At 32.7% G+C, this 143694-nt stretch overlaps 13 protein-coding genes, 1 long non-coding RNA gene and 1 other non-coding gene across 18 annotated transcripts in view; 9 read left to right on the plus strand and 6 right to left on the minus strand.

Annotated features, from left to right (window-relative positions):
- Positions 1 to 8683: 8683 nt before the first annotated feature.
- Positions 8684 to 12913, plus strand: LOC126660260 (F-box/LRR-repeat protein 3). Its single transcript, XM_050353661.2, has 8 exons — positions 8684 to 9487; positions 10031 to 10156; positions 10513 to 10617; positions 10714 to 11107; positions 11192 to 11321; positions 11449 to 11743; positions 11835 to 12086; positions 12482 to 12913. Exons 1-8 carry the CDS (start codon positions 8840 to 8842, stop codon positions 12533 to 12535), a joined length of 2004 nt encoding a protein of 667 aa, XP_050209618.1. The 5' UTR covers positions 8684 to 8839; the 3' UTR covers positions 12536 to 12913.
- A 5060-nt stretch (positions 12914 to 17973) lies between these two features.
- TRNAQ-UUG (transfer RNA glutamine (anticodon UUG)) lies at positions 17974 to 18045 on the minus strand. Its single transcript has one exon. It is a non-coding gene; the product is annotated as a tRNA-Gln (tRNA).
- A 2182-nt stretch (positions 18046 to 20227) lies between these two features.
- On the plus strand, positions 20228 to 23330 carry LOC126665067 (probable WRKY transcription factor 33). The gene is made up of 5 exons (XM_050357765.2): positions 20228 to 20512; positions 20662 to 20808; positions 21694 to 22274; positions 22442 to 22606; positions 22753 to 23330. The coding sequence occupies exons 1-5, from the start codon at positions 20246 to 20248 to the stop codon at positions 23150 to 23152; spliced, it is 1560 nt and encodes a 519-aa protein (XP_050213722.1). The 5' UTR covers positions 20228 to 20245; the 3' UTR covers positions 23153 to 23330.
- A 22-nt stretch (positions 23331 to 23352) lies between these two features.
- On the minus strand, positions 23353 to 25620 carry LOC126665068 (CASP-like protein 4B1). The gene is made up of 3 exons (XM_050357766.2): positions 25159 to 25620; positions 24823 to 24958; positions 23353 to 23667 (listed from the first exon to the last, which is right to left on the minus strand). Exons 1-3 carry the CDS (start codon positions 25455 to 25457, stop codon positions 23476 to 23478), a joined length of 627 nt encoding a protein of 208 aa, XP_050213723.1. The 5' UTR covers positions 25458 to 25620; the 3' UTR covers positions 23353 to 23475.
- Positions 25621 to 30280: 4660 nt separating this feature from the next.
- LOC130015191 (uncharacterized) lies at positions 30281 to 33766 on the plus strand. Its single transcript, XM_056104901.1, has 3 exons — positions 30281 to 31265; positions 31446 to 32030; positions 32118 to 33766. Exons 1-3 carry the CDS (start codon positions 30281 to 30283, stop codon positions 33764 to 33766), a joined length of 3219 nt encoding a protein of 1072 aa, XP_055960876.1.
- A 17931-nt stretch (positions 33767 to 51697) lies between these two features.
- On the plus strand, positions 51698 to 52976 carry LOC126686489 (protein FAR1-RELATED SEQUENCE 5-like). The gene is made up of 2 exons (XM_050380587.2): positions 51698 to 52598; positions 52682 to 52976. Exons 1-2 carry the CDS (start codon positions 52126 to 52128, stop codon positions 52974 to 52976), a joined length of 768 nt encoding a protein of 255 aa, XP_050236544.2. The 5' UTR covers positions 51698 to 52125.
- An 810-nt stretch (positions 52977 to 53786) lies between these two features.
- On the minus strand, positions 53787 to 54333 carry LOC126664950 (uncharacterized). Its single transcript, XM_050357584.2, has 2 exons — positions 54108 to 54333; positions 53787 to 54027 (listed from the first exon to the last, which is right to left on the minus strand). The coding sequence occupies exons 1-2, from the start codon at positions 54309 to 54311 to the stop codon at positions 53854 to 53856; spliced, it is 378 nt and encodes a 125-aa protein (XP_050213541.1). The 5' UTR covers positions 54312 to 54333; the 3' UTR covers positions 53787 to 53853.
- Positions 54334 to 59973: 5640 nt separating this feature from the next.
- On the plus strand, positions 59974 to 62120 carry LOC126664318 (uncharacterized). Its single transcript, XM_050356661.2, has one exon. The coding sequence runs from the start codon at positions 60347 to 60349 to the stop codon at positions 61901 to 61903; it is 1557 nt and encodes a 518-aa protein (XP_050212618.1). The 5' UTR covers positions 59974 to 60346; the 3' UTR covers positions 61904 to 62120.
- A 4266-nt stretch (positions 62121 to 66386) lies between these two features.
- Positions 66387 to 69455, plus strand: LOC126666292 (probable protein phosphatase 2C 65). Its single transcript, XM_050359306.2, has 4 exons — positions 66387 to 66852; positions 67513 to 67890; positions 68287 to 68628; positions 68746 to 69455. Exons 1-4 carry the CDS (start codon positions 66625 to 66627, stop codon positions 69178 to 69180), a joined length of 1383 nt encoding a protein of 460 aa, XP_050215263.1. The 5' UTR covers positions 66387 to 66624; the 3' UTR covers positions 69181 to 69455.
- A 1843-nt stretch (positions 69456 to 71298) lies between these two features.
- Positions 71299 to 74748, plus strand: LOC126666290 (cation/H(+) antiporter 27-like). The gene is made up of 3 exons (XM_050359305.2): positions 71299 to 71858; positions 72007 to 73014; positions 73438 to 74748. Exons 1-3 carry the CDS (start codon positions 71655 to 71657, stop codon positions 74617 to 74619), a joined length of 2394 nt encoding a protein of 797 aa, XP_050215262.1. The 5' UTR covers positions 71299 to 71654; the 3' UTR covers positions 74620 to 74748.
- A 2262-nt stretch (positions 74749 to 77010) lies between these two features.
- Positions 77011 to 78842, minus strand: LOC126665760 (patellin-6). Its single transcript, XM_050358657.2, has 4 exons — positions 77954 to 78842; positions 77747 to 77871; positions 77460 to 77601; positions 77011 to 77371 (listed from the first exon to the last, which is right to left on the minus strand). Exons 1-4 carry the CDS (start codon positions 78686 to 78688, stop codon positions 77111 to 77113), a joined length of 1263 nt encoding a protein of 420 aa, XP_050214614.1. The 5' UTR covers positions 78689 to 78842; the 3' UTR covers positions 77011 to 77110.
- Positions 78843 to 100209: 21367 nt separating this feature from the next.
- LOC126665453 (uncharacterized) lies at positions 100210 to 103207 on the plus strand. Of its 2 annotated transcripts, none has more exons than XR_007637604.2 (6): positions 100210 to 100476; positions 101150 to 101173; positions 101250 to 101355; positions 101479 to 101696; positions 102299 to 102373; positions 102969 to 103207. It is a non-coding gene; the product is annotated as an uncharacterized LOC126665453 (long non-coding RNA). The 2 variants fall into 2 exon arrangements; XR_007637603.2 differs by having other exon boundaries at positions 100231 to 100476; positions 101564 to 101696.
- A 10923-nt stretch (positions 103208 to 114130) lies between these two features.
- On the minus strand, positions 114131 to 122187 carry LOC126653604 (beta-glucosidase 24-like). The gene is made up of 13 exons (XM_050347574.2): positions 121884 to 122187; positions 121679 to 121748; positions 117576 to 117634; positions 117318 to 117393; positions 117138 to 117215; positions 116586 to 116673; positions 115818 to 116073; positions 115484 to 115602; positions 115166 to 115389; positions 115056 to 115087; positions 114845 to 114947; positions 114667 to 114769; positions 114131 to 114528 (listed from the first exon to the last, which is right to left on the minus strand). Exons 1-13 carry the CDS (start codon positions 122034 to 122036, stop codon positions 114321 to 114323), a joined length of 1569 nt encoding a protein of 522 aa, XP_050203531.1. The 5' UTR covers positions 122037 to 122187; the 3' UTR covers positions 114131 to 114320.
- An 8365-nt stretch (positions 122188 to 130552) lies between these two features.
- Positions 130553 to 138446, plus strand: LOC126688246 (uncharacterized). 3 transcript variants are annotated; one of them, XM_050382990.2, is made up of 11 exons: positions 130553 to 130719; positions 131580 to 131751; positions 131867 to 132048; positions 132166 to 132747; positions 132856 to 132933; positions 134269 to 134593; positions 134686 to 134885; positions 135523 to 135599; positions 137255 to 137356; positions 137700 to 137886; positions 137953 to 138446. In XM_050382990.2, exons 2-11 carry the CDS (start codon positions 131598 to 131600, stop codon positions 138031 to 138033), a joined length of 1968 nt encoding a protein of 655 aa, XP_050238947.1. In that variant the 5' UTR covers positions 130553 to 130719; positions 131580 to 131597; the 3' UTR covers positions 138034 to 138446. The 3 variants fall into 3 exon arrangements, with proteins under 3 accessions (XP_050238947.1, XP_050203320.1, XP_050238869.1); XM_050382912.2 differs by having other exon boundaries at positions 130562 to 130719; positions 131575 to 131751; XM_050347363.2 differs by lacking the exons at positions 137700 to 137886; positions 137953 to 138446 and having other exon boundaries at positions 130560 to 130719; positions 131575 to 131751; positions 137260 to 137348.
- A 708-nt stretch (positions 138447 to 139154) lies between these two features.
- Positions 139155 to 143694, minus strand: part of LOC126653527 (beta-glucosidase 24-like) — a 6566-nt gene continuing 2026 nt past the window's right edge. The window contains exons 7-13 of the mRNA XM_050347466.2: positions 143061 to 143316; positions 142758 to 142876; positions 142437 to 142660; positions 142326 to 142357; positions 142111 to 142213; positions 139732 to 139834; positions 139155 to 139591 (exon numbers count right to left, since the gene is read on the minus strand). Coding sequence (XP_050203423.1) covers positions 139360 to 139591; positions 139732 to 139834; positions 142111 to 142213; positions 142326 to 142357; positions 142437 to 142660; positions 142758 to 142876; positions 143061 to 143316 — 1069 coding nt within the window. The 3' untranslated portion in view covers positions 139155 to 139359. The remainder of the gene's footprint in view (positions 139592 to 139731; positions 139835 to 142110; positions 142214 to 142325; positions 142358 to 142436; positions 142661 to 142757; positions 142877 to 143060; positions 143317 to 143694) is intronic.

Genomic DNA, 143694 nt, shown 5'->3' on the forward strand with positions numbered 1-143694 from the left:
AGCTGCCTTACTTTCTACTTGCACCGTCGTTGCCAAAACGAGCACCTAAATGAGTAATATAAATCACAAAACACCATCGCAATCATATATACATACTTATACAGATATCTAATACTCATTTAACCTAAATTCAGCCCCTACAAATGAATTTTTATATAATTTATGCATGATTATAAACTTGGTACCAAATCTGCCTTAGTAGGCAGAACATTAAGCCTCTAATCAAACATGTCATGTGCAGAGTATAGACAAAATTTTAACAAACCCTTCGGTGAATGTTTAGCCCTTTGAGTCTAGAATCCACATCAAAAAGAATTTCATCATTTCGACATCTGAGCAATGAGTTATACCGGTTTTAGTGAGGTGTGCTCAGACTGTCTTCACAGCTGAAGTAATAAAATGTTACGGTCATTTTAGGTATCAAAACGACAGAATCAGACCAAACATAAAGAACATAAGTTGTAAGAGACACTCTAAAGTTTCTGTGGAATCAATAATTACTCAATTTGGATTTATAGAACTTAATATACATCACTCGCAATAAGATGCAATTTCTGGATTCAAAATCAAAACATAGAATATCATAGGTAAAACTTAAATAAACAAGCTAATTTGAAGAAATTACTTACCAATTTATCATGAATCCCTTCCTAGACCACAAGAACTCTGAGAATGAAGCTTTGGAAATTTTAATTAGGTTTGAGTTTGTGAAAATTGGCTATGCCTTTCTCTTATTCTCTTTTATATACTCATAAGCATTATGAATTTACCAAAATAGGATAGGTGTTTAACCTTAACACTTGATAAATGATAGGAGTATTTTACTCCTATAATTAGGGTCGACTTTATTCGGTTTTTATCACATTTAGTATTAATTTTATACATTATTTGATATTTTTATGTTTGATAGTGTTTGTTAGTGTTTCAGTGTAAATTAGGTGAAAATTGAGTATTTGGAGCTAATTAATGATGGATTGAGCGTTGGAGTACAAGCGTAGTTTGCGGACGAAGAAATTAACGTCGTGAACAAGGATCAAGAAGTTTCGAACGAAAATTGTGCAGTAAAGAGATGTTCCCGTTCGAAAAACACAATTCTCGAACGGGAACCATGAGGAAAAAGCTTGAGCCTCGAACGAGAAATCCATTCTCGAACGAGACTCAAGAGAAAATATGAAGGTTTCGTTCGAAACCAAGGATGGGCAAATGAGAATTTGTTCTCAGTCAAGGTTTTTTTTCGAACGGAAAAGTGAGGTACGAACGAGAACCATGAAGAATTTGGGCATGTCTCGAACGAGAATGAAGGGTACGAACGAGAAAGAGGTGAAATTTGTCTAATCAGAATTGGACTTGGACTTAATCTCCTTTTATGACTCCAACCGAAACTCCTATTTCAAATTTGATTCGAAAATCGACTTAGAAGATTCCGGAGCTTCCTCCACTATATAAAGACCTTGTAATAGACTAGTTTTGATAATTAGAATACATTAGTTTTATTTTCGTTCTCTTAAAATAGCAATTTAGCTTCTGTTTCTCAGCAGTTTATAAGTAGTTTATTATTAGTTTCTGCGAACAACGATTGTGAAGATTTCAAGTTTAATCTAGACGATTCTTCCGAAATTGACAACTCCGGTATTTATTGTTCTAATTATGTTTAATTCTTCATCTTCTTCTTTGTTTAATTTAAGCTTAAGCATGCGTAACTAAATCCTTTGTTCGGGAATTGATATGAACACTTAGATTAGTTTTCGAATTGGATTAGTATTTATTAAGTGAGTAAAATTGTGTTTTAATTACTAAGATTAATGCTTGAATTAATTTGATCACTTAGTTCATGATTTTGTGTTTAATTAACTAATTGAGAGATTGTTAATTAAATAGACATAGGTAATTAAAAACTTAGAGGAAAACGCCGTGAGAGCGGGTTGGAATTTAGGTAGTCGTTGAGTTTGCTTCATAATTACAATTTAGTTCTTTAATTCAATTTTAATATTGTGAGAGCAAGTTAATAATTGATTAGTTAATTAGGTTGTGATTTTATTTGAATCTTTGAGACTTGAGAGAACGGGATTCGGTGCATTAGAATAGCTCGATTCACAATAAAATAACTAGATAAATTTTAATACATTCTTTTACTAGTTTATTTGGAATTATCAATTCTTGAGCTTTTTATCATTATTGTTTAAACCTCAATTTATTTGTTTAATTTCAGATTTTTAGTTTAAATTACTTGAAGTTGATTTAAGTTAGATTTTATTTAGTTTACACAAATCCATTTATTTTTCTACTAGCTAATTAAAGAATATTAGAAATTAGTTGTTTAATTCATTGTTCCTTGTGGGATCGATACTTGATCTTCCAAGTTATATTACTTGAGCGATATCGTACACTTGCGATTATTTGCCAACAATAAATTCTTAAGGGTAATCTTGACATTTATATGTAGATAGATATGCTCCATACTAATATCCTTTTAAGCCCTCAATGATATACTTACCATATCTTTTAATCCTCGAGTCTTTTATTTCATTCAATTACATCAACTCAATTTAACTAATCGTAATTTTTGTTTTCAATTTAAATTTTGACATCTAAAATGCCTATATCCTTAATTTAATTTCTCTTTTATAATAATTATACATGATATGCAATGCATAATGAATTCTAAATGAAATTAATTAATGAATTCTAAACGAGATTGGGTTACGGTTATGACAGGGACCCCCAAACTGACGTCTTCTTCTCATTGTCGATTTTAATACGCGCTCCTTTCTCCAACCCTTCTTGAGCCTCAAAGATACTCTGCCACACATAGCTCACGTTCGACCTAAGTTTAGCTTCTAAAAACGAGGTTTTGGGAAAATACTTTGCCTTGAACATTATAACCATCAACATGTTATCTTCACTCACAAGCCTCCACGCTTGTCTCGCAAGCATAGCTGTATTGAATTTCCGAACCTTTTTGAACCCTAAGCCGCCATATTTTTTCGGAACACAAAACCTCTCCCACCGGGCCCAATTAATATCTTTCTTCTTAGCTTGATCATGACTCTACCAAAAGCTATTCATCATACGTTCTATCTCGTCACAAAAACTTGCGGAAGGAAGAAAACATTCATTACATAATTCGGCATCGCTTGGGCAACCGATTTAATTAATATCTCTTTACTACCCTTAGACAGAAATCTCGTATTCTAGCTTCTAATTCTACTCCCTACCCGCTCCTTTACATAATTAAAAATATGACGTTTGTTTTTACCTACTATCGCCGGCAGCTCCAGGTAGCTGCTTTGATTATCGCTAACGACATTGCCATTATCCCACAGATAGCCACTTTCTCCTCTTCCAAAGCGTTAGAATTAGGGGTGTAAACGAGTTGGGCTACTCGTGAGTTACTCGAGATCGACTCGAAAAAAACTCGAGATCGGCTCGAAAAATTCGAGCCGAGCTCGAGCTCGAGCTACTCGAGCTTCATCTCGAGCCGAGCTCGAGTATCAATTGTTGAGGCTCGTGAGGCTCGCGAGCCTAAACGGGCCTAAACGAGCTTGATATTAAAAAATAATAATAATTTTTATTATAATTGTATTATATTTTTTATCTTTAAATTTAAATATGTATCATATAAATAGGTCAAATTGTATATTATAAAGTGAAAAATAATTTAAATGTATCATATATCATCATTTTTTAATAATTATTTTTAATTTTATTAAATTCAAGTCGAGCTCGAGCTCGAGCTCGAGTAGTTCGAATATTGCTCGAGCTCGAGCTCGAGCTTAAGAATTTAAGCCCACTCGAGCTCGAGCTCGAGCTCGAGCCTGTAAAACACACTCGAGCTCGAGCTCGAGCTTGGCAGTACTCGGGCTCGGCTCGGCCCGTTTACACCCCTAGTTAGAATTGAATTGGATATTAGACTTGTAAATGTTAATATATTGACCTGCGACACTTTCATACCAACTTAGCACCTCCTTCACTGTCCCCATCTCCTCCAAAGCAACTTTAAAAAATAAGAAATAATCGTCTATAAAAAAACAAATGGCGAATGGACAGAGCCCCACGACAAATCATAATATCATGCAGACGGTTCAATCTCTTCATTTCAGCTAGCTTTAGACTCAAGCCCTCGGCACAAATAATGAAGAGATAAGGTGACAACAGATCGCCCTGTCGTAAACCCCTACTCGGAACGATAGGGTCCATATCAACACAGTCGCCTATGCACTATACCTTACTGAAGAAACGCAACTCGGAATTAAGTCCACCCATCTCCTGTAATATATTATTAGATAAATAACACGATTTTCAGAAAGAAATAATAATGATTTACGATCATGGCAAAGTCATCTTTTGGAGAAGGTGGGCAATTGTCCGCCTTTATAATATATCCATTTTTTAATTATTTGACGTTATTTATATTATATTATATTATCTATATTTATGATCCGATGTAAATTTTTGCCTATTTTTTAAAAATATTTCTGACTTCACCCCTATTTATAGCACTCTAAACCAAATTCCGCTATCATATGCGATTTTGAATAAAATCCCTATATGAGAATTATATTTTTTTTCACTAGTAGAAACAAAAGGAAGGAACTAAGTAACCTATAAATTTAACAAATTATGTTTATATGTTTAATATTTAATTAGTAGTTTCATTATAAAATATTTGATTTTATGTGAAAACATAGGATCTTGTTATAGTACTATGTGTGTCCATGGCGAAACCATTCACGGTCGGGTCCGTGCGTCTGCTCTGATAGTAATGTATTTAACTGAAATTTAACTGTTATATTAAATAATATAAAAAAAAGACCGTGAAATATGTTAACAAGCTTTTATCATATAGAAATAAAATTAAGTTTTGTAAAATTTGATTGAGACAATATTAAATTTAACTTTTTTGTGATATTAATTGGATACAAAATCAAATTAATAGTTATAAAATATAGTAACTAACCTGTGAAATGAAATTTGAAAACTGAATAAGAGAAATATGAAAAAGTTAAAAAAGTAATGTGTTTGTATTATAAGAGCCTGTACGAGTCAGAACCTTCCTCACCAAAAGTTATAAGTAACAAATTTGTGAAGAAGACCGTTCTTATCCGAGTAAGGTTGGTACTATGCATAAACCAGCAATAAGTACGGCTCATACCTCATTTTTATCTACACCTCAATTAATACCCCACCACCCACCTTACCTATGTTTTCTATATATTATTATTAATTTTTTTGTTTTTTTAGAATAATATATTCTTTTTTCTTTTATTTGTTTTCTCTTTTCATTTTCAACATCATTCTAATATCTTACTATTATTTTTAATTATGTCAAGCATATGTTATTGATTATTCCACATAAAGTGCATGTGAGGATATATTATTCCAAATACTTTAAATAAAATAGTTAATCAAAAATATATGAGATTATGAATTTCTTTTATCTACTCATTGTATTTCAAAATAATATTTTTTAGTTAAATATTCCAAAATATTAAAATTTTATATTTGCTAAATATATTTTAATAATTTAATAATTTTTTTTTAATTCTATAATGTTATTTTTATATTTTAAAATAATGTTTTTAATTCAAATGGATTCTTAATTTTTTTATGGTTATTTTATTTTAACTAATTTTATTTGTTTTACCAAATGACATGAAATTTGTAAATCGCTATAAAAGTGTAGCTTTTTAATAAATACCTCAAAGTAAAATAATCGTAAACACTATCGTATTTATAAATATTCATAATAAATTTAGATTAAATTAAAGGGATGTGAGATGGACAAAATTATTTTAAATTGTACTCTAATTTTATTTTAATATTACGTTTTTAGTATTTTGATTTTATTTTTTGATTATCTATTTTTGCTGATTATAAACTATTTTTTATTGTTTATAACTTTATTTTTTTGAAATCTATTACTAATATAAAAAAAATATCAACTATGCATTAGTAGGACGATTCTACGTTGAGTAAATATTTATTTATTTGTCCTTTATTTTATATAACGAGCTGCTATAAATATTTATTTTCTGTTTTTGCCCCAACAGAAAAAAATAATAAAAATAAAAATAAAAAGACATATTGGGAACGTAGTACTTGAATGTGTCCTTCCTCAAATAAGTCCTCCACCGAATGAGATGCGTCTTTTTGGTCTCTTCGGTTTGAGATATGACAACTACGAACACTTTTCTTTTTACTATATTACCCCTCTGCTTTACCCTTGTCCTTATTGTCCTTCTCCGTACGTTCCCTCTCTTTTACTTGCTCAATTACAGTCTTGCCCTCCTCTTTTATCATTTATGTGCTATCTTAGTTTTATTTGCCTTTTGAACACTACTAAGTTATTTTAGGTCTTTAATATTAAGAAAGACCTCCTAAGTTTAAGTTATTTGAGTTATATTTAATTAGATATAATTTTGTTACTCTCTCCGTCCCGTTTAAGAAGGGATAAATGATTTTTTCATATATATTAAAAAAATATTAACTACTATAATATTTTTTTATTTTATTCCTATTTATGATAGTGTTGTTTTTTGTGTATAATCTAATAGTCATTAATTATAAAAAGAGAAAAGGGGGTAAAAAAAGAGAATTTATATAAGATAAATGCTAAATAACACGAATTGATTACCACACGAAATACACTCCTTGTGTGAAAGTGGTGATAATTAATACCGGTGGCGGTAATGAATATTAGTGTTATTTAGCATTTCTCTTTATATAAATTGGCACAAAAAACACGATATGATCTTTTTAAGTGGGACAAATAAAAATGAGATATGTCCATTTTTAAATGGAACGGAGAGAGTATTATTTATAATATTTATAAAAATTCAAAGTTTGAAAATCAAACAAAATCAAAATTTAAGGACTAGATAAGAACAAATAAAAATTTAGAAGATAAATAAAAAATAATAATAAAATTAAAGAATTGGATAAGATCGAATAAAAATTTAAAAATTAAATAAGTAAAAAACATATAGTTAATGAGCCTTATAATTGATTAATCCTTTTTTATAAATATATATTTCGATATGTTTCAATATGTTTTTGATATAATTTTTTATCTAAGATGCAGAAAATTACCAAATAAATATTAAATTCGGTTAAAATTGGAAAAAAAATTAGAGAAAATAATTTTTTTAGTTTCAAATACTTTCAATTCAATTTTTAATTTGGATTTGGAAATATCTGAAACTCATCACTATTGCTTCAACTCTTAAAAATGGTGACGATCATAAGTTTGAATACATCCAACTTATAAAATAATTAACTTTTATTTTTTAGTATTTTTTTTCTTGTCCATCTAACTAAATATAGTTATTTACAATTATCTATATTTTTAGAATTTCAAAATAATTTTAACTATTATTTTTTAAATTTATTCAATTTTATTAAATGACTATAATTTTATTTACATAGCTTTTTTTATTAATAATCTAATTATTAGATTTTTATCAATCTTTAAATTTATAATTTAAGATAATTTTTTTAATATGTGTAGTTTTGGCTAGATTGACAAATTAAAAATAGAAAGGAGGCGACATTTTTCTTAATGATAATTTTTATTTGTCCAAAAAAGTAAATTAAGAAGCATCACATGTTTTCGTCAATTCTACGTGCATGGTGTGCAACGCATGGCAAGAATCAGCTTTGCATCTCTTTAATGGTTGTTCTCTTGCTTAGGATTGCTGGAAGTTGGCGAGGTTACCAGGTATGGATGTGATTCACGTTGATTCCAGGTTGTGGTGTTCAAGTTGGATGGTTCAACTTAGTGAGGAAGAACAGTCTCTAGTAGCGTACATCTGCAGGAAAACTTTAGCTGAATTTAAATAGTTGTGTGTGGAAGAAGCTCGCTGGATCTGCAAGCTCCATCGTTAAAGCTTCAGGCTTTCAGTTTTATTCTTGGTTAGCTGCTTACAGTAAGAACGAGCAGCTCCGTTTGATGGTGATGGTGAGGTCAGGTGGAGGCCACCAACTTAATATTAGCTGAAGGTAAATGTCGATGCCGCGGGTTTTTCGGATAGACAGCATATCGAGATTGGAGTGGTTGTCAGAATTAGATTGGGTAAAATAGTTCAAGCTCGACAGTCCAATTTGTTGGGGTCGTTCTCTTCTCGTTTGACAGAAATCATGGCATTCGTGAAGTGTTAAGTTGGCTTAAGGGATACGATAACATTATAGTAGAGTCGCAGTCGGATGTTATGGATGTCGTGTCAAAACTTTAAAATCCAAGTTTGGTGGAGTCGGAGTTGCTAATAGAAGATTATTTGGATTTAACTAAGCAATTTTATAATATTGTTTTTTTTTTCGTGAGACGATCTGCGAATCAGGCGGCGCGCATTTTAACGCAAAATACCCGTTCCATTCAGGTCATCAGAAATAGTTTTGTCAGTTTTTTTAAATTTTTTACAAATGTAACTGCTTCTGATTGGTTTATTGAATCTATTTTTTGTTTTAAAAAAAAAACATCACATAAATTTCCAAAACATATAGCATCACATTTCCTAAAAAAAAACTCTACAAGGGTAATATGGTCTAAATACGATAAACTAATAAGAATTAAATCCCTCTTTCCGAAAGTTAGAATAGGGCATTGTAGTAATTCACACATCCTTCTTCTTCACTCCCTCTCTACAACCACCATAAAAAATATAAATAGCCCACACACTTCTATTAATTTTCTGTTAACAGTTATTATCTCACCCTCAAAAATCTCAACTTTAATATATAAAACTCAATCATTTCTCCTCCTCCTTCAACCCAATTCACAATAAAAAATAACCCAACTCAAATCATACACTGAAAAAAGAAAAAAAAAATCTCCATTTCAGTTATGAAGAGGCAAAAAACCATGGAATTTTGCAGCACCAGTAATTTCTTTGATCTATTATCAGAAGAGATAATTTTCACAATCCTAGACTTTTTTGAACCAAACCCACTCGATAGAAAATCATTCTCTTTAGTCTGCAAATTATTCTATACCACAGAAGCAAAACACCGCAAAAATCTGAAACCCTTACGTCAAGAACACCTGCCAAATATTCTTAACAGATACCCATATATAGCCCACCTCGATCTTTCATTGTGTCCACGAGTAAACGATAAATCTTTGAATATAGTCTCGAGAATCTGCAAGGATTCTTTGAAATCCATCGATCTTTCGCGGTCGAGGTTGTTTTCGTATAATGGGCTGATGAGTTTGGCGTTGAATTGTAGTAATTTGGTGGATATTGACTTGTCGAACGCGACGGAGCTGCGGGATGTGGCGGTTTCTGCGGTGGCGGAGGCCAAGAATCTTGAGAGGCTGTGGTTGGGGAGGTGTAAGTTGATTAGTGATATGGGAGTTGGGTGTATTGCTGTTGGTTGTAAGAAGTTGAGGTTGATTAGCTTGAAGTGGTGTTTAGGGGTTACTGATTTAGGAGTTGGTTTGATTGCTGTTAAGTGTAAGGAGATTCGAAGTTTGGATCTTTCTTATTTGCCGGTAAATTGGGTTTTCGAATTTGTTTGTTGCATTTGATTAAACATATGTTGAATTTATGTTTTTGGTTGTTAACTTTAGGTTCTAGGTAGCACGGATATGGGGACACGGTACACTTGGACACGGACATGGAAAAACGGTGTTATTTTAAGGTTTCCTATATATAAAATGAAGTTTCGTGTCCGAAATGGTGTTATTTTAAGGTTTGTATGTAAAAAAATGAAGTTTCGTGTCCAAAACGTGAAGTGTCCGAAATGTTTCCAAAACAGGATACGTTGATCGAATGAAGTATCTGTGTTGCGTAGTTTAGGTTCTTTCAGTTTATCAAATTTAGTTTGTGTTCTAAGAGTTATAATAATCATAATTAATGGCTTAGATCAATTTTTGATTGCTCAATCTTGAAGTGGTAATTTTGTTATATTTAGGATTGGAGTGGAGAATGAGTTGTTTGGATTCTATAAGTACTAAATGTGAGCTCATGTGTTATTCTTGTTGCATAGAAATTTTCCTGTTTGATTTACATTTGTGTGTTTTCTTTGGTGCCAGATTACGAATAAGTGCTTATCTTCGATTTTGAAACTAGAAAACCTTGAAGATTTGGTTATGGAAGGATGCTTTGGTATTGATGATGATAGCCTTACAGCCCTCAAGCACGGCTGCAAGTCGTTGAAGGTTTGATTTCGTTGTTATCTCTATTTCTTGCTCTAAAACTTTTGATGAAAACTGATGAAGTAGCTTGCTATTAGTTTGGTCTTCGTCCCTGCTGTTACCATTTTCTGTTTTTTAACAAAAAATTTAGTTTGGTCATACGAATTGGAAGTTGAAACTAGATTTAAGCTAATTGGAATGACTCAAAAACTAGAATCAAGCTAGGTTTTATACTTTTTCTGTTACTTCTCATTTATTTTGTTTTTGCCTTCCTTTCTTGTAAAGTCGGTTTCTGGTGAGCTGAATTAATAATTCACTGACAAATAATTTTAATGTTGATTGAACCGTTTATCTGATATTATTTTTCTTTCTTTTGTCAGAAACTCGATATGTCAAGTTGTCAAAACATTAGTCATGTTGGTTTATCTTCCCTCATCGGTGGTGCTGGACGTTTAGAGCAACTGACCTTAGCATATGGCTCTCCTGTAAGCTTTCTTTGACACTATTATTTTCTATATATTACAACAGTTTAATTTCTTGGATTACATTGCTTACAATATAGTGTAATTATGTTGGTTCAGGTCACTCTGGCACTCGCTAATGGTCTGAAACAGCTTTCACTTTTGAAATCTGTCAGACTAGATGGTTGCATGGTGACATCTGCTGGACTGAAGGCCCTGGGAAATTGGTGCATTTCTCTGGAGGAGCTGAGCTTAAGTAAGTGTGTGGGAGTGACCGATGATGGCCTCTCCTGTCTCATAACAAAACACAGAGAGATGAGGAAGCTAGACATCACGTGTTGTCGCAAGATAACCGATGTTTCTATTTCCCACATTGCAAGTTCATGCACAAATCTCACTTCTCTCAGAATGGAGTCGTGTTCCTTGGTTTCTCGAGAAGCATTTGTCTTGATTGGACAGCGGTGCCAGTTTCTCGAGGAGCTTGATTTAACAGATAATGAGATTGACGATGAAGGTTTGTTATTATTCACTCCTCTATAACATAATGTGACGACAGTTTTTTCTTTAACTGGAAATACTTATTTCTGGTCTTTTGCAGGTCTAATATCAATTTCTAGATGCTCCAAACTCACAAGCTTGAAATTGGGAATTTGCCTAAATATAAGTGACAAGGGACTTGCTCATATCGGCAAGCAGTGCACGCGACTTGCTGAGCTTGACCTGTACAGGTACTAACTTTCTTCTTCTAATTCGCAGGGGCCCAAGTTAATCTCTGTTATGTGGCAAGTTATTTTACGTTGCGTTCAACAATGTCTGCCATGAAATTTACTTTTTTTTTTGGGCGAACTTTTTTAGGTCTGCTGGAGTTACAGATTTAGGCATTTTAGCAATTGCTTCCGGTTGCTTTGACCTTGAGATGATAATTATGTCATATTGCACCGACATAACAGATAACTCTTTGATATGTCTCTCAAAATGTAAGAGGCTAAACACTTTTGAAATTCGAGGATGTCCTTTGATCTCGTCACTGGGTCTGGCAGCCATTGCTGTTGGCTGTAAGCAAATTGCTAAGTTAGACATAAAGAAGTGTCACAATATCGATGATGCTGGGATGCTTCCACTCGCTCACTTTTCTCAAAATCTCCGACAGGTACTCTCGTTCTTGTCTTAGATATTCTCCGACTTATCATTTCGAGAACAAGAGCTAATGCTGGAGTTACGCCTCAATTTTATGTATGCAGATTAATTTATCATATAGCTCGATTACGGATGTGGGGATCTTGTCCCTCGCCAGCATCAGCTGTTTGCAAAACATGACAGTCTTGCACTTGAAAGGCTTGACTCCTAATGGACTGACAGCTGCCTTGTTGGCGTGCGGAGGACTAACGAAAGTAAAGCTCCATGCATATTTTAAATCGTTGCTTCCCCAGCCTCTTTTCGAACATTTGGAAAGACGGGGTTGCCTGTTGGATTGGAAAGATAAACAAATTCAGGTATTTCTGCTTAAATCCACTGTTTATTGTTTGTTTATGTGAATGCCCTAATATTATCTTTTTGTTAATCTTGTTATAGTATAAGTGTGTGTACTTGTGTGCTTCTAGTTTAGGACAATAAGGAGATAATTTGAATGTTGAGACTTGAGAGTATAAAGTTTCATGGTCACTGAACTTTCATTTTGGTCTCGAAGATTAATCTGTTTCAATTTAGATATTGAATTGTAATTTACAAGCAACGTGAAGTTCGTTAGTGACTTCAGACCAAATTTGAGTCTATGTAGCAGCCGAGTCTTGCCACGTTATATTACTACATCGATAATGAGTATTAAATTTAATTCCAAGTTTAGTGATGGTTTAATGATGACATGCTATTTTCATTTGTGTTTTGGCAGGCTGAATTGGATCCTAAGTGCTGGAAGTTACAGTTGGAAGATATGATTCTATAAATAAGATAGAAGTTTCTATTTTGTCAAGAAGAATAATATCAGCAATATGTATAAATTCCATCGCTTCAAAGACTCCATCGTCCATATAGGACATTGGAATTTTGAGGTTCATGTGCTGTCAGATTGTGTGATTACGAACCACCGGAGTTTGAATGGAGTGGTAAGGGCTCTTTCTTACTTAACCGGTTTTGGATCAAACTTTCGATATAAATTATCTTAATAATCTTCCGGGAGAGCTTTGTCGTTTTAACTAGTTCTACACGGCTCTTATTTGAATTAATCAAAGCAGTGACTCCGGACATTGTACGGTATCCGTAACAAAAAAATGGTGTACTTAAGCAAGCTATGAATTAATATATCCTTATGTTCTTTCGGAAATTCTTATTTATACCAAGTGTATTAATGTGCAAGATTGAAATCCTAAAAAGATGATAAATCTATAAAATATTTTGAGAAATGCATGTTTTAATAATTTATATTTTTTGTGTTTTGCAAGCATTAATGTCTTTATTTTCGCCAACCATGTAAAATTTTCTCCATTTTTATTCAAATATTAATAAAAACTAACTAATTTAATGTTATGAACCCATATAAATAGACTAGTTTCGCATTACGTGCTACACACGTAGCGCGTAATGTGACTCTTCAATTTATGCATTAAATAAATTTATTATAGTTATAACAATTTATTTTATTATAATTAATACTAAATTAGTTAGAATTTTTTTTTAAAATATAATACTTCAATTTACAACTTTTAAATTTAATTGAGGTTAATGAGATTTATTTAAAATTTATTAAGTTTATTATATAGATTAAATTTATACTAATATATTTAATATATTTAATATTAAATCAAACTGGATTAGAAAACATCTTTATTATTATACTTATACTAATATATTTCATATATGATTAATATTAAATTAATTTGATTTTTTATTTGATTAGAAAACATATTTATGAGGTGGTTTATATTAATAAATTACACATGCTAAATAAATTGAACAACTTATTCATCAAGTTAATTAGATTTTTTATTTGATTAGAAAATATATTTATGAGGTGGTTTATATTAATACATTACACTAAATAAATTGAACAACTTACTCATCAAGCCAACTTAGTATTAATTAAGGGCCATTCCACAAAATTCTATAGTAACTGATAGGTTACTTATGTATAATGTATACATATAAGTAGGCATATATATACCCGTGTGTGTATTAGTAGCCGTAGCCGTGTATTAGTATTTACAAACTTATTTTAGTAATTCATTTTTTTAATTTAGATTAAACTTTTTGATTCCTTATTCGAATCAAACTCATTGTTTTCTTATTTCAGTTGTGTTATTCTCCATAATTAGAATTCAAATTACAAACGAATATATTAATTCCTAATTTAAATCAAACTCTAATTCTAATTGTATTTAATATTTAATAATGAAACAAATATCCTAATTTATAAAGACAAAAAAACCTTTGATTAAGTCATTATTTAGTAATAAATTAAAAAGGATATCACGGTAAATTTGCCTGTCCCCCCCCCATCCGTGCTTTTATATATAGTATAGATTATACGAAGTCCTTTTCATTTACAAATTTGTAACACCGAGCAAATTGAATTCAGACTCTAAGATTAATTCTCAATCAGTCATGAATGATCAATTAGAAATCTAAATTTAAAAGAAATCAAGCCTATAAATTCCAATACGCCATAAAAATGGATCAAATCTTTGAATTAAAAGCAATAGAATTTTTATAAAAATTGAATATCACATCTAAGATTTCAACTAATAAAGATTTTTGGGAAAACAATAAAAATATTCAAAAAAACGCTCAAATTTTACAAAATTACGAGACAACCACATATTTAACAACGGAATGCATATTCTCTGACAATTTACAGTCAAGATCCTAACAATAATACAGATTTGATTCGCACAAATCTCCAACCAAAAAACGTGGGATTTTTTTCCTCATTAAAGAAAATTACCAAAACTAACGAAAATTAATACTTACATATTATCACCTTTTTTTTCAAAAATAAATCACTATTGTTGATGAATCAAAGAAAACATAAACCTCAACTATGAGTTTTACATATCATACAATACAAAATAAAAAAGGTAAGATCTTATTTTTTTAATTATACATAAATTAATAGATCATAACATTAACTAATCTAAATCGGATTGCTATATAGATGGAACCTATACTTGTTATGCTACAGCACAATGGACGATGGACTAAAGCAAATAATATATAGATTTTGAAGTTATTGGAATAATGATACAATAAAATTCAACGTATTTAAATATTCTAAATTCAATCTCAAATGAGCTCAACTTGAATCTACAAGAATATAAAATTGAGATCAAGTATCTAGTCAAAATTCAGTATCCACCATTAAAAATGACAGCTAATTCAAGCTTCAAGTTTTACATGAAAATCAAAAAAAGGAGATAGACTTTACGTAGGTCTCACTTGGTTCGTTTTATAGAAATTCCTGGGAAGTAACTTCCCGAGAAGTTAACTTCTCAGGAAGTTTCATAATTGTTGCTTGTTTCAATTTTTACTTCCCGGGAAGTATGAAATTGATTTTAATATAATATACTAAATTTTTAATTAAAAGACATAAATGTCCTTTGATAATTTTTATATTGTTAAATAAATAAATATTTTTTAAAATCGATCAATAAATAATTTAATTTTTGCTGATTAACTCTTATTTTACGATTCAAGTACTATTTGAGAGAGTTTTTAAATATTAAAATTTTATAACTATATTTGTTTTATTTGAATTTTATAATATAAAATATTTAATAAAAATATTTAATTTTATTATAAATAACAATTATAAAATAATATAAGTATATTTTTTGAAGTAAATAAAACTATTTTTATATGAATTCTAAAAGAAAAAAAGGAAAGAGATAAGGTTAAATTTGGGAAATCAAACAAAAATATTAGAAAAGTTCTACTTTCTTGGGTTTTGTTAAGAAAGTTACTTCCTTAGTCAAAGGGAAGTCCAACGTCCAACTTCCTGGAAAGTAAAATATAAAAATTGAACCAAGCAAAAATAGTTTGCTACTTCCCGGAATGTACAACTTCCCTAACCTATTTACCCCCAACCAAACAAGGCCTACGTACCATCTTTGCGTAGTTGTTCATAGTAATACAATACTGATACAAGCACATCAAAAAAGTTAAAGAAGTATTTCTACAGGTATTTCATAATCAAATTACACTAACAATTTTCCAATAACAGTAATAGATACAGATACATTTCCTATACAAGTTGCATACAGTTTAGATTCCTTCTAAAAAATAAGAAAGTAGGTTAAACTTTTTGCAAAGAATACTGTTGAAACCATCAAAATGAAGGGAAAAAGGTAAAAGAAGAGAAAAACATACAAACACTGACTGAACAAGTATAGAATTTAGAGTTGGTCAATCTTTAAAAAACAAAACAGTTCTACAAACATGCATGACATTTCATGCAATCAATCATCACTATCAGCAAAAAACTGTAAAATCATATTAAAACAGCTTATACTGAAGTGTAGCAATGATACATGTAATTGGTATCAAAAAGCTTCAAGTAGCGGAAATACAAAATTGTTCATTATTCAAAATCTGAATATGAAACACATATGTCTTGTGAATATAAGATTTAACAGTTAGAGACAAGTTTCATCATCATATATTGCAGACTCCATCAAATAGAAAATACCTTAATGTCAAATCAACATGTACACTAACAGATGTCAAAAATGATTTGGAAATAATTAATGAAATCAAGATCAACTATCTGATAGCTTGGAGATGAAGATAAAAAGCATTTGAAATGCTACAAGGCAAACCATCAAAATGTGATAAATTCCTACCGACCTTTTTTATATGCTTGCAACGATAAACCTAGAATCAACAATAGACATTGAGGTGAGAGACGACCATTCCTTTTGTATATTTTTACAGCGTTAAAAGCTTCAATTAAAAGATGGCAGCGCTGTATTTCGCTAAATTGTTGAAGGAACATTCTTAAAAGCAGCATTTGGTGACACTATTCTTATTGCAACAACACAAGACGCAGCTGGAAAACTATTTCCTTTAGGTTTTTCAGATGTAGATTTAAAAAATGATAAGTCATGAGAATATTTTTTTCACTCAAATAAGAAAAGCTTATATCACAAGAGAAGGTATATGCATTGTATTAGATAGACATATGAGCGTTGACACGACGGTAAAGAAGATTTATCCAAAACGTTGACAGAATTACTTATTTCAGCTAACTGTTTGCAAAAATATGTTATGATTTTTTTATATAAAAATGCGCTCTTCTTCTTTACAAAGGTAAGCTTTTGATATATTATTTGTATATTTTGACAGGCAATTGATAAATTTTGGTAACTGAAAAAAGAGTGTATTTTGAAAAAAAAAAGTTAAAAAAACATGTTGTAACAGAAAAAAATTAAAACAATCAAAATATATTTTTGCAAATCTTTTAAACATACATGACGTAATTTCCTCTTTCTTTATCATTCAATACTTGTAAGAAGCCATTTAAAATTTATGAACAAAAGATCACTTTATCCCCTGAACTTGGCACAAAATATCAAAAACGTCCAAATTAGCAAAATATGATCACTTTTACCCTGAATTTGTCAAATTTGGTATAAAACCCCCCTCCCCACTCTCACCTAAGATAGTGAGGCACACTCTCTGGTTTTGGGGGTGATTTTTTTTTTCTAAGTGGTTTTTAATGGTGAAATATTTAAAATAATCCTAATTTTTTTAACATTGTATAAATTAGGGTTAAATATTTAATTAGAGTAAGTTAATTAGGGTTAATTAGAGTTAATTATTTTAAATTTAGAACCTCACTCTCCAATTAAGGTGTCACATCAGCATATGGGTGTTTTTGAAACGGTTTTGACAAATTTAAGGTAAAAGTGATCCGGTTTTATTAATTTTTTTGTTTTTGATATTTTGTATCAAGTTTGCGGGTAAAGTGATCCTTTATTAAAATTTATTGTAGCTTTTCACCTCTAGATTTTATTATTGGACCATGTGGCAAGTCCAACTATTAATATCAACACTAACCCTGTTTTTGTTTTTTATTCTTTTCATCAACCTTATTATCATCAAAATTTGTTCGATCAAAATATGAGTAGCATAACAATCAACTAAAAATACATCAAAATTCATTAATAGTGAAGATAAAAAGTCTTTTTTTTTCGCTGAGCAATCCCAACCTTCCTTACTTCTTGGTCCTTTTCATTAAGCTCGTAGTATTTCTTCATCAAGTTGATTATCATTCATGCTTTAAATTTAATCCATATATCCTAAATAAAAATACTCGATCCATCCAATATATAAATACCCCAACAATCAACTAAAAAGGAATCAAAATTTATTAAAAGAGAAGATAAAAAAAGGTCCTACCGGGAGTCGAACCCAGGTCGCTGGATTCAAAGTCCAGAGTGCTAACCACTACACCATAGAACCGGATGACAGCAAGTGGAATTTAATTTATATTCAAAGGTAGACACGCCATTTTGTAACTCTTATAAGTTAATAACATTTTGAGAGTAATTTAAATTGAAAATAATAAAGGTATTTTCTTGTTCCTTTTTGTGATAATACTTTTTCATTTTTACATGTTGCTTTGTGTAGATTTTGTTCTTCTCCAATCTATCTAGTTTCTGAAAATACTTTGCTATCTGTTTTTCTTTCAAATTTTATATAATTATTGTAAAATATGTATTTTATTTATTTAAGTTATATATGTGGATTTTTTGAAAATTTGTCTAAAAATAAATATGAAAAAAATTTAAATTTTATCTTAGTAGGATCCACTCAAAATAAGATCATACACTTAACATAAATTTATCTATTTTGATTTTAAATTTTCAAAAACAAAATTGTTTAGAAAACATCATTTTTTTATGTTTTCTTTTAACTCGTTTTCTAGGACTAAGTTAAGGCACATTATCCACAGCACAATCATTATAAATTTTAATAAAGTCAATTAATATATAATTAAAACTTACTTTCGAATTCAGAGAGATATATTGAAAATTCTCACTTATAAAAGAGAAAAGGTATATATAAGCCTCTCAAATTTAGTGCAAGATTCATCTAAGCCCCTAATGAATTTTTTATATTAAAAACAAACTTCACATTTAAAATATAGAACATTTAACATCGTTTAGATCGAATAATTTATAGAATTTCAGCTTTCATTGGCCAACGTCACTATACTCCACCTCCTGTCACCTTCTGGTGCTACTGATCGTTTTCTCTTGTTTTGCATGTTTGTGGGAGTTGTAGATTAATTGGGTAAACTTGGGAGTTCAATAAATGGGTTAAATGTGTGTGAAATTGTAGGTAGTGTGTACACTTTATTTGATTAACGTATCGTGTTTCGGAAACGTTTCGGGCACTTGATTTTTTCGGAAAAGAAATTTCATTTTTTAAATAAAAAAATCTTAAAATAATATTGTTTTGCTGTGTCTGTGTCCAAGTGTCCCGTATCCGTGTGGGGTTTTTCTGTGAGTTTTTGTTTGTTGGGTATGCTTTCAGTTTTACGTTTTGCTTGCTGTATGAGAGATGCTCAAGAGCTTGACGCAAACCCGTTATATGATCAAATAACAAATGTTTCTTTATAATTGATTCTTACATGCGAGTCGAGATAATTCACTAATAATTTATGTTAATTTCATGATGATAAATATCATTATATACAATGGTTTTTCACAGTTGAGATCATATTTAAGGTTTGTCATGGTATGTTCTACTGAATGGCTTGTTTGGCATTATAAAGACTATATTTTTTAATATAGAGATTGTATGATTTACGAAGTCACTATTCCAACTAATTCACATTAAATCGGATAGAACTTGTTTAAACGATATTTTTACTTATTTCATATTCTTCACTCAAATTTGAGATCTACAATAAAAAAAATCTTTGTCGTTCTATCAAAACTCGAAAGATAAAAATTATTAATACTGAGAGTGAGCATTTCATACAACGGTTATAAAAAATCATTTTTATAACAAGATAGTAAGTGTTTGTGATATTAGAATATTTAATTACTGTCATTTTTTATTATAAAAAATTTTAATATTGCAAACATCTTATTTGGTTATTAAACAAATGACGTGGCATGATTTTTACGTTGGATAATTATTTCAGTATTGAGGAATAACATGTCATCTTTTACATAAACTACACGTCAGCTTCTTTTCCCGTTAACATGTCCCTTAAAATTATGTTTGAACATGTCAAACTACCATCATGGAGAATTTTGCAACTCAAAAGCTCCTTAGGGACTTAAAAGAGCCTCACATCAAAAATAAGGAACCTATTTGAACCTTTCCCCAACTAAAACCCTCCAAATCATCCTTGAAGCGGGAAATGCAAGAAGATATAATCCAAGTGGCAGAACATGGAGCCTACAGATACACAAAACAAAAAAAATTTGTGTGATGACAAGCCGCCAATTTCCCACAAAGTCTAGTCAAACCCACAAGCTTTGACCCAAAGAACACACACAAAAAAATTTATTTTCCACGGTCAAACTTTTGCTTTATAGCTTCTCAGAAGAAGCATAGAGAACGACCCTTTAATGTCATCATCATCTCCAACTATAAATACTTAATTTATTTCTCAGTTCATCTTCTAATTCTCAACCTACTCCCAATGACCAATTCTTCGTCTTCTTCTTCTTCGTTCAGTAATTTGCTTTCTAGTAATAATTATAAGGATAACATGGACAATATTATAAGTTCTTGGGGACTTTTTGATCATAATAATAATAATAGTGCTCCGAAGTTTAAGTCATTTTCACCCTCTTCTTTACCTCTTTCTCCTCCTCCTGTTTCTCCTTCTTCTTACTTCGCTTTTCCGGCCGGTTTGAGCCCGGCTGAGTTCTTGGATTCTTCTCCTGTTCTTTTCTCTGGCTCTAATGTAAGTTTTATTCATTTCTGTAAGCGCTCGTGAGAGGAATTAAACTCACGAGTTTAGCAGTTTATTGTCCAAACGTTTGTACCATTTGAGCTGTAGCGTGTTGGTTAAATTTTGTAAGTTAACTGAGTATTTGGTTTGGTTTGTTTCAGGCTGTTTCTTCTCCGACCACCGGTGCTTTTGCTGGTCAGACTTTCAACTGGAAGAGTAATAATTTTTCTAGAGATAATCAGCGAGGGGATGACACGTGTTACTCTGATTTTTCTTTCCAAACTCATACAAGGCCATCATCATCATCGGTATGAATTATGATTGGGAATTATGTATTTAAATTACTCAGTTTTAGTGTCATTTTTTTGTGTTTCAGGTCATTTTTTAAGATTTGTCTTACAATCTATGACTTAATCAAATTTTACCAATATGTTTAGCTGGATTTAGAGGTGATTAATTAATTAAAATAATTTTAGAGGGCCTAATTGCAAGTTATTGTTTGTCAACTACTTATCAGCTCCACATGTCTGCTTCTGGACAAGTCTGCCTGTCTGTCTATTTGTCTAGCTGGCCTACATAAATGGTTTAAGTAACAAATAAAACTAAATTTCTTGTTTAGTACCCAAACATTTTTCCACTAATGGAGGAGACAGGTTTCTCTGTCTTTTTATGGAAACTTAATGCAGATGGTTTTGATTTTCTTCAGGTGATAGTGATCAAAATTATAAAATTATTGTTCAAATTTCATCTCATAATTTGAGGTTTGGGATGAATTATTACACGAATATTAGAGTTTATATGACCGAAAAATTTACTAGTTGAATCTCTGAAGTTGGATCTGTATGTTTGTTTACACTTGAAGTCTGTCGGGTATTCGTGCGGAAGTGTGTTATGTAGCACGCACACGGATACAGAAAATGGTATATTTGGACACGGACAATGACGAGTGGTCTTATTTTAAGGTTTTCTTTATTTTATTTTATTTTTGACGAAAAGGTTTTCTATGTTAAAAATGAAATATATGTCCGAAACGCAAAGTTTTTAGCACGTTTTTGAAATGGGAAACGTTGATTGAATGAAGAATATGTGCTGCATCTAACTGCTTGAAATTTTAGATGAATTGGTTATTTGATCGTTGAGATAGCTAATTTGAAATTGAAATTGCTAACCGGATTTTGACTTGTATTCGACAGGACGAGTCGATGAAAAGGCAGCAAGAAGCATGGAACTTTAACAGACCCAACAAGCAAACAGATTACTCATCAGAAAAACCAGAAGTAAAATCAGAATTTAAAGCAATACAATGTTTCTCTTCATCAGAAATGGCTCCACTCCAAACAATCATGCAAACAAATGCTCAATCTCAATCAAGTTACACTCAAGCAGCTCCGTTATACATGAGAGAGCAACGAAGATCAGACGACGGATACAACTGGAGAAAGTACGGACAGAAACAGGTTAAAGGAAGTGAGAATCCGCGTAGCTATTACAAGTGTACTTATCCGAATTGCCCAACGAAGAAAAAAGTTGAGAGATCTTTGGATGGTCAGATTACTGAAATTGTTTATAAAGGAAGCCATAATCATCCTAAACCTCAGCCTAGATCATCTTCCCAATCGATTCAACTTGCTGCTCAAGAAATGTCAGATCAATCTGTTGCTCCATTGGATTCTGCCCATATGCAGGATGATTCTGAGGAGGATTTAGATCACAGTTCGCCGATTAGTAATTCAGGAGGAGATGAAGAAGAAAATGAACCTGAAGCTAAAAGATTGTAAGTTTCGAGACATTGATAGTGTCTACGTACTTTGTGTTTATGTTTTCTTTAATATCTATGTAGTCCATACAGAGTTTCTGAATTTCTGCAGCGTTTTTGGAAACGTAGGTGTCGAGAATTTTTCGTGCAAGATTGTTTAATAACATTGTTTGATGGTTTTGCAGGAAGGCACAGAATGACAATGAGAGTATAATGAGTGCCGGTGGTAACAGAACTGTTAGAGAACCAAGAATTGTGGTTCAGACCACAAGTGATATTGACATACTTGACGATGGGTATAGGTGGAGAAAATATGGACAGAAAGTAGTCAAGGGAAATCCCAATCCAAGGTTGACATACTATTATTTTATTCTTTATTTACATAAAAGTATTCGATTCATTACTCTGAAGTTATCGACAAAAATATTTGTCTAAGTGACTGCGTTTTATTATATTCTTGGTTTCTAAATTTCTGTCAATTTTCTGTTACTTATAGGAGCTACTACAAGTGTACATCAATCGGCTGTCCAGTGCGAAAACATGTTGAACGAGCATCTCATGATACAAGAGCCGTAATCACCACTTATGAAGGGAAGCACAACCATGATGTTCCTGCTGCTCGTGGCAGCGGATATGCTTCCAATCGACCGACATTCAACGCTAACACCAGCACAATGCCTATCCCAATAAGGCCCTCAGCCACAGCCAATGCAAGTTACCACAATAACACAATGTCAGGAAGTCAAGGACCGTTCACTCTGGAAATGTTGCAGGGCATTGGTTTCTCAAATTTCGGAAAGCCAACAGGTACTTACATGAACCAGACAGAGAATACGTTTTCCGGAGCCAAGGAAGAACCGAAAGATGACTCGTTTCTTGACTCGTTCCTATGTTGAAAAAAAACTAACTCTAGAAAAGCAGTTAGGTAGGAGACAGGAAAAAGATTTGGTTGTAATATAAGCTGTAGTTTGCAATTTTTTCATTTGTTTTTGAGGCATTTGGTTAGACTAAAGCCTCAAATTGTCATAGTATACAATAAATAAAAGAGAAACATAGTGTTCAATTTTGTCTAAAGCAGTCTCATTTGACCTAGTAATTATAGTCAAGAAAATGATCTTGTATTGTATTGAAAATATATGTATGTTCGTTTACTTACATTGAATTGAATAGCTGTTTACGAATTAACAAACAAGAATTGGAGAAAAAAACAAGAATTGAATTAAATGTAAGATTGAGTAGACAACTTGTATCCTGAAATAAGTGCAGACAGTGCCAACACAAAGAATGCAAAGAATGCCATGCTAATGGATGCTGCAGATGAGTCCGTAAATATGTTATCGGCCCCTTCTCGCATCCGATTTGTTAACGGAATGGCCGTTGAAGCTGAGGATATCAAGAGATATGATAGAAGCTGCAATTCAACACCAAGAAAATAAAACAGAGAGAAATCGGTCAGTTTCAGTATCGGAGCCATATGACGATGCAGAATAAATATTGAGAGTCTAGAAGCAAAAGGAAATGGGAAGAACATGAGTGTGTATCATTGTCAATGCATATGATTTGGGGCAAATTGTCAAGTCAAAATGAAGACATTTCTTATGTTTATCACAAGAATATAATTTCTAGAGATTACTAATCACTTTATGTCTAAAGAACGAAAAGGATTTTTCTCATTGTTTAGTCAAGGAATCTTCTATTCCAGTAACTTTTTGTTATATGTTGACAGAAAAAAAATATATGAGATTGACATTGTTGATTAAGCGAATTGTTCCAAGCATTGGTTGGTTCTATGCAAATTAAGATTACAATAATGCAGAAAAAATGGGATTTTCTAATTACAAAATTTCATGTAGAAAGAAAAAGGAGTAAAGGGTCATTCGATCTCATTCGGAATCCAATTATTCACCCTTAGACCTTAATCATTTTATCTACAAATTATCTATTTAATTCACTTAAAAACAGAGTATTGTCATTGATTGATCAGAATGGCCGAGAATAAGTTATTTAACCCGAGTCACAAATTTAAAAATTGGATTGACCCTTCGCTCGAAAAGAAGAAGAGGAAAACATAATCTAGGATATTTGAACATTCAAGTTCTAATCATCAATTAGTTAAAAAAAAAAAAGTTTAATCATCAAGAACATGTCGAAAATCAAACAAGACTATAGTTTTATCATTTCTAACACGCTCCCACGAGGAAATGCCTATTAGAATTGAACTTTTGAAAAAAAAAACATGCATAATCAGGGGAGGAACCACCCTATGGCTACGGTGGGCTCCAGCCCCGGATGGGTCTTATTTTTTTTTTTTAGGAATATAAATAATTTTTTTAAAAGTAGAAGTAAATTCATAAAAAAAATTTAGGTTAGATGGAGGTTAACCTCGGAGCTACGCAAAAATTACATACGAATTAGAAATTAAGCCTTGACTGGATATAAATCTAATCAAATGGACTGCCAAAATTGAATGATTACAGAAATTCCGGAACCATCTTAAATAAGAAATCCATCTAACAGTTCAATTATTTTCCTAGCAACCAAACAGAAGTAAAGAATCAAGTCTAACCTGATCACCAATGAAATCAACCATAATAGAAGTCTGACGTTGAAGAATAAGTTTTCCAGTGGAAAGCTCATGAACATGTCTCAACACTTGTCCTCCACTGTATAACGTTGAAAGTATAGATATTCCCAATAAATACCTATAAAATTCACCAATTCATCAAAAACCAATTAATAATATTCACTAATGAGTCATAATTCAAACAATATAAACGCTATGCAGCAAACTGCAAATTATTAAATCGTTAGTTGAATTCCTCCTACGAGCATTCCCTCTTCCCAATTATATAAAAAATTAATAATATCCAATCTTGGCAGATCAAGAAAATTAAAAATGAACCTGTATTCTTCATATCTATCAAAATTCTTCCAATCCCCATGTTTATTACTCGCCATGATAATAAAACCAAGCAAAGAGAATAAAAATCCCAATCCTCTCAGAGCCAATGATCCTCTCTGCAAAACCGCTTCTCTCTGCCACCTTCTCTTGATCGCCGCTATCCCAAATCCAGACCCAGAACCAGACCCGGTTCCCGTCTCTGTATCAACAGCCACCGGGGGAGCCGACGGTACCGGTGTCCGCCCCGGTGATTCAGTTTCTTTACTGGGCATTACTTCTATATCGTCGGAGATTGACATGTTGCTTAGAATTCAAGAATTCAAGAAAAGAAAATTTTCGAAATGTAAGAAAAAAATTTGGAAATGAAATCTTTAAAAAGTTGTAATATTGAATTGACAGCTCAGGTGTGGCTTGTGAATTTGGTGTAAGTTTGAGAGTTTAAGAGTTTTTTTTTTTTAAGAAAGTTTAAGAGTTAAATTAGAGTTTTTATCCAATAATGGATTGACAAATCTAGAAGAATGACACGTAGGATGTGACGTGGAGGGGTGTTATTTGCTGGTTTTATAACTGATTTCGGTTGATTCTGTTGAGGACAGCCAAATGTTAGAGCACAGACTGGGATGTGATGTAAACTTCTGATTAATTCTTTGCTTAAGTGTTTCTTTTGACTTCTTAATATAGTAATACACCAATGCTAAAAAAAAGATTTTAATTTTTAATTTTTTTTACTGGATAAAATTATTCCAATTTTAGTCCTGTTTAATCCGATTGTAAACCTTTAGAACAAGTATTTTAATGATTTAATCTATCAAAAATTAAAAAAAAATCAGACCAATTTGTTTACTAAGAATCAGGGATCATTACGGTTTAAATTAAAAATATGGTGCACTTTTTTGAATTATAAAATGTTAAAAACTGAAACTAATGAACTAGGTAAATCGTGACTATTAGTATTATTCTATTTATGAGTTGCAGAGTGATATATTTAATATTGTTAATTTATTGTCTCTTTTAATTTTATGTATGTATTAAATTTTAAATTCGTAAATTTACATAAGAAAAAATAAAAATATTAATAGATCTTATAAACAATTTTATTTTTTGTTTAACTGATTTAATTGGTGAATGATAATTGAATTAGTTGAACTATGGTCATGTTTGGTTCATGGAATAGGTGCGGAATGGAATAGCTATTCCGTATAGAATGACAATTCTTTGCTTTGGTTTATGGAATAGGTATTCAAAAGAATTGCTATTCCATGATTTTGTGGAATAAGGACTCCTCTCAAAAACTAAAGAATGGCTATTCCATTCTGTTTACACCGGCCCAAATAATTACCGGATCGAACTTCATGTGGGCTTATCAGGGATTAAGGCCCAACGGAAAGCTTGTTTATTACTGCTTTTTTCTATTTTATTAGGAGTTTGTAGCTCAATAGGAGTAATTTACTTTCAGAGTCTTAGTCCTAGTTAAATTAGGAGTCTTAGTTATGAGGAGCTATAAATAGCTCAGAGCTTTATTATTTTTGTATCAACAAATCAATCAATAAAAAACCAAGCCCAGTGCTTTTTATCCCGCAATCTCCAGATTGTTTTAATTTAGGAGTAGTTTTCGGTATTAATCTCGCTTGAGTCCGTGACTCCCAGATTATTATCTTTTAGATCACGTGGTTAAGTGTTTTTAACCAAACAAGCCCTGTGAATATCTGCATAGGTTCGTTAAAGTATCAAACCTCAAACCGATCCCGATTATAAATTCAAAGATTCGAGTCCGGAATATTTCCAGGCGAACATCTTTTGGCGACTCCACTGGGGAACAGTTTATGGTTAGCACAAAAACGGACTTTAAGGACGATTCCAGGCACGCTCGGTCCATACGCCGACAACAACGGAAGGAAGGTGACATAGTAGACGAATCAGATTCGGATAGATCAGAAACCATGGCCAAGGACAAACAGGTGAACCAATCAAGCAAGGTGCCGAATACAACGGACACCGAGGGGAGCCTACCTAAGGACAAGGTCGACGACGCGGCCGATGACATGATAGACTACTCGCGCCAACTTCCCCCCTCTCGCCCTTCTTTATCACAGGCCGACTTCTCGGCCATGAGGGGCGAAATAGCGCAAGAGAACAAGCAAATGTTCGACGGTGCTATGCATCAGATGTCGGAAGTAATGAGGAACATCATGGCCGACCAAACATCGGTCCAGAGGCAGATCCAAGGGAACTTAGATGGCCTCAACAAGGCAATGGAAAACCTAGGGCGATTATTTTCTGGGCAATCCGCGGCCGATCAAGGGTACAGAAGGGCCGAACAGAACCAAACACCGAGCCGTTTTGGTCAAACAGGTGGTCCGGCCGAACAACAACCCAACAAGATGGGGTATACATATGGTTCCGTTAAGCTCTTAACGAGGAACGAGGCCGAGTTCTCAGGAAGGGCCGATCACCCGGGAGCAAGCTCGTCCAACCCACAAGGCGAGGCTAGACCACAAGGGGGGGCTACTGGAGCCAACACCCAGGAGCCCAACACGGGCGAACGATCGTACTCCGAGGGAGGCGATCCAAGTATATACAATCAAGGGCAACTCGTGGACATGCTAGAAAGGCTCGGGGTAGATCTGCGACCTATGCCTCGCCCATCGTACATGAAACCGTATCCAGACTGGATCGACAAGTTATATCCTTTCCCAAGGGGGTATAAAGTGCCAGAGTTCAGTTTGTTTTCGGGCGAGGAGAAGGGCCAATCGACGGTTGAACATGTCGCCCGGTTTTCAGCCCAGTGCGGCGAAGCAGCCGCTCATGATTTCTGGAAGCTCCGGCTTTTCGCCAGCTCTTTGACAAAGATGGCGTTTACATGGTATTCTAGATTGTCGCCCAATTCGGTGGACACATGGAAGGACCTCGAAATCCTCTTCCATGAAGAATTTTACAGGGCACCACCTGATGTCACCCTGGCCGACCTCGCCCGAATCTCACAGCTACCGAGTGAGTCGGCAGAAAAGTATATCGGCCGATTTAGAAATCTCAGGACTAGGTGCTCCACCAAAATGTCAGAGGCCGATTGCGTACCAATGGTGGTAAGAGGAATGAGTTTCGCCATGAGGGAGCATTTCGAGGGCCACAGGTTTCGGGACTTGTTCGAGCTAACGAACAGGGTGACGAGCTATGAAAGACTCCTCCAGGAGAAAGAACAGAGGAGAGGCGCATCTAAAGGGACCTATTACAAAGACCAGCTTGACGTGGCCGTGGTGTCCGATAGCGAGGATAGTGGTTCCGAGGATGAAGTCAACATGGCCGAATTTTTGGGAACGAAACCCCTGGAATGTTCGGCCTTGCGAAAGCCTGGCTTTGTCAAAAGGAATAAGACCGCGGTGGTACAAAAAGAGTATTCATTCGACCTGACTAAGGCCGACGACATATTCGATGCCCTGTTGAAGGATGGGCAGATCGCCCTAAGCGAAGGTCATACGATTCCACCGTCAGAAGAGCTAGTCGGTAAGGATTATTGCAAGTACCATAACTCCTGGAGGCACAGCACGAACAATTGCGTAAACTTCAGAAACGTGGTTCAGAAGGCGATTAACGAAGGGAAACTCCTGTTCCCAACAAAGAAAGAGGCCGATGCCAAATACGTGTCTATTAACACCGTTCGGCCTCACTTTGATAGCTACCTAGAGCAAGGGCAGATACGAAGTAAGTGGAATCCAAGAAGACCCAAGCCGAGAATAGAGACCGACGGTTCAAAGTGGCGAGGAGAAAAAGGGCGACCTCAACAACAGAAGAGGAAGCGATATAACTCGCCTACCGCAGATATGACGTGCCCATCATGCAGTTCGTGTTTTAAAGTCAAGAGAAGCGATAACACGAGGAAGCATCCCAAGACCTTTAAACCGAGATCGCCCACAGAACAGTGGCAGAGGCATGAGCCACAACGGAGGCCTGCCACTAATGTATTCAAGAGGATATTTCGGCCAACGGAGGAGACCCCTCGTATGACGAAAACCCAGAAGAGGCGAATGCAAAGGCTGCGACAAGAGTCGCGGGCGAATCACGGGGCAGAATCGGCTCCCAGAGAGCAGCACGGAAACAGGCCAATAACCGAGAGACTGGGGGCAAGGAACCAGGCCGACGCGGACGCCAAATCACCTGATAGGCGAAATGCCAAGGTAAGGAAGGTATGGATGCCGAAGAGCGAAAAACAAGCGGCCGATGTGTCTGCTGCGGCAGTAGTTCACAAGGATGACGAGGATTCCAGCGGCCGATCTTCCTACAAGGACGTACTGGTATCACACCACGATGGCCAACTTAAAGCAAGATTGCCCAAAGACCGCGAGGTCGTCGTTTCGCACAAGAAAGGCATGTTAAAAGCCTGGGTCCCGGTGGTAAGGGACGAATACGGAGTGAAAGTGGTCACGCTTCCCAACTCATACAGAAGTAAACCAGGGCAGAAGGCAACGTTGGAAGGCGATGTAATCGTACCAGAAGGAGATAGCGCCGATGATACCGCGGTAGTATCCCTCAGTAAACCTCCAACAAGGATGACCAGGCACATTCGGCCACTGTACATCAAGGCCGATCTGAACGGGGTGTCGATTAACAGAGTCCTCATCGACAACGGGGCTGGCGTCAACATACTACCGGCGAAAATGCTCAAAAAATTGGGCATAACGCGGGATCAGCTCGACCCGACCGATGTTTACATGACTGACTTCGCAGGGGGCGAGACGCCGGCCGAGGGGTACATTACCCTCAGAATTAAAGTAGGGCGAGTAAAAACCGAAGAAGGGTTTTTCGTGGTCAACGCCCGGAGCAACTACAACGTTTTGCTCGGCCGTGATTGGATACACTCCAACATGTGTATACCGTCGACTATGCATCAAATGCTCTTCATATGGCGAAATGACGGCGAGGCCGAAGTCGTGCAGGGTGACCCCAACCCCTTCGGCGAGGACCATAACGTACTCGAAGCACGTTTATACGATGAAGAGGTGCGCAACATACAATCCCTTAGTTCGAAAGGAGAGACGAGCGTTCCTCGCTTGCTTGTTAACTCGGATCGGCCGGTATCAGTGACCCTCGGGGGCAAAGGCCGATCCACCATCCTCAAAGATTCAAAATGATAGCACGGCATAACGAATTGAGGGAGAAAATTAGACAGCTAACCTCGCTGTACGATGTTACATCGGCCGAATGCATATATGAGGACCAAGACCAAGACCCGACAGGATCGTTGCGGATCGGGGACTTAAGATTGGCAACCGGGAAGCTAGAAGATGACCCCGCCCAAGTACAGGACGATCTCCTCGAAATCAATCTGGGGACAGATGAATCGCCTAAACCCATATACATCAACGCAGGACTGGACGAAGGATTCAGAGAGCAACTGGTCGCCCTACTCATCGAATTCCGCGACTGTTTTGCCTGGTCATATGATGAAATGCCGGGCCTTGATCCCGATATCGCCGAGCATAAGCTTCCATTAAAGAGTGGGTTTCGGCCATTTCGGCAACCCCCACGGCGAATGTCCAGGGAAGTGGATACTCTTATCCAAGATGAGATTAAGCGGCTGGAAGATGCCAAGTTTATCCGGGAGGCCCAGTACACCGAATGGCTTTCCAACATCGTACCAGTGATGAAGAAAAACGGGAAGTTACGAGTATGCGTAGATTTTCGGAACCTCAACTTGGCCACACCCAAAGATGAATACCCGATGCCTGTAGCCGATATGCTGATCGACAGAGCAGCTGGACACACGATACTTAGTTTCCTCGATGCGCATTCCGGGTACAACCAAGTCCCAATCAACAAGGAAGACATCTCCAAAACGGCTTTTAGATGCCCCGGGCCGATCGGAGCGTATGAATGGGTAGTCATGCCTTTCGGCTTAAAAAACGCAGGGGCAACATATCAGAGGGCGATGAACAAGATGTTCAGAGGTCTTGACTGCCTTGAAGTCTACATCGACGATGTCGTAATCAAGTCAAATACCGGCGCAGTTCATCTGGCCGACCTCCGACAAGGTTTCAATCGAATACGATGTAATGGTCTAAAGATGAACCCTCTGAAATGCGCGTTCGGCGTTTCGGCCGGAAACTTCTTGGGTTTTTTGGTTCACCTGCGGGGAGTAGAAATAGACAAGAACAAAGCCAAGGCGATTATTAATGCTGAACCACCCAAAACCAAGAAGCAGCTCCAGAGGCTCATCGGTCAAATCAATTTCCTAAGAAGATTCATAGCAAACACAGCGGGCCGACTTCGCAGCTGGAGTGTTTTGCTAAGAGGAAAAGAGACCGACGAGTGGATATGGACGGACGAGCAACAGCGGGTTTTCGACGATTTGAAAGGTTACTTGGCGAAACCTCCAGTTATGACCCCTCCGAAGCCGAACAAGCCGTTGTTGCTATACCTATCGGCTGCACACGAGTCCCTAGGATGTATGCTCGCCCAAGAGGACGATGGAGTCGAGAGAGCAGTCTACTACTTAAGCCGAGGGTTGACGGACACAGAGATTCGCTATACCGACATAGAAAAAATGTGTCTATGCCTGTACTTCACATGTTGCAAGCTGCGATACTATATGTTGCCGGTCGTAGTGTATGTATTATCCCAGACCGACATCATTAAGTATATCTTATCGAAGCCATACCTGAGGAATCGGATCGGAAAATGGGCGATTGCAATGTCCGAATTCACATTGGTGTACGTCCCCCAAAGGGCAGTGAAAGGACAAGTGTTGGCAGACTTCTTGGCCGATCACCCTGGTATTACTCTCAAGGAAGAGACACCTGATCGGGTAGACATCACGTTCTTCGACATCGACGTATGGAAGATGTGGTTCGACGGATCCAGGACAAGCCAGGGGGCAGGCGCGGGAGTACACATCGTCACACCCTTGGGGGCATCCTACCAGCTATCATTCAGACTCCAGTTCGAATGCACCAACAATCAAGCAGAATATGAGGCCCTCATATTCGGTTTTGAGATTTTAGCCGAGCTAGGGGCGAGGGCGATCAGTGTAAAAGGAGATTCTTTGCTGGTCATTAAACAAGTGACAGGAGAATTTAAATGCGAGTCCGAGCTGTTGGTGAGGTATTGCAACAAGGCGAAACACCTGATCGAAGGCTTCCAAGACACGAGAATAGAATACACGGAGAGGGCCGATAACGGCGTTGCAAACGACCTAGCTCAGCACGGGAGCGGTTACAAGGTAAACCGAGAATTCGACGCCATAGAGAGGGAAACACCGAATCTCCACACCGGGGGCATCACGATCGACGAAAGACAGTTCTCGGTGTACCAGCTGGACGTCACCCAAGATTGGAGGGACGAGCTCCTAAAGTGGTTCGAAAAACCAGACGCCACGAATAGGAGGTTGAGGACTTTAGCCCTTAATTATGTGGTCTTAGCCGGCGAATTATATAAGAAGGGCTTTGAAGGGCTACTCTTCAGATGCATCGGTCCGAAAGAGGCGATGCTTGCTATGGCCGAGGTACACGAAGGTATAGCAGGCGCCCACCAGGCGGGTCCCAGAATGAGGTGGCTCATCCATAAATACGGCTTTTATTGGCCGAAAATGGAACAAGACTGCATAAGATATGCTAAAGGTTGCGAAGCCTGTCAGAAATTCGGCCCAATACAACACGTCCCGGCCGAAGACCTGCACTCCATCATCAAGCCTTGGCCATTCAGAGGATGGGCGGTCGACCTGATAGGGAAAGTATACCCCGGCTCGTCTGATGGTCATGCTTTTGTGATTATCGCCACTTGCTACTTCACCAAGTGGGTCGAAGCTAAACCTTTGAAGTCGCCGACACAAGAAGCGGTGATCAAGTTCTTCAAAGAATACATCGTCCACCGACACGGCTTGCCCGAGTCCATAACCACAGATCAAGGGACGATGTTCACAGGAAGCGATATAAGTTGGTGGGCCTCCCAAATGAAGATAAAGATGTTGCACTCAACACCGTACTACGCCCAGGCCAACGGACAGGCCGAAGCCACGAACAAAGCCATCAAGCTCATAGTTCAAAAGATGATTGAAGAAAACCCAAGGCAATGGCATGTGTTTTTATCAGAAGCTGTTTGGGCGAATAGAACCAGTCAAAAGTCGGCTACTGGGACCTCGCCTTTTAGACTGGTATATGGTTACGATGCGATGTTACCAATGGAGCTAACCGTCACGTCTACTCGCCGCAGATACCAATGCGAATTGTCCAAAGAAGATTACTTTGACAAGATGGTGATAGATTCTCTGGACCTTGACGAAGAACGTTTGACGGCGTTAGACCACTTAGAAGCCCAGAAAAGAAGGGTCGAGAGAGCTTACAACAAACGGGTAAAACGAAAAGCTTTTGTCGTGGGCGATATAGTGTGGAAAGCAGTCTTGCCTATCGGCCACAAAGACACTCGGCTTGGCAAATGGAGCCCGAACTGGGAAGGCCCCTTTATTGTGGTCAACAAGTTAGAAGGCGGTGCTTACTTGCTGGCAAACATTGATGGAGAGGAACACGAAAGGGCGATCAACGGCCAATTCCTGAAAAAATACGTCCCTAGCTGTTGGGAGGGCGAAGACCGTCGGTTGTTTGGAGCCACCGAAGAATAATAATATCGGTTATAAACTTCCGCCGAACATCCCGGAGTGAGAAAATTCATGGGGTGTTCGGCCACACTATGTAAACACCGATCATTTGGTAGTACCATTTATGTTTCGGTGTTTCACATCCGTTGAGTTTTTCGACGGGTTCTCCGTTTTTCTCAACATATTGTAATCGTTTTTAATAAATAACATTATTTATGGTCGGACCAATTACGGACCGATAATATGAGAATAATCAGACATTGAAGTAATGCAAGTGAAATTTACGGCTCTCTGGCCGAATAAACGTTGATTATTCGTAAAAATCAAACAAGATACGGCCACCCGACCGATCAAATGGTACTAAAATTCGGAGCCATTACAAGAGCTAAAAATTGTTCTGAACTTGTAAAAATTTAAAAATGGCGGAAACAAGCGCCCAGTTCGCTACGAACTTGATTAAACTCGGTCATCGCCGTATCATACTTCGGCTTCATCTTTGAAAGATCCCCCTTGAGCAGACTCCGACGCTTCTTCACCTTTATCCCCTCAGCCATCTCCTTGTCCATCGAAACCTCGAGATCGCCGATGCTTTGTTGTTCAGAACGCAATTCATGCTGCATCAGAGCGATTTTCTCTTCCAGCTCCTTAACACGTGATCGGCGGTCCTGAAGGGTGGTGACAGCAGCTTTGACACTGGCCTTCAAGGAGTCCAGCTTTTCCTTTGACTCGAGCTCCTGCCGAACCAGTTTGTCATGCTCGGACTGAATCGAGACCGACTCGTTATACATCCTCTGAAAAGCCTCCAGGGAAGCCGAGAGCCTCGCTACAGCAGAGCAAGCTTCAGTAGTTAAAATTTTGGCAGGGGCCTCGGCCAGAATTTTTGCCGCCTTCCTCAACTTCTCAACGTTCTCAGGAGATTTGAAAAGCTGGATGCCTTCGTTCTTCATATGAGCCATCACGTTGAGGTGACCTTCCCAGTTCGGGACTTGAACGATCATCTCAGCCACCGGCTCGGTTTCAGGAACAGGAAGAGGCTCTTCGTTGTCACTGTCCGAATCCAGGAAAGCTGCCGCCTTGGCCGCCACATCAGTGATGCGGGGTGGAGAGACTGGAATCTGCCAAGTTCGCCCACAATAAAAGATTAGCTGCTAGGCGATATGTTCTGAAGTACAGAATGCAAAGGACTTACCTTAGAAGTAGGAGATTGAGTTTTGTCAGCACCAAAATTGAGGAATTCGGAGGCCAGGGGCGACAATAAAGCAGGTGTCTCCATTCTTCTAAGTATCTCCGAAACGTTGGGGGTCTGGGAGCTGGTCGCCCTTGAACTTTGATTAACCCCTTCGGCGTCTTGGGAATCGCCCACATTCTGTTGATCGCCGTCAGTGTGGGTATCTCCTTTTGATGAAGACTGGCAGCTTTGAGACGGCACAGGAGATGGATTAAACATGGCCGAACCTTGCGGCTCGGTAGGCTTTTTACCGGACTTCTTCGAAGACTCGGTTCTTCCCTTATTGGCCTTCGGCTCTTTGGCAGAAGTCTTGGCCGATCGTTTCTTTTTGCCTTTCTTGGCCGCAGGGTTCTCTTCCTCGTCGTCTTGTTCCCAGTTGTCCTCCTTTTCGAAATGAGGAACGCCAACTGAAAGAAAACCAAAGTCAGGATATAAACGAAAGCAGTGAACTATAATGACGGATGATCGCCCATACCTGGGATTCTCTGATAACCGATGCGCACCAGTTCATTTATAGCCTCTTCATCAGGTGGACATCGGATGCCAGTATAAGTTACACCCAGATCGGTTAGATCTACCTTAGCTTTTTTAGACTTCTTTTTCTTAGGTTTTTTAATTGGGGCGATGGTGGTCATATTACACTTAGGGACGATTGGGGACTTATACTTAAACTTCGGCCGAACTTTTTCTAAGAAGAGTTGATAGGGTAGGTGTTTATATTTTTCCTCCCAAATTTTATCCCATTTTGTATAGAAATTTTGCCGAGCTATTCTCCTATGATTTTGCATTTTTAGATTCATGCCTGGGCGATCTAGAGGGTCAAATTTGAATTTATAAAAACGTTCAAAACGAGCAATTTCATAGTGATAGCCAATAATACCTGTGAAAGTTTGGCGTTTCGGAGCCTGCAAAAGAAATAAATCGGCATGAGTAGGTTTTCTGTTTAACGGAGGTAAATCAAAATTATGAAGAGAGAGAATTTCTTTAGGCGACAGGTCGAAAGAATTTTGGACGATGGAAGTCCACCAGTTGGTGAATTCCGGAGTACAGGAAGGGGTGATGATAGGGCGAGACAGTTCGGACAGGGGAGGAATGTAAGCTTTATTGAGGCGAATGATGTATTGGAGTTCGGGGTAGTTGTCTATAGAGGCTCGATGGGTCCCGCGATTATTGAAGGCGATCAATAAAGGACAGGGAAGGCCTTGGCAAAATCCAAATTGGCGAGAAACGAAGTTCGGACAGTACGGCTCGACCCCACTCCGATCATAATCAAGCCCAGCTATTAAGTTTCGGCATTTAAGAGCGATGCCCCAATATGGACCGCCAAGTTTCAGCCTTGGATCGGCTTGTGCTGCGTCTTCCAGATCTTCTATATCCCAGCCGGCGAGCAACCAAGATGGTGGATAAGTAAGCTGAAGAGCAGGGCACATCAGCTCAGGCGACCTTACAGCATGGTTGTTAAAGACTTGTAAAACATCGAGTACATGAGGAAGACGGGTCCCGGCCGATATCAGTTGAAAGCCACATAATTCGGCCTTGATAGGTGGGCCGACTTCAAATAGCTCGGGAAAGTATAGTGCGAGCCACAATTGAACAATCCAAAGCGGGCCTCCTGGACATTTGAAAGTTCTTGGATCCTTCAGGGGTGCTATATCGCCCAGAGATCGATATAGATGTGCCAGGATGAATTCACCCAAGTTACACCTTCGTCCATCGGCAAGCGCTGTTGCTAGGAGGAAACAGTCTTCGGTTACCCTGAAGGATGAGGTGCACAGAATGTACTTAGCGATGAAAAAAGCCAGGAAGGCGATATGTTCATTGCGGTCAGGCTTGTAAGGCTCCTCGCCCATGAAAAGCTTTACAAAGGCACCATAACTCTTCTGCGCCTTAGATAGGTTAAACTGAGGAGTATCGGCGCGAAGGTTGGGATTGATGCGTTCGCCATTTAGAGGAACGTTGAGCATAAGAGCTAAGTCGAGCAGGGTGACAGTCATGGGTCCAGATTTGAAACAGAAACAGTTAACGGCGCTTGACCAGAATAGAGAGGCCCCCATGATGTAGTGTTTTGCTATCGGCCTGCTTGCTTTGCATAGTTCGATCAGATCATGGATGCCAGTGTCGATCCAGGATTGGCGAAAGTGTGGTGAAAGTCTTACTGCCCATTCAGAGAAGCCAGCATGTTCGATCGGCCAATTTCGGAATGTAGTGCCGACCCAAACCGACGATTGATGAGGTAGGGAGAATCTGGGAGGAGCAGCATCATGGAAGGGAGAGGCTAGGTCGCATAAATGACTCGGAGAAGTGACAATGGGACCGACGCATATTTGGCCGTAGCCCGCATCAGTAATTACCTTGAATTCTGTGTTCGGCGCGTTGGTTCGGACTTCGTCGATCTTTGCAGACACTTGTTCGGCGAGGTTGTTAGGAGCAGCCATGATTCCTGAAATAAATCGCTCACATCAGGCAGATAAACATGAAAAGAGATCGCTTAAGGTAGGCGAGGAAATAGGGGCGAGCACTTACCAGGAGAGTTGTTTTGAAGATACTTGAAGTTGCTGAGGAGAGAGAAAACTTAGCAAAATATCAGGAAGTAGGTGAAATGAAAAAATGAAATGTTGTTTTTGTTTAAAGGAGGAAATCAAAAGGAGCCGAAAGGTCATGGAGTAAGGACGTGGCATCGTGGGGAACAGCTGGAGATGACGTGGCCAAAGGGGGGTACCGAAAGGTTTATAAATGCGCACCCCTTTAAATCTGTTTTCGAGTTATTTGGGCCTCAGTAGTGGGCTTGGAAGCGCTGAGAAGGGAGAACAAGCCCAAAAGATAAACATTTCAGACTTGTTGGGGGCATTGTTTACACCGGCCCAAATAATTACCGGATCGAACTTCATGTGGGCTTATCAGGGATTAAGGCCCAACGGAAAGCTTGTTTATTACTGCTTTTTTCTATTTTATTAGGAGTTTGTAGCTCAATAGGAGTAATTTACTTTCAGAGTCTTAGTCCTAGTTAAATTAGGAGTCTTAGTTATGAGGAGCTATAAATAGCTCAGAGCTTTATTATTTTTGTATCAACAAATCAATCAATAAAAAACCAAGCCCAGTGCTTTTTATCCCGCAATCTCCGGATTGTTTTAATTTAGGAGTAGTTTTCGGTATTAATCTCGCTTGAGTCCGTGACTCCCAGATTATTATCTTTTAGATCACGTGGTTAAGTGTTTTTAACCAAACAAGCCCTGTGAATATCTGCATAGGTTCGTTAAAGTATCAAACCTCAAACCGATCCCGATTATAAATTCAAAGATTCGAGTCCGGAATATTTCCAGGCGAACACATTCCTTATGAAATAACTATTCTATTCCATATTATTACATTCGAACCAAACATGGCCTATGAATTAGTGGGCAGTACCAATTCGGCCAGAAACAGAAATTCATAATGGAGATGGTGTAGTCAAAATTTTATGTGTGAGGCATGAGATTAACGTGTTTACTGTTAGAGTAACAGTGGATATAGAATAAGAAAGAAGAAAAACATTAAAATTAAATTGGTTGAATTTCTTAAGGTAAGTAACAAGAGATATGATTTCATTAATCATATTATATATGGAAATAAATATTAATAATTTAATTAGTTGCCAACTTTTTGATGGAATAGCTGGTAGTATAAAAATTAGAGAAAAAGACATCAGCATTAATGGTGGACGGATGAATTAAGGTACTTGCAATTAAAATATAGAAAAGTTTTTAGAGAGACTAAATCTATCATATTATAATACAAAGAAATTTTTAAGTAGACTTAGTTTATCACATTATTTATGGACTAGTCTATTATATTATATCACATCATTAAAATAGTGGCAATATCGTAATTAAATTAGTTGCCAACTTTTTAAATTGTAATATTATAATATTGTCATTATTTTAATGACATGTATGTAATTGGTTTAGTTTATGGATGACGTGGTGAACTGAGTTTATCTAAAAATTTCTCTATAAGACATTGTCTTGTAGTGAGAACTTTAATGTGCATAATCTTGATCTCTGCTTTGTCAATGCTAAACTTGGAGAATAAAATTGGATGTGCTATACTAATGTTTAGCTTCATGTGCACATAGGCCCTTAGTGATATTTTAGGCCGAATACATAGTTTGACCTCTGAACTTGTACCCTTTTATCCATCTAACCTCTAAACTTAACGTCTCACCTATCGAACCCCTGAACTTGTTAAATAACCCGATTTGACCCCCGAACTTGATAAATACGTAAACATTGAACCCCTCCGTACACAATTTCTTCTAGAATGTTTCAAGTGACAGGTGGACACGAAGGGTTCAATATTTACAAATTTATCAAGTTCAGGGGTCAAATCGGATTATTTAACAAGTTCAGAGGTTCGATAGGTGAGACGTTAAGTTTAGAGGTTAGATGGGTAAAAGGGTACAAGTTCAGGGGTCAAACTATGTATTAAGCCTGATATTTTACAATCAAAGATTACCTCAACATTTTTTAAATTGGTATTGCTAAATAATTAAAGGGAAAAAGGGTTATTCATACCTCTAAGATTTATGGTCAGGATCAAGTGAGCTCTTAACGTCTGAAAAAATTTACCTATACCTTCAACATTTGAAAATGAACAGTCATGCCCTTAGTTTGACACCATTTCATTGCTTCCAAAACTCCATTAGTGTGATCTTGCGTGGCGAAGGAGAAAGGATCGTGAAATTTCAAATACTAGCTTGAGGGTGAATAAGATTAATTTAAGTAATTAAAAATTGTTTAGTGTTTAAGTTAGAAGTTAAAGAGAAGAGAGAAAAACACACAAGAATTTAGAGTGGTTCGAATCACAAATCAATTCTACTTTACTGCTCAATTAAAGATTAAAATTTATTAATCCATTAATGGGTTGGTGTTTTAAAGCTAAATACTTCACTTTACAAAGAGATTTTCAAGAGCTAATCTAAAACTCACAAAGTGATTTTTCAAAATTAATCACAAATCCACAAACACTGAATGATTAATTAATAATAATAATCAACAACAAATAAAAGCAGTCAATTAAATTGATGCACAATAAATGAAAAATAAGGAGAATCGATTTTGCCATAAAGAGTTATTGTTCTTAGAATGTCTAAACGCATAAATATGGTAGTTAAAGGGTATTTATAAAGGCAACAACTCTCCTCTAAATTTTCTAAGTGAAGACAAACTTTTTGCTGAAATCACGCCTATGACACGCCCGTGATATTGCATATCACGTCCACGACATGTGCTTTTGCCATATGGATCAGTGAGTTTCGGCCAAGTGTCTTCTAGCCATTGGGGGGTAGGGGTGGAATATAATCGTTGGACCCCTAACGATTACATATGTCACGCCTGTGACATAGTCGTTCCCGAGATATGGAAGATAAAAGGTGTGTCTTGCAAGGCACTGAGTCACAGGAGTTCCAATGAATTTTGACTCCTCCTTATTTTATGCGCCAATAATCAAAAATAGGCATAAAGTAATGAAAATTTTAAACACTTAGGTAGTTAGTAAAATTTGCAATTTTAAAAGCAATAAAAAAGAAATATTTCTCCCTGTTTATTAAAAATTAAAAAAACCACCGCATAAGTAAAAGAATACAAAATTAATATAACAAAGCATATATCATAACCACACTTTTGATTATTTGCAAATAAGAGAAGCATGGAGCAATCTTTCATTGATAAAATTAAGGGCAGTTACAAGAAATTGCTAAAAGATAAACACACAAACATATGTATTTCACAACAAACTGAAATACAAACATGACATTCATTTTTCTCCTTTTTTTTTCTCTTCTTTTAATCCATCTCAATGGAATTTTTCAGTAAATTTTTTATAATTTTTTTATAATTTTTTTAGTATATTCATTACATAACATAAACAATAAAAGAACGTGAGAAAAAAAAACTGATAAAAAATTCGATCGCATTCGCCTCAAAGCAATTGAAACAATAAAATTTCCAGCCATCGCCACCACATAATCCTTTTATTCTGGATTTTTATCCTTTTTAACTACTTTTTATATGTTAATTGTCAATTATTATAGACAAAATTTTTAAATTTTACATATTATTCATGAAAGTGGTATATCTTGCCTTTTTTATTTTAATTTCTGGCTGCGTCTCCGTGAAAGTATATTTTTTAAAAATTTCTTTATATATATTTGTATAATTCGTTGAATAACAAGAAAATCTATTTATATTAAACTCAAAAATAAACAACAAAGTGACAAATCAAACAATATTCAATTGATTAACTAATCACTTAATGAAAAATAAACATAAACATAATGTGATGACGTCTTATACTGTCACATATCATGCTACATAAAAATTATATTTTCAACTCCAAAACAACATTAATTTTTTGTTCATTATTTAACATGCGCCGGGAGAGAAGATTTATGCATTAGGGATTTTTTTTTGAAATCAACATAAAAATCTTTATATTAATTCGGAATAAAAGCAATTTACAGTCATTTACTTTTATATTTTAATGTTTTAATTTATTAGAAGAAGATATTGGTGTACACACACAATGGATGTAGAAAATCCAACTTTTTTTTTTGAATAATTGGGGAGAGGGGAGCGCTTGTAGGAGGAATCAAACTCACGACCTAGCAGTTTGCTGCCAGCGCTTATACCATCTGAGCTATAACCCATTGGTTAGACAACCCAATTTTGTCGAGTGCTACTGCAGCAGGTTGAAATATGGGCTGCCTTGTGGTGGTGCAGGGGGATCCATATGTTTAAGGCCCAGGGCCCAACATCAACTCCTCCATCATCTCTAATCCATTTAGGGTCATCATCATCCACACCTTTTCTGAAAATGGGAATGTTAGCTGTATCCTATAGAATATAGATTATAAACATTGCTGAACTCATTTTTCATGTGTATAAATTCAGCATGTTCGCTTATTTTTTTAGAGAATTCAGTCAGTTAAACTGTTTTTTACTCTGATGACTAAAACTACGTCAACTTTTTATTAAATTTATTTTTATTATATAACTTTTCACGATAGTTAGACTTTTAAAAAACTAAACCGATTAGGGTATCAAACTATATACTATTATTTTATTAAAATTATATTACATATGAATTATATGTATAAATTATTATTCATTTTTGACAATATGTATCATAAATTATTAAAAATGATATTTATCCAGAAGAAATTATTAAAAAAATTATTATTATTTTTAAAATAATACTATAATATAAGGTATTATTTTTTAAAAAAAATATATATTATAAATTATATATATATATATATATATATATATATATATATATATATATCAAGATATAAAAAAATTAATTAAGCAGAAAAAATTAAAAGGAAAATGATAAAAAAATTGATACAGGATAAAAACTAATTAAAAAACTAATTAAAATTGTAAATAGAAAAATATTTTTTTTTTATTGCAGTACCATTAAATGAAAAATATTGAACTACATAATAAATTTGAAAATAAAGTCTCAAAAATATATTAAATATTATTTAATTAATAAAATTGAGTGGTGCAGATCAACCACTTAATGAATATTGAGCACTTTTCACTCAGTATTGAGTGGTAAATAACCTGAGAGCATCCTCCGTTTAGAAATTTAATGTAAAATTACTTCACACAATTATTAAATTTTTGAATATATATTGGAAACTTACAAAAATTATTTATATTTTAAAAAAATAAAAAATACTTTTTTCTAATAAATTTTTATTTATAAACAAATATAATACATATATGCATAATTAATACATCAAAAAAATATCGCCGACACATCAAAAATGCATCTCTAATACAAACGGAGAAATTAAAACTTTCAAATGCTGAATAAAAAAAATTAAATATTGAATAAAAATTTTAAAAAAGGTATATGTTTTAAAACAATTAGCCAATTTTGTGGGTTTTCTATTCTTAATGACATTTAAAAAAAAAAATCTCAATGTCGTTCACTTGCATAATAAAACACAAAAGAGTTCATTATCATTGCCACCCTTTTTGTCTAATGTGACATTTTACCTATATCTATAAAAGCAATACACTTTCTCATTCAGTTGGTTTTCGGTTTATCTAGTTAAATGTGGAGTACTATCTTTAGCTTCTTCTTATTTCTACTTGTAGATCAAAATCAATATCCTTTGCATCCTCTTATAAATTTGATTTGATTAAAGATATTAAGGATAAAAATAAAAATGACTACCGAAATCCAAAATCATTATCCTTTACGTCCCCCCCACATTTTAAATTTTATCCATAAAAGTCAGAAGTAAGAAGAGTGCTGCCTCTTATTGTACTGTCCACATAAAAACTTAAATTTATAATATTGGCAGAAATTATTAGTATTATTTTTCTAACAAAAATTTCTATATAGTAGTTATTTTGAGTTTCATCGATGTTTAACATTTACAAGTTAAAATTGTATTTCTAGAAGCATAAATGTAGAGTGTGTATCTCACGCTATGATTATGCCACATTATTTGTATAACAAATTAAACAATAAACATTTATAATAAAAGAATATTTTAATTATTTTTTTTAGCATTAAATATTTTAATATAACAAATATTTCATTGACTTATTACATAAGTGGTACAACCGTCGCGTTGTATAATTACTTATAAAATTATCGGAGATATGCAAAGATATTATTGTATTATTGTATATCGAAGGGGCCAATCACTTCGAAATAGAAGGCGGGGTCATTTTTGTACAACTTTTCTTGTCTATGGACTATATTTGAAATAACTAATGTACATGAATTAAAGTCGAAATAAATTTTACTCCATGCCTTTAATTTTTAATGGAAAATGTCTTTAACTTATTTTTAGAAAGACTTAATTATTTAAAAACCACCCACCTTGAACTTTTTTTTTCGTTTATACCCTGACCTAGAAAAAAATTCATTTATACCCTGACGTATGTGTTTATGTTTCACCTCTACCCCGAGGCACTAAATTAACCTCTTTTCATTTAAAAAAAGTTTCAATTAATCTTTATTTTTGAACATTTTTAAAGATAAAGTATTTTTTTGTATTTTTTTAATAGAAAAAAGTATAAAATAATCCTTATATTTAGGTGTTTTCAATAAACCATCTTATTTTTTGAAATTCGGAATAGATGTGAAACATAAACACATATGTCAGGGTATAAATGAATTTTTTTTCTAAATTAGGGTATAAATGAAAAAAAATTCAAGATAGATGGTTTTTAAGTAATTAGCCTTTTAAAAAAGACTCGTTTAACTTTTATATAGGTGTGCGGATTTCTTATGTAAGATACTATGGTCAACTCAAAGTGGACCTGCCATTAGGGGTGGGCAAAAAAACCGGTCAAACCGATTAACCGAACCGAAACCGGAAACCCGAACCGGAAAATGTGGTTAACCGGTCCAACGGTTTTGGTGTAGGTTTTGATTTTTAGTTTTCATGGTTAATGGTTTAGGTTTAGGTTTTGGATTTCTAAAAACCGTGGTTAATCGGTTAACCGGTTTATAGATATATTCATATATTTTTAATAATTAATAAGATATATTTTATGATCTGTAAAATAATATGGATTTTATAATATACACAATAAAATCTAATTATAAAAATATATTGACATATATTTTATTTAGGAATATTTATATATTTTAGGAGAATTTATATATGAAAATATTTTAAAAGAAATTTGTTTTCCTTATTAAAATATTTACTTAACAGAAATAGGAATATTTAAGAGAAAACAACAAAAACGCCAAAAATTGGATTCCAATTACACTAATTGTCATTTAACTCATTTATTTTACATTCATACCACAAAACACCAAAACTTTACATTCATGTCATTCCAATAAAGAAGAAGACATGTGGTCTCTCTTTCTCTTTCCACATAGTCCTCTTTTCTCTCTCATGTGTCCCCTCTCTCTTTCTCTCTCTTTCTTATTGCATGCCCCCCTCTCTTTCTCTCTCTCTCTCTCTCTCTCTCTCTCTCTCTCTCTCTTTTTTATCATTTTCTCTCTCATGTGTTTTTTTTTTCTTTCTCCCTCTCTTACCACGTGGCCCCCCTTTCTCATACACACACATACCATATGCCTAAATAATTCATTTATATAACATAAATTTTGAAAACAATATTACTTTTAATTTTAAAAATTTTAATTTATTCAATTTATTAAAATAAATAAATATACAAATAATATAATTTTTATACATTATTTAATTTTTATGCTATGTATAATTATATATTATGATGTATTTATCATGTATAAATATATATCATGATGTATCTATAAAGTACATTTTAAAAATGTATATATCATGTATAAAATATGTATCGGAAAATGTATAAATATATAAATGAACCTATCAAATTGGTCGGTTGATTCAATTAAATCGATAAAAATTAAAAAGTTTAATTAATTCGGTTAATTAAACTCCAATTTAATTACTACATATAATTTACTTTCTCGATCAAAAGATTTTGGAAAAGATAAATTAATCCACCCACGCGTCTTTTAACTATTTATTTTTTTAAATAATAAATTAATAATCATCTAATATAACTGAGATGTATCAAAAATGAATCAAATATGTATCGAAAATGAATCAAATATGTATAAAAAATGAATCAAATATGTATCAAAAATGAATCAAATATGTATCGGAAATGTATCATATATATATAAATACGTAACGAAACAAAAAAATATACAAAAACAAGAAAAAATATTTTGAATGATCGAATATGTATATCAAATATGTATTGGGAATGTATCGAAAATGTATCAAATATGTATCAGAAATGTATGTTTCGGAAACGTATCAAATATGTATCAGAGCTGTATCAAATATATCTCCAGCATTTTTATAAAAGGAATCAATCTAATTAGTCGATTGATTCAATTAAATCGATAAAAATAAAAATAATAATTATAAAATTTAATTAATTCAGTTAATTTAACTCCAATTTTATTATATCTAATTCACTTTCTCAATTCAAGATTTTAGAAAAGAGAAATTAACCAACCTACGCGTCATTTTACTACTTATATTTAAAAATAATAATTCAATAATTATCTGAGATGTATCAAAAATATATCAAAAATGTATCTGAAATGTACTATAGATGTATCTGCTCTACAAATAATACTCCAACGATTACGGTTCTTGAAACAATAAAACTCGACAGATCAAATATGTATCAACAATGTATCAAATATGTATCAGCGATGTATCATATATGTATCGAATATGTATCCGTTATATACGATTTGAAAATGATAATTTAAATGTAATTGTTCAAGAGCCTTGTTTTATGTTTGATTGTTTCTTAATTTTTTTACGTAAATTAGATTCACTGTATTTCATTATCAGTGAAAATTAATTTTTTAGTAACTTAATTTTGTTTAATTCATTTTTTTTCAATTATAATAAGTGTATCATACATATATCTATTATCTAAATTATAGTAATAATTTATTGTAAAAACAAAGCCATACAAAAAAAATCGTTATTTAAATTGAAAAACAGAAGGTAATTGAGAATTTCTCAAAAAAAAAATGTAATTGAGAAATGAAGGACACAAAGGCCAATGACATTAATTAAAATAATAGAGAAAGATGAGGGTCATTAATTGCAGATATTTCATATTCAATTATGCCTCCTAATCAGTAATTACACCTATTTCTCATTTTTGATGGATTTTTTCATCTTTTTAATGTCATCTTTATTAAATTACAAAAAGTTAGCAAATTTGTAGAACCTAAAAACTCCATTTTTTTCTTTCTCAATTATCATGAAGAGGGATAAGAAAGGTGGGCCATCAAATTCGGATTTAGCATGAGAGCAACAATTGTCTCCAGATGCGGGTTGATTTAGGAGAAAAAAGAAAAGAGAATAGAGATAGAGGAAGGTCAAAGGAAAGAGGTGAGGCACGTGGCAGATGGCACTGGGTGAAAAGAATTGACAAGTTTTGGCATTGTGTGAAAAGAATTGATCAATTTTGGCACAGATGGAAAACTAACTCACACAATGGTAATTGATGTAAAAAAAGTAGAGTTTTGTGGTTTTCTTTGTTATTTTCTCAATATTTAAGTATATAAATAGTAGAAAGTGGACGTGAACAACACCACAAATAATTCAAAAAATACAAAACTAGCTTTAATATTACTCATAAATTATTTATAAATAATAATAGTTTTAAATATTTGCATTGACTTAACTATTTATAAGATAGTTTAGATTTATATTTTTAATATAATTTGAATTTCTATAGTTTTTTTTTGTTTGCTAAAAAATCAAATAGAATTAAAATTTTATCTTTTTTGTCTTTAATTTTTCTAATGGTTATATGGTTAAAAACCGTAAAACCGAAAAACCGAACCGTTTTTTATGGTTAACCGATTTACCGGTTAACCGTTTAAAATTTTAGGTTTATGTTTTTAATTTTAAAAACCGTATTACAATGGACCGGTTTACAAATTGCCCTCATGGACCGGTTAACCGGTCCATGCCCACCCCTACCTGCCATAACCTGTAAAGATTGGGGATGAAATAATTAGTCATTATTTAGAGTTTTCTTTCTCATTAAGCGTCGATTATTTAAAATAAAACACAATCTATAGCAATTAATATCTTTTCCCTTTAATTAAAGGTGAGATTCTCTCATTTCTTTAGTTTAACACATTATTCAAGAAATCCTATGGAGGATTATCAAAAATATAATTCTATGAGGACCATGATTAAATTGTTTTTCTTTTTAGATAAAAAGGCTCACTTTATCCCTTAAGTTCAGAGTGAAAAAATTAATAAAATTCTAAGATCAAAGTTGGCTCAATTATCCCCTTAACGTTGTCGAAATTGGCTCAGATCGCACCACCGTTAGTCTCTCTGGTCTAACTGATGACGTGACTGTTAGGAAAAAATTTCAAAAACATCCTTAATGTTTAAAATATTTACCAATTTTATATTTATAATTTTTTTAACTATTTTCACCTCTTTTTCATTTATTGAAACAATCAAAACTCAATTAAACACATCGAAACATAATTAAACACTTCGAAATTCAACAAAACTAATCAAAATTCAAATAAAAATATTCTGATCAAAAATCAATTAAAAAAATCTAATAAAAAAATAATATTTTATATTTTATAATTTTCTATTTCATCCGCCTACCGCTATACACCCGCCGGATAACATCTATATGACTTTCGATAAGAAAATTCCAAAAAAAATCAAAAAAAAATCGGAGAAAAAAATCGGTGTTATTTTTTGACCATTCCCATTTACCGACCGCCAGAATTTACTTTCGGCGGTCATCTTCGCTCCACTGTTCCTCAAGGGAAGAACAAAATTTCTTTTTGTTTTTCCCAACTTGGAAAGAACAACAATGTTCTTCCTATATCTGTTCTTCCTATGTGAGAAGAACAAATCTGTTCTTCCCAGGTTGGGAAGAACAACAATGTTCTTTCCAACCTGGGAAGAACAGCAGCGACCTGTTCTTCCCAACTTGGGAAGAACAATGGGTGTTCTCCCATGGGAGAACAGCCTGCTGTTTTTTCATGGGAGAACCACCAGAGAAGACCGTCGAAAAAAAATTTGGCGGTCATTAAAAAGTATTAATAGCGGAAAAGATCCGTAGAAAAAATCAGGGTGTTTTACCAAATTTTTGTTTTAAATTTAGTTAGCTTAATTAGATTTAATTAGGTTTAAATTTTTATTAGTTTAATTAAATTTTTGATTTGTTTAATTCGATTTTCAAAGTGTTTTATTGATTTTTAATAGTAATAATAAATATTTTAATTTTAAATATTATTTAATTGTATATCTTAAAATAATAAAAAGAGTGAAAATGATTAAAAAATTTATAAATATAAAATTGATAAATATTTTAAACATTAAGAATTAAGAATGTTTTTGAATATTTTCTCTGAGGGCCTAGACGGAAAAAACAAACAGAGTTAATGTTTGGTGCGATTTGATCCAGTTTCGACAACGTCAGGGGGATAATTGAGCCAACTTCGATCTCAGAGTCTTATTAATTCTTTTGCTTTGATCTTAAGGGCTAAAATGAGCCTTTTGCTTTTTTTTTATTATTTTATCTAATATATTATAGGTCTAAATAAAAGTTTTTTGTTCTTTTTATTTTTTGACGACGTGTTACAATATTCGGCAAACCATCCATAATCTTATGATTTCTATAAAAAAAGTTAAATAATGGTAATACTCGTTAGTCCTATGAGACACGTAGCCGTAAGCCTCTACTACAAGACTCAATATATGACACAAATTGTTGATCATAGCAAATTCAATAAAGAAATAAAGTAAACTAATTGCATTAGTATGAACTTGAAAAAGATAAAACTTATAAACAAAAACAAAATTTCTAATCATAAGTGAAAATACAGACTACTTCTAAATTGTTTTTTTATAAACCATAATTTTATTGGTTTCAGAATTATGATTATTCACAAGAAATCAAAGAATAATCTTTGGAAATCTCATATGGTGACCTCTAGAAAGACTGAAATTTCATCGTTAATATTAAGGATAAAAATAAAAATAATTTTGCAGCAATCAACGGTAACATCTAAGGGCCGGAGGAGTAGTAACCGCGAATCTAGTACGCGGCATATTAGAAAAGACCAATGAGGGAAAGTTAGGGACACTCATTGGGGCCTTGGAATTGTTTGTAGAGATTGGAATGGTGAGGTTCCAATGGCCGGCAACAAAGTCATCCTATCCGCTGGCGTTTCAGTTGTAGTAGCAGAGGCTGAAGCTTTGCTTTGGGGCCTAAATATTGCTAAAGATTGCAGTTTTAAAAATTTGGTAGTAGAGATTGATAACTCTCATCTTATCTCATCCTTGATTAATGAAGTCGCTATTATATCGGATATTGGGGATGGGCTGACCGAGATCAGAGAAGCAACGAGTGGTTTTAATGAGATAATTTGGCGACACATTCCGAGATTAGCAAATTGTCTTGCCCATAGAATAGCTGATGATGCTGTTACTGAGCATGACACCATTTGGATTGAAGATTTGAAAGAAGATTGGAAAGGCCTATCGTTGACAGATATGTGCATGCAGCATGTAGAGAATGATTAGGCTTCTGTTTATTTTCTCTGTTTGCTTTAGTTATTTTATCAGAAAAAAAACCAATGAGAAAAAATTATACAAAGCGCACAAAACTCAAAAGCATGAAGAAATTGGATGAGAAAAAACAAAGTCTTGAATGAGTTCATCGGAAAAAAAAAGTGTTGTTTATGGCAGAATAGCCTTCTTTCTTTAAACCCTAAAAAGTTTTGCTTTTAAAGATAAAATATGGATATTATTCCTCTGTGTCAATCTCTATCATTATCGGATGATGAAGATGTGGTGGCATGTGACCTTGGAGAGAAAGCTGGCAGTGTTGGAGAACAAAAAGTTGCTAATTTGCTGATTGGAAAAATTATGTCAACGAAAAAGATGAACCGTGAGGGGATCATTTCCACTATTAATTACCTGTGGAAAATAAAAAAAGCTTTGGTGGTTGAATATTTGGAAAATAACTTATTTGTTTTCCACTTTGATTGCCAAAAATACAAAAGAAGGATTTTGCAAAGTGGACCGTGGAATTTTAAGGAAAACCTTGTGGTGCTTGATTGTCCAACTGGATTAAGGGACTATACAAATATGAAATTTGATCTGATTCCTTGTCATCTAATTAGGTGCTTTTTTAGAGTTCACTTGTCACCTAATGTAAAATAGGTGACAAGGGTTGGAGATGCCCTTAGGGATGAAAGTCACCTAATGTGGTTCTATCGGGATTTTAGAAATATTAACATGAATAAAAAAGCGCCAAAATTATAGTATATGATTTTCCAAAACGTATTACAATTGATATGTGTGTAGTAGCTTAATGTAAAATAAAAAAATTGTAATTTATGCAATAAAGTGTACGTTTACTGATAAAAATAATATTAAAAATACAATGTAAGAATAATATTGGTATAGGTTTTTTAATGATTAAAAATGAAAATAAAAGGGTATTGCTATTCGCCGCCCCCTTTTGCTTACCACCGCACAGGCAAAAGACATTTTCTGCCCTTTTAGAAAAATTTGCAAAAAAAAAAAACCAAGATTCTCTCAACTTATTCGAACACATTCGGAAAAATATGTAAAAAGCCGAGTAAAATGACGGATAACGAGTATAATTCGTCGGGAAACGAGTATCGGCATTCGGAAACAAGTTTTTCCGGCTTTTCTGGGGTAATAATTAAATTTTTTAAATATTTTTTTAAATTTTTTCAAGGGGGACGATTGGATTTCACGTTCCCTCCAGAGGAGGGGACGATTGGATTTCACGTTCCCTCCAGAGGAGAGGACGTGAAATTCCACGTCCTCTCCTCTAGAGGGGACGCCAATTTTGGGCGTCCCCTCTTCTAGAGAGGACGCTCGCGTCCTCTCTAGAAGAGGGGACGCCGGCGTTTGGCGTCCCCTCTAGAGGAGGGGACGCCCAACTCTACGTCCCCTCTTCTAGAGGGGACGTGGAGCTGGGCGTCCCCTCCTCTAGAGGGGACGCCCAACGCCGGCGTCCTCTCCTCTGGAGAGGACGCCGGCGTCCCCTTTTCCGGCCGCGACCGAAACGTCGCGGCCGGAAATTAATTAATGCTAAAAAAACGTTGAAATTAACTTTTAATAATTACAGTAATTTTTTATTCCATATTATTACGACTTTTTATTACATATTATTTCGATTTGTTAAACGTAAGTATTTATGTTTTGCAGGTTGATTTAGAAGATTATGGCGGTGATGGAATTGATTACAGCGATTGGTTTAAGCTAGATCATGGGTTTGATAGTGATGTTGAAGCAATTACTTGGGCTAAGAGTACTGCTATAAAGATTGGATTTGAATTAGTCATTTCGTCACATAAGAACGAGGGGAAAAAGAAGCTTCTACGATGTGCTCGGGGTGAGCGTTACAGAGGTTCATTCACAGATTCTGATTCCTTCGTACGGAAAAATACGAAGACAAAAGCGTGTAAGTGCAAATTTAAAATTATTGTCAAATTAGGAAAGACTGCATGGTTTATACTTACAGATCCTGGTATTTCGAGTACACACAACCATGCTCTAGCTGTGTATCCTGAAGGATACCGTCAGATGAGTGGGCTGAGTGGCGAGGCCAAAGAAATTGTGCGAGATATGACTGCGGCACAAGCGAAGCCGTGTTCTATCATGGCAGCTTTAAAAGAAAAAGTACCATCTGACAACCCTAGAATAAAGCAAGTGTACAACTATAGAGAGACTTTGAGAAAGTCTAGCTTTGAGGGTAGAGATGTGGTTGGGCAATTTTATCACATGGCTCAGCAAAATGATTATGTACACTGGACTCTTGCTGAGGAGGATACAGGTGTGTTGACCCATATTTTCATGGCTCATCCTGATTCAGTGAGACTACTTCGTACGTACTACTGGATCATCGGCATGGACTCCACGTACAAGACGAACAAGTACAAGCTGCCTTTTTTGGAGATTATTGGAATGACTCCTTGCAACAAGAACTTCATAATTGCATATGCAATTATGAAGGATGAGACTGAAGGGAGCTACAGATGGGTATTGGAGAGACTGAGGTATTTAATTATAATTATGTTATTTGATATTTTAATGATATTCAAATTCAAATTACTTATTAAATCATCGGGCAATAATGCAGGTGCTTGATTGGGGAACATATTCATCCGAGCGCTATTCTTACTGATCGAGAATTGGGGCTTATGAGACCAGTGTCAGAGGTTTTCCCACGTTCTTCTCATCTACTATGTACGTGGCACATAAATAAGGACGTAGAAGATAGAGTGTACAGAATTAGTGGGAAAAACCAAGAGTTTGCTGAAATTTTCAAGAATAGTACATGGAAGAAAATTATTTATAATAATATTTTTTTTATTTCCCGCAGCTGGTTTGCAAAATGCGGAGGTTATTCCAGGATTCCTTTTACCATTCGTTGACGAGCTTGTGGACGTGCGTGGAGACGGCAACTGTGGATTTCGCGTGGTGGCAGACCACATATATGGTGACGAGAAGATGTGGGGAATGACTAGAATGAACATTGCAAACGAAATCTCCGCCCACCCTTATCGATACGAGGGTATTTTCATTGATGGGTTGCAAGCGGCCATTACACGTATTAGCTGGGAAGGCGGAGAGTGTGGCCCTAGCTACTGGATGCAGGTATTTAATTGAATTATATAAATTTATCACAAAGTTATTATATTTTTTTAAAAAAATGATATTTATATTCTGACTTATTAAATGGATGCAGGTATTGGATGACTTGTTCCCTATTGCCACTATCTTCAATGCAGCTGTTATTTACATACAAGGCGGGACGCTACAACAGACGCGGTTCTCTTCGTTTACTGTTCTGCCTTTGCATTCCTCTGAGGTTCACTCACGACCATCGAAGGAGATAGTGATATTGTATATTAGTGGACGCGCACATTTTGTTAGGTTGAATCTGCAGGATAATTTTCATGTCCCACCAATTCCCACCCTGTGGTTCCAGCACAGGGACCATACTGTTCAGTCTTGGCATACTTTATATGCTAATAGGAGAGAGCAATGGGATAGTTTGATAGGTATGGCAGATTGAGTTGATTGTAAAATGTTTATTCGGTAATTATGCTGATTGTGTGTTTTATTATTATACGTGTAATATTTTTGAACTCCACAGTACGTAATATTTAAAAATGTTCATGAAATTGCATAAAAACATACACGTACATAATATAAAAAAATTCTCTAGAAACTAACATCTAAAGAAAACAAGTCCATAATCAGAAAAAAGTACTAATAATATAAACATACAGCATATACTAACAACACTCAGTCAGCAATGCGCCAAGCGGCCATGATTCTTTCCAAATCCGTGCTGGCCTCCTCCGTCTCAGTCTCCAACTCCGGAATGCCGTCAAAGTCGCAGTGCTGTCTATGTTGGCCGGTAATCGTGCTGACTTTTTGGATGAAATGCTCGTACCTCGTGGTCACCAGTGTCATCCACTGTAATACCACAAATAGACAAGTAAATTCAATATGTTAAATATATGTAATATTCACTAAATTATAAAATGAAAACTTACATAATCGTTGTTGCTGCGGGGAGGATGTCGTCGTGGAACATCTCTGCCAGGAAGGACACGGGGGTGCGAATGGCGCTCGAACCAGTCCAGGTAAGCTGGATGGCATCCTCCAGCAATAACGTGGGCTTCCTCAAATCCCATTAACGGCAGCTTGTACATGACCGGAAAAGCGTTCCACATGTCAACCGCAATCGTCACACTCATGTCCACAGAGTACTTGAGTGACTTCCAGAAATGTAAATTTTTTCACTTGGCTCGTCCTCTGGCTCGTCCTCTGGCTCGTCCTCTGAGCTCACAAAATCATCAGACTCTCTAAGATCCTCAACAGAAATGCGGACCTCATCGGGAGAAGTATGCGCTTGTTTCTTCCGTCGAGCCGAGGCAGAAACTTTACGCGTCGTAACGTGACGGGCTCCCGATCCCCCTAATTCTGGGGCCAAAAACGTCTTCCCCATACGCTTTCTGCCCTGCAATTATAATAATTTAAATTATAGAAATAATATATATTAAATTAAATAAATTTGTAAAATTATTTAATTTATTTCAAATAATTATTTATTTTAAATTTATTTTTTTTTTTTAAAAAAAATAAATTATATTAAATTACGGAACGGGCGTCCGGCGTCCCCTCCGGAAGAGGGGACGCCGGACGCCCACGTCTCCTCCGGAAGGGGGGACGCCGTTTCCGGCGTCCCCTCTTCCGGAGGGGACGCCGTTCGTCCCCTCCGGAAGGGGGGACGCCGAAAACGGCGTCCTCCCTTCCGGAGGGGACGCCAGCGTCCCCTGTCCCCTCCGGAAGGGGGGACGCCGTTTCCGGCGTCCCCCCTTCCGGAGGGGACGTGAAATCCCGTTTTCTATTTTTTAAATTGTTTTTTTAAAAAAAAAAACCGAAATTAATAAAAAAAAATACTTACCGGAGGTTGTCGATTTCTATCTCGTTCCAAATCCGACATTTTCGTAAAATATGAATTTGTGAAAAGTTGAATGAGTTGAGAGGATTTAGTTTTTTTTTTTATGAATTGGTTATCTATTGAAAATGTGAAAAGGGTAAAATTGTCCTTCGCCTGTGCGGTGCTAAGCAAAAGGGGGCGGCGAATAGCAATCCAGAAATAAAACCATGTAAAAGGCAATGGAGTGAGGCTGGTGATATTCAGGTATACATCAAACGGCAGTAATTGGTGCGATGATCGCGGTTAGACAATGGATGATCTAGATATGGCAAACAAAACGGAAAAGTAGTTACAATCCAGACAATGGGATGAGAAAGCCGTTAAATATGCCGACAGATTTCTGCAACTTTCTTCCATGCCCCACATCTAAAAGAAATTTATATTATCTAAAAATTATAAATTTTATAGGTTTAAGTTCTGAAAAACTACCGATATTTCAAAAAAAATTTAATTTCACCCTCAACTTGTAATTTCTTCAATAGCACCTTATTTCGTATTTTTGGCTTTCAATAGCACCCCGACCTTGTAAAACAGTCAATTTTATCATATTTTGTATTTTTGACTTTTAATAGCATCATAAATTATCAAATTAAACTCATTTATCGAAGACTTATTTGTACTTTTTTTTAAGTTAAAAGACTTATTTAAAATTCTTCAAGTAGAAAAAAGTATGATTTCACCTTTAAATTTAATTTTTTTGAAAATTTTCATCCTTATAGTAATCAAATCATCTAATTTTTTTTACTTTAAAATGCTATTGAAAGTCAAAAATACAAAATAGGGTGTTATTGAAAAAATTATAAGGTGAGGGTGCTATTGAAAAAAAATTAAAAGGTCGGTAATTTTTCAGATTTTAAGCCAATTTTATATGTACCTCAAGTTTAACATAAAATTTTAATTTAAATGATTTAATATATCAAATATTGTTTTTTATAATTCAAAATATCAAATTATTGTTCGTTAAAGAAAATGCTAATATGGACACCGGAATATACATTGTTCCAACGTCCATTTTTCAATAACTTTTTAAATAAAAAATTATTTGATATTCCAATCTGCACAAATTTAAAAGTTGGTGTACAAGATTATTATAACTAAAAATTTGTGTTAAATTAAAAAAAAACTAATCAATGAACACGTAAACTTAATTTAAAATCTAATAAATAATGTGTTTTAAATAATTTTATTATTTATTATGATTATTATCATGTGCTGTATTGTTTTATAAATTTATAATTTTTAAAGTAATTAAATTAATATACAAATTTTTTTTTAAAGAATTAATATAACCAAACAATAATAATAATTGCTCACATGCATTGCTGATTATATACAAATAGTCAACACTAGTACCTGTTGTTGATGCTGGTTTTTGAGTTCTAAAAAAAAAATCAACTAATAAGGAAATTTTAAAAAGAAATTAAATGATTGGCTAAGCCACAGCTGTGTCAACCAACAACTAAACAAAAACATGTGCCACGTGTAAAACCCTTTCTTTAACGGTATACAGAGTTGCCAACACGGAATTCCATCTCAATAATTAATTAAAATACAGATCATTATTTAAGAAACTAATTTACATTTTTCTTTGTTATTTTTTTGAGTGTTTATCCCACATAACGGATGTGCCACGTCATTTTTACATCAAGCCAATAATCATTTGCGATAGGGAATCTTTATTTATTACTTATTTTTTTATCATTAAACATTTGCACATATCTAACGCCTCATTGGTTTGTTGCACGAATGATGTGTCGCAACCGTTGCGTTGTATAATTATTCTATTTTTTTATGGGGGGGCTCAGATGATGAAAAGAAGGGTATAATGGGCATTAAAATGATAAAGAAAAGGCATATAACGGCTAACGCGGCGTGTGGTCCACCGGCTGGAAGGGTGTGGAAGGCGTGCTTGGCTGGTAATGGGTAGAGGCCAAGAAAAAGCTCGTGGGATGACTGAGTGATCCGGTTAACTTGGGCGATGTTACCCATTTTAGATCCTTCGTTTCCCATTCCTATTTTTATTTTCATTATCCACTTTACTTTTCCTTAGGTTAAACATAATTTTATTATGAACAATCTACTTTAAATCTCCTCACATTTATCAAAATTCACACTTCGTTCTCGCTTGTGAATCAAACGACTTAGATCTTTTTTTTTATCAACACTTTAATCTTTCCGTCTATTTTTAATAGTAGTCAACTAAGTCAAAAGAATTAAAAGTACCTTAATTTCAAATTTGAAGAACGAAATCGTAAATAAAAACAAAAATAGAAGTCAAATCGTTTTCCAAAATTAATTTTTTTATTTAATCCTTTAACTCTGTTGACTAACGCTAAAAGTGGACGAAAGGACTAAATTGTTGACAAAAATAAAAATGAGTAATTAAATCGTTTGATTTTCAAAAAAGAATAAAGTGTGAATTATAATATACGAGGAAATTAAAATAATTTATTCTTCTCTTTATTATTTTTATATTATTGTCAAAAACATTTTTTTGAATCATATTGTTCAAACACATAACCTTGATTATCAACACAAATGAATCAATTTTCCATAATAATGAGTGATCATTCCAAACTAAATGATTTTTTTTAAAAGTAATCATTCATGTAGGTATTTTAGCTAGCTAATAGATCATTGGACTATATACATAAAATATCAATAAGTTATAGTTCAATTTATATACCTCGAAAAATAATATTATGAAAATTGGAAACTGAAATAGTTAAATTTTTTGAATTTTTTTTAATAAAATTACAAAAAAATTATTAAATTAAAATATATTTATAAAATTTTAAAATTTTAGATAGATGTGATAAAAATGCTAAAAATATTTGGCCTTTTAATATTATTAAATAAAAAAACTACATAGAACAATATTGTTTTAGTATGTTAAGTCCAATTTAATATGGTAAATATAAGCTATTTTTATATGAAATTGTTATTTTCACATATACGCAATTGGATTCTGATCCTGTTCTTGTTGATCCACTCATATTTCTTGGGAAATTTAATATACATAATCTAAATTTGTTTACTGTATAGTTTTTGGTTCTTGCTTACACATGCTGCTTGCCGGCGGCATTTATTATTGCTATGCAATGATTGTGATTATTTTTTGGATTGGGATTCCCTCAAGTTCATTTGAACTTGAGGAGGTCATGTCCACGATCTAAACCGTTCATTATAAAATGAACGGTGTAGATTAATTTGATTAAAATTGTGCTTTTTTGATCTACACCGTTCATTTTGTAATGAACGGTGTAGATCATGAACATGACCTCCTCAAGTTCATTTTGAACTTGAGAGAATTCCAATCCTTATTTTTTGTATAAAATATTGAAAACGCAAATAATTGGAAATAAATTTTAATATTGATTAAAAAACAACTTCCTTTTCAATTATTATAAGCATGAAGACGACAATGTAAAGTGTATAATTAAGATATATACAAAGAAATACTGGCATTGGAATACAAGAGCCACTAGTTTTTTTATCATTTAACATAAAAGATATAATAAAATTATATAATGTCGACGGAATGAAAAGGAAGTATCATGAGATTGTTGAATTCTTGAAAACATTCATGGAGCTAATGAGCATTTTTAACTTCCATTTTATATGGTAGATGTATTTGTCTTGGAATAAATTTAGGTGTTTACTAGTATTTTTTTAAGGAAATTTAGGTATTTACTTAGTGTAATTAATAGCACATGTCTTTTATACAATAAGAGGTTGTATTATAATACAGACTCATAATTTTTTTTGTCATTTTTATTAATGTTGGATTGAAGAAATTTTTTTGACTCGAGATTTTATTTTGTGATTTCGGCATTGTTCTAGTATTTTAAAATTTTATTGTTTTCATCGTCAACTTTTCAATTAACTTATAAATATAAAACTGAAATAAGTCTTACGTTGATCTATAGATTAAAAACTTAACTCAATATTGTGTTTGTATACAAATTAAAAATCCAATTCGGTCCTTTGTTGATCTATAAAATGAGAGTTTTTTTCTTCATTGTAAAGAGATAATATTTTAAAATTTAGTGCAATTGTTAAGATTAACTTTTATGTGTTAAAAAAATAAAAAGTCTCTTAATAGCCCTCAACATTTTTGATTCATTGTTACAGAAGATATTACTAACCATCTAGAAAAAGAGATGAAATTCATATATAACATGTCGGCCGCGTTCATACATAGAATGACTTAATACATAGTCTGATCTGTAAATTTATACCTTTTTACTATCTAATTTATAAACTTAACATCCCACGAATGGGATGGATTAAATAATGGTATATTTTATGTAGATAGTATTTTTATAAAGTGAATATTTTTGTAAAATATTGGGTTAATTACATATAAAATCACCACCTTTACACGAAATTGTAAAAATAACACGACCTTTAAAACGTGGCAATTCAGGGCACCACCTTTCATTTCTTTTCAAAAATAACATGTGCACATTTTTAGTGGCATTTTTGCTGACGTGGCGTGATACGTGGCACTTTCATCGGCTGTCCAAGTCGGCAAAATTTTATCAAAGAACGTACCCATGTTGTTTTTGAAAAGAAATGAAAGATGATTCCCTGAATTGACACGTTTTAAACGTCGTGTTATTTTTGAAAATTCGTGTAAAACTGGTGATTTTATATGCAATTAACCCTAAAATATTTTATGTGTTTCTAGTATTTATCTAAAAATCTCTCGCCGGAAAATACTTGTGTCATTTGAATCCACGGCAGTGGCAATCCTGATATTAACCACACAAATCAATGGCAAAACACAAACACCCTACTTTCAACTTTCCACACACTTCCCTTCCCTTTCCACTCCGCGTATCAACCGGCTAAACCGGTGTCCCCACCACCCCGCGTTCGTCTTCTTCCCTCAAAACAACCCCTTTATCTATTTCTCTTCAAAAACAAAACAAAACCAACAAATCAAAAAACAAAAACAAAACCCAAATAAGCTCACTCACTCCCCTTTAATGGCTTCTCCACCCTGTTCTTCTCCATCGTAACACTAATTTTAACATCTCAAACTACATAATAATAAATCATGTTTACCCATTTTACCCCTCCTTTCCTTATCTATTTCCCAATCCACTCCACTTTCAAATCCCTCGTCGGAGCCAACCACACCTCCGCTCGCTTCTGCTCTCGCTAGTCCCTCAATTTATTTTCACACACACAAACACTCCCACACTTTATTCTTTCATTCTTTTTTAATTTTCGTCAATTCAATTCTTTGTAGAGACTGATACATACAAACACACACTAGTAATGGAACCAGGAGCAAAACCAAGCTTCCTCCGTAACGTACTGACACGTGTCCTCCTATTCGGGCTTCTAATCATCATCGTCCGATTCGCTTACATCGTCACCATCGCCGGCGAGACATGCAATCTCGGCGACTTTTGTTTCTTCTCATTACCTGATAATTTTAGCTATGTTATCACCGGAGCAACCGCCGGAACTGCCGGCGCCGCTTCTACTGCAAACAACGCGATTAAACCGGCGGGTGCGACCACCGGGGATCTATATACGAGCAAAGATTGGATCAACGCCGTTAATTTCTATTCATCGGTGTTTCAAGATCTGATAACGGACGGTTATCTCTCGCCGAGCGGTAAATCGCTATGTGTCGAGACGCCGGTCGGTAAGGATGTGTTTGCGTTGAAGGAGATTGGTGTGAAGGACAGTATCGGAATTTCTAAAAAAGCGTTTAAGCCGCTTGTGGTTGGAAGCAAAACGAATTTAATTCCGTTTGGTGATAATACCTTTGACTTTGTTTTCTCCGGTAACGGAGGGTTTGATAAGATTTTACGGCCTTTGGATCTGGCGGCGGAGATCCAACGGGTGGTGAAACCTGACGGGTTTGTGGTTGTTCATGTTAGGGCTAAAGATAGTTATAGTTTTAATTCGTTTCTTGAATTGTTTAATTCTTGCAAATTGATTAAATCGCGCGATTTAGATGGATTTGATTCTTCCATGTTCTATATTAGAGAAATTGTTCTTCAAAAAAAGGTGACACTACAGTTGCTTCCAACCGAGGGTAGTTCGGGAAAGAAATGTGCTGCTTCAGAGCATAAACGGGCGTTGGTTCGTGATGCGGAGGTGTTGATTCCGGAGGAGCCATTGAAGCCGTGGATTACGCTGAAGAAGAATATAAAGAATGTGAAGTATTTGCCGACTATGGCTGATATTAGTTTTAAGAATCGATATGTTTATGTTGATGTTGGTGCTAGGAGTTACGGGTCGAGTATAGGGAGTTGGTTTAAGAAACAATACCCTAAGCAAAACCGGACTTTTGAAGTGTATGCCATTGAAGCGGATAAGGCTTTTTATGAAGAGTATAAGTTAAAGAAAGGGATTACATTGTTGCCGTATGCGGCGTGGGTGAGAAATGAGAGTTTGACTTTTGAGATTAATCATGATCCGGGTAAGGCGATTAAGAATCGACAAAGAGGAATGGGAAGAATTCAGCCTGTGAAATCATCGACATCGTCGGAGAAGGAGAGTGATGGAAGTTTTGATGGTGAAGTAGATACAATTCAAGGGTTTGATTTTGCAGAGTGGCTGAAGAATACTGTAACAGAGAAGGATTTTGTTGTGATGAAGATGGATGTCGAGGGGGCTGAATTTGATTTGATTCCGAGGCTATACGAGAGTGGCGCGATTTGTTTGATTGATGAAATATTTCTTGAATGCCATTATAATAGGTGGCAAAGATGTTGTCCTGGTGAGAGGAGTGCTAAATACGAAAAAACTTACGGGCAATGCTTGGATTTGTTCACTTCGTTGAGAGAAAGCGGAGTTCTTGTTCATCAATGGTGGTGACTGGTGATTGGTATCCTATACATCTCCTGTAACAATTCTTTTAGGTTTTTTAGCTGTTTTGTCAATTATCTTATTTGTTAGATAAAAGTGAGAAAGAAAGAAAGATAGGTTCCCTCAAGGGTTTCCATTACAGTGCAATTGTAAGCTGTTTTATTATGTGTTTTCAAACTGTCTGTCTTATATATAAGAACTGCATCTGCAAATGAAACTTTCAGTATCTCTGTCTTGTTAATTGTTATTCTCATTAATTTTCCTGCATTTTTATCAGACGAGATCAGTGTTCATTGTGAAGTCGTAGGGAAAGCCTTTTAGTTTTTGAGGGTTTGGCATTGAATAAACTGTTTGTGTTGCAGCGAATCTATGTTCGAACCTATGTTGTACGGGAATTTTCCGATACCTATATTTGGCATTTCGTTTATATTTCTAGAAATGCTTTCATAATTATAAAGCTTTCACATATTTTTCTTATAAAAGTACAGTTCCGTTGTACTCATTTCCTTGGAAGGACGCGATGAAGAAATGTTATGTTTCTCCCTGATGTTTCTTTTGTAACGGCAATTGTATCTTTTCCGTTTTGAGGAACCTATGTTTCTAAGTATGGTTTCTGAAATTCTCCAGAACTCATACGAGAATATTAAGCTCAGGAGGTGGATTTCGATACCATCCTCCGTTGGCTAACCCAGTCAGCTACTTTGTTTTGGATCCTACCTGATATGAGCAAGTTTCTTTCACTATAGACTTGATATTCCACGAAATAACATTGGTGTTATAGTCAGATTCGAAATCTACTTGATGCTAGATTGAATGGACTGCACTTCTAACTGCATCCCGGAGCGCTAGTGCCTCGGCTGCCAATGTAAACCGATACAGGCACCTCTAAAAATCAGATTGCCATTGTGGTTTCTGCAAACTACAGCAGCAATAGCTACTTGGTATTTGGCCTCAAAACAGGCATCACAGTTGAGTTTTAGCCTTCCAGAAGGAGAAAGTTGCCATATTTTGAAGATAGCTGGCAAAAATTTCTGGAAGCAGGAGTCTGCGGCGATGCATATCGTGATATAACAAAATCTTTTTCGGGCACCTTGAGCAGCTGTTCTAGGATCATAAAATTTTGGCTATTTATAAATTTAGATTCCATTATCTAATAGAAACTCACATTTCTGAAATAATCAATTACGAATAAATTTTATTATTTATATTTTCTATTTTTTTTTCCAGCTCTACTTTAACTTACAGGTCCTACTAAATGTGGATATCAGAGTGATGAGAAAGGAACATATTTATGGTAGGATTTGCAGAGTTGCAAAGTAAATTCCCCATACCCAACATGCAATCCTGTCCAATCCTGGTTGCTTTGCCTATCATTTAGAAAATGAGATCAGCTAATAACAAAATCAAATAAATGTAGATAAAGACACAAGAATATTTTTTTTATTAGATGAGATTTTAAGTTTAAACAATATATTTCTAGAAACTGTTGAATGAAGTTAATTGTTATGGACTGAAGAAGATGAAATATAACAGAAGGAGAATAACTTGTGGTAGTTTTTTTATTTTTAAATCAGCAGTTGTAATATATTAAAATGGATATTTAACAAGATCAAGATCAAGCTAAAATATATGTAATTTAGCCAAACTAAGTAACATTGAGTGATGTTTCTGTATTTTACTTTCTTTCTAACAAACCCTAGCCACCTAAATTTTTTTTCTTATTTTTCTTCGGCAGCCGTCAATGGCTTAATTTTTCTATTGACGGTAGCCATCCCTTTTATTTATGTTATTTTAATTTCATAGAATATAATAAATAGCCAATTCTTTTTTATTTTTCTGACGGATTAAAATTTATCACGAAGCGCAATTCAATTATCAAGAAGCGACGATAGATTAAAGATCTTTCAGTAACAAATGGATTCGTCTATGAGCTATACTAGTTTTATCTATTTTTTATTGTTTGTCTTTTTTATGAATATTTTACTTTGTCCTTTTTTTATGAAAGGTTTGTTCTCCTTTCTCTGTGAAAGGTTTGTTGTCTCCTTTTTAGAAGGAGTTGTTGTCTCTTTTTTAGAAGGAGTTATATCAAGTGTTGATTGAATCGGATGCAGTGAGTTTGCGGGTGTTTGGAGAAGTTTGAACGAAAAGTGATTGAAGACGGCACTTAATTCGCGAAACAGTTAGTAATTTATTTTTATTTTCGTAAGTAAGGTCTGCGAATCAGGCAGCATGTTGTCTGTTCCATGTCAGGTCATCGAGTTTAGTTTTCAAATTATCCCGAATTTCTTACAAATGTAACTGTTTCATATTCAATTTAATGAGATCCGATGAATTCAAAAAAAAAGTAACATTGAGTGCGATATTATTTTTTTGGTATATAGTTCATGAGTTTTTTAAATGACACCTTTAATCTTTCTATATTCACACTAATTCTCACTCAAGTAATATAGGTCCCTTGATATATGGCCTAATGTCTTAAAAAACTCCGACCTTTTAGTCCCTTTTCAATTATACCCTGACGTTGAAAATTTATCAATTTTACCCTATTTTGCATTTTTGTGTTTCAATTGTACCCTAAAAAATTAAATTAACGTCTTTTGCATTTGGAAATTTGTTTAAAACATTCTCCATGTCTCGCATATATTGATTGTATATTTTTAAAATTTATTTAAATTTAGTTAAATTAATTAAGAATTTAAATTAGTGTTAATTTGATTATGGTTTTTAGTTAGTTTTTAAAAATAAAGGACTTATTTGTACTTTTTTAAATAAAAAAGAATTTAATTTCATGTTTAGACTTAATTAATTGAATGATTTCATCATTTAAGTAAAAAAAATTAACAAAAATTAAAATATTGGGGTACAATTGAAAACGGAAAATTCAAAAGTGGGTAAAATTGACAAATTTTCAACATCGGGGTGGAATTGAGAAAAAGTTTAAAGGTGAGGGGTTTTTGAGTGATTAGGCCCTTGATATATTATATAATTTTAGTGGTTTTCTTTATTTTAATTATGTATATTGTAAAATAAAATTAGAACAAATGAAATGTCATTACATTAGTTGGTACAGAATTATCGGATTAAACAATATTTTTTAGAAAAAAAATGACATCAATGATGTTCGAACTTTTTAAAATATTTTATTTTTGTGTGTACTTATTTTTGTTCAATTAAGTGTATAAATTTGTTTGTTTATATTGAACGATTGCTTGTAACTTATTATAACATGTTTTCCCAACGTGAAAATCTAGTAGAAATGTCCTTTAAAATTATTTTGAGAATTTTTTTTCTTAATAATTAGAAAGGGATGGAATGCTTGTGGGAAGAATTAATTGAACCCACGACCTTAACAGTTTGATGCCCAACGCTTTATATCATTTGATCCATAGCTCATTGGTTATTTCGCTAAACTTAAAATTGATTTCTAATATTTTTTTAATTCACTCTTTTCATTTTCTATATTTCTTAAATTCATTGTTATTATTAATAAATTTAAATTATTAATATTAATTAAATAAATATAAATTCTAGTAAATATATAAGGTAATAAATAAAAAAAACTCATATTAAATAAGTAATATAAAAATAGACTGGACCAGAAGGGAATTGAAATCATAGTCTGATCCAGTCTGATCATGCGTCAACATTTGAAAATTCAATTGGACTAATCGCCAACCGAATTTTGACCGATTTTGGGCGGTGTTTATCGATTTCTCCGGATTCTTTCATGATTTAAGTAATTTTTTTAAGAAAAAATCTATTGAATGAATATTTTTGAGACTGGTCCAACCGATGCTTGGTAATTGTATAAGTCTGTAATTATCTAACTATTCTGATTTATTTTTTATTTTCAGTTTAATTTTTGAGTTTATAAAATTATTATGTAATATTTATTAAAAAAATTGAATTAAAATTAATTAATTTTAAAAGAATGATTTACAAAAAAGTAAAATCAAAAATATATTTCCATTTAACCTATGAAACCCGCCATAATAGGTTATAAAGACTAGTTTGATACAAAACAAACAAATTCAAACACTTAAATGAATAAAACAAAAGTATAAACACCTAAATATAAGATTTTAAAAAGTTCAGACACCACTAGTATAAATTTTCCTATATTTTACAACTAGCAAGATGAAGCAAAAAAGAAACATAATCTGGCCAGTAGGAAAAAGAATGATCAATGACTATTATTAACAGAAACTAATTAATTAACAAAGATTAACTAAACTACTTCCAGATTGGCCTCACAACTCACAAACAAAGTGCAAAAAAATAATATTTCCTTTAAATAAATTAAAAGGATAAATAAAAAGAAAAGATAAGAAATAGAGGGAGTGAAAAATGAATAAAACAAAGATAAAATATGGTGTATTTAGATTAAATTTAGTCATGTATGAGCGAAAACAGCTCGTTTTTAATTAGAAGGTTAGAGAATAGAAAAAAAAGAAAATTAAATATTTTTGAGAACAAAAATTGAAAACGAGGAACATGCCGTTTTCCATTCATGAATCCTAAAATGTAGTTGGCATTTTTTTATTTTTTTATCAGATCCATATCCAACAAAATCACCTTTTTCATTATTTAATTAAATTTTTCCCCAGAAGAAAAACATTTTTTTGTTTTTTTCAAAAAAATCAATATCAATTCCAAGAATATATTTTTTGTTGGAATTGATATTGCCATGCATTTATAAAAGATAAAAAAAAAAGTAAAGAAAAAAAGAAATGGGAACATGTTGTAGTAAAGAACCAAATTTTGGAGAAGTAGTAGGGGTGGTGGAGGATGTTGTTGAAGAAAAAGAATATTATTATGAAGGTGGTGAGGATGATGATTATGTGGGAATTGGTGATTTTGGTGCTAAAATGAGATTGCATGGTGCCTCTAAATTTATTTCTATGTATTCTCAACAAGGTAAAAAAGGTGTTAATCAAGATGCCATGACTGTTTGGGAGGTAATTTAATCTCTTTTTCATTTTTTATTACATTTCTTCATTTTCATCTCCTTATTTCAATTTCATTTCCTCGTAAAACATATTATTCGTGCATGATCCGATCATATTGATGATAATGGCGTCGTGTCGATCTATGTTGTACATAAACGATAAAATGTTGAAACAGAAAACGATGAAATGGTAAATTTTTTTAACAGAATAGTTTATGAATATAAATTTTCAGAGGTTTTTAATCGTTTTCAAACGGAAATAAACGTTGAAACTACAAGGCTCGACAAGTTTTGCGCATTCATGTATTATTATTTGGGTTAATTTCCAAGGAAAATTTAATTTTATTATTTTTTGCATATATGGTTTTGGACGATAGCTTATGTTGCATTAAAATTTGTTGGTGTTTCGTCTTGATTTCATGAAATGCTTCTCAAGTTTAAAAATTCATAACCTATTTTTTTTAAAAAAAATATTTCATTGTTTTTGGTTTAGTATTTTTCAATGTTTTGTTTCCGTGCAACAAAAATGGCAGCCGGGACATTCCATTTATCCCCATTTGGAATCAAGTTATCTATTTGAAAATAAAAATTATGATGCTAATACAATTAATCATGTGATGAAAGATTGGCAATCCAACATATAAAACTCAAAATTTGAAGTTGGTTGCAGGAATTTATTGGAACCAAGGACATGTTCTTCTGTGGAGTATTCGACGGGCACGGACCGTACGGACACAAAGTCGCTCGTCACGTTCGTGACACATTGCCATCGAGACTCTCTGCTGCTATAAAACTATCACAGGCAAACACCATAAAATATCAAACAGAAAATGGTGACGGAGATGATAGTGATGATACTAATAGTGAGGAGAGCAAAGATAGTGATAATAGTGATAACAATAATAAAAAAAAGAATGGGACAATGATGTTATCTTCATGGGAGGCCAGCTTTGTTAAATGCTTCAAAGATATGGATGAAGAACTCAGCCTTGATGCTAGCATTGATAGTTTCTGCAGTGGCACTACTGCTGTTACTGTTGTTAAACAGGTTTTTTCTTAAACTTCTCTTGTTTATTATGTTAAACGTCGTATATCGTTAGTGGGATGAGGAATATATAAGCGGAAATGACTCGTAAACATATTGTTTTTAAGGCTTTGATTTGAAAACGGTATCAAATGCATCGTTGTAGACCTCTTTCAAGCCTTATGATTTGATTCTGCATAGATATTACGTTCTTTCTAGTCATACAAAATCACGTATGCTCATAATTGCGCTCATTCTGACTCATAGATTATCTCTAAATGTTGCGCTCTTTCTGATTCACTACACACATTTTGCGCTCTTTCTAGTAATAAAAGATTATATGTCCAAGAAATAAAAATTGATTTTGCCTAACAAATAATTTGTGTTCTTGTTTGCAATATTCTATTTTCTATATTTCAGGGGTGTCACTTGATAATTGCAAATTTGGGAGACTCTCGAGCTGTTCTATGTACTAGAGGCAACGGAAGCCAACTGGTTCCGGTGCAGCTGACCGTCGATTTGAAGCCAAACATTGCAGGTGAAGCTGAAAGAATCAAGAATAGCAATGGCAGAGTTTTTGCCATGGCAGAAGAACCCGAGGTGTTCAGAATATGGATGCCGGATGAAGATTGTCCTGGTTTAGCCATGGCTAGAGCCTTCGGAGATTTCTGTCTCAAAGATTATGGTCTTATCTCAACTCCGGAAGTTTCTTACAGAAGACTAACCAAAAATGATGAATTCGTTGTTCTAGCAACCGATGGGGTAAGAACTACTAATTCAATTTCTTGATGTATTTTCTTTAACTACTCGACTGAAATACGGACTTGAACTAGAACTACGACCGCAAAAATTCTTGAAATATTTATTTGTCTATTGTAGATATGGGATGTGTTATCAAACTACGACGTGATAAGGATAGTTGCATCAGCAAGAAAGAGATCAATGGCAGCGAAAATGTTGATAAAATACGCAGTCCGGGCATGGCGAAGCAAATATCCAGGATGCAGGGTAGACGATTGTGCAGTCATATGTTTGTTCCTGAAAAGTCGAACCGTATTAACCAGATCGTTCTCTGAAGTGAGTCGAGTCAGTGCAAATCACACAGAACTAGCCGAGACATATTCTGAAGTGAGCAGAGCAAGCATTCATCGCTCTGAAATTGCGGCAGTTCCTCATAAAGCTAGAGGCCACGGATACGAAGCATTACAAGCCAAAACCAAGGACCCTGAGGGAGTCAAAAGAGTAAAATCTGCCGTCAAGTATCCTCGATCTCGGAAATCTTCCAAGGAGTTTGGAGCTGTACCTGAAAATTGACAATGGTGATGCCAATGATGATGATCAAACTCGAAATTTAATCTTGGAAAGCTGACGAGGAAATACACAAATACACATTTTTTTCTTGTACAAATACACAAACCCGAGAACCCTAATGCTCTTGTTTTGGTGCCGTCGATCCCTAATTTGAATGGTTTACATTAATCTTTTTTCTCTGAAATAGTAATAGTAAATATGATTAATGGAAATACACAATTTTAATGTAGTTAATTTGTTTATTTATTTTATTTTACTTTGATCTATTGGATTTTTTTTGGTCGGATGTTATATTGGATTGATACTGATACATACTGTGTGTTTGATAACTCATATCGTAGGAAACAAAAGAATATAATTGTTATTTTTCCAATATCTTTTACTATGTCTATTGAGCTTTGACATTTATTTTTGTTTTTCTGAGCTTCAACTTAATTTTCAATTTAATTCATCACATTTCATGCAAGAAACTATGCAATTTCACCAACAAGATTATAAACAGTCGGTCCTTGGTGAAATAATTAACGGTTAAATGTCTCTTAAAAGTTTTCTTTAACCAAATTATCCTGATTGGTTTGAATTCGAAATCTCAGATCATGCAAAACAATTGTAGTCATACAATTAAAAGAAAAATTTATACCGAAAATCGAAAGAGAGAAAATTATCCACAATCAATAACTAGCGATTATACAATCAATCAATTTTATAGATGTATTATTATTCAGACTAATTGCAGGAAACAATTATGAATTTTATCGTGTTTTGCAATTACATCACGAACATTAATACTCCCTCCGTCCCATAAAGATAGGCCACCTTTCTATTTTGAGTGTCCCAAATTATAGGCCACCTTCTATATTTGGTTAATAATTTTAAACCTAAAAGTCTTATTTACCCCTAATAAATGTACATTGTTATATTCAACTTAATTAATTGCTCCTTATTCCAATATGGAATAAATGCCATTTTTTAATACCAATACAAAATACACCAATACAAAAATTAGTCATCAATATATTATTAATTTATTTAAAAAATTATTAAAGGTTTAAAATGGAAAAATACATGAATAAACTAATTTTATCTAATCTAACTATTTTTTTTTAATTTCCGTGTTTGTCCAAACGGCCTATCTTTGTGGGACGGAGGGAGTACTTGATAAAATCAATCGTCATTTCTTTTCTTTTTTTGCATTTTTCATATCATCGGCTTAATTTCCATTGAGAATGCGTTGATATGAATGCCTTAACAGTATATATTATATTGTCCATATTAGCTTTTCTCAACAGAAATTTTTTTGGTGTTCCGATTTGCTAAAACATAGAAGTTGGGTGTTGATTTTGCTAAATTTTAAAGCTCATATTTTATTTGTAAATCACATTAAAGTTCATGATCCAAACATAATTTAGCATTACTCATTTTAGTAACGCTAACAGGTTGAAGTATTAAAATATAGTTTTTATTTGGCCAAATGGTGTAAAAAGGCCAAACCTTTAACAAAAGTTTCACAAAGGTCCCGACCTTTCAATTTTGTCGATTTTGGCCAAAAACTGATTATTTGGTTTCACAAAAGTCCTGACCTTTCAATTTTGTCGATTTTGGCCAAAAATGAATTATTTGTTTTCACAAAATTTCTGACCTTTTAATATTTGGCAATGCCACATAGGCTTCACATAGGCAAATTGAAATCAAATTGAGAGTTGGCCACAATTGAAATCAAATAATTTATTTTTGGCCAAAATCGATAAAATTGAAAGGTCAGGACTTTTGTGAAACTTTTATAAAAGATTTGGCCTTTTTAGGATATTTGGCCTTTTTATTTTGTTCTTTCCGTTATATTAACAACATGAAGACTAATCCTAATTTAATGGGCCATTGTTAATTCCACAGTATATAAATTATACTAGTACTTAACACGAATTTGAGATTGGATTAATATCAAAATTGGTCAATTAAATTAGTTTTTAAGTTTCTTTTTTCTTATTTTCATTCATTGGCTGGCTGACCAATGACCATATAGTTTAATTAGTAGTTAATTTAATTTATCTGAATATGTCTAACCTATAATTAATTAATTAATTAATTAATAATTCTCTGTCATCAAGAATGTGTCTAACCCATAATCTTTTCTTCAAATTCTAACCATGCAAATTTATCATTCTATGTTCCAAAATATTCCTTAACTGCACAAATTTCTGTTTCTTTTTCTTTGAACAACACACATTTTCATTTCTTGATCTCGTCTTTGTCTTTGAACAACAACAGACATTTTCATTTCTTGATCTTGTTAACAACGGACATTTTCATTTCTTGATGTCTTTTTCTTTCACATTTTCATTTCTTGATCTTGTATTTTTCTTTGAACAACAATCCACATTTTCATTTCTTGATCTCGTGTTGTAATTATTGGTTTTTGTTTTCTTTGTGGAGACGCGAGGGATTTATAAAATAAAAGACGAAACGGTGCATCCTACAGGATGCCTCCCCGGAGTTATCGTATGCCGGTGTTATGCACAGCGGCGACATTGGATAATTCAATGCAGTTTCGACAAGGCAAAAATCCAGCAGAGTGGCCTTGGCAACTAGTTATGCTACAGATTTCTTTAGTTAATACCTTCAAGATACTCTTTCAGATTGCTCTCAAGCCTTTTGGACAGCAGACATATATCCCACAGATTATGGTAATGAATCTACATTCTTTCTACTCATTAGCCGTTGTGGCGCTTGCATTGTTATTGCTTATAGATTTCGAGTTATAAGGTTTTTCTTAAAATTAAACCAAAAAATAATCTTCTTTTTTTATGATTATCGGTTGATTTCGTTGTTCAGGGTGGAATTGCCATGGGACCTTCATTGCTTTCCAGGAATGATACTGTCTACAAACTATTTAGTAGTTCAGCAAAGGGTCTTCAAGTAATTGGCGTACTTAGAGCAATGGGTTTTATGTTCCTTCTGTATCTTCTTAGTATGCGAATAGATATAAGCATCATGAAGAAATGCGGAAAACTTGCGGTTGTTATCGGCATTACATCACTCCTTGTGCCTCTACTCTTTGCCACATTGTTTTCTTACTTTCTTAGAGAATTCTACCAACACAACAGTCAACTTTTCACTACTCTTCCAGCCGTAGCAGCTCTTGTATCGACTACTTCCTTTCACGTCATCTTAGTAGTACTCACGGATCTCAAGCTCCTCAATTCGGAACTAGGCCGCCTTGCTCTAGCTTCATCGATGATCAGCGGAATAAGTAGTTGGGGATTTCTAGAAGTTTTATTTGATATTCAAGAACATCTAGAAAGGGGTTCGAAAGAGGGTCTGGTATTAGCTCAATTAAGCAAAATCGCCGTAATTGTAATAATAGTTTTCATTTTTCGCCCAATAATGCAAGGGATGGTGAGACGAACTCCGGATGGGAAACCGCTCAAAGAGTCATATGTGTGCGGAATTTGTTTGATGATTCTTATATGTGCTTTCTGTAGTGAGATTACGGGGCAGCATTTCTACTTTGCGCCTGTAATAATGGGGATGGCTACGCCCGACGGTCCGCCGATAGTTTCGAGCCTGATGGAGAAGCTTGATTGCTTTGTGGAGGCGGTGCTAGTCCCGTGCTATGTGATTGATGCTGGCAGAAGATCTGATATATCAGTTGTAGGAAAGAATGAGTTTGGTGCTATTCAGTTGATAATGTTTGTAGCCAGCTTTTCCAAATTTGCCTCTATCATTATTCCTGCTTATTGCTTCAAGATGCCATTTTCTGATGCTGTCTCACTTGGCTTCATCATGAATTGCAAAGGATTGTTTGATGTTCAACTCTACTCTCGTGCAAATAGACTTGGTGTAAGCCCCATCTTCATTTCTTCTATTTTTCACTTTTGTTTTTTCAGTAAATTGATTCCCTCCTAGGGACGTAATCAAGTCGAACCGAGCCAAAACACTATTAACATCAAACTCTAGTCGACTCTAACAATTAAAATACGACTCGAACTCAATTCATCGAATTCGAGTTCGGTACAATAATTGAGAATCCAATTGGCTCGACTCGACTCGACTGTTAGCTCGAGTAGCTTGAACTCGACTCCATTAATATCAAGTTCATTTTGAGTCAATCGTAAGTAAATCTTGAGTTGACTCGATTCGGTTACACCTCACCGGTATTCGAACTCAAGACTTCCGAGCATTGGATATGAGTCTATTACTTCTTTTTTCAGCAGGACTTAATTTCCTCTGTATAGCTAATTAAAACTTAAAACCAATGTGCAGTTAATCACAGATCAGAACTTTACAATCCTGGTTTTCTCAACGGCTCTACACGCAGGACTTTTCTCTTGGTTAGCAAAACTTTTCTATGATCCTTCAAGAAGATATGTTGCCTACACTAAGCGCACGGTGCAGTACAGTAACGAATCTAGTTCCGAACTACGAATCCTTGCCTGCATCCATCAACAGGACAATGTCCCTTCCATTATTGGCATTCTTGAAGATTCTCATCCCACCAAACAAGACCCGGTTGAGGTTTGTGTTATGAGCCTAAAAAATTCTCCTCCCGGCACTGTCCCGCTTCTCATTCCACACCAAACCGACATCTTTCCAAATCCATCCTTTAACAAACAAAGCGAGATCAATCACATAATCAATGCATTTTCTCAAATTCAAAACAGAAATGCTGGCCTCTTTATGAACCAATTCTTCACTTCATACGCTCCATATCCGACTCTGCACGATGCCGTTTGTTCCATGGCACTAGCGAAAACTTCAACCTTGGTACTTCTCCCTTTTCTACATTCTGACGATCCTTCCATCAGAATTGTCAACAAAAACATACTCCAACAAGCTCCGTGCTCCGTTGGCATACTCTTCGACAGTGGGAAAGTAAAAAGATCTATTCTTCCAAGTAAAGCCATGAGAAGTGCCTGCATAATTTTCCTCGGGGGACCTGACGACCGCGAAACACTGGCATACGGTGCAAGAATGGCAACGCATCCTTACGTGAAGCTAACATTGATTAGACTAGTCTCGATGCAAGAGAACAGTGATGCGGATCTGATAGAGAGACGACGAGATTTAAACATGATTAACGAGTTCAAGCACCGAACAGCGGGTTGCAGGAACTGCGTTGGATTCGAAGAGCATATGATATCCCAAGGTTTTGAAACAGCAAAGCTGTTAAGAGCGGTATGCATGAATTTTGACCTAATGGTGGTCGGAAGAAGACACGATACTAATTCTTCGCTACTATCGGGACTAACGGAATGGAAAGAGTTAGAAGAGTTAGGTGTAGTTGGAGATATGTTGGCATCTAAAGATTTTCAATGCACTGCACTTGTGCTTGTGATTCAACAGCAAGCTTCAGTTGTGCTAGAAATGATTGAAAGCCCTAGAAACATATCCAAGAGTGTAAGTGATATTTCTAGTTCAAAATTTGTTTCAAGTAGATGGGGTTAACCCTATGAACAGTGAGATTTCAAGGTTCTTTTTTTGTTTTCATTTAATTCTTTTCAATTCTTGTATATTTTGTACACTAATTTGTAATTCTTCAAGAGGTTGATAGAACCACCTGATTCAGTCGCCTAATTGCTCATATCATTAGATGTTTAACATATCAATAAACTTTTGAAACAACTCACAGCTAGCATGTACATTTCATTCAATCAACGTGTCCTGTTTCAAAAACGTACACTTTGGATGTTTCAAAAACGTACGTTTGGAAACAGGAACTTTACTCTTTACACAGAAAACCTTAAAATAAGGTTATATCCAAATTTCCATATAAATGGCTATTCCAATTAATTTGAGCAACTACAAGATCCAATACCGATCAAATCCAGCCTAATTTGGACTATTTTTTCAATTACAAATTATTATATTGACTAGTGAATATAAAATTTGAAGAGCAAAATACAGATATAGATTACCTGAGCAATGGCGATGAATACAGAATCTGCAGGTTTGAACCGGATTTCCAAGTTCCCAATGTAAAATCTGAGTCTGAATTTTTGAGTGGAACAGTTGTACAACGGATTCATAGGCGCTGATTTATGTTTTTCTTTACTAAGATACACTGATATATCCATTGGATAACATTAGAAATTCAGTAGAACTTTGACTTGATTAAAAATATGGATTAAAACAAAATTGGTCAGATTAGGTTTGATTAGTCTGTTCATATGGTTTTTACTTTTTAGTTTAAATTCATGGATATGAGTCTGTTTGTTAGTAGCCGGTAACTGACATGTGATGTGATACGTGTTTGATAAATTTAATTGATATTGTTTATGGAGCGTGATAAATTTACTGAATTACTGTACACCGCCCCTTTTTACCTGATACCGCTCTTCTTTTTTATCAAAATATCCTTTTACCTGTTTTTAATTTTAAAACTTATATTCAAATCCTCTCAACTCACATTCAAACACGAAGAATGAATAACAAAAATTTCAAGTGAAAATGTCAAAATCTAACTGAGAAAGAGACAGTAATTTCCTGATAAATTTTTTTCTCGAAGACATCCCCGGTTTGCGTCTCCCCTCTGGGGAGACGTTTCCTGGGAATGTCCCCCAGAGGGGCGACGCAATGTCTCCCTCTTTCTGGGGAGACGTTCCCAGGAAACGTCTCTTCGGAAATGGGAGGGGGAGACGTCCCCGAAATTACGTCTCCCCAGAAGTTTTCAATTAATTAACTATTGTAACTATAATTTCTTCAAATAAAATCTATTGCTACTAATTTTAATTTATAAAAACAATCATTTAAACAAGATTTTAAATAATTATATATTTTAGTTGGACATTTCTGTTAAAATAATTAATAAGCTGCATTGGCAGTATATTATAGTTTTTTTTTTATTAAATTCAAATTAGCAAAATTGACTAATTTAGTCAATTCGATTCTCCCACGAGTGCTTTTCCCTCTTCAATTATAAAAAAAAATTCAAAAATAAAATAAAATCAAACCAATCCAAAATAATCAATTTTGAACACCCTATCACCTAAATTTACAATCCAGAATAAAATGGGTAGCTTAGAAAACCAACACAGAAATTAGAGGAACCCATAAAAATGGGTGAGAGCATAGATTGGTCCTTGGGTGTAATGATTATGGGCAAAGAAGAAGCATAAAAAGGAGAATGATGTCTGCATCCAAATGACAAAACTCACAATAAGAATCAATGTTATGTCATCATCAATCCAACACTTTTATTCACACTTACACTCTGCCCGTGAACCTCGCTAATCCCCCACTACCCTTTTATATACTCACTGCCCTCTGCCGCTCCATACTTTCAAAAACTCATCACATAAATTCAACCTTCTCCCCTGAATTTTGCCTAGATACCTCAAATCCTAAAGAAGCAAAATCATAGGCATACTTTATATTAACACACCCAAATGTAGGAATTTGCAGAAATCGAACCAAACGAATAACCAAATCGACAAATTTCATTTCGGTTTCATTTTGAACATCAGAAATGTACACTTTAGTTTTAATACAAACCGAACCACAAAAATTAATCGCACAAATTAGTTCAATTCCACTCGATTTGAAGAACTTGCCTTGAAATTCTGTTAAGTTTGATTGTGGAAACAAAACAAATTCAGTTCGGTTTTTTTCAAATCGAAAGCAACACCACATCCGGAAGGCCAAAGATCATGTCTTTAGTCCAAAAAGACCAGAAAGTTTGATCTTACTTTTACTTTTTTTTTTTTTTTAACAGAGATAGATTAATTTAAACTTTGATCTTACTTTTACTTAATACTATAAAAGCAAAAATATTAGTAGTACCCAGCATTCTTGTTTTATACATCAAATTAGTACATTATCAAAACTAGACACTTAATAAAGTAACTAAGATTCATTAACCTCTGAAAATAACTAAAACAAAGCAAGCAAAAACAAAAAACAACGAACTCTGTTATTATACTTAATTAGCAAACTATAACTAAACAGCAGTAGATTTGCGGACAAAGTATCGATAAGCAGCAACCTTTTTTCTCCGAGAGGCCGTATTGTCGACGGATAAAACCATTTTTCCGGATTCTTTCGATGTGTAAGAGTTATGTATCGCTTCTTCTGATGAAGCTACTTTTCTTGGCTTCTCCACTGCAATTGTGTAGCTTCCTTCAGCATTTGGTACAAACTCTGCACTATACTCCAATTCCCATCCTCCTACCACTATATCCCAAGTAATTGTTGCACCACCCTGATTTTTCATTAATCAATTAATCACCCATAAGAACACAAACTTGTTCAATTTAGTACAAAATTTTGATTCAAATCAAGAAAATTACCTCAATTCCTTCAATCTGAATGTTCACTTTCTCCCCTCCTTTTACAGTAAACTCAGAAGCTGGTTTAGGTGGGCCATTCTGCAAATCGTTTAGCCTACTTAATCCTCCATATTGCACTGGAATATCTTCCGGCCTTATAAATCTGATCATCATCATCAAATCAAGAACAAATTAAAAAAACAACAAAAACGAGGTCGTGGGTTCAAACCCCGCCTCTGCAACTAACATCTAACGATTGAGACTCTAGTAGTCGGAATCCTATCTACGTTAAAAACGAAAAAACTCACTTGTAAAGTGTTTCTGCAACATTTCCTTCCTTGGAGATCACAAATTTGCTCTTAGTTCTTTGAGTAAGAAATGGGCTAAACATTGAATACAACACACTGAAGTACCATGGCACATTGATAAAAATCTGCACAAACAAAAACCAAAATCATAAGAAACAAGATTAAAAAAACTAAAAAATGGGTATTTTTAATTAGTTAAAAATTTACCTTACGAGCAACCATTTCAGGGTAATTATCTTGAAACAGAGACAAAATCTGATTAGAAGCAACTCTAAGCTCTCTCTTAGGCATATCTTTAAGATCGGTAACTTGAATAATAGAGTTAACACCACCCGGTTTAAAATGCAACAAATTAATCCCTTTTTCAAGAACTTGAACTCTCCATTTCAAAAACTTTTGCAGCTTCTCATCGTCTCCAAAAATCCTCTCATACATTTCCTTATCTCTGAAAACTCCGTAAGCATTGTAACAAACCGGGTGCCCTTCCTTATCGTAGCCATGCATGTACGCAACGAGCCCTTCGAGTTCTTTAAACCCTAAATCCTCGTCGCAAATAGTATCCGTCTTAAAATCTTTTCTCCACGACAAGCACTTCTCGAGCATGTTGAAAGAATCTTGAACCCTAAAATCTCTAGCTCGTAAGAACTTGAGGAGGATCACGTCGGCTTTCTCAGCGCCGCCCAGGAGAGGGATTCCCCACATGGAGCAACCGTTATCCGGCGATTCGGAGTCGGCGTAGGCGGAGGAAAGCTTGTGTTTGAGTTCTTGGAGAGCTTTTTTCTCGGAGGATTTGAGGTGGGTGATGAAATAAGTGTCTTCTTTGAAGGAAGGAGTGCGGAGTGAAGCTGCTTCCATTAGTGTTGTGACTAAGTTTTTTTTGTAGGGTTTTGGGGAAGGCTGTGGGAGAAGGTGGTGGGGGAGTGGTGATGAAGCTTCTTCCATTGAAGGTAGAGTACAGAGCTTGGTTTTGAAGGGAAAACAGAGGAGTTGGGTTAGTGTGGTGGAGTGTTGAAGAAAGCGCTGCTTAAAAAAGAGAGGAAAACCGAAAATAAAGTAAAGTGTGGAAAAAGTGAAATTTGAATTAGAGAGAGAGTGACATCACACTGCTAATGTTAAAGTGTTTTTTATTTTTATGATTAAAAATTTAAGCTATTATACTAGTCCTTGAGAATCCATGCCCAAACAATTGAACCCGTACAAAATCGCTAACATGAACCGGCATTGCATATTCATGAATCATGACGGAGAAATTCTTAGTTCAATTTTTGTTAGAACAAAGGATTACTTTACTCTCTCAACTTGGCACAAAATATTAAAAAAATACAAATTAAAAAAATTAGATCACTTTTATCCTAAACTTGGTAAAACCGGCTCAAAAGTACTCTTATACCGATATCATATCATAATTGGAGAATGAATTTCTCATTAGTTATATTTAATTGCTAATTAATCATAATTAAATTTTAATTAATTTAAAGAATATTTTAAATATTCTTTTTAAAAGACTAATTTGGAAAATGAATTTCTCATTAGTTATATTTAATTGCTAATTAATCATAATTAAATTTTAATTAATTTAAAGAATATTTTAAATATTCTTTTTAAAAGACTAATTTCTTAAAATTTCATATAAGAAGAGGAGATGCTGCTCCTTTTCTTAAAGAAAGAGTTGTTACTCCTCATAATTCTGCTCCTCATAAAACGAGGAGCAAAAACCCATTGTTCATCAAGTAAATGATGCACTTTCTTAATGAAAGTGATGAACAGTGGTATGTACATCACTTTCATTAAGAAATGTGATGAATAGACCGAAGTTCATCACTTAATAAAAGTGATGAATATATTATGGGTCTGTTCCTCTATTTTGTGATAAACAGATTCACCGTCTGAAGGGTCGATTTTTAGTTTCGATGAATAAATTGTTTTATCGTGTATAAAATAAATCTTTTATGGTTTTTGATTTTATATAAATATGGATATCTATATAAATTAAATAAAATATTAAAATATTTTTTTTGTTAAAAAATTAAAATTGGGAGATTAATTTGTTATATAAATTTTTAAATTGAAGGGATTTTGTTTTAATTATTAGAGATTAATTTAAAATGTTTAAAAAATTTAGGATCATTTTAAACCTTTTGGCATCAAAAATCACTTAGAAACAAAACCCACAATAAAAACCGGACAGTGCTTTGATGGGTGAGAATGGGGAAAGGGTTTTTGTACCAATTTTGCGAAATTGAGGATAAAAAAGATTCTTTTTTTCTATTTTAAACGTTTTTGATATTTTATGCCAAGTTGAGGGGATAAAGTGATTATTTGTTCATTTTTATTTCTACTGAGTTACATAAAATTAATTCAATTATTTAATTAGGTAAAGAATAAAAAACTCTTGTAATTTTTATAAAAATAGGCATAAATTCTTAAATTAATTTTGGACTCGTTAAACCTTTTTTTTTAAAGAACAATATTTTCTAAATTATACAAATAAACTCTTCTGTTAAATATTAAAAGTTAAGTTGCTTATGTGGCAGCTAATACGATAAGATTTATCCGGAAAAAGGTTCAAAATAATCTTAAAATTTATAATATCTAACGAATTAATTCTTCATGGATTTTGTTTATTGATAAAAATTATAAATTAGGGATATAATTAATTTTTTAAATTTTAATTGAACGATATTTAAAAAAAATTCTTCCGATGAACGACCAACCCTACTCCCCTGTAGGCCGCCACACCGACCTATTGCTTCATGTGACAAGAAGCCCTGCAAGCTTCGTCTCAGACAAAGCGATGGATCTCGCAGATAGGGATGGGTGCTATTAAAATATAAAAATACGAATGAGGGTGCAATTGACGAAATTATAATGTCGTGGTGTTATTGCAAAAAAAGTATATATGGGTAGTTTTAAGAATATTAGTCTAAATAATATTATACTCCCTCCGTCACATTTAATAAGTCTCATATTCCATTTTGAGATGTTTTATTTAAAAAGTCTCATTACTATTTTTGGAATGTTTTTCCATTAAATACCTTATTTTACCCTTATTTTAGTTATCTTATCATTAATAGGGATAAAACATGAAAAGATAAAGATAATTAATATTTTTTTAATATGTGTGTAAAGTTAAATTGGATATCTAAAATGGGATGGAAGGAGTATAACGATATTTTTTTAAAAAAATGATATAACATTATTTTTAAGGATAGGAGTTCTTCATATTTATTCGAACTTGATGGGTCAAGTTGAATAAATTTATACCACTTATTATAAAATAAATAGTGAAGAGTAAAAAAAATATAATTTAAAATAAATTAACATGCATCGTTTATTGTTGGTTGTAAATTTAACCCCTTCAAATTAAAATAAATTAAAAAGTAGTATAATCTTATTTTTAAACAATAAAAAATTAGTTTGCCTTCTAAATTTGATATAAGAGAATAAATACGGTCAAATTCGTGATTTGAATATAACATACACCCTAATTTTATTATTTTGACTCATTTTATTCCCTTAAATGAAATGGCAAAAGATATTTGAAGCATTACTATATAAGGATAATTACTAATTTCCTCCAAACATTAGTTATAATTACTAGTTTTTCTATATCGTTAAAAAGTCAACTATTTATCTCCTGATACTTTATTAAATTAACTATTATCCGTTTCCGTTAAATTAACTAATTATCTGTTTCCGTTAATTAACTTCGGTATTTGACTTGTCAAAGAGTCTGATTGTCAAAAATAAATTTTATTTTGACCCTTTAACTTATGTTTAAAAAAAAGTCTATAGAATTACTAAAAATTTACAAAAAGTTTAAATAACTTATGAAAGCATAATATTTCTATAAATGTTTTAATATATTAAAAAAAATTAACAAAATTTATTGAAATAAATTTAAAAACATTAACAAAATTAATTAAATTTAATATATTATTTTATTTTATAATTTGTATGATTCAAAATCAAATTATAATATCCCGTGTTTTTCCGTCGCTTTTCGATGAGATTTCGGTTGTAATTGTGGTTCATTCGCGGGTTCAAGATAATATTTGTGGCATATTGCTCAAAGGGGTCGTTTTTGGCCCGGTTCCGTGCACCTTAAGCAAACACTCTTGTGCTTGCTATCAGGTGCACGATCGTGCTCCTCAAGTGCACGAGCATGCACTTGATGGATGGAGTGCACAGCCATGCACTTGTTGACCTGAGTGCACGAACGTGCACATCAACTGCACGTTCGTGCACTAGTTCAGTCGGGTGTAACAGGTCCATAAATAGACCTGTTACGTAACATTTCATTCCTTTATATTTCTATACAAACCCTAGGCTTCTTACAACCCTAAAACTCTCTGAAAATACACGCCCTCATCCTTTCCATTCACGTTTGATATTGATAAGTAATTTCACGTCTCTTTTCCAAGTTTTCAATTCGATATCGTTCTTGCTGCTTAATAACTCGTGTCCTTCATTATACTAGCATCGATCTGAGACTTATCTCTCTGTTTCATCTATTCTTATCGTCCTCTAATCGTTGTACGCGTTGATTCTCTATTCGATACGTAGAATCTTTCGTTTAAACGTTGTTTCGATTTATCGATGTTGTGTGTTCTTTACTGCCGAATCCTTATTTGTTTGGGGCATGATCATTCTTGTGTTTAGGCTTTGATCTTATGTCAAATCTGAGCCATATTTTCTCTGTATTATCAAGCTTCGTTAGTGATAGGAGTAGAAATACTCCTATTTTCTATATCGGTTTGGTCTTTCTAATATGCTTTTATTGTTATAATTGAGCTATTATAGGTCTTATTGTGTGTTTTAGTATTTCAGGTTAAATACATGGAAATCAATGAGTTTTGGGTTTAATTTGAGCATTCCGAAGGTTTCCGAAGTAAAGAGATGCCGAAAGCACATTTGCAAACCTGAAAATCTGACCCCGCTGCACTAATTGACGAATATGGACTAACTAGAAGCTTCAAATGAATATGTGTTCTTCATGAGCGTTGAAGTAGACATTCTAATCTTTCCAACGGTTCAAGAATCAGCTCATTTGGAGGTGTCTATAAAGAGTTATGAAGTTTTGAAGTCAGTCGTTGCGCAGCAGAAATAGTGTCTCTTTCAAGACAAACTTTTGTGCATGTCTCGATCGAGAAGCATGTTCAGATGAGCTTCTCGATAGAGACTAGTGTTACAAAAAGAAACAGAGAACAAGCCAAAATTGGGTCTCGATCAAGAAGCACTTCTCAACAAGCTTCTCGATAGAGACATGAAGAAAACTCAGAAAAGACCAAAATTCGAGTTTAGAGCTTTGCTTTGAACATTTTCCTTATTTAGCCCAACAAAACGTGGACTAGAATGTCTTTTATGTTTCCTCTTTTGTTGTTACCTATATAAGGCTCATTATCTCTCAATTTTAGGGTATCACTTATCATGTAAATACATACATCACTTATTCTCTACACATTTTTAGTCATTTTTAGGAGTAGATTAATTTTAGGGTTTTGAACCACCATCTTCTTCATCATTTCCAGCATTTTTAGTATCTCCCATTGATGAACATTTCAAGCTTTTATTATATGGATATTGCAATTTAATGAAGTTTTATCTTTTCTAACTAATGTCTCTACTCATTTATTGTCTTTAAGAGGTACTTAATTCTTTCTTTATGTTTATTAATTGTTTTTGGTTGTTTGTTGATTTTAACTTTGTCATGAGTAGCTAAAACCTCCATGTTTGGGGGTTGATATGATGGTTGAATAATTGCTAGATTTGGTTAGGGTTTGGCTTGTGTGTTCTAATTAATTGCTTAATGCCTATGCTAGATTGATCTCCTAGTATTTGTTACTAGATTAATTTTCACCTTAAGAGAGGGTTTATTAATTGGAATTAATTAATTAGATGCTTAATTAGTAACACCATGAGAGTGGGTTAGTAATTAGGTGGCCTATGAGTTGTGTTTAATTGCTAATTGCCTCTAATTGTGTTTAGTGCTACGAGAGTAGGTTGAGCTTAATTAGTTGTGGTTTTGTAACTCTTTGAGGCTCGAGAGAGCGGGAGTTGCGATTTAGAAAAAACTCGGTTCGCGTTTACAAGCCATAGTCCGACCCCTTGATAGTAATTGGTTAATCGTAGTATCACCCCTCAATCTCGTTATCCATAGTTTATCTTAATCATTCAATCACTTGTTTATCGTATTTTTCTAGTTAAATTGTTTAGTAATTGTGTTTGCTTTAGTTAATGTTTTAATTGTTCAAAGTCCAAATAAACTACCTTGCTATTGCTAAACGAATTGGATTTCAAAATCATATTTCACTCACTTTAAACCTCTCATCCTTATGGGATTCGACCTCGGTCTTACCGAGTATTACTAGTTGCGACACCGTACACTTGCGGTTTTCGCCAACAGTTAGCTCGATTGGTATGTCGAATCCCTTATGTGTTTGTTATTGCTGCCGTGGGTTTTCTTGGCTGATTTTTGTTCATAGATGAGATGTATATTACTTAGCTTGTGATTGTTTGAGCGTTGTTTGATTCGGATTCGTTGTTTCGAATCAATGTGTTATGGCTGCCATCCTTGCGCGTTTTTGGTTGTTCATGTTTACTGTTGAATTCATTGTTAAATATCGACTCTTGTTGAAATGGGTTGTTTCTGTATTTCGATGCCATCATTTGTTTTCTGTGGATAAACTATTAACAATATGGGTTTTATGATGTGACTGTTCATACTCCTTGGTTCATTGATTACTCATGTTAATATGATTACTATTAGGTTGGGTTAATTCCGATTTTGAAATCAAATTTTCGATTATCGGTTTGATCGTTTAAATGCTATCGATTGAGATTATCTTAAAATCTAAAAATAATGTTTGATTTTAATTGAAATGCTTTAATATTTATAATTTGAAATGATTATTGTTTTATAATATTTTAATTATAAATTATTTGGATAATTATTGTTATTTTAAATATTGGATTGATCTGCCAATTTGGCTAAAATTGCAGTCTAGATGTTATATTATTTTCTTAATTTATTTAAGTTAGATAATTGAATTGTGACTTTGGTTAATTGTATCTTAAGATATTGAGTTCCGTTTTTAATTAATGATTATTATTTTATCAATTTGTTATTTTGAGAATTATAAACTATGATTTCTATTTTTGAGAAAATGTCCGGATGGGGTTTGACTTGGATCGCCCGGCATGTGTGGTTAACTTGATAGTTATCGGTAACTCGGCTAACCCACTAATTGGAATTTAAGTTGAATTATTATTTAATAATTGTTTAAATAATATTTTCCGTAAAAGATTTAAAAACAGGACTCATTATACCTGGTTTATGACATTATAATTGTCACGACCCGAATTCTCAAGTCGCGACCGGCGATAGGGAATGGGAATTTTCGTTTCCAACACCCGTAGCAAGCCTAAAACGAGTCTAAATTTTTCGCGAATAAATTGATAAAACAAAAATCATAATCATATACAAAATCATTTTCATAAAAGTCTTTCCATTCTTGACGTATACAAACGTCTAGTTCAAAACCTGAAAACATTACATAGGAACCTGGGTCTTATAGTGCGATGTCTTACATCCAGCACAACCCGTTCCACCTTTAACAAACGGTTTAAAATCATAGTTTCAAAACCTTTTACAAATATCAGAGTAAACGTTTTACAATCAAAATCGTTTGACACACCGTTACAACTCACTAGAACTCAACTACTGCAGCACTATTGATTCCGTACAAACTCCGAACTTCTGGAACAAGGATAGAAGTTCGTCATATCCTTTACTATGACCCTGAAATGAAACACTGTGAGGGGGTCAGTATTTTGGGAAATACTGAGTGAGTTTACGTTTACTAATGGTGTTATGTAAAATAACATCGCATTTAAAACATAACATATATATATGAACATAGTATATATCAAGTATTAGATCCGATCGAAACCTTAATCTTAAACTAATACTATTTCCTATAAATATCCTACTCATACTGTATCCGTTCATATTATATCGAATCATTTTAATCCAAGTGGTACGGTCCCGAGATAGTTCAACCGAGTTACTCGTTACCACGTGACATAGTCCCGAGATAGTTCAACCGAGTTACATCATGTCACTGCTTAATCCCAAGGTGTGAGTCCTGAGATAGTTCAACCGAGTTACTCACTAGATACGGGTCCCGAGATAGTTCAACCGAGTTACTCACGTATCTACCAAAAACATAATCCTCCTTACTCCCAAACATAGTCATCATTTAACGAGATCATATTAAACATTTTTAAATACAAGCATCTATCTATACTAATTCTATGACTGACCCGGACACTGGTGATCACACAGCCTATTAACGCCCAATAGGTAGCTCGTTTCCTCGGATCACTATACTAGTTTTATTTCATAAAGAATAAACATTTAATAAAAATAATAATCATTATAAATAATAACATTTTATGCGATGCAGTTATAATAATAATAAACAAAATAAATAACTTTTATTAATAACACGCAAAATTAGACTGTAAACTCACCACTTGCTATCCAAAATATTCTAGAACAAACAAAGCAATATCGTTCGTCACGTTCCGTGTCCTGTTAGTAGTCGCCTCGGCGAGTCTACAAAAATTCGATAATAACCTAACTTATTAACATTCTAACTATATGCTAAATATCCAAAACATAATTTCTAGCCAATTTCGGCTATCGAAATCGCTCATTTAAAACAGTCCGACCTCTAAACAAACTTAACATTCTTAAATTTTAGAATGTCTCCTAAAACATTTGTTTAGGTCTCGGACTGAGATTAGCACCCGAAGGTGTCGGAAATTAGATCCAAATTTATTTCCTTAAAGCTGATTATAAGTGCAGGGCAGACTGCACAATAAACTGTTCAGTCCAAAATGAACATCTTAGGTTCCGATTCATCAAAAACTTATACTTATACATATTTAGATAACATCCTTAAGTTTCCGTAACAACAAACGGAACTTAATTTGGAGTTATATAGCTCGAGATACGGCCTTCGCAACAGGGCTGTTTTGCAGAATAGTTTTCTGCAAAACGTCCTACTAGTTTGCGTAACTTATCCCGTAACTTATAACTTATCGGAACCTAATACCTTAGCATTTATATCATAAACCATTGTACTAGATTAGGGCCCAATGTCTTGATCATTAACTATTCCAAATTTCAATCAACAACTTGATTTGAACACGTCGAACTTTATACTTTAACTTACCTCGACCCGTCGCCCGTCGAACTTACTAACGATGAAAGCTTTCGTTCTCGACTCATAAGGACTTCCCATGCAGCCCCTATGGCCTTCATACCTCTGCCTACTAGGGTCAGGGTGTGGCTGGTCAAAGGCCTTTCGAACCTAGGGAGCAAAACGCATACACAAATCATCGTACACAATTCGCTATTTTACTTCGGAAACACGTCAATCGTTAACTTGTTTCAAACAACCCTACTACCACAAACCCTAGCCATTATTTTTCAGTTTACATTCCCATAACTCAGACACCAATTGTTCATGAATTCGTAATCAAATCTCATTTAAACCTTTAATCGCCAAATATAAAAATCACACCAAGTCACTATAAATTGTCGCAAAACACAAACCCATTTCTATCAATATTTCATGAACCCTAATTAACCAAACAAGTTCATATATTTCGGCCATGACCTATCCTCAATTAATGAGCCTCAATTTATCATCATTCAATCACCAAAACACACAATTTATAGCTTATTAACATCAAACAATATCAAACACATAATCCTTCATTATTGCCGAATATAGCAGCCCACAAACCATCAAAATTCGTCCTAAATTAGCCAACAAAAACTGAATTTGATGCTTACCCTGAGTAAAGACTTGAATCCCGAATCCATAGCCACCAAAATCATCAAATTTGGTCGAGAAACGAGTTCCGAAACTTGATTTTGGCATGATCTCTCCATCTCCTCTTTTCTTCCTTCTTCATTTTTTTTTCTTTCTATTTCTTGCTTTCTCAATCTAAATGGATGAATTGATAAATATTTCTGGAAAATATGACACTTGATCACTTACTCACCAAGTTGTTGGCTTATATTCACTTTAGTCCTTAAATTTTCCACCTCCTCATTTCTTAATCCATAACTTTTCTTTCGTCCAATTTATTCCGTCGAACACTAAATCTTTTAGGTCCGACTAACTCCATATTATTTATTTCCAAATAAATAATATTAACCTCATATCTTATAATTTCATTTTCCAATAATTTTATTTTGGCAATTTTTGCCAAAAACGCTCAAATTTCCATTTTGAGCTAACTTGCACTTTTTCGTCCAATATTTCATTTTAATGATTATTGATAATCATTTTATGGACATTATTTTCTTATCTTAAGAAAATAGAGTAAAACACAACTTCCCTCGGAATTTTATGGTCAAAAGTCCACTTTAATCCTTAAAGTGGCTAATTTGCACTTTAACTCAACTTCTCAATTAATTGTCGTGCTTATCTAAACGATATCCAAAAATTATGAAACTTTTTCCATAATTTCTTAAAAATATTTCACGAATCTTGACGTGAAAATTATTAGCTCGGGACTTATACTTTATTTTAATTTAATTACTCTGGCTTCCTTTTAGTCCCGCTAATAATCATTCCGAATAACAAATTTTCGCTTAAAAATTATTATCCTGCGATCCAATTAATATACTTATTTTGACAATACTTTTCATTTTGATTCTCATTTCCGATCACCTTATCCCAACTTTCTTAATTTCGGACAAGTGGCACGTCCTAGAATCTGAAAAGTATCTTAACAGTTTACGGGGTATTACATTCACCCCCCCTTATAATAAATTCGTCCTCGAATTTAAACTTTTGCCACTTACTCGAAATAAACACATATGAGTAGCTTCCTTGCATACTCGCTCCTACTTTGCACGTACACTCTTTGGTAGAGTGATTTTTCCAAAGAACTTACATCGCCAAAGTATCGTTAGTTTGTACGTCTCGCATTTGCGTAACAACGATCCCTACTGGTTCCTTTTTCTTATAATAGATCCTTGCTCACTTGTACTATATACTCATCTTCAACTTTATCCATACCTTTCCTCTACTACGTTTCTTGACCACTTTATGCTTCTTGTTTTAATGTACATGTTGCTTTCCGATCCTTTTTATTCATACAATTCCATTGCGTATGTTGCTTTTGGATCCTCTAATCTTAGTGAATATAGGACTGGTAACTCCTTTACCAATGTCCGGTGAAGTTCTCACCTTTATCCTACTTACCTTTCAATCACCTTGTACTTCTTATTCTAATATCTCCAACCTTATCTTTTGTTTAGGGTCGAGGGTTGTTCCCTTTTGAATTTGTTGACGGGTTGCACTCTTGATCGTGTGTAAGTCCCTCTATCATATTTATACTGATATCTCGTCAATCAGTAAATTTGTTCGCATACCTAGACCAATTCAATTCCTCTTAACCTCTTTTGTGCAGACGTTGATTTCCTTGTTCCCTTCTTGTTACTTTCCAAGTAACGTTCTCACTTCCTTTCCTCGATTACCTTTATAGAGTTCTTTTAATCCACGCAGGCTACACAAACCTCTTTAGCATCGATTATCTTAATATATGTCTTCGTAACCTCTATTCATCTACTTCTCCGTTCGTCAATCGCAACGGTTAGTCTCTAGGTAATCGTCTTAGGAATATCATATTCCAAAATTAACCTGATCCAACGGCTTGATCAAAATTTATCAGGGTTTTGCTAGCCTTATCTCTCGTTTACTTCCTTCGCGTCTTCTATGCGCCATCAATCCAAAACTATGTTCTTCTTAGGGTTTATGTGTTCACGTGTCGTGAATTCCCATCATCGTGATGGTTGTAATATCGATCACACACATATTGGTGTCGATGTTCGCAATCATATACTCCGATGTCGTTATCTAACGATCATCGTCATACCTCTTACTCTTGAGGTGACTTATTCCTCTTATATGATCTTCATCTTATAGGCTCTACCTATGAGCTGTAAAGCTATGCTCATTTTCAAACTATCTTTATACAATTCTTTATATTTGTTATTGCTCTTTGTTAAAGTTCATATATTGGTGTCACAAGAAATTCCATCTAGTTTTCTTATGTTTTCAAATTGTTTTGACCTTGCCCGTCGGCACTTTCAAAACGTTCTCTTTTCAAATCAAATACAATCTCAATCATACTGTTTCAAAACCTTTAGTATAATTGCGCATCAGAGTGATGACACCTCTCATCACTAAAGAGTTGCTATTTCAAATTCTTTTAATTGCTCGTATCAGCGAATGCATGATGTAGTGTAAAATTATGGTTTTATATCAAAATATTTATACATATATGCTGATACTGCAATATATTTCAATCATGTCTTTCATGCTTCCTATGACATACTATATGTTGGGACTGTGCACAATTATACTTTCAAAAGAAATCTCAAAACTTTATTTCTTTTGTAAATACCATAAGTCAACTCAGATCGGAACTTCTGTGACATTTTAGCTTTTCTTTATTATGGCTTTTCATTAATCTTATTGGTGTGTCCTTTCTTTTTGTGTTCTCTATCTATTCATCATCTACTTATCAAGCTATGTTCAGGGCATAGCTTAGGTTATTCGTGCATATTGGACATTTTGTAGAGTATGTCGAACTCTTGTAATATATGTTCAATGTATATTCTCTATGTTCTTCTACCTTTCTAAGGAATATCTCAAGTTATGCACCTAGGTTCACAATCTTCCTAGTGCATCATCTTATTCGATGACGATCTATCTCCTATACTATACGTCACTACTATAATGTCTTGCCTTACTGGCCAAACCATAATATAATAGCGCTAATCATACGGATCATACCGGGGCGTTTGACTAGATTCATCTCAGACCACTTCTAGTCACTGCCATTGGATTGAACCGTCTATTTGGTTCAAGAATATCCAACTGGCATTCGGGTGATCGTGTCCTTCCTCAACGATATAAGAACGGTCGAATGAAATTAACCTGAAGGGTACATCCTCTCTGTTGACTATAGCGTGCATCTTGCCCAGACATGGTGAAACAAGAACAATTCGCTGTGAGATTCCATTTCTCACAAGTCCTTCTCCGTATGCACATTGCATATGCATACTCCAGCGTAAATAAAGCACGCGTCCTCATCGTCAACACGTATTCCATATAGAACAAACAACGTTTCACGAAGCAATCAGATTATACGGACTCGCATCCTATCGAGGAGAGTTAGAAATTTGAACACAACAAGGACTAATCAATGACAAGACTCGAATCCTATACCTGCAGTAGTTCCTAGGTCACTTAATGACAGAGTACCTAGGGTCAGACAGACATTAATCACAGACTGGCAGTAGTATCAACCTGCCTCAAACCATATTAGGAGTGGTAACTGGACCAACTGCTCTGATACCATCTTTGTCACGACCCGAATTCTCAAGTCGCGACCGGCGCTAGGGAATGGGAATTTTCGTTTCCAACACCCGTAGCAAGCCTAAAACGAGTCTAAATTTTTCGCGAATAAATTGATAAAACAAAAATCATAATCATATACAAAATCATTTTCATAAAAGTCTTTCCATTCTTGACGTATACAAACGTCTAGTTCAAAACCTGAAAACATTACATAGGAACCTGTGTCTTATAGTGCGATGTCTTACATCCAGCACAACCCGTTCCACCTTTAACAAACGGTTTAAAAGCATAGTTTCAAAACCTTTTACAAATATCAGAGTAAACATTTTACAATCAAAATCGTTTGACACACCGTTACAACTCACTAGAACTCAACTACTGCAGCACTATTGATTCCGTACAAACTCCGAACTTCTGGAACAAGGATAGAAGTTCGTCATATCCTTTACTATGACCCTGAAATGAAACACTGTGAGGGGGTCAATATTTTGGGAAATACTGAGTGAGTTTACGTTTACTAATGGTGTTATGTAAAATAACATCGCATTTAAAACATAACATATATATATGAACATAGTATATATCAAGTATTAGATCCGATCGAAACCTTAATCTTAAACTAATACTATTTCCTATAAATATCCTACTCATACTGTATCCGTTCATATTATATCGAATCATTTTAATCCAAGTGGTACGGTCCCGAGATAGTTCAACCGAGTTACTCGTTACCACGTGACATAGTCCCGAGATAGTTCAACCGAGTTACATCATGTCACTGCTTAATCCCAAGGTGTGAGTCCCGAGATAGTTCAACTGAGTTACTCACTAGATACGGGTCCCGAGATAGTTCAACCGAGTTACTCACGTATCTACCAAAAACATAATCCTCCTTACTCCCAAACATAGTCATCATTTAACGAGATCATATTAAACATTTTTAAATACAAGCATCTATCTATACTAATTCTATGACTGACCCGGACACTGGTGATCACACAGCCTATTAACGCCCAATAGGTAGCTCGTTTCCTCGGATCACTATACTAGTTTTATTTCATAAAGAATAAACATTTAATAAAAATAATAATTATTATAAATAATAACATTTTATGCGATGCATTTATAATAATAATAAACAAAATAAATAACTTTTATTAATAACACGCAAAATTAGACTGTAAACTCACCACTTGCTATCCAAAATATTCTAGAACAAACAAAGCAATATCGTTCGTCACGTTCCGTGTCCTGTTAGTAGTCGCCTCGGCGAGTCTATAAAAATTCGATAATAACCTAACTTATTAACATTCTAACTATATGCTAAATATCCAAAACATAATTTCTAGCCAACTTCGGCTATCGAAATCGCTCATTTAAAACAGTCCGACCTCTAAACAAACTTAACATTCTTAAAGTTTAGAATGTCTCCTAAAACATTTGTTTAGGTCTCGGACTGAGATTAGCACCCGAAGGTGTCGGAAATTAGCTCCAAAGTTATTTCCTTAAAGCTGATTATAAGTGTAGGGCAGACTGCACAATAAACTGTTCAGTCCAAAATGAACATCTTAGGTTCCGATTCATCAAAAACTTATACTTAGACATATTTAGATAACATCCTTAAGTTTCCGTAACAACAAACGGAACTTAATTTGGAGTTATATAGCTCGAGATACGGCCTTCGCAACAGGGCTGTTTTGCAGAATAGTTTTCTGCAAAACGTCCTACTAGTTTGCGTAACTTATCCCGTAACTTATAACTTATCGGAACCTAATACCTTAGCATTTATATCATAAACCATTGTACTAGATTAGGGCCCAATGTCTTGATCATTAACTATTCCAAATTTCAATCAACAACTTGATTTGAACACGTCGAACTTTATACTTTAACTTACCTCGACCCGTCGCCCGTCGAACTTACTAACGATGAAAGCTATCGTTCTCGACTCATAAGGACTTCCCATGCAGCCCCTATGGCCTTCATACCTCTGCCTACTAGGGTCAGGGTGTGGATGGTCGAAGGCCTTTCGAACCTAGGGAGCAAAACGCATACACAAATCATCGTACACAATTCGCTATTTTACTTCGGAAACACGTCAATCGTTAACTTGTTTCAAACAACCCTACTACCACAAACCCTAGCCATTATTTTTCAGTTTACATTCCCATAACTCAGACACCAATTGTTCATGAATTCGTAATCAAATCTCATTTAAACCTTTAATCGCCAAATATAAAAATCACACCAAGTCACTATAAATTGTCGCAAAACACAAACCCATTTCTATCAATATTTCATGAACCCTAATTAACCAAACAAGTTCATATATTTTGGCCATGACCTATCCTCAATTAATGAGCCTCAATTTATCATCATTCAATCACCAAAACACACAATTTATAGCTTATTAACATCAAACAATATCAAACACATAATCCTTCATTATTGCCGAATATAGCAGCCCACAAACCATCAAAATTCGTCCTAAATTAGCCAAAAAAAACTGAATTTGATGCTTACCCTGAGTAAAGACTTGAATCCCGAATCCATAGCCACCAAAATCATCAAATTTGGTCGAGAAACGAGTTCCGAAACTTGATTTTGGCATGATCTCTCCATCTCCTCTTTTCTTCCTTCTTCATTTTTTTTTCTTTCTATTTCTTGCTTTCTCAATCTAAATGGATGAATTGATAAATATTGCTGGAAAATATGACACTTAATCACTTACTCACCAAGTTGTTGGCTTATATTCACTTTAGTCCTTAAATTTTCCACCTCCTCATTTCTTAATCCATAACTTTTCTTTCGTCCAATTTAGTCCGTCGAACACTAAATCTTTTAGGTCCGACTAACTCCATATTATTTATTTCCAAGTAAATAATATTAACCTCATATCTTATAATTTCATTTTCCAATAATTTTATTTTGGCAATTTTTGCCAAAAACGCTCGAATTTCCATTTTGAGCTAACTTGCACTTTTTCGTCCAATATTTCATTTTAATGATTATTGATAATCATTTTATGGACATTATTTTCTTATCTTAAGAAAATAGAGTAAAACACAACTTCCCTCGGAATTTTATGGTCAAAAGTCCACTTTAATACTTAAAGTGGCTAATTTGCACTTTAACTCAACTTCTCAATTAACCGTCGTGCTTATCTAAACGATATCCAAAAATTATGAAACTTTTTCCATAATTTCTTAAAAATATTTCACGAATCTTGACGTGAAAATTATTAGCTCGGGACTTATACTTTATTTTAATTTAATTACTCTGGCTTCCTTTTAGTCCCGCTAATAATCATTCCGAATAACAAATTTTCGCTTAAAAATTATTATTCTGCGATCCAATTAATATACTTATTTTGACAATACTTGTCATTTTGATTCTCATTCCCGATCACCTTATCCCAAATTTCTTAATTTCGGACAAGTGGCACGTCCTAGAATCTGAAAAATATCTTAACAGTTTACGGGGTATTACAATAATTTAATTAAGTATTGTGTTTGCTCTAAGTGGCCATATCTTGATTTGTTATTTGTGATATTTATATGTGTTGTCTAGTACTCTCTAAAATTAGAGTCCGTTTTAATAATTATTTATATTTGTTTAGACTCGTCGACCTCTGCTACTAAGGCGAACCAGGATTAGGTTGCTTGCTAGTTAGCATGGGGATAGCAAGCAGTGAATTTGTATTTACTATTTACCACTTTATTAAGTAAATTTTTATTATATATAGGGTTAATTACATATAAAATGATGACCTTTGCGCCAAGTTTTAAAAATAACATAACCTTTGAAACGTGTTAATTATAGACACCATCTTTCATTTTATTGGCGATTTTTAATGGCATTTTTGCTGACGTGGCATGACACGTGGCAGACCCATCGGCTGTCCAAGTCAGCAAAATTTCATCAAAAAATGTGCCCATAATGAAATTGGAAAAAAAAATGAAAGGTGGTCTCTATAATTGACACGTTTTAAAGATAATGTTATTTTTGAAACTTGGTGTAAAGATCATGATTTTATATGTAATTAACCCTTATATATATTGTATACGTATATTTCAAACAGTTTTATCATTATGACTTCTAGTGGGAACATGCTACCTAATGGGCATCATTAGAACCGCGTGCGCATCGGTATTGATTTGGTTAAGGTACTTTATGAATTGGGATAATTCGGTGTGAGCCTAACTCTCTGGACCCGGTAGAGTAACTCGGTGTAGTTCATCTTTCGGGACTCTGATTATGGATTAAGTGCGGTCGGTGGTAACTCGGTGTACCTCGACTCTCGGCACCAGTCCTTTTGTAATAAAGTATATAATTAGAATATTGTGCTTTAGGGTTTCAACTATTAATCGTAATGCCCATACAAAATATTTTAACTGTTTTAAAGATTTTCGACTTAATAAATATAAATAGTTGTATGAACTCATTTCAGTATATCTGACCCCTTTGTTTTCCCATTTTCCAGGTTTATAATTTGAGTCAGCTGATCTCAGATTCTTTATTTTCTTCGAAGGTTTTATTTTATTTTAATAAAACTGTCAAACTAATTTTATTGTTAGACCGCAGTAATAACTAGATGACTGTTTGTTCTAGTTATTGTCGGATTGGTCCGACTGGTTTTATTATTATTATTATTATTATTTTGGCATGATATTGTTAACTCTGATTTTATTAATTATGCCATGTTTGGACTCGGAATTGACCGAGCATTTATTATTTACTGTTGATATTATGAACTGCTAGAATTAGGTTGGAGTTTCGGTTGTCTCCGAGCAGTGGTTTTCTTGCAGATTTATGTGTTGTATGTTATCAGTAAGGCTAGATATGTGTTTTGATACTACATTACCCATACTCTAGTGTCGGTCGCGATCTATGAAATTGGATTGTGACACAAATCATATAAGAAATATATTATACTATATAACCTTTTAAATAGAATTGAAACAAAACACATTGTCTAATTCACTTTATAAAATAATTGAATTTATTTTTAAATTTTTATTAAACATATTTTAAAAAATTATATAAATATTTTGTTGTTTATCAAATAAGTATAAATAAATTACATAAATTTATTTGTATTTAGTCGTACAATTTTGTGAATTTATAGATTTTTTTTGAAAAAAGAAAAGTTTGCAAAGCAAATTGATATTTTAGCTTTGGCAAAAATAGCTTTTAACTGATGAAAGAAGGTGATAGTTAATTTAATCAAATATCAAGGGTTAAATTATTAATTATTTTAACAATCTTGAGGTAATTGATAACTATGAACCAATGCCATGGGGTAAATAATAATTATTTTTTATAACATAAATGGGAGTCAGCAGATAATCATCGAACATTTTAAAAATAAAAAAATAAAATGAGTTAAAATATCAGATGCATGGTATTCTTTTTCCAAAGTCATAAATTCAGTTTATTTAATTGATATTTTATGTCAAGTTTAATGAGCAAAATAAGTTGTTCTTCATTTCTTTTTTAGTAAATTGTAAATATTTAATTTAGAAAATAAATAATTGTCTGTTGCAGATTGAGACGCGCTATAAATTTCAGCTACCATAAAATTCTTTAATAAAATTTGAAACGATATACTACTTATATAAGAGTGTTTATCCCACACAACAAATGTATCACATTATTTTTAGAATAAGTCAATAAGCATTTGCGATGGAAAGCAAAACAAGTTATTGTTCATTTATTTTTTAGTAAATTGGAAATATTTTATTAGAAAATAAATAATTGTCTGTTGCAGATTGAGACACGCGCTATAAATTTCAGCTACCATAAAACTCTTTAATGAAATTTGAAACAATATACTACTTATATAAGAGTGTTTATCCCACACAGCGGATGTATCACGTCATTTTTACAATAAGTCAATAAGCATTTGCGATAGGAATTTTTTTATTTATTACTTATTTTTTTTATTATTAAACATTTACACATGACAAACGCCTCACTAATCTGTTGCATGAATGACGTGGCACAACCATTGGGGTGAAATAAATTTACAACTCAAATGTTACTCCGGACAATAAATGTAAATTTAAAAATCTCTTGTTATATTTAGATTTGTAAATTTATTTCCATTTAGCTAGATTTATTTTTAGATCTAGTTTTGTGATAGTATTTTATTTTGGCTTACATTAAGTTGTCATATAGTCTCATTTATTGTAATTTTCTAATTCTATTTTGGGATTAAATCTTAGATTTTTGTAATCGTTTTGTAATCTATAGTTGAAATCTTCTGACAAAAAAAATTTCCAAACGTTAATCTATTGTTGAATATTGTGCAAAGTGAAGGGGTGAAACGATCATTTATCCGGAAAATAATTGAGGCAAAACAGAGACACGGGTTTGTTTTGCGGGGAGCTCGTAGAGCCGGGTCCATGATTCTATAATAGTTACAGTGCGATGGCACATACAGTATTTCTCTCTCTTGTTTCCCACACACGCCAAAATGAGCGCGAGTTTCGAGCTACCAAACAGTACTTTACTTTTCTTCTTCTTCTCAGTTTTCTTGACTACAGACCAAAAATAAACAAATGGTAAAATAAAATAGTTTATTTTATTTTAAAGTTAATTTATTATTTAATAATATATTTTTATGTTTCGTATTCTAAACTATATAAAATATAAATATACAATTTATTAAATAATATTAGTTTATTAGAGTAATTTTAATTTAATTTAAATACTTAAAAAATTATATTATAACTATTTTTTTTTAATATTAAAACTATTTATTGTTAGTAATCAAAAGGTACTTATAATATTATGATTTATTTAAAAATTAATTAATTACACTAGAATTTGAGTCAAGTGCAATTATTTTTATAAAATTAATGTTTAAAATAAATAAATATAATTATTATAAATTTATAAAAATTGTTTATCCCAAATACAAGTATAAACAGTTCAGTGTGAAGTTGATCTGAGTGGTTTCAGGTAAGATGGTCCTGGAATATGGTGTTGTGGTGGTACAACAATATTACTTTTGGTTAGTCCACTTTATAAAATTGTTTAAGTTATGACAATGGCATTGCTTTGTTAGACAAATTTACTTTTATAATGTGAACCATGAAAACGATCTATCTTACCAATATTTTTCTCAAAGGTTACCCCATTTCTACTCTTTTATCCTTATCCTGATTCACATTTTGTTGCTATTTTTGATTTTGTTCCTTTCTGAATTATTAACAATTTTTTAAAGTTAAAAAAAAAACAATTTTTTAGGACATATTTGGTATTATAAAAAATTAAAATACAAAACAAAACAAAATTTTATTTAAAAAGTTTTAAAGTATCAAATCAAAAAATAAAATTATATAGTGGGATGATAAAATGACATTGTAATGTAGTTTGTGTGAGCTTGTGCTTCACGTATTCAGTTGAACATGATCAGCATGGGCACTGTGATTAACAATTTTAAAGTTAATTGTACTCATAGCCATTAAGGAACTTCTTTAATTGTTTTAATTCGTATTATCACCTCATTACCCTCAGCCTGTGCTGACTGTGGCATTGTTTTGTCTGGGATGATGATCTGTGTCTCCATTGATTGTTGATCTAAATCACAAATATCATTTATTTGGGCTGTATTATAAAAGGTGATAAATGTGTTCTAAACTAGATTAATTGGTTTAATATTAGATTTACTTCCGATTGGTTAATTTTAATGTCAATATTTGATTAAATATAAATATTAAAGTTATAAATAAAGAATTTCAATCAATAATAATACATTTCAAATAATATTTGAGCACGAGTAAGATATATTAAATCGAAATAACTCATTTTCAAATTCTTAAACTATACCTGTCTTGTTCATCCGGTTCTTAACTATTTTTTGTGCTAATCTGATTTTTCAATTTAGTAAAATCATTTTTAAGTCTCTGAGCGATGAAAATGACGTTATTTTGTTATTTTTCTTAAAATACAATTTATTATCTTAAACGGCATCGTTTTTATCAACCAAGGATTCGAACCGTAGGAAAGTAAAATGAGTTTGGATAGACATTATTTGTGCATAGCGAGATCATAGGTAGTTTGGTTACAAATAGTGAGACAAATAATGGTAATACAAAAACAAAAGAAGTGCATGAAAAATCGTTTTCAGATAAATTAGGGTTAAGGGACAATGATGTTTCAAATCTAAAAATGATTGGCTTGCTTTATGTGCTGTCAATCTCTCATTTGTTTGTTATTTTTGTTTATCTACAGCTATTAGGGTCTGTTCCTTTTTGTACATAGATAGATACGAGTATAAAGTGCTGTTTGGTTGCAACAAATATGGCATTTTTTCATTTTTCTTGTAGTATTTTTACTATGATATTTATTTTATTTTATTGTCTCATTTTCAGTTTGCCACTTTGCCTTACACTATTAGATTAGACTTAATTATCAAAAAATTAAATTAGACTAGACTTATTTCCCATAAGACACACTACAAGAAAGGGGATTTTTAACGACCAGTATATTGCGAGGGGCTACTTTGCCGGTCGTAATTTGGGAATCAATTAGGACCGTGCGACTGGCCGGTCCTCAAATTAAATTTACACTTTATTTTGCGACCACTTTTATAATCCTTTCCTAAAAAGAAAATAATTCCCGTCCCAATTGTTAAAAATTAAGCCTAATCACTAACTTAATATTTCCAAATGCTTAAAAATAACAAAAAAATCGTATGAATCCTAAACGCTGCAGCCAAACCTAAACAATTGCTATCAACTGAAATCTAAACGCTGTTTCTAAACAATTGCTATCAACGGAAACCTAAACGATTGCTATCAGCGGAAACCTAAACGATGTAGCTAAACGAATTCGCTGCTGCTATCGACTGAAACCTAAACGATGACGATGCTGCTATCGCCTGAAGCCTTAACGTTGTCATCGACTGAAATATCTGCTAGTATGGATTTGCTTTGTTATTTTTTATTGTAATTAAATTCTAACTTCACTGTGAATTTTTGATTTCTTTTCAACCTAGGGTTTTGATTTTTGATTTCTTCTCAACTGCAGCAAATCCTCATCTCATTTTATTACCTGATTTCTAATTTCACTGTGAATTTTTGATTGAATTTTGGGAGAGAATGAGAGTTTGATGCAAATTGTTGATTAATTTCCCTAACATGCTCATTGATTTTCGTTTTACTTTTCTGTTTGTTATTTTAATATCTGTCATTTTCCACCGCAGACAACACTTCTCATTGTGACTATTCACTTACGTCTTCTGGCTGCAATCATCCTTACAATTTGGTAAATTACTTTTTTTTTAGATAATGTTTATCCATTTTTTAGTTACTATTTTTCATTTTATTTTTGAAATGTTATGTTGTAATTGTTGGAGATCCAAAATGAGCTATACGCTTGAATATATAGAGACTATTATGATTAGGTGGAATCAAATTATGATTTATCAAATGAAGTAGTAGTGTTTCCATCATGCTCACTTGTTTCTAGGACATCTATAGAATAACATTTTCTTTAGTATTTTGGCCATAATATGTTGCTATTTTCTTCTATTAATGGTTATATATCAGTTACTGGATCATTTTCTATGATCCAGTGCCTGATATATGCAGCTTATGGAACCTTTGGTTATTTGCACATTATGGAACTTTCAGTGGTAGGGAAGTGTTCGCAGGTTTAATTCTATCTCGGTATGGTGTTTCTTATCGTTTTTACTTTGCTTCATTTGGTTTCCATTTTACTGTCATTTGAGGTTCACATTTCTTGTTTGACTACAGCTACCATGAGTCAACTTAATATTTAAATTTGCCTTTAACGTTACTTATGGAACCTTAATGTTATTTATGCTTGATCACTCAATTTGAGTCTACTTGCTTTTGTACTTTCATTGTTTTAGAAGTTCATATTTTATAATTTTGACTGATGTGAGAAATGACTACTACTATTGCAATTCTGGTAGGATTGACACGTGCTGTAGCTACTGGTAAGACTCAAAGCCTTTCTGAAATGAATTTCATGTCAAGTTCTTTTATCATTGTTTTAACCCGATTTGATGACAGCAAAGGAAATTCTAGGATTGATGATTCAGACAAATGCAATGGTCATTCTTCTAACTTGATATATATTCAGGGCAGCTAGCAAAGGTCCCAATTTTGGCTTTCTAAGGTCATCTTTTATGCAGTGGAATTGTTCGTATTGTCGTGTTTATGTTAAATCTTCATAATCATTTATTTCAAAATTTAAGTCTTAGTTTAATTTCTATTTGTTTGATTTTATGTCCCCTTTTAGGTAAACTCTTATGTGAAGGATAATGGAATTAAAGTGAGCTCAAATGTTGTTTTGCTTGCATATGATCACCTTCGCTTGTTTGCAGTCAAAGGAACTGATGCTGAAAAGACCAACTCTAGCGGGGCTTTCATAGAAAATGGTGCACACTACAAGAAAACTAACAATTCTCATCTCAAAATCCAGCAGCAGAAGCAAGAAGATTTCGACCGAAACCTCAGGTAGAGTTTTCATTAACTGAATCTTCTCAATTTATGGTTTTGATTTCTTCTCAAATTAGGATTTTGATTTCATAAACTGGAAGTGTACAAGCAAAACAATTTATGATTTCTTCTCAACTTAGAGTTTTGATTTTTTCTTAAATTAGTACAAACTGATTTTCCTTCATTTTTCTCTGTTTCCAATCAGAATTAGCACATTAGAACTCAGAATTTTCTCGAAAAAATTTAGTTTGGATTAGTTTAAACATCAAGAATCCGATAGAAATAGCTAGAACCTCACTTGGAAGTAGGAACTAAAGATTCTAATTAGCACCTTCTCTTCTCAAATCTGTATAGAAAATAGTTCAAAACTTAGGGAATCAGTTTAAATATCTAGGTCGTTACGGTTTTGACATGCTAAAATATAAAAATGTGTAATGCGGCACGAATTCTGTTTGATTTCAGTTTGAAGAATTGCCAAGGCTGTTCTGTTAAACTTAGCTGTTTTTGACATGTTATATTTTTTATCCTTTTAAGAATCGCCAAGGCTGTTCTGTTAATCAATTCAGATGGATTATCTTCTCCTTTTATGTACTTATGCTTTGTTCTGTTTTTATTTCCAGGAACGAATTCAGGTCAGAGGAGTTCAAGTTCATTTTATAACTAGACTGATCAGACAAACATCAGCCATAGAATAGGTAATGTTCTGAGTATTTTAAACAATAAACATGACTTAATGGGTGGATTTATTATTATTATTATTTGTTATTTTTTTTCCTGCTATCTTAATTTAAATATGCTGCCAAAATAAATTTGAAAACATTAAACTTAAAATTTGAATGTTTACATGTTTACACTGTTAAGTTCATTATGTTCGTTAATATTTTTATATATTTTCTTTTATATGAATCATAATGCTCTACGATCTTACATAAGTGTTTTTTGTTTTAAACATATTTATTTTCATGTTCTGATCTGAACCAATTTTCTTTGATTTCATGTGCTGATCTGAACCAATTTTCTTTGATTTCATGTGCTGATCTGAACTATGAATAACAATTTGTTTTCATGTGCTAATTTGATGCTTTAAAAGCAGAGAGCTTTTATTCATAAGTAGTTAAAGTGCATCCATGTGCTAATAGATTAACTATCTAAAATTTGCTATGACATCTGAAAATTATGTTTAAGAATGTAGGTTTTGCTTGCTATGACTTCTCTATGTGATCTGTATCGTGTAATATCTCTGTATTTTGCTCACAAGGTAAATTCTTAAATTAAATATCATTGTTTTAGCTATGAGAAGCTGTACATGGAGGAGGCAATGCATAAATTTGATGAGCAACTAATAGATGTCAAAGTAGAGGAACTTACAGAAGCGACGACAACTTCTAATCCACAAACGAAGAAGCCAATCAAGCTAAGTAAAATATCAGCTGAGCAAAATTTGAATGTATTTCTTTTGTAGACAATGATAATAGTCCCTTTTTATATGAATATAATCCCTTTTATGAAAGAAATTCAGATTCAAATTATTACTGCTTATGATTAATGAGATTCAGATTTTTGTTGCATATTTCTGCTTATAATTACATTATGTGGGAGCTGTTGCTGTTTGTGTATTGAATAGTTATATTTTTTTGCGAAGGGGTTTTGGTCGCAATTGGTATATAGATTGTGGTCGCAATTGCTTTATTGATTAAACTACGACCGGATTTTTGGTCGCTATTAATGTTTATTTTAGCGACCGGAAATTTTCCCTTCGCAAATATATTACGACCGGATGCTTTATTACCGTCTCAAATACTTTTTACGGCGGAGCCTATTGCGACAACATACGACCGGATTTTTACCGTCCCTATAGACATATTACGACCGTAATTAATGAATTTACGACCACTTTTCCCTTCGCTAATGAAGCAGTTTCTTGTAGTGACACTCTTCTAACTTATAAAAATGCAAAATCGGAATTTAAATCGGTGAACTCTTAATACACTTGAAGAAACCTTAGCGACCAATATTAGGCCGCACGGATACTCTTATTATTGATCAAGTGTGAAATATATGATAGGAACACATAAAATACACCTTTCGGCCCCACTTTTAATGGAAATCAAGAATAAATTGCATCGGATTCTGAAAGTAAAGAAGGAAAATGGCATTTTAGGGTTTGGAATGAGAAATTTTTTGGGATCTGATTTGTAAATGTAATTAGGCATATATGTACTTTGGACCACTAATCATTTTACCCACTTAAACACTCTTTAAGCTTTGTTTTACTAACCAGATTACCATTCAAAATATAGCTATGTGGGTCTGTTTAATAGGATTAGTAGAGCTTAAATGAACCTATGAGATTATAAATATGTGTTAATTTTCCTATCTTATCTTATTTTAGCATAAAAAATTCCTTACATTATTAGCAAGAGCAAATAATATAATAACATTGATTCATCAAACATGCCTGAAAAGTAATTATGTGCCTCTTATGCTAATTAAACTAAATAATGCCAAATGTTATACATACATACATCAATACTGATTTTAGTGAAATAAACAATAACCATGATAGACAAATTATAAATAAATTTTAGTTTAAATAGAAGATGTGATTTTGTATATTCAGCAAGTTAAAATATTATAATGTCGTTAATTTTTGTTTTTTTATCAAAAAGGCAATTATGTGATATTTCATATTATAATCAAAATAAAATGAATCTTACTGCTTTTAAGTAATGCAAATGAATGCAATCCAGAAAAGGTCAGTTTTAAAGCACATCGAATAGGTTACAAAAACATATGAAGAAGATGAAGAAAGTCTAATGTTAGATTTCTGTAAAAAAAAATAAAGTTTAAAGTTAAATTTTAGGCTAAATACATATTTGTGCCCTCAAACTTTAGTCATGTAGTCACTTTCATGCTAAGGCTTAGATGACAATCATTTTACACTCATATTTGACAACCTTTTTAGAAATTAATACTTTTTAAATATGAAATTAATTTTTTTTATAAAAAATTATAATTGACTAATAATACAAAGTTAAAAAAAATTATCATCAATAATTATTTATATTAACTTAATTTTAGAAATATTTTTTAATATATAGAATTGGTGAAGTGTTTATACATTAAAATTATTTATATGTACTATTAATTTTAAAAAAAATTAAATTTAAATTTAAATTATTTTTATTTTTAAATTATGTTATTAAAATTTTATTTTGAAATAATAATTATTATATAATAATTTAAACTCTTGAAGTTGTATTTAAAAAAAAGATCTTAATTAAAATAAATCTAGTTAGTTTTTAAATAAAAGTTTTAAACTAGTTTATAAAAAAACTAGTTCGATACAATTTCATGATCTAACTAATTTTTTTTTCTGACAGATATGAAGAAATCAATCTTGTAGGGGAGTTTTTTTTTTATAAGGAAAGTCTTTGTGGGAGGAACCGAACCCACGATCTAGCAGATTACTGTCTAACGCTTAAACTTTTCTGTAGGTAGGGGTGAGCATCGGTCGGTTCGGTTGGAATTTTTTTTATTTTTGGTTTGAAAACTTTCCAAACCGAACCGAACCTTTTTTAGTTTGAAGGCAAAAAAACCAAACCGCACCGAACCAAAAATTTCAGTTCGATACAGTTCGGTTCGGATAAAACCAAATTTTATTACTTTTTATATTAAAATTAATCCAAATATTAAATAATTAGAGTCTAATATCAATTATTAATTTATATATCAATAATAATTAAGATATAAATATAAAAACATATGAATATATGTATATTATTTTTATATATTTTATATTAAATTTCGGTTTTTTCGGTTTTTCAATTTTCAAAACATGCAAACCAAACCGAACACCAAACTTTACGTAAAGTAGAAACCGAACCAAACTGTTTTCACCGAAAAAACGAACCAAATAACAAAATTTGATTCGGTTTGATTATTTGGCCTGGTCCGGTTCTTGCACAGCCCAATTGCAGGAGAGTTTGTACGCACTCTTTGCTAACTAGCACAAAAAGTGTTTAAATATAATATGGTTATAAACTTCAGATGTTAAATGATTATCGCTGAACTTTGAGTATGTAACTGAATGAAGAGTTAAAGTTTAGGGGTACAAAAATGCATTTAGCCTAAATTTAAATTGATTATAATAATTTACTAATGTCTTTTGCTTTTCTGCTTTGAAACTTTTTGACTTATGCACAGCTTTGCTTGATTTTTGTGTTTTGAGGTGGATTAAATTAGTATTAATTAGTTGATTAAACTTCCTTTAATTATGAATCTCTAGAAAGGTAACTTGTGTCTAATTATATTCTTAATCCAAAACATGCCCCCACAACAAACTTTTTTATTCATCATTATAGAAGCACACAATTTTGGACTTTTCTCACATTCTATTTTTTGAATTGAGATTCTCCCCATTTTGAATTTATTTGGATATAACTAGGCGTGTTTAAATTTAATTTATATAATTATAAATTTTTAAAAGTCCAATATATAATTGAAAAGTAAATTATCTATATTACATTTTAATTATTATTTTGTTTAATTATATGACCAACAGAAAATAAATTTAAACATCTCTGTTTATACATGTCAGGCGAAATTTAACAATGGACTTACCACTCTTTAATATTTGTTTATTTTAACTTTTGATCAATTTTTAAAAAATAATTGTTGATCAATTTCTATTTTTAATTTTTTAATCCTTAAATCAAATATTAAGCAGTATAATTTTATATTTGGATGATCTTTAAAATTTAATTTGAATGGTTATGAATGTCATATCCTCTGAATCTTAATTAGAACAATAAAAAAAAACTCTTCAATAGTATTTTTAAGTTAAAACGCTAAAATACATTCATAAGTCAATAAAATAAAATCGATGTTCGTCTTTTTTAATATATTTTTATATAACCTTTATAGAATTATACATTTATAATTCCACTCCAAAATAAACACGAGTAAAACTGTGGAAAGTGGCGCAAGATAGGGAGCAAAATTTGTTCTTCTACTGCTAATAAAATATGCTGGAATTTTTTTAAAAGCATTTGGATGAATCATAAATCTAGAAAAATAAATTGAATATTGATATAACGTACTCCATAACACTATTTTTAATTTTAGCTAAGAAAATGAATTAGATTCTTCCAAAGATGAAAACTTTTAGACCTTGACATTATGACCCACCATAACGACTAAAACCCAATAATGGGATAAGAGATGCAGTACAGCTGAGGATGCTTTATGATTTTCCAACATTGATCTATAAAAGTGGAAACATGCTTAAGTACTTTGCTCCCCTAATGTTCACGATATTTGAGTTTGTGATTTAATCATTGGCTATTAGAATGATAATATAAGGTGATATTTGATATCTAAATTATTTTTAAAATATTAAATTAAAGATATAAATTTTAATTTTTATTGAAAATATCATATAAATTTTGTAATTTTTATTAATATAATACACCATCTAAATATTTCCTTTCGTATTAAAATAATAGGCATTATGTTTTTATTTTTTTGTTATTCTAAGTTATAAAGCGCCATTTATTATTTAAATGATCATTTGTCATACATATTTTTCTTAAATTATAATAAAATATGTTTTAAAATTTTAAAAACTAATAAAATATTATTATATTTTCTTTTGTTATACTGTACATTAGGTGTTTTGAACGAGTACTATATAGTTATGAAATGACAGCTTTGAGCTTTTATATTTAGAATAATTCCACTCACGAGATCTTTTGTAGGAGGTCAAATTCTAGTCTCAAATTTTAAAAAATTATGTGAATACAGTTTAAATTTGAAATTTCGCTTAATCTAGAAAAGCACCTTACCAATTCACTCGTGAAGATAAAATTCTACATTAAAGAAGGAAAAGTATGTTTTTTAAATAGATTAATCCATTATATTTAAATAAATTTTTTTAATATTTGTATTTGTCCTAACTTGCTTACTAATTTATTACGGTAGAATTATTAATTTCAAAGAGCTTTAATGTTATTTGAACAAAAGATCAGTTTATACCCTCAACTTACAGTAAATTTTCAAAAAAGTTAAAAGTAGCAAATTAAGATCATTTTTATCCAAATAGTTCTTTTTTTTTCTCTAACAAATCCGAGCCGCCTAGATTTGTTTTCTTATTTTTTCTTCGGCAGCCGTCAATGGCTTAATTTTTCTGTTGAGGTAGCCACCCCTTTATTTATATTATTTTAATTTTATAGAATATAATAAATAGCTAATTCTTTTTCATTTTTTTGATAGATTAAAATTTATCACGAAGCGCAATTCAATTATCAAGAAGCGAAGATAGATTGAAGATCTTTCATCAACAAAATGGATTCGTCTATGAGCTATACTAGTTTTATTTATTTTTTATTGTTTGTCTTTTTTATGAATGTTTTATTTTGTCCTTTCTTTATGAAAGATTTGTCGTCCTTTTTCCGTGAAAGGTTGGCTGTCTGTTTTTTAGGAGTTATCAAGTGTTGATTGAAACGGATGCTGTGAATTTGCGGGTGATTGGAGAAGTTTGAACGAAGAGTAATTGAAGATTGCACTTAATTCGTTAAACAGTTAGTAATTTATTTTTATTTTCGTAAATAAGATCCGCGAATCATGCAACATGTTGTCTGTTTTATGACAGATCATCGGGTTTAGTTTTTAAATTATCCTGAATTTTTTACAACTGTAACTGTTTCATATTTAATTTAATAAGATATGATGAATTCAAAAAAAAATATCATTTTTATTCAAAACTTGGGTAAATCAGTTCAAAAATCTCTCTTTTCTCTCTCACTATAGACACTGAGACACACTTTTCGATATTTGATGGTGGTTTTTTTTAAGGTGATTTCTGATGGTAAAAAATTTAAAATGGTCCTTTTTTTTAAATTAACATATAATAATTTTAAAATAACAATTTTAGCCTATTAATTAAATTTTATATTTTATATTAATATTAATTAAAAATATAGAGGATCTTTTTATATTTTTGTAAACTTTTTTTTGAATATATTTTACTTTTTTTTTTTAAATTTCAGGTAAGGAGGAGCTCCTCCTCATTTGAGACTAGAATTTTTTTCGGAGCAACATATTTTCATTTTTGCAAGGAGCACACTGGTCACCGTTGAAGAGTAGATTCATCATTATTCTGTTCTTTACATGAAGAATGCAAGTTGGTATGTTCCTCATGTTCTTGAAAAACAGATCCAGATGGGTTTGTTTTACGAAAAATAAATTGGCCGGAAATTTTTCCGGAAGTAATGATGGCTGGAAAAAAATTGAAAAAAGTTCAAAAAGTTCTCTAATTTGATTTGGTTTGATTATATGATTAATTATGATTAATTAAAGTTTAATTATAATTTTTATACAACTCACTCTCTAATTATGGTGACCTTCAACAAGAGAAGTTCTTTTATCCAGTCTACACATATTCAGAGTATAAATGACATAGGTTTGCTATTTTTAAATTTTTTTAAAATTTAACACAAATTAAGAGGGTAAATTGGTCCTTTATTCAATTTTATTTTTATATAACTTTCAATTAAACAAAAGTTAGAAAAAAAATATTCTCATTTTAATTTTTCTTAAAATATAGTAACAAATAAAAGATTTCGATTGTGTCTTTTAATGAAGCCACATTTATAGTTCTTTTGCTCATGTTTCACGATCAAATAATGTGATCCTTCACTTTTTATTTCGTTAATATTTAAATTGTTGCATTATTTTTATTAGTCAACTAATTTAGAAAAATTAATAATAATCTAATTGATAAATTTATTTTAGTTTAGCTCTTAAAATCTAGAGCTGAATATAGTATTGTCCAGTTGATGATTGAGGTTTGAATTAAGAAACGGCCCAATCAAAACTGGTACAGAATTGACCCAACAAGAACCAGCCCAAAACTGCTCTACTAATAATTTATAAAAATTAAGAATAAATCATTTTTTTTTAATTTTAAATATAAAATTATTTTAAAGTTTAGTTTTATTTTCGACATGATTTTAGTTTTAATTAATACATAAGTATCACGGACACGGACACAGATACGTGAAAACGGGACACTCGGACACGGCGAAACGGGATTATTTTAAAGTTTCCTACGTAAAAAATGAAATTTTGTGTCCAATAAGTTAAGTGTCTGCAACGTTTCCGAAACGGGACATGTTAATTGAATGAAATGTCCGTACTATATAGGTTAATAAGAATGGCACAATTCCAAATCGACCAGAAACCAGTACGTTGCAATCGAAAACTTGCGGTTCCAATTAAAATTTTTGGTTTACGAATCATGCATTCTCTGTACGTTGCAATGCTTCTAATTTCAATAATGTGTCTGCCTTCCAAAAAAAAAATAACCATCTTAAATTGATAGGAAATGTGAAGAAGCATAATATTTTAATGCAATTTGAAAGCCATGAGCGGCTTTTCTTTTTAGGAGCAGCATGAGATTTGATTGAAAATAAATACTGATCACTTCAGAAGTAACTGTTTACGAGCAGTTATTGTTCTGGTTTTTCCACTATAATAAGTAGCCAAATCTATCATACATTTCGTGTAAACTTGTACACAAATGAATTGAATTCAAGCTGACTTTTGTAATCAACGTTCAAACTGAACCTTATTCAAAACTGATTCCCACAACTAATATCTGTAAGATTCAAGATATTTCAGAGGTCGTACACCTATATTTCTATATAATATAATCCTATGTGTATTATTTTAAAATATTTAGAGAAATTTTTTTTGATGAATAATATTTAGAGAAATTTCAGAGGCCGTACATTATTTATGTGTATTATTTTAAAATATTTGGGAGGATATTGAAGTGTTATTTATAAGAAATTCAGATATTGATTATCTTTTTATGAAGACAGAGGCAATTGTATGGGCGAGCAAAATGTCCGGACTGATTTAACCGAATGAACTGATGCCTTTGGTAATATGGGACTAATTTGGATGGCTGAGACACTTCTGAACATATAAAGAGATTGTGGGTTTGAACCACGCCTCCGTAACTAACAGTTGAGATTATAAAAAATTGATTACCATCTGCAAAAAAAAACTGATGCCTTTTGGTCAGTGAATTTTTTTGATTGGCCAGTTGGACTTTAAAATTTTAATTTTTGGATGCCAGTTTGATTTGGGATTTTAGCTTATAAAAATTAATAAGATTACTATTTTTTATTTCATTTTTATGATTACCGCTTTTATTTTTATAAATTTTAACCGAAATGTCAAATTACCAACTTATTTGAATCAATTCGGCTTTGATTTTTTTTTCTTCATGTCATTCGGATTCTGTTATTGTTTAATGTTCGGTTGGCTGATTTTGAACATTCAGTTAGTTCGGTTTTAAAATTTCTGATTTGCTTTTAACCGAACTGATCGAACGCTTACCGCTAAACAAATGGTGTAGCTTATATGATATTAATATGTAAAACAGTCACATTGAGCTTTTCATGCTTGTTTTAGCGCAATTAAAAATATTTAAAAAGGAAAATAAAATACCAGAACGGACAAATAAGACAATGACAATGACAATCATAAAAGATCTTGATACTGAAATCAAGATTTGAAATAATAAGTTGATTATCAAATTCTTTTATTAATAAATCAATTATTAATGAGTAAGAAAATAACAAAAATAATTAAAACCGATTGAGAATAAAATTGATATTTTATATTTAGTTATAAAAATAGAAATAAAAATAAAATTTTTGATCATATTTGAAACCGAAGAAGAAAAGAAGACAGTCAGTAGGCCATACTTCGTACTATTATACTACTTTTTTCTTACTTCAGTAATATGAGATCAGCATCATAGCACCAATCAAAAGATGATGATATGACGTGGCCGTTTGATAGTGGTATGATTCTTTTGATCACTGAATCTCTTAGATTTTACCTTGAATCGTAAATAAAATATGTAAGGAATGCAGTTGGTATATTTTTGATTTTGACTACTGATTGATCTAATGTTTTTTGATAATCTGATAGAAGCTTTATTTTCTACCATATAATGTCCTTACTCATTTCAAATTCCCAATAACACACCAAGCAAATGACTAATTCCAAATTCGATTTTTGAGAAAAAGAAATAAATAGAGGAACCCTCAATTTCTTATAAATAATTTATTTTCATAAAAAAGAAAGAAAACACAAAGAATTCGTATATAGGTGGGACCCATCCATTTTTTTCTTTCTTTTTAAAGTTCACAACAAACTAGATTAAAAGTGTGGGTTAAAATTGTTCGTAACTGAAAAATTATGATATCAGTAAACTATATCTATTTTACGAGAAATTCTTAGGTGAACCAAGTTCACCACGTAGGATTATGAACTATCCATTTAATGCGTGACACGTGGCGTAATTATTTACATGAGCCAATTAATAAAAAGCACATTAATTCTAAATAAAATACATTAAATAATCATTAATAATTGTGCTTTTCATTAATTGGCTCATGTAAATAATTACGCCACGTGTCACATATTAAATGGATGGTTCATAATCTTACGTGGTGGACTTGGTTCACCTAAGAATTTCTCGTAAAATAGATATAGTTTACTGATATCATAATTTTTCAACATCTCCGGTAATTAAGACTACCTCAATCAATCTCTCTTTATATATAGAAATAGAATATATTTTTTAACTATAAATTATTTAATGTCTCAACAGATTAGGCCTTGCTTATACACTTTTCGAAAAACAACTTTTCGAAAAATTAATTACTTAAGAACTTAATTATTAGGGAAGTAAATAATATTCTACTTAGTTTGTTTTTCAACTTTCTAAAAAATTTTTTTTTTTTTATTTTTATGCATTAAATGATAAAATCAATAAAACTCTAGACAAATATTTTAAAATAGGCTAAATCTATTTTGAGGTTTTTAAACTATACATTTTTAGTTCATTAGATCCCTTAACTTCTATTTAATTTCTTCGGGTCCTTAAACTTTTATTTTTAGTTTATCAGGTCCTTCAACTTTTATTTGCCTCTCTCAAGTCCCTAATTGTTTATTTTTTTTGGTTCATTGGATCCTTAAATGGATCTTCGTTTAAGGACCTAATGAACTAAAAAACAATAGTTTAAGGACCTGAAAAAGTCAAATAAAAGTTGAGGGACCTGATGAACCAAAAAAATGAAAGTTTAAGGATTTGAGAAAACCAAATAAAAGTTGAAGGACTTGATGAACCAAAAAATAAAAATTTAAGGACCTTAAAATGGGTTTAGCCTTTAAAATATTGTGTTTTACATCTATTTACCTAGCCAAGTACAACTTACCTATATTTTATTAAGGAAGTTACTTCTCTAGTTAAGGGAAAGTTTGACTATCAACTTTCCAAAAAATAAAATATATAAAATGAACCAAGCAAACTTATTGGAGAGTTCTATTTTTCTAATTAACTTACCCCTAACTAAGCGAGGCCTGATTCTAATTCAATTTTTAAAATTATCCATCTAAAAGTTAAAATGTTTTTTATAAAAATAATAAAATAAAAATTTAAATAAATACACTGTAGTATATTCATATAAAATAACTAAATTTTACTTAATCAAATCAAATAAATATAATAAAATTTTGAATATGTAAATTTAAATAATACTTAAATAAACATACATACTATAAAACATCACTTAAAACTAATAAAAAATACAATACAAATAATAAATGAATATACAAATTTTTAGATGTCTTTTATTATTTAATTTTAGTACAAGTCGTATATTTTTTATATAAAAATATAAAATAGGATGTAATTGTATAATTAATGGTAATGAGTTAAATAAGTAATTTAGAAAGTTGGAAAATCACAAACGCTTTTTATTAAAGATATGAATAATGAAAGTCTACAAATAAAATAAAAAAACTATAAAATAGAATAAATTTATATAGCTGACTTGACTTTATATGGTGGAACCACTTTTTATTTTATCTTTATATTTTTGATAATTTAGTTAACCCCACGATTTATCAATTTATTGCCCAATTCTTATATTATCTGTGCAATAGCGCATTGGTACTTTCTATTTTATCTTTTTAATAAGTTAAGAGTGGTATTTAATAAGTTTTTGACTCAATCGTTTTATGTTTGTGAAAAAAAAATCAGCCAAAGTTTCTGCAAATATTTTTAAAAATGTATTTGTGTAAAAAGTAAAAACATCCCCCCTTATTATCTTCTCCCATGTTTGGGCTTGTGTGGACTCATATTGACCCTGATTATATCAAATTAGAAAAATAAATCCCCACATTCCCCAGTCAGTACACAAACAGTTGGTGCAAAACAGATCAATTTAATTTGTTGAAACACAGGAGACGGGATTCGAACCCACAATCTCAGATGCACTCATTTTTTGTTACTATTATTTTATAGGAATGAGTTCGAGTTCGAGTTCGTAAGAGAATATAGTAATAATGACCATAGAGTACAACAGTATAACACAAAACAAGCAGCAGTAGGCTTATATTATTTTTTGAAAATCACAAGACTTAAACATAGTCACACACATAAACATAACAACTTAAGCTTCAAAATACATGACCAAAAACAAACTCACTCTCACAAAGCCAAACTTAAAAGAAAAATACTCATAATAAATTATTAAGCATCTGTGACATTGATGATCAAAGGTCGATCTTAGTAGAGCCCCATTTAAGGCTTCCTTGATTGAGGAAATTCTTTAACCAAGCAACCGATGTTTTTGGAATTCTGGTCAAGTTATTCTTATAGTCTACATAGAACAATCCAAATCTCACTGTATATCCACTATCCCACTCATAGTTGTCCATAAATGACCACATAGAATACCCTTTTACTTGAACTTTGTAATTGCTGCATCCCAAAAATTATAAATTAGTTTATTCAAATATAAAAAATATTTCTATCTGTATTTTGGTCCGACCAGCCGGTTAAATTAGCCCGATCATAAACTAGCAGTAGTCGATTTGATATATGAAGTTATAAACTCACACAATAGATCCAAGCACATTCCAGAGATGGGTTTTATAATAATTTGTCCTCCAAGGATCATCCAGATTATCTGCTGATGTGTCATTTTTGGGCTCACCCATACCTAAAATTATACAAAATTTGATATTATTGACAATCATAAATTATAAATATTAATAAAAAGTATAATTTGGCTTACCATTTTCAGTAATATAAATATCTGGGTTTCTGTAGGTATTTTTAGTGTAATTCAATAGGTATCTAATACCTTCTGGATAAACAAATAGCCAATCAACCGCAGTCTGCAAATTTATATAATATAAAATCAGATCTAATTTTTTTTTGAATTAACAAACTTTTCTAGTCTTCATTTTTCTCTATTGTGAAATGATTTTTCAGCTATTACTTACAGCGTTACCAAGGGGTATGCCATTTTTATAAGCTGTAAAAAATGAAAAAAAATAGTTATTATATGATAATTTATTAGTGAAGTGATTGAAATTTGAGATTAAACATATACGTTGTATAGTGACATGACTGTCAGTCGAAAAACTAATATGATCGGGATTAGGATCAACAGTAAAATTTGCAGAAGCATAATATCCAGAGTAGTAATTTAATCCAAGAAAATCATATGTTCCTTTCACGAATTGAGCTTCATTGCCCACAAACTTTGGTAATCGACGTCCAACTAGCTTTTGCATGCTTCTCGGATACTGACCGTATGTCACAGGGTCCAAGAACCTAAAATAAATTAGACGGTTTACTGATAAATAACTTTAATTGTCACTTAATAATTTTTCATTTTAACACCTTAAGTTTTGGAAGAAAGACTCACCAACCGAGCATAAAATCTAGGGCTGTTTTAGCTGCATTCTGATCAGCATAGTCCAAAGAATTATAGGGTTCGAACCAGAAGGAAACAAGTGTCATGCCGATCTTCCCATTTTGCTTTGCCTATGTACATATTTATTATAATTATTAATGAACAATAATCTCGAGTATGTGGTATTATAGCTAAGCAAAATGATTTTATCTATCTTTCAAAAATAATTTCCCAAGAAGGTACCTGAAATATCTCTAATAGAAAATTTTGACAATTTAATCTGTCAATTTTATGAATTCTTCTTAATTATATCCCCACTTTAAGCAAGAATTTTCCGATAAGGTACCTGAAATTTTTCCCTATAGAGTCGGACAGCAGTTGCATGAGCAAGAATGAGATTATGGTTAACTATATAAGGCTCAGTTCCTGAATTTCCAGCTTTACATGCTTTATTCATCCAAGATGAGCATCGGCCGGGGGCCATAGTACCGGTGTCATAACCGTATGATGAGAAAGACCATGGCTCATTTAGAGTTATCCAATACTTCACTCGATCTCCAAACTTTTGAAAGCAAAGCTCTGCGAAATCCTTATAGTCCTCCCTATAATTTTATCCATCACAAAGTCAAAAAATTACCATAATTGGCTAAAATTGGGGTCATTAATTCCGAAAATTATCATAATTTCTAATTTTTACAGTTTGGTAACCAAATTCAAAAATGTAATAAATTGGTCACGTTATTATACTTTAGTGGCTCTGGAAGTTTATTAATAAAATCCAACCGATTTATGCCAATGTGACAGTCGAGTTTCACTCTGAGACTTCAAATTTGGGAGAATTTGGAAAAGTGAAATGGTAAAGGAGTGGGTGTCTCTGATTTATATGGTTGTTGTGGAAGTGAGAGAAAAATGTAACACAAATTGATTATTATATAGGTAAAAATTAGCTGAAATTTATTTAAAATTTGCCGGAATTACTAAAAGCATAATTCAGTAATCAATTCGTTATACGTTGTAAAGTTTGATACCAAACTGTAAAAATAAAAAAATACAATAATCCTCGGAATTAGTTATCCGTATAATCGATATAGTGAAGCTCGTCATATTTACTTACACTATGGCACGGCTTAAGAAGCCACCATAGCTGTCTACTAGGGGCTGAGGAACATCCCAATGGAAAATAGTCACAAAAGGCTCCAATCCTATATTATCAAAGATGAACAAATTAACAAATAGGCACATAAAATGTATAGGCTCATGCATGCATACAGAAAATTACATGTATATATATTAACATGAAATATAAGCTAGGAGCAAAATCTTTTGAGTTCATCATCAAGAATTAGGTAAAATATATTTATAATCTATCAGTCTATTGTTAAATATATCATGAGTTTTTATACTTATCAGTTTGGTCCATCATCTAGTCGCTCTTTACCATATATATAACCACGGCCCGTTTGGACTAGTTGTGGCATAATGTTGTATGTGGTTATATATAAAATTATCCTACTTGGTTAAATAACATCGCTAGACGTAAATATATATGACAATGATTGATGGACAAACTCACAATATTTAAAAATTATTAAATATTTGGCAAACGAATTAAAGTTGTGTGTGTAAATAACCCCATTTTGCAAAAAATTATAGATCATTTTATAACCTTGCGCTATAGTTTGATTTATAACCCTGTTGTAAAATTGTATTCCTTTCTCGTTCACTCCTTCTTTGATCCTCCCACCTGATATTTTCAAAAATTTCAAAAAAAAGGCAAAAAATTACGGTGATATTTTAAAAAGAATTGAATATAGTTAAAAGAATGAATTTGCGGTGATCCACTTACTAGGTATTACCCTAGACCAAGAAATCGAGAATCTGAAAGAATTTAGACCCATATCGCCCATCAATTGAATATCATGCTGGGATAAAACATCCGCATTACTGATCATGTATTTTTTTGATGAATCGAAGACGTATATGAAGGATTCACAAGAAGTGGCAAAAACACTCAACTATTTAAGAGTTTACGATTCGGAGGATTAAAATATCACAGCACGATGAAAGAATAATTACTATCCTAGTTTCAGTGACATGTTGATACCTTGTGATGGTTGTAAAAATCATTTGCCACATCGCCATTGCTACCATCAGCTATCCTCTCTGTAAAATTATTTCATGCACATTACGTTAGAAAATAGGCAAAACCCATGCAGAAGCCCCTCTACTTTATCTGTTTTGTTCGAGAGGCCCTTACCTTAAAGTTTGTCACGTTTGAGTCCTTGTACTTGGCAAAATCCCGATTATAACGCCCTTACGTGGATGGAAAATGGCAAGTGTAATTCACTTGCGTTATGTGAGAGTGTGAAATCAAAAATTAGTGTAATTTTGTAACTTTTAATCCCTATAAAAATGTTTAAAATACATAAAAATTAAAGGACCTCTTTGGAATTTTTTCCACCACCACAGAATCATTTTTTCTCTACCTTCACTACCATTTGATCAAAAATACCCCTACTCACAAATGCTTCTACACTATTTGAATACACAGAAATCATATTATTGAAAGATGAAAGATCCTTTAAAGGCATTAGATTAATTTTTTTTTTCAATGACAAGAAGATGCAGATCAATTTATACAAAATCCAGATTACATTTTAAACAAGCTACTTCTTCTTTTCTTGCCTTTCATTTTTTTCAGCTTCAATCTTCACCAACATAGAATTCCAAGCTACCAAATCTTTCACGGGCATTACATCGAACACCTTATAAGCATCAGCTATGCGATGAAGATTTCCATAAATATTAACCGTAGCAGTTTGGACAAACACATAATCAATATAAGTATATAACCTAATTGGAGACGAACAAATCCTTCAAGCAGCTTTAAGTAAAACTGCAAATGTGTTATTATCAGCAAAAAAGCCAAGTTCTTGAATTTTCAAATAGGTTAATATAGCTTGTGCTGCATCACCCATGTCCGATTTCTTCTTGATTACCTCATTCTATTTTATAACTTCTAGGTATGGCAAGAAATTAGCTAGCTATAACTGGCATTTGAATGGTTCAAAAGTTTAGAAATTTTTCTGTCTTGTTCTTGGTTATACACATTACTGTGAAGAAAGTTTCAAACTTTAAAACAAAACATGACACATTACACATAGGAGTATTTGTTTACAATCATAAAATGGAATCAGACAATGACTTACTTGATACGGTAGCGGTGGAGGTAGCTATGGTAGTGACGGATCCTAAATCAAAACTGGAATGGAGTTCCCAGGAACGAATTTTGTAGCGGGCGCCTACGAGTGAGGATTGGGAAATTGAAGTCATATTTGAAGTGGGTTTTCAGAGAGGAGAAATGAGTCGACGTTATTCTGCTGTGATTCTGGGTTGTTGAGGTGTTTGTCGACGAGAAAAATTCCAACGAAGTGAAGAACTGAAGAACTCCAACGAAGAAGAAGATGGCAAAATAACAATTTTATCATCATATTTATTTTGTTTTACATTTATTTATTAAATTGTAATTTTATGTGATATAAATCCTAAAATTTAATGCCACATGGACCTCAACACATGGAAAGAAATGCCACATCATCTTTTTCCGTTAATTAACAGAGAGTGAATTACACTTGTCCTTTTCCATCCACGTAAGGGCGTTATAATCGGAATTTTGCCAAGTACAAGGACTCAAACGTGACAAACTTTGAGGTAAGGGCCTCTCGAACAAAACCGATAAAGTAGAGGGGCCTCCACATGGGTTTTGCCTAGAAAATAAATTAACTTCTCTATAAGTCTAGTGCTTAAAAGTGGGTATCAGATACTGGCAGTCACTATATTTTATTTGGGTGATAAATTTTTTGTTTGTTTTAGTTTATATAATAAAACTTCAAAATTACAAGTAACAAAAAGTTTTTTTAATGATTTTAGGCCAAATTGAATCCATGTGCCGTTGGGAGCTTACCATGTCATATGTTTTTGACTTTAATAATTGTTGGCTAAAAATTACCTCTAATTTTGATATAACATAAATTTTAAATCAACTAAATTAACATTGGCTATTTAGTGGTTTATAAGAATTTGCAAAAAATTTCATAAACTAATCCTGGAAGCAAAAAGTCAATCAAAAATTAAGAAAGATCAAGTTAAGGTTAAGCAAAGCTAAGCTGTCAAAAAACATGGGCTTCAAGAATAATATTAGGATCATCTGTAAAGATAAATGGGCTAAATAAAGTGTTAAAATTCTGAAGCTCAAAACATATTCTCTCTTCTTATTAAAAATAGTTTTATTTGTGTGACATTATAGCAAGCTATCCTTTCCATTCACATTCACACACAAAAAGAAAAATATTTCTGTTGATTTGTTGAAAACGGTTTTTATAAAAATTATTTTTCTCTTTCTTCTATTACTTTTAAAAAATGTATATGTGTCATCTTATGCACAAAATTTATTGAGGAATCTTTCAAAATATCTAAGGGCATTTAAGAAAAAAAGTTTTGCTATAAATAGATCATCTTCCTCACTTTTCTTTAAACAAGATTTCCGAGTAAAACTATTCTTCAAACTTTTCAATGGTGTTTTTCATGTTTTGCTGAAAATGTTTTACTCACTGTTTTAAAATCTAAGCTTCATTATTTGGTGCTTTATTTAACTTTGTTTATCTGTTAGTTTGCTCTACACAAACAAGTTTTTTTTGTTTGCTAAAGGTTTTGTAAACACCTAGGTGATAATTTTACTAGGTTTAAGTTTTCTGGATCATGGTAAAACCAGTGGTTGGGAAATCATATTAGAACGGGTAGTGTTTAAGCTCTGTATTTCAAGGCTGTTGTTTCTTGCCTGTAAAAGAAACTGGTCAGTGGAATTCCCAAGAGGTGATATCTATTGAGGAATGGATGTATGCAGTTGCAGAACCACCATAAAAATTCAGTGATCTTTATTTCCTGCTCTATTTGCTTATTTCCAGTTTAGCTTTAAAAAATTTAAATTAGCTTTCAAAATATTTTTACAAGCTATTTTTGCAAAAGTTTTTAACTTCTCAATTCACCCTCCCCCCAACTCTTAGGAAGCCACCCTAGACCAACACTTGGTATCAGAGCAGGCTCTGCTTGCTTATTGCTATTTTAGTATTCCCAAAGTTGATCAATGGCTACTCATAGTGGATCTTACCTAAATACTTCTAGGCTACCAGAAGGCAACTCCATTACTAAACCTCCTCTATTCAATGTGTCTAACTATGACTACTGGAAAAATAGAATGAAAAGTTTCATTCAGTCTCAGGACATTGAGTGCTGGAAAAGCATTTTAAATGGGGTTACTCCTCCAACCAGATTCAATGCTGATGGAACAGAAGTCAGAAAAGATGAAACTGAGTTTATGAAGCTGATTGGAGAGTGGTACAGACTAATGCTGAAGCAATCACTATGTTTCACTGTGTTCTAGATATCAGTGAATATAATCGTGTCAGAAACTGTCACTGCTAAGCAAGTCTGGGAAAAACTTAAAGTGACCTATGAAGGAACTGACCAAGTAAGAAAAACCAAGATCAATCTACTTCTACGTGATTATGAGCTATTTCATTGAGATCTGATGAAGGCATATCTGAGTTTAGCTCCAAGTTTTCTGATATTATCAACAGACTCAAAAGTTTAGGAGAAAACTTCACAGATGAACAGCTGGTGAAAAAGATACTGAAATCTCTAACAGAAAAATGGAAAAGCAAAACTACTGCTATCATTGAAGCTAAAAATCTGTAGAACTATAATTTTGATGAGTTCACGGGTTCTCTCATGACACATGAAATGATGAAATACAAGGGAAATGAGATAGCTCATAAAAGGAGAAAGAAACTAGATCTGACTCTAAAAATGTTGAAATACAAGGGAAATAAGATAACTTTTAATTATATAATTTTAATAGTTGTTGTAATGAACTAGTGATAAACATGGACGGAGACAAGGGGGGTTTGTAGTGGCATTGGCCCCCCCCCCCCCCCAAATTTTTATTTTTTTACTTTTTCATTTTTGAAAAATTTTATTTTTACTTTTTTGACTCTTTAAGTTTTTTTTTAAATTTTTATGCCCCTCCAATTATTTAAATTTTCTTTTTTCACCCCTCCAAAAATAAATCCTGGCTTCGTCTCTGGTGATAAAGGTCATTTTTTTATAGCAACGGACATAAAAACACATAAACAAATAGCCAATAAAGACCTGGATAATTGTGGGAAAATGTATCCCACATACTGGGTCCTCTGCACTTCTTGTTTGCTTGCCCTTCAATCTGAATTTACATGCATTAACTAAACTAATCAAGCAAAACAATATAATTTTAAATCCTTAGTTTTATGATTATGCAATATAAATTCATATATCGGGCAATATTGAAGAGAATATATATACATATAACATATTATACCTGGTAAGCAGACGTGGAAGATCCAAAATAGAAACCAGTAGGAAAATAACTGCTATTAAAATTATCTGGAATGTCATCTCCTACTACTGAGTGTGTAGAACACAGTAAGCTTGTCATAAGCATTCCTAAAACAAGAGATCGTCGAGTAGCCATAGCTATAATTAAGCTTATTATCTATTTTATGAGTTTGTGCTTCTCAGTTTGCATAGCAATGCCCCTTTTTATAGAGTTGTAAAAGTAAGAAATGGGACTACGAGTAATATTGCATGGAATATTATTTTGGCGGATGATAAAGTGGGGAGTGGCTCCTTAGTTCAAAATCTCCTTCATTTTTCTTAAATCCATTTAAATGGATAATCTCCTCGGAAACATCCGATAAAAATTTAAATAGATAACAATTAAGTAAAAAAAATAAAAAAATTATTATATCAAATAAAAATTTAATCAATTGTCATCCAATTAAATGTGTTTTTGTGAAATGAAGGAATTTTAAATTTAAAGGAATTTATTTTCAAGTGAAGTGGTCCTACATATGAATTTGACTCACTGTATTTATCTTAATTGTCGTATTTATCATAAATTGATTTATTATTTTTGGCATTGGAAAATAACTGATATTAAAATAATATAATTAAAAGTAAGAAATGGAATTACAAATAACAAATTTTAACTGACTAAACTATTTTTTTAATTATCGTATTTATCCAAACGATAAGCTCAAATCAGAATTTAGAAACATAATAGTCATTGATTACGGCACTGCATGCAGATTCGCCACAAATTTCTAAGCAAATAGGTCCATCTGGAGTAAAAAAATTCATCAGCCACACAAAACAAGAAGAGAACCCAGTTGAACCAGAGCTCCTTAGTTGTTAAGTATTTGCTGCTCTCACTTCGGACAAGTTTTGAAGAAATGAAGAGATGTGAGAAATGGTGAAAAGAAACAAGATCTGCTCAGATTAGACGAACAGTGGTGGTCTGCTATTGTGGGAGAGGTAGAAGGCCACGGTGAGCGGGGTGTGAGACAGCGGCGGCGAGAGTGGAGCAAAATCTAATTTCGGAAAACAATATGAAATTTCGAGATAAATTAAAGAGTAATTAAATAAAATAAATTTTAATAAATTTATTTGATTTAAATTTAGGTTTAATTAAATTTAATTAATTAATTAGGATTTTGAATTAATTTTAACCAGTGAATTGAAAAAATATTAAATATTTTTATATATATATGAATTTTATAATAACATATGATTTAAAAGTTGTGTTTGATTTTAATTTGATTATCATGTGCTTTGGTTGGATGAAGAATGTCGCCACAAAAATCTCTTCGATTTTTTATTTCTATAACCAAAAACCGGATTTGTCTGATTTCACTATTAACCGGATTTTTCTGGTTTAATCCGCTTTTGGTCGATTTTTTTACTTTTAGGATTTTAATATTAAACCGGACCAGTCATATGGCCGGTTCCCTATTAACTTGGTCTCACCGGCCAGTCCAGTCCGATTTTAACACACCGCTCTAACTCAATTAGCTCGTAAAACTCTAAATAAATCTTTAAAATCTTCGACGTTCGATCGACTAACTTCAACAGTTTTGAGCTGTTCGTTGATTCATAATCTACGCATACATTTTCTAGTTTATTTGCAATTAGATTGCAAAAATAGAGTTTTTAAGGGTTAGAAGAAGTTTAGGATAAAAAACTACTCCCTCCGTCCCGTTTAAGAAGTCCCATATTCCATTTTGGGATGTCCCATTTAAAAAGTCTCATTACTATTTTTAGAATGTTTTTCTATTGAATACCCTATTTTACCCTTATTTTAGTTATCTTAGAGGAGCTCTATGGAAAATTCCACTATCATTAATAGGGGCAAAACATGAAAAAACATGAAAAGACAAGAATAATTAATATTTTCTTAATCTGTGTGTAAAGTCAAATGGGACTTCTAAAATGGGACGGAGGGAGTAGAATTTATGGAGCATTTAACTTGCGAAATGAAGAAGTGGGAAAATGAAAAAACATGAAAAAGATGCTGAAGTGAAAAAGCCTATTTAAGGCATATTCCATCGCCCACACCTTTTCTATTTTCTCTTTTTTTATTGTTCTTTTCTTTCTTTTAAATTCTTTTTTTTTCTTTATACTTTTCCTTTATTTATTCTTCTATTCTTGTATTCTCGTGAAAGAGTAAATGAGCTAGATTATTGAAGCTCAATATACACGTTTGTAAAACTGTATGCATACACATCGCATTTGTTTCCAATTAAGGGCATTTGTGAAACCAGTATTAAATTTGGCTGTTCTTTTGGAGGCTGGAGCTAAACAGTGAGCTGCACAAAGGATAATATAGCTGTTTTGAACAAATAATATTTTCTCTGTGTTTCCTATAAACAGTATTTGCGAAATTCTTACCATTAAGCAAATCAAGCAAAAATATATACTATTATTTTTTTAATAACAACTTTCAAAGTAAAGTATATATTTAAACTAAAGTGGGTATATTTATGAGATATATGGAGAAAATGTTTATTAGCTAAAGGAGGACTTTTTGACGTGTTCATAAATCATAATGCCAAATTATCATCAATCCATGGGAATTTGTCAAAATGTACTATATAAGCCCCACAGTGCTACTACACTACACCCGAGGGGTGAAGGGTTTTTGACATTTTTATTCTCCTTTTCGTATGTAATTCTCAATTTCTATTCCAGACAATGAAAATTCTCATTTTCTGTCTGAAGCCCACCCAGCCCGCAATCCCATTGCGGGTTGCATACCAGCCCGGAATAGGATATTGCGGACTTGTTAATTCCATCTTAATCAGCTGGAAGTAACCAGCTACCAGCCCCCAATATCCCATTGCAAGCTGATGAGATATGCTAATAGAGAAAGGGTTACTTAGAGCAGGGCCGGCCTTAGACAAAATGAGGCCCTAAACGTAAAATATATATTAATTATATATTAATTTTTTTAATGACAATTGATGCTATTTTATTGTGACAATCCAAATTTTATATATGGATTATATTTTCCATTAGGACTTAAAGCGGTTTGAACAATATTATTATCAATTAAATTTTGTCCTTCATCTAATTCATATGTTTCGTACCCTCTAGATTGATTGTTTCATTTTCTATATTTTTGTAATTTTAATTTTCAAATATTTACTCCTTATTACTAATTAAAAATTATTAAGTCCACCATTTTGAATTAATTCTTCAATTCTTTTTTTTTCGTATTTCATATCCCCATTCAAAAAAATTTGTAGACATTTTTCCAAAATAAACTAAAATAAGACAATATAATAAATAAAATGAAAAAGTATCACCTGAATTTCGAAAAGCAACTAGTGATGAATTTAATTAACTATATTGTCACCTTCATTGCATACAAATAAACAATAAATAAAAATTATTTATATTATTAAAAAAATAAAATAAACAAAAAGTAAAAGAGTAATAATTAATAAGAGAGAAAATTTAATTACCTTAATTTTATGGGAATTTTATTAATATAACTTATCAAAAGAATTTATAATAAACTAAATTAATAATTAAAAAAAAAGAAGAATAATGACTAACTAGAAATAATGGTTTGGAAAAAAAATTATAAAACTAGAGAAAAATTATGAGATTTTAAAATTTTAAAGAAATATTATAAAAATTTATCAAAACAAAACGAATTTATAAAAAAATGTTGGAAAAGTTATTAAGATAATTTACAATATTTATTTGATTTTTTAAATATAACTGTTGCTTAAATTCAGTAAAATTTAAGATTATAAACTAATTTTGTTTGATTTAATTATTGTGCTTGTAGTATGCAATTAGTCAACTATAACTTCTTCTTTTTTGATGAAAACTATAACTTCAATATAATATTCTTTTCAAAAATAAATAAATTCAATATTAATATAGGACCAAATTATTTTTGAGGCCCTCATGAATATGAGGCCCTAGGCCTAAGGCCGGGCCTAACTTAGGGTAGATTCATACAATTAGGCGGATGCATACACACATGGACCACGCGTGAAAGTGAAAGAGTTTAACATGCATTACAAGTATACCTATTTATGGGCTTTATATCCGGCCCGCCCGCAAGCCCGTCCTCTTAGGGCCGGACTTGGGCACTAATATTTGGTCTCAAGTCCGGCCCGAACCCGAAAAAAGCCCGCTTTTTTATGGGCGGGTTTGAGCTTTTAATATCATAAAAAATTAATGTAAGCCCGCCCATGCGCGGCCCGAACCCGAAAAAATAATGTATTAGGGCCGGGTTTGGGTAGTATATTAAAAGCCCGAACCGGGTTTGGGCGGGTTTGGGCTTGTCTTTAAAAAAGTCAAGCCCGTCTAAGCCCGGTCCGAGCCCGGCCCATGAACAGGTCTAATTACAAGTCTTTTTTTTTCTTTTCCCCTTTTAGAAATAATTACTTCAGGTAAAAGGTACAAAAAAATCCTTATAATTTTTATAAAAGTATAAATTAGCCTTTTATTTTTTTATTGTATAATTAAGCTTTTTTTATTTTGAAATGGAACAAATTATCCCTTTCATCCAGCATCATTAAAAACACTCGTTAAAATGACTGACATGTCTCTTATAATCATATAGAAAAAAGTTCAAAAATAATTTTAATATTTAAAATATTTACCGAAACTTTGAGGGGGTAAGTGTCCTAAAAGTAAATTAAAAGGGTTTATTTGTTCGATTTTAAAACAACAAGGGTTTAATTGTTCAATTTTAAAAACACGAGAGCTTAATTGTGCAAAAAATAAAATAAAAAAACTGATCTGTACTTTTTTAAAAAATTAAGGGTTTTTTTGTACCTCTACCATTACTTTACTTATTACTTGATTCTTACTTTACTATTTAGTGATTTAATGTTTTTGAGGGAGTATTTAGTGATTTATGGTGGTAGCAAAGAAACATGAAAATAAGAGCAAAAAAATTATAATTTTATTTTTATTTCTTTTTAAGATTGAATTTCATTTAAGAAAAAAAATGAAAACTTCAATCAATTTTAATGACGAAATACTAAAGTCAAATTATTCAAACAATCTTTATCATGTCATTTAAAATTTTATATTAAAAATTCAATAAATGTTCTAACAAATTATAAAAGAACTAAAGTCAAAAAAATTATCAAAAAAATTGCAATTAATAAATTACTAATTATATGTGTGCAAGTTTTATTTTAGTTCGGTTTGCTTTAGTGAAATTTAATATCAAATTATTCACTAAAGAATAAAATAAAAATTAAATCGCACAAATATTTATATAAAATTTGGTTGTATGGAAAAAATAAGAAGAAAATAAAAAATATAGATATATTAAATATAAATTTCAAGTCCAAATTAAATTTTAATGTATTATTTATTTTAGCATTTAAATACGAAAAAAATTATAATAAAAGAACTAAAGTCAAAAAAATTGCAATTAATAAAATTACCAATATGTGTGCAACTTATCCTAACAATGATCAGAAATTAAAAATTACATTGGAAAAGCATTGTTAATTTTCGATCAACTTATCCTAACAACTTATAAATTTTTCCAATGTAATTTATAAGTTGATTGAAAATTTATAATAAGTTATAAAAATTGAATCATTATATATAAAAAAAATCCGATCATTGTTAGGATAAGTTGGAAAAGCATTCAAGTCAATTTTTGTCTTGTCCTTATTTTATTTACTTGATGTTTACCTTCTTCTTGATATGCTGGTCTGTTCCTTCGGTCTGGTGGAAGCCTTTTGCTGGTTCTGGTTATGTTGTCCCTTTGTCCCTCTGATACTTTATAATTCAATGTTGTTGCCTTCCTAATGTTGCCTGCTAATAACGATAGATTAGCCTAGATAAAATAGATGTTGGTTGCCTCATTTGATATGCTGGTTGAGCTATGATTTGGTGTTTGATTTTTCTGCCTTTTTGCTTATTAGCAATGATGATGCTTCCACAATAATTAAGTTTAAAACTATTGGTCGTAATTGTCGAGGTACTTACTTGTTGCTACCTTTTTATGGCCTTTAGGGTTTTACTTGAAATAATTTTAAATCTGAGACTCTAAGTAAACATATGACAATGATGAGATTTTGGTTTAAGAATTTGTGAGACTCATTTTGTTATGCTTCTGTTCTGTTTGTCTTGTGCTAATATATCATTATTATGTTTGTGAGTCAATAATGAAGCTTTCACTGATTGAAGTCTACAATGACTTAACCATTAATTGTGTGACATAAGTTTAATGTTATCTTTTAAAAGAGTTGAGTTATTATTTGACTTACAATCTATGAAGTCTGAACCTCACGTTTTAACTTTTTGTTATATAGTTAGTTTTTGTATGTTTTTAGGTACTTATTACTTTTTTTCTGTTTTCTAATCTGTTTTGCAGGAGAGGCTAAATACATTTTTGCATAACTAATTTGTGGAGGCTTTTTGGAAAATAGAAGTTGCTTCAAAACAGGAGTTGATGATGCAGCTTTGAATGATTTACATCCATCTTTTGGATCAGTTAGAGTAGTATATTTTTGTATATAAAATTTGTAAATTGTAATATATAGCTGTAATATAGCTATTTAAATATAGAACATAGGCTGCAATATTTGGGGGTAAAAAGTTTGGGTTATTTGAGTTGTTAAATTTTGGGATAAAAAACTAGGGTTATTTGGCCTGTTCATTTTTTGGGTGTAAAAAACGGGGTTATTATTTGCCCTGTTAATTTTTTGGTATATTTAGCCATTAATTTAAATAAAATTTTTAAATTTAGGTATGTTTTTGTAATTTTATTCTAATTGGTGAACCAGTCGACCCAAACCGCAGAAAACCGAAATTTTGATTTACCGAACCGAAATAACCGTTAACCAAAATAGCAAACTTTGGTTTATAGGTTTATAGGGGTGGTTTAGTTCGGTTATGGGAGGTCGCACAACCGAACCGAACCGTACTCACCCCTATAAAATATACAGTCGACCCTCTGATAATTAATACACATGGTGGATAATTTTTTTATTAATTATTAGAATTATTAATTTATTGAATTTGTATAAAAAAATTATAAAAGATATTTTAAAACATCTACATTAATAGACCTAATATTAATATTATATTATAAAAAAACTAACTAAATACACTTTACAATCACTCAATTTAAAAGAAATAATTTTATATTCAATTTAAAAAATATCAATTAATATCAAACCAAAAAATAATTATTAAAAAGTTGTATTCATAAAGTAAAATAATTTTAAATATTTTTTATACTATAGATACTTTACTTTAGGGGTGGGCAAAAAAACCGATCAAACCGATTAACCGAACCAAAACCGGAAAACCGAACCGGAAAATGTGGTTAACCGGTCCAACGGTTTAGGTTTAGGTTTTTGATTTTTAATTTTCATGGTTAATGGTTTAGGTTTAGGTTTTGGATTTCTAAAAACCGTGGTTAATCGGTTAACCGGTTTATATATATATATATATATATATATATATATATATATATATATATATATATATATATATATATATATATATATATTCAAATATATATATATATTCATATATTTTTAATAATTAATAAGGTATATTTTATGATCTATAAAATAATATGGATTTTATAATATACACAATAAAATCTAAATATAAAAATATATTGATAGATATTTTATTTAGGAATATTTCTATATTTTAGGAGAATCTATATGTAAAAATATTTTGATGTTACTTATAAATTATTTGTAAATAATAATAGTTTTAAATATTTGCATTGACTTAACTATTCATAAGATAGTTTAGATTTATATTTTTAATATAATTTGAATTTTTATGGTTTTTTTTGTTTGCTAAAAAATTAAATAGAATTAAAATTTTATCTTTTTTTGTCTTTAATTTTTCTAATGGTTATATGGTTAAAAACCGTAAAACCGAAAAACCGAACCATTTTTGATGGTTAACCGATTTACCGGTTAACCGTTTAAAATTTTAGGTTTAGGTTTTTAATTTTAAAAACCGTATTACAATGGACCGGTTTACAAATCACCCTCATGGACCGGTTAACCGGTCCATGTCCACCCCTACTTTACTTACTTTAATTTGTTTATCTAATAACTTCTTTTAAAATTTCTCAAAAGAATAAGAAAGTCATAATTTGATGGTATTTTAACTTCCACTTTATGAATTAAGGTTAGTATTGCCTCAAATAAATCATCAATTGTTATATATTTTTTTAAAAAAATCTCTCTAATAATTAATATTCATGTAGAATATATTTTAAATTTTATTAATTATTAGATAATAGAATTATTAATTATCCGATGTGGAACGAAGTTGGTTCTCTCAATTTTCTATTAATTATTAGAATTATTAATTTATAGAATATTAACTATTAGAGGGTCGACTGTATTTATATTTTAGTAACAGCATAGCAAGTAACAGTAAATACAGACTGTATTATTATATTTTTTCGTTTCTTTAGTCTCTATATATTTTTGACTCATTTTTTTTTTAATTTTAGCGAAAAAATCAACCAATTTTTTTGCAAATATTTCCAAAAAAGTTGAGCGTTTATGCAAACCCCCCCCACCATTAGTTGCGTGTTCCGTGCTGGGGCTTTGTGTGGACTCACATATTGGGCCTAAAGCCTATTCAATTCTCGCTAATTATTTCAAATTAAAAAAAAAAGAAAAAACAAATTCCCCATCAGTACACAACAGTTGGTGCAAAACAGAGCAATTAAATTTGCTCACAATAGAAGCTTTCGCGCTTTCCCATCGTCTGTCTGTCTGTTGTACTCACTCACTCCCACACTCCCAAACACACCTTTTTTCCCCTTCTTCGCCTCACCATCATCGGTAAATTCTCTGCTCTCCCTCTCTTTGATCTCTCTCTTTTCTTCTATAACATGTTCAAAGCAATGCCGCTATTTTTCTTTGTTTTTTGAGTATCATTTTTATGCCTACTCTTTTCAACTCTTCTTCACCGATTTTTATTTAATTTTAGGGTTTCAGCAATCGTCTATGTAAATTTCGTAATTTCTTTGCGAGTTCTTTGATTTTCTTGGCGGTATTATCATTTCTGACAATGCGTGTTTTGTTTATAATATAACTTTTGTGGTTATTTTCTGTTTATATCTGCATTCTCTCTTTTTAGTTGATTTTCCTAGGGTTTACTGTAATTATTGTTGTGATTTCTTGCTAAATAGAATTCAGTTGAACTGAGTTTCTTGATTTTTTTAGGATTTTCAGAACACACTCTTGTATGTAGAATTCATTTGATTATTTGATTTCTTATTCTCAGTTTCTGCTCATTTCTTGCCTTTTTTTTGTGTTATTGAATCGATTATTTAGTCTAATATGGCTATGTTTGGTTCATGGAATAGGTGCGGAATAGAATAGGTGTTTCGTATAGACCGACTATTCTTTGCTTTGGTTCACGGAATGGTTATTCCATGCGTTTGTGGAATAAGTATTCCTCTCAAAAAGACTATTCCATAAGATATTCTATTTCATGTTGTTACATTATGTGTACCAAAACGAGCCTATGTTCAACTCTATGTATTCCTCTATCCATAGAGTACGTTGAATGTACTAAAATGACTATAACAGCGTTTTAATCGTATCTACAACTGATTGAGGTGGAATGTTTTTAAGATATAGAAACATATGTTGTACTTGGTATAATGGCATCTTTATTTCAATTGGTTGCAGGACAGGGGCTGGGAGAAAAACACATGCTCAATAGAGCTGACAAAAGTCAAACTATGCCTCCAAAATCTGTAAAGGGCTCATTGTTTGCTAGAAACTTGGGCAAGAGCCAGCTTGGAGGTGTCATTTTTGGATGCAAGAATGGCACTATGAATGAATGTCTCTCTAAACAAATCTTTGGTCAGTAATCTGCCTTGTCTCCCTCGCTTTTATATAGCTACATTCCATCATTGCATTACTCTCTTTTATCACCTTAGCCCCTTACCTCGTGAAATTTCTTATTCCAATTTTTTAGGCTTACCAACTCCGCACTTCCTGTATGTAAAAAATATCGATCCTGGCTTGCCACTTTTTCTTTTCAACTATGATGACAAGAAACTTCATGGAATATTTGAGGCTGCTAGCTCTGGCCAAATGTATATTAACCCATATGGATGGACAACTGATGGTTCATGCAGAACTCAATACCCTTCTCAGGTATCATTTGAAGCTTTGCTAAAACGTTCTAGTTCAGTCAATTGATAATATCTGGGACATAATGCGCTACCGGTCAAAGCAACGGTCTTCTACTGATGTTATGCTACATTTTGAAAGGTTCAAACCCGTGTTCGTCTACAATGCCATCCACTGCATGAAGAAAAGTTTAAGCCAATTATTTCAGACAACTACTTCACTCAAAGCCGTTTCTGGTTTGAGCTTGACCATGCACAAACAAGCAAGCTGATGTCATTGTTTGCATCTTCACCAGTTGTTGGTACTTCTATACCGAACATTTCAGCAAAATGGAGACCTGTTAAGAAATCTATGTCGTTGTCTGAAAGAAGAGATGATGAGTATAAAACACTTGCTTCAGAGGTTGAACATCAATTAAGTTGCAGTTCTAATTCCACGGGTGATATTTCTTCTTTAGATGGCAAGAACAAGCTTCTAAAAGATCAACGGAACACGAACGTAGTGGAACAAGCTCAGAAGGATCTTATATTCCAGCAACTGCAGGAACTGAATATTAACCATGAACCTAAAGATCTGTCTTCAAGTGATTGGGCACAAGGTTCTACTGCTATGAATGTCGATTTCACGGAGAACAAAGATTCTAATGAGGAACAATTAGGTATAGAAGAGAAGAAAGAGGAACCTTCTTGTGCCTCATCTGATTCCAAGTCCATTATAGCTCAGGTAGTAGAGAATTTCTGATGCTCATTTATTTTTTTGCTATAATTGCTAATGCAACTAAATTATTAGGCTTTATTTCTTGACTCATTTATTGTTTCTCTGCACATGTAGTTGATTCAAGGGATGGAGGAGCTTAATGCCTTTAAAAGCGAGCAAACTCTAAAGATATATAATATGGAGCAGAAGCTGGTACTGTTTTTGCATGATTCCATTTTTTCCGTTGTTATCGGCTCATAAGTTGATATTGTTAAGTATTTAAATTTCTGTTGTCCTGTGGACATTGCTGTTAGCCTGTTTCTATTATTGTTTGAAGGAAACAAATCATCGTATACGCTATTTAAGCATGAGAAGTTTTGAGAATTGATTGTATAAGTTTTGCCTAAGGATTAGAGAGTGCTTATGATCAGAACTTTTTATTTTCGTTGGTGGTTTCTTTGTGTCTTTAATAGTTAATGCCTTGTTAATGATGATAAACTTCCTTGAGATATTCATTTACCAGCAAGATGCTTGGATGCATTATAACTTATATCTTTGGACTATAGTTGCGGCTAATTACATGATAGGCAACGAGAGGGTAAATTCAATGTATTCTTTGTTATTTAGTACATATTTCATTTACAAGAACAAGATATTCATGCGGTGCAGTGCAGTGTGTAGATTTTTATTTATGGTTGTACTAGTTAAGAGCAAGGGGTAATGTTAAATGTTTGAAACAAATCGTAGCTAAAGCAGAATTATCATCAGAGATTCAGATATGCCTGGGCACATTTGAGAGAGGAAGGAGAATAGGTGAGCAGTTAAGAAAGTTTTTGTGGTAAGAAAGTCATTAAAAGCGCGCTCGAGGTGCCCCTAGGCGCTAGAAAAGCGACAGGCGAAGGTGGTATGCCTGAGAAACACCTCAGGTGACCACGGCCGCGCCAAGGCGTTCGAAGTGCAGCAACCTGAGGCGAGAGGTGCAAGAAGTTAAAAACCCCTACTTTTTGTATTTGTTATATTATTGGGCTTTGGGCCTTTAAAAATAGAACAGAAACAGAACAGAAACCTATAAATTAAATTACTGAAAACTAACTCCTTCACTCATGTATTCAAAAACCTATAGGAACCCTATTCTTTTTGTATCTTTTCCATATATGCGCTTAGATTCACGTGGCGTGTGCTTTTTTTGCGCATAGCTCCTCAGGTTATATGAGGCCTTTGCACTTTAGGTGAGCCTAGCGCCTTTAACAACAATGGTAAGAACACTAATAGATGGCATAAGATGTATCGAAATGTAGACATTTATTGATTTGTCTTTATTATCTCTCATAAGAGCTTCATTCTGATGGATGGCATAACTCTCTAACCATTGTCTATAATCAACAGTCAGACTATTGATATATACAAGCTCTATGTTTCATAATCTCAACTGACTTGTATTGTTTATTCTTAAGCTGATTTATTGTTCATGGTGCACATTTATTTCCATTTTTTATCATTTTCTCCGTTTATGTTTTTCTTTAATTATTTTTTTCGTTGGGCTTATAGGTTGAGGCTGAAGAACAAATTAAACAGTTGAAAGATCGTTGTATGATGTTAGAGTCTGCGTGTAATCTTTCCTTTACAAATAACAATGATACAATGAGTAATTCTTTTGATGAGCTGCATTTGGATCCTTTGAAGTCCATTTTCTTGATGGGGGGGTATGATGGTGAATCTTGGTTAGCTGCTTTAGATTTATATTTTCCTTGTCAAGATGTTTTGAAGTCCTTGAGGCCAATGCACACTGCTCGTTCATATGCTTCCGTTGCACGGTTTAATGATGAAATTTATGCTTTTGGTGGTGGCCATTGCAATTTGTGGTACGACACAGGTATTAGATCTTGGTGAATTTTTGAGCTTTCTTTTTTACTTTTAAAAGCTTAACAACTTGCTAATGCTGATTTTTTTTTTTATTCATGTAAGTTGAATCATACAATCTAGCTATTGATCAGTGGACTTTGCGCCCTTCCTTAACCAAGGAAAAGGGAAGTCTAGGTGGTGCAACTTTGAATGACAAAATATTTGCAGTTGGGGGTGGTAATGGAGATGAATGCTTTTCGGAGGTTGAAATGCTTGATTTGAATGTTGGAAGATGGATTCCCACTAGATCAATGCTACAAAAGGTAAACTTATTGCTTGACTTGCACAAGAAGGCATAGCAATTATCTTCCTAAACAATAAAAAATTAAGTTAGCTGGTACCATATATCCAACAAATAAATTAAACCTATAGCTTTTACTTGCTTCTTCTTGAGGCTTTGTTTTGAGTGATTGATTTTTTATTTTTGCTTCTTTTTGTTTCACTTTTTACTGAATTATTTGAAGTTTATTTTGGCCATCTGGAGTAAAATGGAAGTTTTTTATTTCTCTTTCAACTACAAGACAAAATGTACAAGTCTTGTTCTCTTAGCAAGTTGGTCAATGTTCAGGCACCTAGTCTCTGTTGGTTAGAAAGATTATGTATGCTTCTTATTCTAGAGGTATCAAAAAGGGGAATGAGTGGGTAGTCTTTGGATCATACCATCTAGTGCAGAAAAAGAAAAATTAAAACTAAATTCTGGTGCAATTGAGAATTGAAGTTGCAAATCTTGTATTTAGGATTTTGCAGCTATACAACGACCTTTTCTTTTCTTATGGCTTTATAAGCTCATCATGTCATTGATTCATTGAGGATTCTCTCATAGATCAATGTCTCTGTTGAGGTTGATTGATTTCTAGACCATTCACCGTCGTGTTTCTCTCTCGTATCTCTTCATTCCAGCGATTTGCTCTTGCTGCTGTGGAGCTTAATGGGGCACTTTATGCTACTGGTGGATTTGATGGGAATGATTATTTGAGGTAGCCCATTATATTGCTGCTATATTTACAAAGATTAATTTGCCTAAAATAGTTGTTTCTTGTACACCGAAAGACAAAATTCTTTACTTGGCCGACTCAAACCTTAACATGTCTTAATTTGTTAGGTCAAGATCAAATATAGGCCTAATGCCTCAAAAAACCCCGACCTTTTAGCCCCTTTCAATCCTACCTAACGTTGAAAGCTGGTCAATTTTATTCTATCGCATTTTTGTGTGTTTCGATTATACCCTGAAATATTAAATTGATGTTTTTTTCGTTTGGAAAAAATTTAAAAACGTTCTCCATGTCTAGCATATATTAATTGTATATGTTGAAAATTTATTGAGATTTAGTTAAATTAATTAAGAATTTAAATTAGTTTTAATTTGATTATGGTTTTTAGTTAGTTTTTATAAATAAAAGACTAATTTGTACTTTTTTTAATAGAAATAAATTTAATTTTATCTTTAAACTTAGTTAATTAAATGATTTCATCATTTAAATAAAAAAAGTTGTGAAAAATTAAAAAATTAGGGTACAATTGAAACGAGAAAATGCGAAATAGGGTAAAATTGATTAGTTTTCAACGTCAGGGTAGAATTGAAAAGGGGCTAAAAGGTCGGGGTTTTTTTTGAGGTATTAGGCTTCAAATATATATACACCTTATATTTATGAATATATTTAAAATATTGAGACTGTATGCCAGCCTATTACATCACATGTATTATAAAAGATAATTGATGACCTCTTAAGAGTATAATTAACATGTAGATATTAAGAATTACTATATCAGTAGCCCCTAATTTCAATTGATACTCTAAAATTGAGAATTCATTCTCACATTATCAAACTAGCAAGTCAAGACACGCAGAACATCTTTCTGAGTCTTAGTATTAGTAATGGAAGTATTGAAGTGCCTCTGGTAAAATGAAAGGTTTCTGTTGTAAATTTAGCCCCTTTGTTGAGGTGGGTTAATCCCACATTGATTGTGTATGTGGATGGACATGTGTTTATATATTGGTTAGGCATCTCCATTAAATACCAATTGGTTTTTAGATGGAATCTAACATGGTATCAAAGCCTTATCCATTCACACAATTTGAAATTTGAATTTGGCTTGGCCCACGCAATGCGTGAGGGGGATTTCGTTGCTTTGCTCGGTCACCCTACGTGTGAGGGGGAGTGTTGAAGTGGGATAATCCCACATTGACTGCGTGAATGGACATATGTTTATATATTGGTTGGGCATTTACGCTTAATATAGCAACTCGTTTTAAGATGTAATTTAACACCCTCTACTATTTATATATCCATGTCCATCTCTGCTAGCAAGAGTTCTCAAATTATGTATGGCTATGATTTGTATGCTTAGTTGCACATCTGCATGTTAGATGTATGAACATTTGTGTTTTGTTACATGAGTGTCAATGGGCTTCTCCATATAATTGTATGCTTGGGAATGGTCTTGGCTTTGACATATGGTAGGTAATTTTTAGAGGGGGATTGCAAAATAGAATAAACGGGATATTTGATACTATACAGTATACACTATCTATTATGGTTTGAACATGCTGAGTTTAGGCTTTTTGTGAAAGTGAGTGATGGTATGGTTTTGGTGTAGATTGTTATAGCTGATTAATAACTTTTCTCATCAGTTCAGCTGAAAGATTTGACCCCAGAGAACATTGTTGGACCAGAATTTCAAACATGAACACGAAGAGGGGAAGTCATTCATTGGTTGTTCTGAATGAAAAATTGTAAGTTTATTTTTTTGATTTGTTTCATTTAGCAAATTATTGGGTGATCGGTTATTCTTCATATGATTGTTTAAGAGGCGGAAATATTGTGCCAAACTTTGATGAGAGATTACCATTTAGGATATGCCTTGGAAAATCATCGTCTCTTCTTTCATTTTCTTCCTTTCATTTTTGGTTGACTATTTTCTTTTGGAGATAGAAGCCTTGTTTTGTTTTGATTGAAGATTTGTTGGGGGGCAGAAAGCAGTTTCTGAATTAAAAAAAAGGAATTTTGAAGTATAACACTAAATGCCTTTATATGTGAACTTTTTCGGCATTTAGATGTGGATAACATTTCCTGTAGGTATGCTCTGGGGGGCTATGACGGTAGTACAATGGTTCCAAGCATTGAGATATTTGATCCACGTAGAGGCATGTGGGAAATTAGAGAGCCAATGAACAAGTGTAGAGGATATTTTGCTGCTGCTGCTGTTGACGATTCTATATATGTGATCGGAGGGATCAAATCTGGCGATATCATTGAAGAAACGGTATGTGCAAATGCCACATAGTTTGTTCTTGTAGGCGCAATAGCTGATTATAATGCGTGTTATCAGGTTGAACTTTTCAAGGAGGGGGAGGGATGGCGAGAGTTAAAGACTCGGAGGAGAAGATGTTTCTTATCAGCAATTGTTTAAAGAAATGGCTGTTAATATTAGAGGGTTACAAATTCATTAGAGTGGGCATCAGGAGGAGGTTCATTTTTGCATGCGGTGTCAGACATTCATTAGGGGAAACTTCAATCTAATCTTCAGTGTTTGCAGTCAATTCATAGTAGAACCACTATTATTTTTGTCTCCCCTTGCTTCTTTCAGTATGGCAGCAACACTTGTGTATTGCTAGCGCGACAAAGTTTTCCACAACTCAGGTTGGCATCTCTATTTTCTTTTATAATTTTTGACACACATTAGTATTAGTTTAAAGTAAATATTTGATACTTTGTTAAGAGTTCTTTGCCCCCTGGTCATATAAATATACTCTCTTATATTGAAACCATTGGAGCTTATGTTATCTTTTTTAATCTGAGTATTATGAGCTGAGTCTATTGAAACTTGGAATCTATGTTTCAATTATGCTGTAATTACAGAGGCTAGAAAATTAAGCTCCACTCATAGAGAGACAACAATCTTCTCAATTCATTTATTTTCTGTTTATACTTATGTAATGGACAACAATCGTTTCAATTCTTAGAATTCTCATGTAAGAGTAAGTGAGCTAGAAGCTTGTCAAGGATTTAAGCTCAATACTTGTTATTTTTGTATGCATACACGAAAATACCAATTGCATTTGTTTCCTATAAAGGGTATTTGTGAAATCAGTGTTAAAATTAGGCTGTTATTTTTGAGCTAAACAATGAGCTGTACAAAGGATAAAATTTGTGTCGAACAAATATTATATTTTTTTTGTATCTTCTCTGTGTTTCTGGTTCCTATAAAGGGCATTTGCGAAATGGTGTTAAAATTAGGCTGTCATTTTATAGTTAAACATTGAGCTGTATAAAGGATAAAATTTGTTTTGGACAAATAGTTTTTTTTTTTTTTTTTTTTTTTTATCTTATCTGCATGTAGAAAGAGCTTGTCCATTACCTTAATGTTGTTCTTTTTACTTGCTTTCATTTCATTCAGCTTGGATTCCGTTTTGTTAAAATTAGCTTGTAATAAGATAGATATGGCTCGTAGATGTAGATGGTTTCACTTACTCGTGTAAGTCACGTTGATTATTCAATGAATTTGAGTTCGTAAGAGAATAGAGAAACAAATTTGACACAAAACAAGCAGCAGTAGGCTTATATTATTTATTCAAGATCACAAGACTTAAAGATAGTCTCGCACGCACACAAACTTAATACTAACTTAAGACTCTTCTTACACTCTTAACGTAAGCTCCATAATACATAACCAAAAACAAACTCACTCTCATAAAGCCAAACTTCAAATAAAAAGACTCATAGTAGAGCCTATTAACTAAGCATCTGTGACATTGATGGGCAAAGGGTTGATCTTAATAGAGCCCGATTTAGGGGATCCTACATTGAAGAAATTCTTGAACCAATTGACTGATGCTTTTGGAAGTCGGGCCAACTTATTCTCGTAGTCTACATAGAACAATCCGAATCTCAAAGTATAACCACTTCCCCACTCATAGTTGTCCATAAATGACCACATAGAGAACCCTTTTACCGGAACCGTGTAATTGCTGCATCCCAAAAATTAAAAGTCAGCTAATAAAAAAAACAAAAAAAATTCCTTTTGCATTTTCGTCGGACCAGCCGGTTGAATTAGCCCGACTAGCTGAATCATAAAGTAAATAGTAGTCGATTTGATAAGTGAACTCACTCAATAGATCCAAGAATATTCCAGAGATGAGATTTATAATAATCTATCCTCCAAGGATCTTCCAGATTGTCTGGTGATGTTTCATTTTTGGCCTCACCTAGACCTGAAATTATACAAAACTAGGTCGATGCCCGCGCGTTGCGCGGGTGATATTAAAAAAATAAATAAAATTTAATAAATAACATCTAATTTTTGTATATAATTGAAGGAAAGAGAAGCCCTCGTGGAAAGAATAAAACTCACGATCGATCTTTATAGTATTTATTTCATTGGAGATATAACTCATTATTAGTATATTAACTTCGTTGTTAACAATATCAATATTGTTTTTTGATAATATATAATTTGTAGATGTAGTATCTTAAAAAGAGTTCACACTTTAAAGATAATAATTTAACGGATATAAAGAAAGTGGATATGTTAAATAATATTAATTAAATTGAATTAAATTAAATATGTTGAACACAAATCAATATTATTTTTTGATAATATATAATTTGTAGATGTAGTATCATAAAAAGAGTTCACACTTTAAACATAATAATTTAACGGATATAAAAAAATTGGATATGTTAAATTATTAATTGAATTGAATTAAATTAAATATGTTGAACATAATAAGAGATAAAATATCTTTAAGCGATAAATAAAAAAGTATTATATTTATACTCATATTTAAATAAAAACTTTACAAATAATCAACTATATGACAGTTTTGGTAATGAAGAATAATTAAAATAATTAATCCTAATTAAGCACATCAATAATAAAAGAAAATTAAAATAGAACTTGATAGTATATTAGAATAGTAATGAAAAATACTACCTATTATAGAAAAGAAAATCTTTAAAGCACAACTTAAATCTTTAACTCTAAATAAAAATGAATAGTTATTTGTTTAGAAGACAAATAGTTACTTTTTAATGGTTGAATCAGTTTAAAACTTAAAAAATTATATTTCCTAGTGTAATATAATCTTTTTTCATAACATTTAGTAAGATAAAGAATTCTTTACCTAGAACATATAGAGTTATTTTCTTGTATTTTTAATGCCCTGTCAAATTTCCTCTAAAAATTTTAAAAGTTACATGGAAAAAATATATATGGAAGCTCCATGGTATATCCTTTGTGATACGCGAATTAATTCAATTATTAATAGGAATAAAATTTTCTAACTTATTAATTATATTGTTAAATTCTAAAAAAAAATTATATCCTATAATTTAAAAAAGTTAATAGTATAATAAAACTCTTCAAGTTTTATACCATAAAACTTTATAAGTTTAAACTTTATTTACTTAGTTAAATATAAAATTAATTTCTAAAATATATTAAAGTTAGTAATTTATAAATGGATGGAGAATATATCAAAACTTTCCAATAATAAATAAAAACTCTTTAAAACCCTTTACAGCCGTACAGTACTATAGATCTACAAATTTGTTTTTTTTTATCTCCCCTGCCTTTATCATTTCCACATAGAGCTTCCGAGCATTTTGACATTGCCCTTATGGCAGTGCTTATTAATCAAAGTATCAAAAACCACCAAAAGATATAGGATCATCAAATTCACTATAACAAACATAGAGTGCAAAAAGACTGTTGAATGACAAACAATTTTTTTCTTAGACCCAATTGTGAAACTCTAAAACTAAATGGGGTGAGTTTTGAAAATTGAAACTTGAAGATTACACGACCCATTTTCTCTGTTTAAAACTATACAAACCGATTTAAGAAGACATTTTTAGTTTAGACACATCATGCAATTATAAGTCCATTTATTCAAGAAAAGAGCATGAAAACCATAGTGTAATTCCGTAAAATGAGTTTCTACTGCGGAACGTGTGTCAAGGAAGAGCATGAAAACCATAGTGAACGCTAGAAATAATATTACAAATTAGAAATAGAAATAGACCTGTGTTAAAGCCCCTAAAGCGAACTGCGACTGAAAATTCCTTTGTTTGTCTCGTAGATTGGGGAAAAGGCAAGTAAGAATTCCTTGTAAAATCCATGCCATTTATAAGTAGATTCTAGAATTGCAGCATTTAGAATCTATTTGCGGTTTTGAAGTAACAGTCCAATAGAAATTGAAAAGTTTGAAGTTTCTCTTTGGTCTGACGAAAAGTTAATAATATAAATGGATTAGAGATTAGACTTGATGATGTGTTTAAGAGTGGTGAAGTTATGAAGATGAAGAGTCTAAACGAATTAAAAAACTGGACAGGTGGATGAAGTAGGAGAATCCACATGGCTGAATATTAGCTAAAGATCTTTTGTAGTTCAGAATTATATAATAGTATAGATTATTGATAGTGTTACATTAAATCAATCGATTTCATACATAAAAATTTAGTAATAATAGATTGTAATTTGGCTTACCAATTTCAGTAATGTAGATATCTGGGTTTTTGTAGGTATCTTTAGTATAATTCAAAAGGTACCGAACACCTTCTGGATAGACATATAGCCAACTAACCGCAGTCTGCAAATTTGTATAATACATAAATCAGATATAAATAATTATCTTTATTTAGTAAATTCTTTCTAGTCTTCATTATTCTCTACAATAAAATATTTTTTTAGCTATTACTTACTGCGTTACCAATGGGTATGTCATTTCTATAAGCTGTAAAAGAAAATGAAAAAAGTCAATATACGATAATGTATTAATAAAGTGATTGAGATTTGAGAATAAATATACATACGCGTTACAGTGACATGACTGTCGGTCGAATAACTAATATGATCCGGATTAGGATCAGCAGTAAAATTAGCAGAAGCATAATATCCAGTGTAGTAGTTTAATCCAAGAAAATCATATGTTCCTTTCACGAATTCAGCTTCATTGCCCACAAACTTTGGTAATCGACGTCCAACTAGCTTTTGCATGCTTCTCGGGTACTGACCGTATGTCACAGGGTCCATGAACCTTAAAAAAGTAGACGAGTTACTGATAAATTACTTTAATTATCACATAATAATCTGTCATCTTAAAAACTCAAGTTTTGGATGAAAGATCGACTCACCAACCGAACATAAAATCTATGGCTGTTTTAGCTGCATCCTGATCAGCATAGTCCGAAGAGTTATAGGGTTCATACCAGAAGGTAACAAGTGTCATACCGATCTTCCCATTTTGCGTTGCCTGAGTACAAATATTAAAACAATTAATGAACAACAATCTTCAGTCTGTGGTACTATAGCATAAGCAAAATGATTTTATCTATATCTATGATAAGATTGGCAGAGAAATATCACTAAAAATAATTACGACAGTCTAATCTGTCAACTTTATGAGTTTTTTTTAATTATATCCAACATTAAGGTACCTGAAATTTTTCCCTATAGAGTCGGACAGCAGTTGCATGAGCAAAAATGAGATTATGGTTAACTATGTAAGGCTCAGTTGCTGAATTTCCAGCTTGACATGCTTTGTTCACCCAAGATGAACATCGGCCGGGGGCCAAAGTACCCTGGTCATAACCATATAAGGAGAAAGTCCATGGTTCATTTACGGTTATCCAATATTTCACTCGATCCCCAAACTTTTGGAAGCAAAGCTCTGCAAAATCTTTATAATCCTCCCTATAATTTTATCCATCACACATTAAAAAAAAATATAGTTACTACTAATCTTCAATAATATGCATAATCCGGATTATTAATTATAGAGATTATCGTACTTTTTCATTTTACATTTTGGTTACCGAACTTAAAAATGTAATAATTTGGGACAATGCTATACTTTTAGTGACTCCATAGATTTTTAATGAAATCCGGCCAATTAATATCATCATGGCAGCCGAATTTCACTATATAAAATTTCAAATTTTGGAAAATTTGGGTAAGTGACATGATAAAAAGATATGAGGTGTTTTCGATTTGTATGATTAATGTGGAGGTGAAAGGAAAATAAAATACAAACCAACTGCCACGTAGGCACAAATTGGTTCAATAATCAAT

Source organism: Mercurialis annua, linkage group LG1-X, assembly GCF_937616625.2.
Source record: "Mercurialis annua linkage group LG1-X, ddMerAnnu1.2, whole genome shotgun sequence".
NCBI lineage: Eukaryota > Viridiplantae > Streptophyta > Magnoliopsida > Malpighiales > Euphorbiaceae > Mercurialis > Mercurialis annua.

What these genes read in the sequence shown, in the direction of transcription:
- LOC126664950 (XM_050357584.2), bottom strand. Translation starts at nt 54,311, where the DNA reads ATGAGTGTGACGATTGCGGTTGACATGTGGAACGCTTTTCCGGTCATG. An exon ending in CCCGCAGCAACAACGATTAT is followed by an intron (nt 54,028 to 54,107) that starts GTAAGTTTTCAT and finishes GTGGTATTACAG; the next exon opens with TGGATGACACTGGTGACCAC.
- LOC126660260 (XM_050353661.2), top strand. Translation starts at nt 8,840, where the DNA reads ATGAAGAGGCAAAAAACCATGGAATTTTGCAGCACCAGTAATTTCTTT. An exon ending in TGGATCTTTCTTATTTGCCG is followed by an intron (nt 9,488 to 10,030) that starts GTAAATTGGGTT and finishes CTTTGGTGCCAG; the next exon opens with ATTACGAATAAGTGCTTATC. An exon ending in GCTGAGCTTGACCTGTACAG is followed by an intron (nt 11,322 to 11,448) that starts GTACTAACTTTC and finishes GAACTTTTTTAG; the next exon opens with GTCTGCTGGAGTTACAGATT.
- LOC126666290 (XM_050359305.2), top strand. Translation starts at nt 71,655, where the DNA reads ATGCCTCCCCGGAGTTATCGTATGCCGGTGTTATGCACAGCGGCGACA. An exon ending in CATATATCCCACAGATTATG is followed by an intron (nt 71,859 to 72,006) that starts GTAATGAATCTA and finishes TTCGTTGTTCAG; the next exon opens with GGTGGAATTGCCATGGGACC. An exon ending in CTCGTGCAAATAGACTTGGT is followed by an intron (nt 73,015 to 73,437) that starts GTAAGCCCCATC and finishes ACCAATGTGCAG; the next exon opens with TTAATCACAGATCAGAACTT.
- LOC126688246 (XM_050382990.2), top strand. Translation starts at nt 131,598, where the DNA reads ATGCTCAATAGAGCTGACAAAAGTCAAACTATGCCTCCAAAATCTGTA. An exon ending in GAACTCAATACCCTTCTCAG is followed by an intron (nt 132,049 to 132,165) that starts GTATCATTTGAA and finishes ACATTTTGAAAG; the next exon opens with GTTCAAACCCGTGTTCGTCT. An exon ending in CCAAGTCCATTATAGCTCAG is followed by an intron (nt 132,748 to 132,855) that starts GTAGTAGAGAAT and finishes CTGCACATGTAG; the next exon opens with TTGATTCAAGGGATGGAGGA.
- LOC126664318 (XM_050356661.2), top strand. Translation starts at nt 60,347, where the DNA reads ATGGAACCAGGAGCAAAACCAAGCTTCCTCCGTAACGTACTGACACGT.
- LOC126665068 (XM_050357766.2), bottom strand. Translation starts at nt 25,457, where the DNA reads ATGTCAATCTCCGACGATATAGAAGTAATGCCCAGTAAAGAAACTGAA. An exon ending in GATAGATATGAAGAATACAG is followed by an intron (nt 24,959 to 25,158) that starts GTTCATTTTTAA and finishes TGAATTTTATAG; the next exon opens with GTATTTATTGGGAATATCTA. An exon ending in TTGATTTCATTGGTGATCAG is followed by an intron (nt 23,668 to 24,822) that starts GTTAGACTTGAT and finishes GTTGAATTGCAG; the next exon opens with CTTCTATCATATCTCTTGAT.
- LOC126665067 (XM_050357765.2), top strand. Translation starts at nt 20,246, where the DNA reads ATGACCAATTCTTCGTCTTCTTCTTCTTCGTTCAGTAATTTGCTTTCT. An exon ending in TTCTTTTCTCTGGCTCTAAT is followed by an intron (nt 20,513 to 20,661) that starts GTAAGTTTTATT and finishes GGTTTGTTTCAG; the next exon opens with GCTGTTTCTTCTCCGACCAC. An exon ending in GAACCTGAAGCTAAAAGATT is followed by an intron (nt 22,275 to 22,441) that starts GTAAGTTTCGAG and finishes ATGGTTTTGCAG; the next exon opens with GAAGGCACAGAATGACAATG.
- LOC126686489 (XM_050380587.2), top strand. Translation starts at nt 52,126, where the DNA reads ATGAGTGGGCTGAGTGGCGAGGCCAAAGAAATTGTGCGAGATATGACT. An exon ending in TGGGTATTGGAGAGACTGAG is followed by an intron (nt 52,599 to 52,681) that starts GTATTTAATTAT and finishes GCAATAATGCAG; the next exon opens with GTGCTTGATTGGGGAACATA.
- LOC126653604 (XM_050347574.2), bottom strand. Translation starts at nt 122,036, where the DNA reads ATGGCTACTCGACGATCTCTTGTTTTAGGAATGCTTATGACAAGCTTA. An exon ending in AAATCAAACTATAGCGCAAG is followed by an intron (nt 116,674 to 117,137) that starts GTTATAAAATGA and finishes TTGATAATATAG; the next exon opens with GATTGGAGCCTTTTGTGACT. An exon ending in GCATACCCCTTGGTAACGCT is followed by an intron (nt 114,948 to 115,055) that starts GTAAGTAATAGC and finishes ATAAATTTGCAG; the next exon opens with ACTGCGGTTGATTGGCTATT.
- LOC126666292 (XM_050359306.2), top strand. Translation starts at nt 66,625, where the DNA reads ATGGGAACATGTTGTAGTAAAGAACCAAATTTTGGAGAAGTAGTAGGG. An exon ending in ATGCCATGACTGTTTGGGAG is followed by an intron (nt 66,853 to 67,512) that starts GTAATTTAATCT and finishes AGTTGGTTGCAG; the next exon opens with GAATTTATTGGAACCAAGGA. An exon ending in TTGTTCTAGCAACCGATGGG is followed by an intron (nt 68,629 to 68,745) that starts GTAAGAACTACT and finishes TGTCTATTGTAG; the next exon opens with ATATGGGATGTGTTATCAAA.
- LOC130015191 (XM_056104901.1), top strand. Translation starts at nt 30,281, where the DNA reads ATGATAGCACGGCATAACGAATTGAGGGAGAAAATTAGACAGCTAACC. An exon ending in TTCGGCCGGAAACTTCTTGG is followed by an intron (nt 31,266 to 31,445) that starts GTTTTTTGGTTC and finishes TTTTGCTAAGAG; the next exon opens with GAAAAGAGACCGACGAGTGG. An exon ending in CAGGACAAGCCAGGGGGCAG is followed by an intron (nt 32,031 to 32,117) that starts GCGCGGGAGTAC and finishes ACAATCAAGCAG; the next exon opens with AATATGAGGCCCTCATATTC.
- LOC126665760 (XM_050358657.2), bottom strand. Translation starts at nt 78,688, where the DNA reads ATGGAAGAAGCTTCATCACCACTCCCCCACCACCTTCTCCCACAGCCT. An exon ending in GTTGCAGAAACACTTTACAA is followed by an intron (nt 77,602 to 77,746) that starts GTGAGTTTTTTC and finishes GATGATGATCAG; the next exon opens with ATTTATAAGGCCGGAAGATA. An exon ending in TTCAGATTGAAGGAATTGAG is followed by an intron (nt 77,372 to 77,459) that starts GTAATTTTCTTG and finishes ATGAAAAATCAG; the next exon opens with GGTGGTGCAACAATTACTTG.